General features: G+C 59.0%; 1 protein-coding gene and 2 long non-coding RNA genes across 4 annotated transcripts; all 3 read right to left on the bottom strand.

Annotated features, from left to right (window-relative positions):
- Window positions 1–34,841: 34,841 nt before the first annotated feature.
- On the bottom strand, window positions 34,842–111,397 carry LMX1B (LIM homeobox transcription factor 1 beta). Of its 2 annotated transcripts, none has more exons than XM_028526241.2 (8): window positions 111,176–111,397; window positions 110,185–110,371; window positions 40,218–40,450; window positions 38,246–38,427; window positions 37,976–38,053; window positions 37,799–37,865; window positions 35,898–36,062; window positions 34,842–35,605 (listed from the first exon to the last, which is right to left on the bottom strand). In XM_028526241.2, the coding sequence occupies exons 1-8, from the start codon at window positions 111,312–111,314 to the stop codon at window positions 35,448–35,450; spliced, it is 1,209 nt and encodes a 402-aa protein (XP_028382042.1). In that variant the 5' UTR covers window positions 111,315–111,397; the 3' UTR covers window positions 34,842–35,447. The 2 variants fall into 2 exon arrangements, with proteins under 2 accessions (XP_028382042.1, XP_028382043.1); XM_028526242.2 differs by having other exon boundaries at window positions 35,448–35,605; window positions 35,919–36,062; window positions 111,176–111,314.
- A 794-nt stretch (window positions 111,398–112,191) lies between these two features.
- Window positions 112,192–115,168, bottom strand: LOC118499817. Its single transcript, XR_004902352.1, has 3 exons — window positions 115,061–115,168; window positions 112,461–112,465; window positions 112,192–112,331 (listed from the first exon to the last, which is right to left on the bottom strand). It is a non-coding gene; the product is annotated as an uncharacterized LOC118499817 (long non-coding RNA).
- Window positions 115,169–117,152: 1,984 nt separating this feature from the next.
- On the bottom strand, window positions 117,153–119,203 carry LOC118499816. The gene is made up of 2 exons (XR_004902351.1): window positions 118,843–119,203; window positions 117,153–117,465 (listed from the first exon to the last, which is right to left on the bottom strand). It is a non-coding gene; the product is annotated as an uncharacterized LOC118499816 (long non-coding RNA).
- Window positions 119,204–139,709: the final 20,506 nt, after the last annotated feature.

Genomic DNA, 139,709 nt, shown 5'->3' with positions numbered 1-139,709 from the left:
ACACTGCGTGATAGGAGGGGCTGCGGAGTCACTTGCAAAAGATTCTGCCATCGCATTTTCTGTCTTCCACTGACCACGCTGTGGGAGGTTATGAAAACGGGCCCACATTATTTACCTCGCTGTTGTTGTCCCCATTGCTCAGGTGAAGTAACTGAGACTCAACGTTGCAGCGATCTGCTTCAAGGTCTCACAGCCAGTGAAGACGTGAGGACACGGGACTGGAATGCAGGCTGTCTGGTTCCAAAGCTCTTGTCCTTGACACTGGCGGAAGGCAAGCTGTGGCAAATCGCCCCTCCAGCTTGAGGCCGATTGCAAGCCCCCCAAGGCCCTCCTGGCCCCTCACAGAGTGGAGCCCAGCACCCCAGGGGAACGTGGCCCTTTCTAGGCAGTAGCATTTTCTGACTAGGAAAATCCTAGCTGTGCGTTAGATGAACTAAAGGGCAAGGAGCTTTTGATTCACACAGAGAGTGTGTGGAGTTTTGAGAGATGCAGGACTGGGGCAGGGGAAGAGGGAAGCGGCAGGGCCGGGGCCAGTGGGCACGGGCAGGGAAGTAGGAGGGGAGACCGAGATGTCTGCGGAGGGTGACTGGAAAAGAGCTGGATGGACAGATGTATAGGCGTGTGATGGGTAGGTAGGTAGGTAGGTAGATGATAGATAGGAATGTAGAAAGTCACAGACGCCTCTGGCTGGCGTAGCTCAGTGGACTGAGCGCGGGCTGCAAAACAGTGTCGCAGGTTCAATTCCCAGTCAGGGCACATGCCTGGGTTGCAGGCCACGGCCCCCAGCAACCACACATTGATGTTTCTCTCTCTCTCTCTTTCTCCTTCCCTTCCCTCTCTAAAAATAAATAAATAAAATCTTTTTTTTTTTTTAAAGACAGTCACAGAGAAGCATTTAATTGGAGAAAAATTGAGGAAGGGATAGGGTGTGAATTGAAAAGAGAAAAAACCGCCCTGGCTGGCATAGCTCAGTGGATTGAGCACGGGCTGGGAACCAAGGTGTCCCAGGTTTGATTCCCAGCCAGGGTACATTCCTGGGTTGCAGGCCATAACCCCCAGCAACCGCACATTGATGTTTCTCTCTCTCTCTCTCTCTCTCCCTTCCTTCCCTCCCTAAAAATAAAATAAATAAATAAAATTTAAAAAAAGAAAAGAAAAGAGAAAAAACCAAGACGAGGGGAGAGGAGAACGAATGAGAACCGGCCCGGAGGCCCAGAGACAGTGACGGAGAGAAAGAATGTGGTGTAACAGGCAGAGCGAGCACAGGAGAGGGCGAAGGGGGCACAGAAGGAGATGGAGGGGCAGCAGGGAGCCGAGGAGGCGTGGCCTGGGGATCGCCAGTTGCTCTGCAGGGAGGTGACTCCAAAGGGTGGCCCCTTCCCCTCCCCCGGGGCGGCCTGCCCCCCACCCGGCACCAACTAGAAGTCAAGGACAGGAGGTATTTGGGTGCAAATATGCCTCATTCAGAACAGAACCATTAATATATTCTAAAAAGCTTTTTAGCTGCGGCATGCTCTGCATGTTATTAATTTCTTTATTACAGATCTTGTTATTTTCAGAGGTCCCCGGGGACCCATTAACAACGCGTTTTTATGGGGAAGAAGTCGGCGAAAGTGGTGGGATAACTGCTCCTCCGCCCTGAGTCAGTAATCGGAGTTGCACCGAGGATAATGGAGGCTGCTTTAATTTCCAAAATAGCAACAGTTCAGACACTTAATTGCAGTTTTATGTCCCTTTTTTCATGCTGCCGAGTGTAAAATATGTGACTAGTAATATATAACGGCTAACCACTGAGCCACAGACTGCCCAGCTTCCTCGTCTCTGCTGGAGAGGGGTGTGGGGAGGGGGGAGGGGAGGGGAGAGGACAGGGGCAGTGGAAGGGAAGGAGGGAGGGAGGACGGAGCTGAGACCCTGGGTACATCCACCGAGCTCAAACCACTACCCTGAGTAACTGTCATTTCAGCCTCTCCCTCTTTCACATTTTCCCCGGCTCTTTCTCCAACTCTGCTGTAAATTTGAAATTTTCATAATCCCCCGCCCCTTTTCCTTTCTGCCTCAACCTCCTCAACACACAGGCTGCGAGCACCGGCCCAGGTGTCCACAGGTGACCAGGTGTACCAGTGTGATAAGGTTGGCTTCCGTTACGACTTCCCCTTCTGCTCTCTCCTGACCATGACCTTCAAACACACCAGCGAAACCCCCTTTATCTTTTCCGGTGTACCCCACCGTGACCCCCAGTAAAGGCACGTGCCCACAGGCCCTTGCTCTCTGGACTCCCCACCTGCTTGGCTGAGCCCACTCCCCAGAACTTTGTTTCTCTAGGGCCCGCGGGTAGAATGAACTTTGTCATCCCATGCCTCTCCTATGTCCCCTCTGGTGGCCGCACCTGCCTGACCAGACCTAAGAGAACCCAGAACAATGTCCCTGCGTGACAACAGACATTTAGGAGAAGTTTTCAGAGCACACGTGTGAACCCTGGGCTGGCTCACCCGGGCCTGGCCCAGCGATGAGCACGCTGCTGGTGACCTTCAGGGTCTGCTGAGTGGAAAAGCTACTTGTCTTGTGGGTACCGCAGGCCTCCACTTCTCTTCTGATATTTTCTCCCTTTCGGGGTCAGGCCTCGACCATTTAACATTTCCTAATCTGTAAGCTCATCGGGAAAGCTGGCACTGTGCTTGCTCTGAGGCCTAAAGCGGTGGGTGGCACCTGGTGAAAATCTATCGAGTGGATGACAAGGATCTCAGTTCCCCGCCGTTTCCCACCGTCCCAGCACCCGGGAGTGGAGTGTGAGCTCTCCTCCCTCTGTGAGCAGAGCCCCTGCCGTCGATAACAAGCGCCTCTCCAAAGTTCCCGATTTCACACAACTCCAGGCGAGGGGTCTGTGCCTAAGCTATGCCTTAACTCTCTTCTCTGAGAACATCCCCTCCGTTCCCAGGGGAGGGAACCCAGCCAGGTGTTACCACGTGACTTGTGCTCCAGGGCAAAGCCGGGTGGACCCAGTGAGGACACATGGCCCAAGCTGAGCCAATCAGACTCTCTCTGCATGGAGTTTTGACGGAGCAAATCAGTTGCAGTCAATGGCTGAAATGATCACTCGTGCATTTATGAGCTGCAGAGCCATCATACTGCCTGTGCAGGAGTATTCCATGGTGCACTTGGGCAAGCTGCGAACTCCCTCTCCCACACGGGTGCCGAGGTGTCCGTGAGCCCCAGCCCAGCCTCCTTTTCTGTCCCACAACCGGCTCTTCTTCTCTGTACCGGGCTGGGCACAGGATGCACAGCAGTGAACTCCCAGGGGAGGTGGCTGCTCAGGGGCACCAGCGTCCCACAGACCTCCCTCCGAGCCCCGCTTTGCGGCCCCACGCCCGTGGCTCCATGGGCTGGGCTCCTCGATTCCACAGGGCCAGGGTGTCAGGCAGAGACTCTTCAAGACTCTTCTTCTGGCCATCCAGTTCATCCTTCTGGACCTTCCCTTCCACAGCTCCGTCCCCGGTCCCTATCATGTTAAATCGGTCTCCCAGAGCACTCACAGGGGCTCTGCTTCCGGCCAAACCCGGCCGGGTACAGTGATTGGGGTGGGAGCAGAACCTTCAGGGACCTGGCATTTGTTCTCCACGCTGAGTGGGTTCAGAGGCACCAAGGGCTCTGCTGCCAGGATAAAGGGGTCACTGTGGTCCACAGCATGCAATAGTGAAGCACTGGTTTAAATGAACACCTTTAGACCCCCAGAGTCAAGGCCGAAGAAGGCAAGACTTTGACCCAATTGCTACTGCCATGGGGCAGTTCAGTAGAAATAAAGGGTATTTATTTCCCCTTTAAATAAAGACTGTGGGGCTGGTTGGTTGGTTGGTTTTTAGTGCATGGGAAAATTTGGAGGAAAAAGATGAGCTCAGGATTTAAAATCCCCAAATCAAGAAATGAGTCAAACCCTGGCCCCTGTGGCTCAATAGGTTGGGCGTCATCCTGCAAATCAAAAGGTCACCAGTTTGATTCCCAGTCAGGGCACATGCCAGGATTGCAGGTTCAGTCCCCAGTGGGGGTGTGTGCAAGAGGCAACCAATCGATGTTTCTCTCCTCCTCTTTCTCCCTCCCCTGCCCTCTCTCTATACAAATCAATACAAATAAAAAATAAAAATAAGTGGGTCAAGATACAAGAAGCATTTGTGTCTGCGCTGAAAGAAACCTGTATCTCCTGGAGCTGCGGGTCAAGGTTTCTGAAAACCAGACCTAAAGTCGAATCCTGCGAGAGACTGAACAGCAATGCCGGCTGAATCCAGACTTTGGAAGAAGGTCTCCTGTCACGGCTGGAGGGCGCTGAGAAGCCGCGGGGCCCTAAACACTGGTAGAACACACCGGTGAAGCCGCCTGGCCCTCAGCTCCTCTTTGCAGAAAGTTTCTGATCTCGAAGTCAGTCTCTCGTTCGCAGGTCTGTTCGGACATTCCGCTGTTTAAAAAAGTCAGTTTCCATAGTTTGCGTCTTTCTAGGAATGTGTCTCCAAGTTATTTACTTTGTTCATAGTATTCCCTTGTCATCTTTTTTTATTTCTGTCACGTCAGTAGTGCTTTCTCCTCTTCCATTTCTGATCTTTGTGGCTTGAGCCTCCCCTGAGAATGGGCCTTTGAAGGGGCCGCCAGCCCACTCCGCCCCTTCCAGTGCGGCTGGGGGGGCTGCTGGTGTCCACCGTGACTGCAGGGAAGAAGCTGCTGGTGTCCACCCTGACTGCAGGGAAGGGGCTACTGAAGAGCTGGGGAGTGGGGGGAGGAGCCTCATGACAGCTGCAGTGCCATAGCGCTTGCTGTTCTTACTGAGATTCACCTGTTGGTCTTGTGTCTCTTTCTTCAACAAACGCTTCCCAGATAGCTGTCAGACTTCGGGTAATTTCCAGAGTCCTGAAAAAGTTGTTTCGGACAATATGGCCAGTGTTCTCCTTTGCTTTTATGGAGGAGGGGATTTTCAGAGGTCCTTACATTTTCATTTTTGCTGACGTCACCCCTCTTTTTCTTGGAGGTACATAAAATAAGTGTTTCTTGTAATTGATGACATCCTAGATTTGATAAAATATGGTAAGCCTCAGCTGTAAAGCAACTAACTAACTAATGGGAGAATTAAAAATGTGGTGGCACTGAATGCTAGACTATAAAAAAATAGACGATGGAGCTGGTACATAAATTAAATAGATTAGTCCATATGTTATTATGGAAAATGATAGAGATACCGATTATTTACTCACCTTTGTTACATCAGCTATTTACGTCAAGATGTGTAAGGCTGACTACTCAAATAAAATATATAGAAAATACAACTTACAAACCAATAAAAGGGAAATGATTAATTCAATTGAAACCAGAAAAGCAGTAAAGAAAAACAGAGTGAAGAGCCATACACAGACACTAAATAAGTGTTATAAGTAATTCCAAAGAAAATAATCACAATAAGTGTAAATAAATTAAATTTACCCATTAAAAGAAGACAAAGTTTTTCAAGTTGGTTGAAAAATGTAGCTATCCTGTTTAGCCTATTTCCAAGAGACAAACCTACAGGAATGAGATGGGCTGTAGTAAAGTACAGAAAGAAATCTATAGTAATAAGTCAATTCTAACCAAAAGGGAGTTGGTATAGCAATGTTAATACTAAACAAAAATAAACCCTACAGAAAAGACCATTAAGAAAAGTAGGTGATAATGCAAAAAAAGAACCACTTCTTGTACTGGGAGATTTTAACACATTTCAGATGGAATACGAAAAAAAAAACTAGTAAAAATAAAGAAGACTAGAAAACAATAGTCAATTCCAGGCAAGAGGGCAGCGTAGGCAGACATGGCTCACCTCCTCACATGACCACATCAAAATTACAACGAAAATACAGAACCACCATCACTCAGGAACATCAGAAATCGAGCTGAATGGAGTCCGACAACCACAAAATCAAGTTGAATGAAAATCTGACAACTACGGAAATAAAGAAACCACATCCATCCAGACTGGTAGGACGGGCTCAGACACAGAACAGGCTGGTCCCAAACCCATGTGGATAAAAATTCAGGAGGAATATCTTGGGAGCGAGGAGTTCCAGCCCCATACCAGGCGCCCTCAGCTCAAGATTCCAGTGCTAGGAGGATAACTCCCCACAACTTCTGGCTGCAAAAACCATCAGGGATTGAATCAGTGGAAGAATCTGCTGGAGCCCCAAGCAGTTCCTCTTAAAGAACCCACACACGGACTCACCTACTCACACTCGCTCCCTCTGAGCTCCAGCACCGGGTAGCAGCTTGAAAGGCACCAGTGGTATACAGGGAAGAAATGAAGTTATCTGCCACCAAGGTGAGCAGAGGCCATTGTCCCTTTTCTAAACTCTCCCCCCACGGAGCTGGCAAGCTGGTGCTGTACCTGAGACTCCATCAACCTAGCTAACACCGTCTGACCCGCCTTGGAGATTCCCAGAGGCTCTGCCCCACCCAACTTACAGGCCCACCCTAGCTGCTTTTCCTTAAGAACACTGGCCTTGGCTCCTAAATCCTATCAAAAAGCCACAGCTGGCCTCAGTGAGCCCTAGCACAGTCAGGTTAGATTCACAGCTTGGCTTCACCTGGGAATTTCCAAGCCCAGTACAAATAGCAGCCAACTCAGATTGCTTTATTGCTTAGGCAGGGTGCTCCAGGCAAAACAGGTGGGGGCTGACCTTGGCCTGCACCACCCAGAAAACCCCAGGGCCAGCACACCCAATGGACAGCTACAGACCACACAGGAGCACCGCCACCACCCTGCCCCTGCACCACTAATCCTCCATGGAGAGGGGAGGTTGGTGGTCAGTGGTCACAGACAGCTCTTTCAGCTGGCTGGCCTGGGTAAATCCCTCCTATTAATCTGCCAACAGCAACCAAGGCTCAACTACAAGAGGAGGGTATACTCAGCCCACCCGAAGGGTACTTGAGCCCATCTCAAGTACCCAGCTTGGGTGATAAGGGTGGCTGTGCCACTGGACCCTACAATACCTACTACATTGAGCCACACTACCAAGACACAGAGTCAAAGCAGCTCTTCCTAATACATAGAAACAAACACAGAGAGGCTGCCGAAATGAAGAGACAAAGAAACGTGGCCCAAATGAAAGAACAGATCAAAACTCCAAAAAAAAAGAGATAAATGAAATGGAGATGAGCAATCTATCAGATGCAGAGTTCCAAACACTGGTTATAAGGATGTGCAAGGGACTTAGTAAGGACCTCAGCAGCATAAAAAAGACCCAGTCAGAAATGAAGGATTCACTAACTGAAATAAAGAACAATTTACAGGGAAACAACAGTAGAGTGGATGAAACCAAGAATCAAGTCAATGATTTGGAACATAAGAAAGCAAAAAACAACCACACAGAACAAGAAGGAAAAAAAGAATCCAAAAAAATAAGGACAGTGTAAACACCCTCTGGGACAACTTCAAGCATTCCAACATTTGCATCATAGGGGTGCCAGAAGGAGATGAGAAAAAGCAAGAAATTGGAAATCTATCTGAAAAAATAGTGAAAGAAAACTTACCTAATTTGGTGAAGGAAATAGACATGCAAGTCCAGGAAGCACAGAGAGTCCCAATTATGATGGATGCAAAGAGGCCCACTCCCAGACACATCATATTTAAAAGGCCAAAGGTTAAAGAGAAAGAGAATCTTAAAAACAGTAAGAGAAAATAAGTTACTTACCAGATAGGTGCCAGTGGAGCGGGGAGGGGGAGAATGGGTGAAGAGGTAAGGGGATTAAGAAGTACATGTAGGTAGTTACAGAATAGCCACGGGGATGTAAAGTACAGTACAGGAAACAGAGTAACCAGAGGACTTACACACATGACCCATGGACATTATCAATGGTGGGGGCATTGCCTGAGGGAGTAGGAAGTGCTGGGTAGAGGGAGGCAAGGGGGGGAAATCAGGACAACTGTAATAGCATAATCAATAAATATAATTAAAAAAGAAAAAAGACTAGATAACAAATATAATATAAAGAACCCATGTAGAATTTTGAATGTAGCAAGTGGAGAATACATACAGTCTTCATGCATATACAGAATGTTTATGAATACAGACACATAATACAGACCTATTCTATCACATAAACAAAGACTTGAAAATAATAACAAAGAAGCACTCTTATACAGACTTCATGGAATTAGAATTTAATAATAAAAGGCTAGCCAGAGTGGAAATAACTGATGAATTCAAGAAGATCATAACATCAAGTACAAATATTTATAATTGAACAGTTAGACAATACATGTCAAAACTTGTGGATTGCCACCAAAGTGGAGCTTGAAGATAAAATTATAACCTTAAAATACCTTTAGTAAGAAAACCAAAGGAAATGAAAATAATTGAACCAAATTTTCAACTCAAGAAAATAGGAAAATAAACTAGAAGACAAAGCAGTAGAAATTATCAACAAAACAAAAATTAGTTCTTTCAAAAGGCTAATAAACTAGATATCTTCTGGCAAAGTTAATGAAGGGAGAGGGAGAGAAATTTTAAGAAAGAGACATAAGTACAAACACAGTAGAGAAGAAAAGGATCATAAGGGAATATTTTCAACAACTCTGAGTCCATACATTTAGAAACTTGTGTGAAATAGACATCTGATCAACACTAGCTTCAGAAAAATCTAAAAAAATCAAGTAAACCTATAACCACTTGAGAATTTGACCTTCAATGGAAACATCAGAACTTGGATATATTTCAGGTGAGTTTGACCAAAATTTTAAGAAATTAGTAATTCCTGTCCTAAACTCTTCAATGAATAGAAAGAGAATAAGCTCTCACCTTCATCTCCTTTTGTGTGGCTAAAGTACCCCTGACACCGGAGCTATAAAAACTCGTGAGAAGGAAAAATGATAGACCAGTCTCGCTTAGGATCATAGATGCAAAACTCCTTTTAAAATGTTGACAAAATGAATTTTATACTAAATATACACTAAGTCAAATTTATCCCAGGAAAACAAGGATGATTTAATATCAGTAAATCTACTGGCGAAATTCACCACATTAGTGTAGATTAAAAACAAACCTCAATCGATGGAGACAAACCATGAAATAAAAAATAAAATATTTAAACTCTTAGAATGCTATGAACATATTAAAAAGCTCTTAACATCACCAAATATTAGAAGCCATCCCTCTGGTTTTGTACTGAAAACAGAGTGCAACACCAAAGTCACGGTCCATAACAGAAGTAACCGATGAGCCGGGCGTCATTAAAGCTGAAAACTTCTGCTCTGCCAATGACAGTGCCAAGAGAATTGGAGGACAAGCCACAGACTGGGAGAAAATATTTGCAAAAGACACCTCTGATAAAGGACTGTTATCCAAAATAGACAAAAAAGTCTTAAAACTCATTAAGACCCCTGGCTGTGAACCAAAGTGTTGCAGGTTCAATTCCCAGTCAGGGCACATGCCTGGGTTGCAGGCCACGGCCCCCAGCAACTGCACATTGATGTTTCTCTCTCTCTCTCTTTCTCCCTCTCTTCCCTCTCCAAAAATAAATAAATAAAATCTTAAAAAAAAAGACATTCTGTAAAATATATGCCCTAAAATAATTTTTAAAAACTCATTAAGAAAAATAACAACCCAATTAAAAAATGGGTAAACGATCTTAATACAACCTCCCTAAAGAAGATACATAGATGGCCGATCAGGATAGGAAAGGATGCTCCCCATCATATGTCACTGGGGAGATGCAAATTGAAACAACAACGAGACACAACTGCACAGCTGTTAGGCCCAAATCCAGGACACAGACAGGACAGGAAGACATCAAGGAACCCTAAGTGATGAAAGAAGCCAGTCTGAGAAGGTCACACTGTGCACGAGTCCAATGATACGACGACCTTCTGGAAAAGGCAAAACTGTGGAGACGACAGAAAGATCAGTGTTCGCTGTGAGTGGGGGCGGGGAGAGGTTTTTAGGGCAGTGGGGACACTCTGTGTGATACTATAATGATGGAAATAGGTCCAAACCCATGGGCTGTACAACACTAAGGTAAATTGTGGACTACGGGTGATCATGATGTATCATTGTTGGTTTACCCTGGTTAATGAAAAAAAGAACATTCTGGCAAGTGATGCTGATAATGGGGGAGACCATGCACATGTGGGGGCAGGAGGCCCTATGGGAAGTCTCTGTACCTTCCTCTCAATTTTGGTGTAAACATAAAATTGCTCTTTTAAAAAAAAGTATCAAAAAAGAAAAGAAAAAAACATGTAGAACATGGATAGGAAGGGAAAGAATAAGTTTGACTGCCCTGAGCAGTGTGGCTCAGTCAGTTGGGCTGTGTGTCCCACAGAGCGAAAGGTTGCAGGTTCCATTCCCAGACAAGGCGCATGCCTGGGTGGTGGGTTCAGTCCCAGGTCAGGGGGCATGTGCAAGAGGCAAGCAATCAATGTTTCTCTCCCTTTCTTTCTCCCTCCCTTCCTCTCTCTCTAAAAAATCAATCAATCAATCCACTAAGCAAGGCACTGGGAAATACAGAAATACATAAAACAGACAAAGTTACTGCTGTCGTAGAACTTTCACTGTAGTGGAGGAGGTAGATAAAAATAAACCAATACTTTTATAAAGATTTTATGTATTTATTTTCAGAGAGAGGGGAAGGGAAGGAGAAGGAGAGAGAGAGAAACATCAGTGTGTGGTTGTCTCTCACATGCCCCCACGCAAATGGGGATCTGGCCAGCAACCCAGGCATGTGCCCTGACGGGGAATCAAACCGGCGACCCTTTGGTTCACAGGCTGGCACTCAATCCACTGAGCCACACCAGCCAGGGCAAAATAACCCATATCAGTTCTAAAAAGAAAAATGACATAGGGTAAGAGGAATAAAGAATGCTGCATATGCGTGTGTGGGCTACTTTATACAGGGGGTGGGGCAGGCCTGAGAGATTAGATAGTGCTTCAGCAAAGGCCTGAAGGTTGCAGGGCCTGAATGTGAACCAGCCGGGGTAAGGGCGTTCCAGGCAGAGGGAGTAGAAGAAAGTGGAGGCATCTTTTACATGATGTTCTATGTAGAAAATCCAAAACTGCACATTACTAGAACTGATGAATTTAGCAGGTCGCAGGTACGTGATACATATTCAAACAACACTGGGGTTCCTATACAACAGCAGCAACCAATTAGGCCATAGAATGTGAGAAAGAAAAATATTTCATTCACCATAACGACAAAATCAACTGTGAGAAAATGTCACAGAAGGTACACAAGACAGAGGTGTAGGATAAATGATATATCTTTATTGATCTAATGCAAATCAATCAAGCAAGATCTGATAACACCAAATAAACATCTAAACAAGTGGACTGTGTTTGTGAGTGGAAAGATAGCAAGCTTCTACAAGTTAATCTAGAAATTAAGTGGCATTCCAACGAGGACACAACAAGGTGTTTTAAAGGGACGTGGTGAACTGATCTTAAAACTCCTGCGGCGATGACAGCCGAGAACCGCCAAGACAGTCGTGGAGAGGAGGAAGTGCGGAGGGTCAGAGGGCCGCCTCGCTGTGCTGCACCAGGGCCGCCCTGGCTGCTGCAGCAGGCCAACCACAACGCGTTTGAGGATCGAACGTGATAAAGAGTGTATTTCTGGCCTGCGTAAAATCCAACATGGAGTTCCTGATCAGCGGGCTGCCCTCCTTCCCGCAGCAATTCGTGTACCCAGGTTTCTTCCAGTTTTGGCTCCCGATTTTCAAGGTCGCCATGCATGTTCGCATCAAGCTGGTAGAAAGAGAAACAGAAGCAAGGGTCACGTGGTGGGGGGTAGGTTTTTGTAAGCCACGCCTGGAAGTGGTGCATATTGTTTCCGTTCACCTCATTGGCCAGAACTCAGTCTCGTGGCCACGCCCACTCGCACGGGAGGCTGTGACGAGGAGTCCAGCCGTGGTCCCAGGAACGAGAGGAAACAGGTGTGGTGAGGAGCTAGCCAGGCTGCCACACCTGCCATATATCAAGATTTCTTACGCAGATGTAACCATCACAACCCCGTGGTACAGACGCGGGGCAAACGGATCAGCAGGACAGAAAGCGGAACCCAGAAACGGACATACGTCCAGAGACTCTGTCTATGACAGGGAGTTTCGGAAATCAGTGGGAAGTGGGTCCGAGGGGGAGCCAATATAAGGTAATACACAGGGAAGGCCGCGTGTAAAAACACAGGTGACTCGGAGGCTACTGTGAAAAAGCAAAGACTTTAAAATAATTAGAGGAGATCTTACGGTCTTGTTTAGGCAAATACTGAGAGAGGGGGAGAAACTACCTACCGCGAAGGGAAAGACTGATAAATTAGTCTCTCCTTTTGGCTTTTTGTCTATTGTTTTGTCTATTCCTCTGTGAAAACCGCTACATATAAAGAAAGACATCCTAAATTTAAAAACATGTTTACACCGCAGAGGGGGAGAAAATATGTTCAAAGTAAAAAAAAAAACCTGTAAAGGATTAATATTCAGATTACATAAAAACTCCAGTCTAATAAAATAAAGGCAAACAACAAGCCGAAAAGCGGACAAAGGACATGAACAAACAGCGAAGACACAAAGGAGAAAATGCGGTTTCCCATAAAAAGGAAAAGATACTTCACTAATAATTGGGGAAACATAAGCAAAGATCAACAGTAAGATGCCATCACACTTCAGTCCAGTGGATGGAAATGTAAAAGTCTGGGCGTACCAGGGATTAGTGAGGACATGGGGAAATGAAGATTTTGCACACTGCTGGTGGGAGAGTAAATTAGTGCAACCACTTTGGAGACCAACTGGCAATACACCTTGACAACGCACACTGCCCAGACCCGGCCACTCGGCTCCGAGGTCTGTGCACCAGAGACCTTGTGCTCGAGGGCACAGGGAGCCACACGCGAGGATGCTCATGCAGGGTCCTTTGCAACTGCAACCACGCCTACCAACACTAAAGTGAATAAAGAAATCAGGGCATTTTTATACAACGAGCTACTCTTCCTAGGTAAAATGAGTAAGCACAAGTGACATATATCAACATGGACAAATATGAGGAAATAATGTTGTTGAGAACGAGTTGAAAGTGATTCCGTTCATGTAAATAGGTACACAATGGTCTAGGGTAACTATTTAAATATTAAAGTATGAAAGTAACACTGTATTTTTATGGACACCTCCAATACTGTAAAAGTGTAACATGTGAATGGGCAGGGCACACACCAGCTAAGAAGCACAGTTGCCTGTGACTAAGTAGCAATGAAGAAAGCCGTACGAAGGGACCAGGAAGAGCAAAATCAGACGTGAAATGGCAAAGTGTCCCTGACCGCTCCACGTGGGTGCCAGCACAAGGGTTTTATTATATGACTTTCTCTTCTCCATATATATGAAATATTTTCCATTTAAAGCTCGAATGAAATAATTCCTCAAAACCCCAAAGAAGGAGTCTGATGCTGGGCCCCTTGCCCATTTCTGGATGGATCACCCGAGTCCTGGAAGAACACGGAAGCTCTTGGAATTGCCCTGAGGCTGAGGGGAGTGTCCTTGAGAGGAGAGGGGAGCTGCCTGGACAGACTCGGAGCTGCCCGCTGAGAGCTGGGCAGGGGGGCCTGAGCAGTCCAGGTATCTGGGAAATGAACCAGGGCGCACGTCAGAACCCCCGGGGGCAGCTTCTTTGAGGACTCAAACCCAAACCTGCTGAGTCGGGATTCTCCAGGCAGCCACATTTCAAAAAAGCCCTCTCTTGGTTCTGATGGGGAACTCTTGTTGGAGAACGGTCATCCAGGCCTGACTGACGTGGCTCAGTTGATTGGGCGTCGTTCCACAAAGCCAATAAGTTGCGGGTTCCATTCCCAGGCAGGGCGCATGCCTGGGTTTTGGGTTCCGTCCCTGGCTAGGCTGTGCCCCAGCCAGGGTGTGCAGGAAAGGCAGCTGATCATTGTTTCTCTCTCTCATCTACGCTTTTCTCCCTCTCTCCCTCCCTTCCCCTCTCTCTAAAATAAATAAATAAAATATTAAAAAAGAAAAAATCGTCTAATGCCTTGGGTCACATCACCATGCGAGTGAGCCTAGGTGAATGAGCCCTAGGCACCCCACAGCTAGCACGTCCCCAGGGGTTGACTCCTTTCCGGCGGACAACGGACAAAGGAGACGATGCAGACAGGTGCGCTGATTTCCAGAACAGCCCCTCTCCCGGATTTCATCCTCCGGTAATACCGTGGGCCTTAACCACCACCACGCGCCTCGCACCTCGGTTCCTGTGGCCTTCGGCATTAGGAGGTAGGTCAGGGAGGAGAGGGACTTGAGCTCCTCCTAGAGGCCAAAAGTGTTAACGCTGGGGTTCTCCGAAGCTCCTTTGCAAGGTTAGAAGAGTAAAAACAAGGACTTCCACAGCACTTACTGAAGTGCCCGACACTGTGCAGAAATCGTGCGCCCAGGGTCCCTAAGCTCCGAGGTGGCAAAGTCAGGATTGCGGCCCAGGACTGGCAGGCTCCGAGAGCCTCGCCACGGGGAAGCTGGGGTCATTCAAGATCCTCCCCGGTGCGGCGGCGATGTGGCTCCTCGCCTTACTGTTCCCCAAGCTCACGGAGCACCTCCTGGTGGTGGTGAGGCTGCCCACGGCTTCATGCCTGTCTGTCCTGTTGTTGCCCTCCCTGCCTGTTGTGCCCTGAGTGTCCTTCCTACCAAACCATCTACGTGCCAAGGCCTAAGGTTCTTCAGAGCTCTGCAGAATGTACGAGGCCATTGGTTGCCCTGTCTCGCCCATTCCCCTACGGTCGCCCAAAGGTGGGCAGCGGCTCACGCAGCTTCATCCCCAGCTGATGAGCAGGACAAGGGGATGAGGGATGGGTGAGTGGGGATGGCAAGCAAATGGTAGCAACGCAGAGGAAGGGGAATGGGGTGCCTGTAACCATGGTAACGATGATGTTGCTGAGAGAGTGCTAGGGAGATGGTAACCATGGCAACGCTGACAGGGAGGCCTGTGTGGACAGTACCAGCGCTGCCCGCTGTTTCTGTTCATGCCAAGCCTGACCCGTTCGGAGGAGAAACAAGATCCTGAACGCCAGAAGCCGCTGTTGTCCCGCCTCCCGTGCCAAGACCGCGGCCGCCCCCCCACCCCGGCCCCCGGCCCTCGGCCCTGCCCAGGGCTGCCGTTCACAGTGGTCACACGGTTTTCCTGAGTGGTCCAGGGGCCGCCAGGAACATCAGGTTGAGGGCGAGAGGGTCAAGCCTGCCTGGATGTGTGTGCGTGTGCGCAGGCAAGAGGCAGTCCCACGGGGAAATGTGTAAGGCGTGGTGTGCGCTAAGGGCAGTCTCGTTCCTGTGAGCGCTGGGGGGAGGGTCTGCTGCGGGAGTGTCAGGGGACGAGGGACAGTCCCCTGTACGCCGTGGGCACGGCCAGACGCGTCGGTGGGCTGAGGGTGTGGGGAGGCAGCCTGCGGCGTGTGTGGCCGCGGGGCGGGGTTTCTGGGAGGGGCGCGCGCGCGTGCCTCGGTTGCGGGGGCGGGGTTCCGGGGTCGCGGGGCGGGGACCCTGGGGCCCACCGCTCGCCGCCGCCGGGCTGCGCGGGGGGTGGTTGTGGAGGGGGCTCTGCTCTGTCCCATCCATCACCCGGAGCGCTGCGAGCGGGGCGGATATCACCGTGTCAGGGGCGGCTCGGCTCGCAGATCTTATCCTCTTCATTTCCGCCCGAGCCCAGCCCGCCCGCGCGGGCTCCCTGAAGGCTCCATCCATCACGGGGACCGCGCAGGGGTGGGGGTGGGGGGGTGCTCTCCGACGGCGCGGCGAGGGAGGGGGCGGCAGGAACCAGAAGCACCGCCGGACTCCGGGAACAGCGTGGGGGCGGGTGGTTCTGGGTCCCTTTTCCACGTGGGGGAGGGGACGAAGGACAGGGGCCGGGTTTGTCCCCAGCCTGGGGCACACTAGTCAGGTTACAGGGGTGCGGATAGATCCCCGGGTGCCTGGTCTCTCTCTCGCACTCTGCGGGGCAGCTTGGGGTGGCCCCAGGGTCCCCAACCTGTACTGTACCCCAACTCTGTACCCCAACTCTGAGGGTGGGGGTGTTGAGCGCAGGGCCCGCACCTGGACCCTCCAGGGTGACCCGGGCCCGGGCCGCGCGGGTTGTGGGGGGCGCCCCGAAGGGAGGCCTTATTTCATTTCCCCGCGCTGCTGAGGTTTCTGCGAAGTGTCTCTCTCACCTCTTTAAATTTTACGGCGCTTGGCTTGTGGCCGACGGACCCGCCCCGGGGAGGAAGCGGGTGCTGGGCCTGGGCGCCTCCCCCAGCCGAGGGGTGGCCCCACCAGGCAGGGCGCGGATCAGGCCCGGGGGCGCCCGGACTCCTCGGAGCGCTCAGCCTGAGACTCCCCTCTGGTTCCCCTGGACCTTCCTGGAGGGGATCTGAGCTGCCCTGACCCAGGGGGCGGGGTTTGCCTTTGGGCTCCTCAGGCCTTGCCCCGCCCCCTTTCCTCAGCTCCTTCGTGGGCCACACCTCCCTTCTCCTACTGTCAGCGAGCTTGGGGTGTGTGTTGGGGTGAGGAGGGTAAGGGGGAGCTGCTGGATGAGGCGATAAAAGGAGCAAAAATGGATACCAGCCTTGGAGCCCCAGTTGCATTGCTAAGCCCGCCACAGCTTTCTTTCCCTGGGGGCAGCATGGTGCCCCCAAGTCCTGAATCAGGGTCAAATATACCAGCGCAGCGGCGCCGCAGACCAGCTAGGCAGCAGCTCTGGTCCCTGATGGCCAGGCCTGGCACCCGCCTGGAGGTCCCGTTCGGGGCTGGAGGTGAAGGGCAGGGAGCTGGCAGCCTTTGGGCCCAACACTGTTCGCTCAGGAGCCTATGCCTCCTTATGAGGATTACATCCAGGTGTGGGCAGGAGAGACCTGTGGCCTGAAGGGCGAGGGGCGTGGGAGAGAAGAGGGGAGCGTGAACAGGAGATGAGCATGAACAGGAGAGGGGGTGTGAGGGAGGAGAAGAGCGTGAGCAGAAGGGCGAAGAGTGTCTGAGCTGCCCGCCCAGTGCTGAGGCACGCTGGGAGGCACGGCCAGTTGGGGGTGGGGTTTGCACACAATTCTGCCAGGCCCCAGAGCCACCTTTCTTAGGCTGGCAATCATCACCTCGATTTCCCTATAATTTACTTCTCATTCATACAGCCCAGGCTACACAACCCAGCGGTCACAGACACCCCTTTGCAACAAGCACACAACCAAAAGGAAACAGGGTGTGGAACAGAAATTTGGCTGCACCAGCCTGGGAAATGAGGGGCCAGAGGCCTGGGGGCAAGGGGGGCGGAGACACCAGCGACTGTGTCACCTCGCCCAGGGCCTGTGGGGCAGCGGGGTGGTGGGTCAGAGCAGGGGCTGTGTGTCGGGTGGGGGCGAGGGCACACGGCAGCCACGACCGCCCAGCTGGTAGCTGAAGCCTGCTGACACCTCCGGGCTGAAGAAGGCTCCGAAACATTCTTTTTTTCCATTGACCTGGAGAGGAAATGTCCTGGATATTACACTCTAGGGAGCTCAACCACTGGCATCTTTATGAGGAAAATCGGTCACCTCCACATGACCCAGCAAGGGCTTGATACGGCCGCCCCTCCCCTGTTCCCTCCCCTGCTCCCACCCCTGCTTCTGCCTTCCAGCCCCATATCCTTCCCCCAGGCCTCACACCCAGTCTCCCCCAAAGGCCTGTTGCTCCGCACTTCTGAACACCCCTCAGATCTGCCCCCTTCCCTCGCATCCCTGCAACCACAGTCATCGTCCTCATTATTGAGGTCTGTCCTTGCACCATTGCCACGAGCTCCTTGCTGGGTTCCTTGGCTGCTGTCCATCCTCGGTGCTGGGGTGGCACTGGGGCCGTGTCGGCTGCTTGCTTGCCGCGAGCAGGCAGAAAGCCACAGCTCCCAGCAGCATTGTCTGCAAGGCCCTTCCAGCTCTGGCCTGGCTCCCCTCTGCGGCCGCTTCTCCCACTTCCCTCGCCCTGCCACACTGAACTGACGTTGCTCCTTCACGCCTCTGAGCCTGTTGCAGGTGGTTCTCTCTGCCTGGAATGCTCTCCCCTCCCTTCTCTGCTGCGCTAAGTCCTCCTCAGCCTTTGAGGCCCAGCTCAAGCACTTCCGCTTTGGAAAGTCTTCCAGAAAGGAATCCGCCTTCTGTGCTCTCGAGGCCTCTGTGAGCCTTGTCCCCTGGCTAGAATGAGCTGTTAGAACCTGTTTTCGTCTTGCACAAGACGGATGGCTCGCTGAGGGCAGGGACCCTCATTGGGGAAACCTGGTGTTGTTTGGGACTTAGCCTCAGACCACCCCCAAGCTCAAGGAAGTCCAGAAACCCTGGACTTCCTTGAACCTGGGACCCTGGAGCCATCATGATTGGAGAGCAGGTAAGGGAAAAGGGCTGGTGAGTGGCACTGTGGACGTATTTGAACCTTACCCCTTCCTGCAAATTCTCTTTCCTTGGAGCCCCCTTCACACAGCCCCCAAGGCTGCAGAAGACCCACCTATAACGAGGAGTCAAGATTCAGGAATGTTGCACTCACTGCCTGTGGCTTTTGCTTCTCATCGTCTAGGGTGACTGGTTGTCATGGAAACCTGAGTGCAGGAAGCGCCTGCTGGCTCCCTTCCCAGGGTGGGAGCTGCAGGCTGAGCCCGCCGAGATGGCGGCTGGTGCTGGATGGCTGGGGCCTGCCCACCCGGGGCCAGACTGGTTCTACTCATTCTCCCCCCAGCGGAAGCTTGGGGGTTCATCCCCGAGTGTTGGCCTGGGCCTGCGCCCCATGCTCCGTAGGCTGCAAACCTACAAGCAGGTGTCTTGTTTTGGGAGGAGCAACACACCCCTGATTTAACTCTGAGGCTCAGGCTCTGGAGTCCGACAGCGTGGACTGCGGTCTGAACTTTGCCACGGGTTGGCTGTGTGATAATCTTGAGGAAGACATTTAATTTTCTGAGCCTCCCAGGTTTTCCTCGTCTGTGAAATGGGGATAACAATAACATCCTGGGATTTCCACCCTGGCAAGATGGCGGGCTTGGGCTCTGCAAGGCCCTCCCGCTAAAATTCAAATACATTTTGTGTGAATTCCAAAAATAACACACACCAACTTTTGCTGTTAATGCACTGCTGGGTTTGTTAGAAAGTAAAGACAATCTCCAAGCTTAAACACCTCCTGCCAAGAAAAACACAGCGAGACAATGGGAAGCTGAAACTAAAGCAGGGGATGGTATCGAAGAGGTGGGCAGGCAAGTCGGGCTAATGGTTGGAGAGAGCACAGAGACGGGCAAGTCCGGTCCAGGGTGGAGGCCAGGAGAGCGAGCTCAGTCTGATACCCCTGCGCTGAGCCAGGGTCTCTGGGAGGAGGGTCCGTAGTCCCAGGCTAACGGCAGTCCCTGACTCCTGACAGAAATAGATGCACCTGAGTAGGAACGCACCTTCAAGTGAGGCCCTTACTAAGGGTTCCCACAGATGAAATCCAACAACAAAGTGAACTCACAGTTAGCGATCACCCAGTGACAGGGAAACAAGCCACTGTGAGAGAGAGTCAGCAACACACTGAACAACATGGGTCGACATCTCGGACATACAGTCTGGCTGTCGGAACTACCAAGCACAGAACACAAAACAGTCCCTTATACATGTGTAGAGAAATACAAGCTGGAATCACACCATACACACATACACACATGAATATAGAATAAAAGCCCCTCAACAAATGCCCAACATTTTGGAAATAAACTAAATAGGACTTATATAAATGAACATGATCATGGATGATCTAAACATCTCATCAGACGGGTTCAACAGATCGGATGCGGCTGAAGAGGTAAATTGTGAACGGGAAAATGGATCTGAAGAAGTTACCCAGAACACAGCACAGGCAGCAAAGGAGATGGAAAGTGTGAACCAAGGGGTTAAAAGGTGGGAGGAAGAATGAGAAGGTCTACCGTGCACCCCAGCCCCGTGAGGAAAGAAGAGATTCGGCCAAGGAGGTGTAATGCTTGAAGAGGTCACGGCTGAGGACTTTCCAGAACTTTTCGGAACCCCCCACCTAGACACAGTGTGGCAAACTGGCAGAAGACCAAAGGTAAAGAGATCTTCCAAGCAACCAGAGAAAGGAAACCAATCCATCATAAAAGAAAATTGCATTGGGACTAACAGCAGACATATCAATAGCCACAAGAGAAATCTATAAGGTATGGAGAAAATATCTTCAAAATACTGAGACAAAATAACCATGGGCCCGGACTTGCATGTTCAGCATGAGTGTCTTTTGAGGATGAGAGCTAGCCATCTTCACGTGAACAAACACTGAGGGAATTCACCCCTGTCAGGCTTTTACTAAAGGAAAATGATCTCAAAAGGAAAGTCCGATACACAAGAAGAAATGGCGAATAAAGAGTCCAGGTTTGAGCCCTGGCTGGTGTAGCTCAGTGGATTGAGCGCGGGCTGCGAACCAAAGTGTTGCAGGTTCAATTCCCAGTCAGGGCACATGCCTGGGTTGCAGGCCATGACCCCCAGCAACCGTACATTGATGTTTCTCTCTCTCCTTCTATCTCCCTCCCTTCCCTCTCTAAAAATAAATAAATAAAATCTTAAAAAAAAAGAGTCCAAGTTTGTAGAGGAAAAGAAATACAAGGGGAATTCTTCAATTTTAAAAAAAGTAAGAAAGGAGCAATAAGAACCATAGAAAAGATAGGTGTTTTTAAAAGTAGCACAAAGTTAGATGGCAGATACAAGTGAAAATTGATCACTAATCTTAAAAAACACTAATGTGCTAAACTAGCTAAAAGACAGAGATTTATCAGACATACTACATTTTAAATTCAGCTTTATGTGATCTCTTAAGGGCCACTTCTAAAACATGAGGACACTGAAAGGCTGAAAATAAGGATATTCAAATGATACATGAGAAAAATAAAAGCAAAAGGAAAATTGAGATCATTTATTAGTATCAAAAAAGTTATTAAGTTAAATATTATCCTAAGAGATAAAGGAACTTCCTAATTATGATAAAATTTTTAGTGCACCAGGAAGATAAAATGACTCAACTCATAAAATAGCCTCAAAATTACCCAAAGCAAGAATGAATAGAACTACAGAGTAATTTCAATAAACCCATGATTATTATAGATTTCAATATCTCTTGAAGTTATTACTATCTCAAGCAAAGAAAAATTAAGATATGGAGCATTAAACTATACAATTTACATACTCGAACAAATAGATGTTGATAAAATCCTAAACCCAGCAATTAGAGAATACCACCAGTGTTTCCATGCACACGGGAAATTTATAAACAGTGACCACATAGTAGAACATAATGCAGTTCTCACCAAATTATAACAACTGACATCATACAGGTCATGTTTCTGTAACCTAAAACACAACTGGGTGAAATGTCAGTGATAAAATGGTGAGTGAAAAAAAATTCCGTGTTTTTAAATTATTAAAAAATCACACTGCAAAGTCTTAAAGTACTTACAGATGAATAAAAATATTGTGTATCAAAACTTGTGAAAGTCAGCAAAAATGGTGGTTTGAAGGAAATTTAGAGCCTTTAATGCTTATTTTTTTTAAAGAAAATCTGAAAAAGCTAAAAAGTATAAGAGAACTCAGTGAAAGTAGAAGAAAGGATACCATTTAATGAAATAGAAAAATATACAGTAGAGGGAATTAACAAGCCTAAAATTGGGTCTTTGAAAGACTAGTAAAATACGTAAAAATCTGGCAACATTTTAAAAGATACAGGCATAAAAATAATAATTAAGAATGAGAAAGGAAATAATGCCACAGATGGAACAGAGATTAAAAAGACGAAAAAGAGGGTATCTTATGCAACTTTACATTAATACATTTAAAAACAGGCAAAAGGCACACATTCCTTGAAACACAGCTTATCAAAACTGACCAGGAAGAAATAAAAATCCTGAATAGTCCCACAGCCACTAAACATGACTAAGTAGGTGGCTAAAGGATTTCCACGTAGCAAACACCAAGCCCAGATGAGCTCAAGCATTCAGAGAAACAGGTATCACAATGTCACAGACTCTCTCGCAGAGTGTGGGAAGCAGGGGACCCCCCTCAGCTCACTTCCAGAACTCAGTGCAACTTGCATTTCCAGATCCAGACAACCTCGTCTGTCCGTCCGTCCGTGTGCCTAGACGCACACATTTAAAAACAGTAGTAGGAGACTGAATGCAACAAAAGAGCTAAAAATCAGGACCAAATGGGTTTAGACTGCGGGTGAAAGGGTGGTTTAGCGACAGTCACACCTCGGTGCTCGTCGGCCTCGGATGTCATCAAACCCGGTGCTTGTCTCATTTTGATGAGGAAAAAAATGTAACATATATCACCAATATATTATCAATATAGACAATGTCATCAATATATTATCTATAAGAATTATCATATTATATATCACACACTACATGTTGTATATTGTTATTTATATGTAAACTATATAAAGATATGCAGTGACATTAACTGGTTGAAAGAGGAAAGGTTAAATGCTGAAAGAGCATTTAATCAAAATCAACATCCTTTATGATTAAAATTCTTACTAGGAATATACAGGAGTTTTCTTAACTAACAAACAGTAGCAAAATCACAGTGGTAAAAAATTAAAAAGCATTCCTTTTTGCTTTCAAGATTTTATTTATTTTTAGAGAGAGGGGAAGGGAGGGAGAACGAGAGGGAGAGAAACACCATGTGCAAGAGATACCTGATCAGTCGCCTCTTACACGCCCCCACTGGGGACCTGGCCCGCAACCCAGGCATGTGCCCTGACCGGGAATCAAACCAGCGACCTCTCGGTTCACAGGACAGTGCTCAATCCACTGAGCCACACCAGCCAGGGAAAAAAGCATTCTTTTTTAAAACAGATTTTATTTATTTATTTATTTTTAGAGGGGAAGGGAAGGGGAAAGAGAGGGAGAGAAACATCAGCATCTGGTTGCCTCGCACACGCCCCCTACTGGGGACCAGGCCCACAACCCAGGCACCTGCCCTGACTGGGAATCAAACCATTGACCTTCTGGTTTGCAGGCTGGTGCTCAATCCACTGAGCCACATCAGCCAGGGCAAAAAGCATTCTTCTTAACCAAACAAGATGAGGACCCAGTTAATATCCTCCTAATCGATATTTTATTGGTAGTCCCAGCCAACATGTTTATTATAAAAGAACAAGGAAAAGAAGAAGAAAAGGAAGGAAGGAAGAAGGAAGGAAGGAAGGAAGGAAGGAAGTGAAGGAGGGAGGGATGGGGGAGGGAGGAAGGAAGGAAGGAAGGAAGGAAAGACATACTGTTTAGAAAGAAGCAAAGCTATCATTTCCAGATGATATGATTATCTAGATTAAAAATCCAAAATAATACACTGAGATACTCTTAGAATTAATAAGAGTTTATCAAGGTGGCAGGATGTAAGATAATATGAAAATGGAATCATTCTTCTCTGTACTTGCATACAAAACAACTCAGAGAAAGGCAGCATTTAGGCTGGTACATAAAGCAATCTAAAATTTAAATGTGAAAGTCAACACTTCAAAATTTAAGAAGAAAATATACGAGGATGTCTTCATAACTCAGATAGGGAAGGATTTTGTAAATAAGACAAAGAAAGGCCATACCCTGAAAAATACATTAGACTCCATTAAAATGTAGAACTTCTATTTTACAAGTTGGAAGAAATTATTGTAACACATATAACTAGCAAAGGATTTGCATATATATATATATATATATAAAATATATATATATTAAAAGTAACATATTTATTTGTAGATATATATTAAGAACCCTAGAAGTAAATAAGAAAAAAACCAAACAACCCAAAAGAAAATTGAGCAAAAGGCATGTGTAGGCATTTCACAAAAAGAAAACACAGATGAAGAATAAGCATTGAATGAATAGGAATGCAACCTCATTACTAACAAGGTAGGAGCAAATGAAACAGTCGAAATTGGTAAGTCTCGGTGAGAATGGGGAGCTACAGGAACTCAGGCATTGCGGGCGGGGCTGCAAATAGTAAAGTCCCTTTGGGAAGTGCTGACTTTGCCTCCCAGAGTTGACCCCGCCTTATGCTGGCAACCCAGTGACTCCCCTCCCAGGGAAGGTTCTGGAAAAACCTTGCTCGCAGAGCCACGTAGACGGACACTCACTGCAGTTTGTTCCAGTGAAAAGCTGGAAACAACCAGCCCCTGCTAGAGGAGAGTTAATAAATAAGCAATAAGTAAGGACGACACACAGAGCTGTGGGCGAAGGGGGGCAAGACTAAAGCACACGTGAAACCCAGAGCAGCAGAAGACTGTGATGTGCCTGGTATAAAGCTCAGTAACAGCCACACTGAATGAGACACGGTTTTAGGGAGTCAGAGATTAGCCAAGAGGCAGAGGGGGAAAAATCGCAGTGGTTTGTCTCACTGTCCCTCCTGCCCAGGGGTAGGAGGGTCCTCTCTGTATCGGCGCTGCTGGCCAGGCAGGGCCCCGACTCTGAGGGGTCCCCACTGAGGCAGGCCCCTGCTTCTGCAGCGGTTTGGAAAGGGCTCCCAGGGGTCCCAGCTCTTACACCTGCTCCTACATCTGGACTCCCCATGGATGCCCTCCCCCGTCCCCCTGCCCCGCCCACTTCTTCCTGCTTCTTCCCCTCAGCAGCCTGATGCCCATCAACTTTCTAGACTCCAAATCTACAAAATTCCTTCCCGAAGCCTCAGGGTGGGGGCAGGGCTTTAATCTTGAAAACGAACCCACTCTCTTCCCCTCCCTCCCCATCCTAGCACACTGCTGACCCCTCCGAGCTCTGCCGATCTGCTGTGGGCACAAGGCAACGACGCGAGAGGCCCAGCGGGTCCAGCCCGTGCTCAGGCTGGGCCGGCCTGCGAGAGGGCGGGCGGCTTTCTGGCGGCTTTCTGGCGGCCAGTGTCCCCTTCTCCCTGCTTCCCTCGTCCTGGCAGGCCTGAGCCAACCCGCCAGCCAGTGGCTGGGCAGCAGCCTAGGGTGGCCCACACGTGTCAGCCCTGCTGTCCAGTCCTCCGGGGATGGGGCCTCCTCGTCCACCCCTCGGCTTGAGGCCTGGTCTGGCGAAGCCCCGTCCCACCGCTTAGAAAAGCAGAGCTACCAAAAATGTGGGGTTTTTCTCTTGTCTGTCCTGACCTGCCTTCCAGGTGGGGCTGCGTGCTGACACTGGTGACCTGCTCTCAGCCTCTGCCACTCACTCGCTCCCTGACCTTGCACCAGCTCCTTCCCCTGTAGAATGAATGGGGACAGTGCCCCTCTGAGTCAGAATGAAATGAGACGTGCCCGCAGGCTCTGGCCCACAGGACATACTCGGCACACGCACAGCAGCCATCACGACCTTCCCGGCGGTCGTCGTGGTTACCAGGCGGCGGCAGGGCGTTTTCTAAGCAGGAAGAACAGCTGCCGCGAGTGAGTGAGCTGCCTCCTTCCGGAGCCGCATCTTCACGGCGCTTCTCGGAGCAGGACTCCGGGGTTCTGCCCTCGCCCCAGTTGCTCTGTCGGTGGACATTTTTGCGATGGGTATAACCCGACCATTTTCTTATTAGGAACTCAGTGCCATAATTCATGTTTTTCAGTGGAACTGTGTTGCTTACAAAGTACCCCACTGCCTGGCCCCGGAGCATGGCCTGCCAGTTCCAGCTGAGGGTGAACCGGAGGGGTGTGGGGGACCCGAGGGGACCCCACACCAGGCAGGGGCTGTGGGCACCAGAGCTCAGCAGGCAGGGACTGCGCCTGTGGTGATGCTATGCGATGTCCACTGTGTACTTTATGCCAACGACCACGATTTTCATCTGTTCTTAGAAATCTCGGACCATGTCCAGTTGAACGGTGTCTGCAGAAAACATGGCCCTCAACGGTGTCTCCTCTGAAATAGCAGCTCAGAACCTGTGTGTTTTCGAGTCCCACACACCACGAGGCCTAGAAACGGGGGGGTGGGGGGTGATGCTGTAAAACTGGGGGTGGGAGAGGTGTAGAGGTCATTGTTGTGCTATTATCCTAGCTCCTCTTTGTTTTTTAAATATTTTATTTATTTTTAGAGAGGGAAGGGAGGGAGAAAGAGAGAGAGAGAAACATCAATGTGCGGTTGCTGGGGGCCGTGGCCTGCAACCCAGGCATGTGCCCTGACTGGGAATTGAACCTGTGATGCTTTGGTTCGCAGCCCACGCTCAATCCACTGAGCTACGCCAGCCAGGGCTTTATCCTAGCTCCTTTAAAAAAATTTTTTTTGAATGCTCATTTTTATGCCCAAATCTTGGAAATCGTATCCCCTTCCCCCAATAACCCTGGGAGATGGTGTGGCTTTAGTCAGGACTCTGGTGGCCAGTGACAGGGACTCCAACCAGCTTAAGCAAGAAAAGACTTTATTAGTCGTGTATCTGTTAGTCCTTTAATGCCTCCCTAAACTGAAGGCGTGGAGCTGCCTCTCTCTGTGTCCATCTTTCCTCTTCACCTGCCTGTGCCTTGGCCACGGTCTCTAGGGCTCCCCACTGTGGTAAGGAATATAGCTGCCAGCTTCCCTGTAACTGGTGATCCAAGACGGCGGCCCAACTCCCGGGGTGGACCAGTCACAGGGAATGAAGGGCTCTGGCCAGGAGGCTCGGGCCAGGCTGACTGGCAGCGACAAGCTCCCACTGCCCAGGCCTCAGTGCCTCGTCTGGCATGGCCCCTGAGGTCACAGGAGGCCCAGGTGTCTGCCAGCCTCAGAGCATGAGGAAAGGAAGGCTCTGTCACAGGAAACAGCTTCTGGAGCCCAAGGGCTGGGGAGGCCTCACCACTGCCAGAGCCGGGGGCGGCTCCACACGCCTCCGTCAGGGCCCTTTGGCCCCTCCAGTTCAGTGGTCTGGGCTGACGGTCAGCCTCCTGTGTGGGCAGAAGTGAGGGGGCGCCCCCGTAGCCCCACTGTTTGAGGGCCTGGGGTCGGGTGAACCCCGGGCCTGACTCACGTACTCACGTGACCCTCGTGATGGCTCTGTCCTCACCTTTCAGTTTATTTAAAAAAAACAAGCAAGCAACGGAGATTTGTCCAAGGTCACGGGCGGTGAGTGGCAGAGCTGGGATTTGAGCTGGACAGGACTCAGTACGCAGTCCCTGACTGGGGGGTGGGGAACTGTCAGACCCCAGAGCCCCGGGGCCCCGCCAGGTCAGTTGCCCCCATTAGTAGGTCCCAGGGACTGCGATGGTCAGAGTGAAACACAGGCCCCCATGAGAGGCTGCGGCGGTGCCCCGCCTCCCCTGTGGGGGGCGTGTCCGTGGGGGCCAGCACACTCTGCAGGGGGACCTGGATCTTGCTGTGGTGAGGGAGCCCCCTCCCGTGCCTCCCCTCCTGTGCCTCGCCAGGGCCTGAGCCCGCTGACCTCCCTTGAGGAGGGGTGGAGGAGAAGGGGCCGGCAGGACCAGGGGCTGGGGGTGAGGGGGTAGGGGGAGGTCAGTGGTTCTCTCCTCACCCCTGTGGTCCTCCCCCTGGGCTCAGAGAGGGCTGATTCCCGGGGAGCCAGGGCATTGAGGATAAGCAGCCTCCCGAGGCTTTAAGCTTCCCTGAGCCCAGTTTCCGTATCAGTAAAATGGGGTGGTGCAATGCCCGTCCCTCAGGTCCCCAGGTCCGTGTGAGAAGTCAGCGTCTGAGCCAAACAGGCTGGGAGTGGCTGACGCAGGTGCTGGAGGAGAGGCTATTGCTTAGCCTCCCCCCTCCCTACTTTTCCCCCTCGTGCGAGTCGGTCTGTTACTGCCCCAGCTCTGCCATGTACTGGCTGTGTGACCTCAGGTTACTTACCCTCGCTGAGCCTACTTTTCCTTCTTATCAAACGAGAATGCTCACACCTACTTCTCGGGGTTGTGGTGAGGAATGCCCGGTATCATCCCTATAAAGCGCCCACACAGTACCTGGCACGTGGAAGCCTCCGACGGGGAAGGTTTTCCTCTCCTCTTTCCCGTTCTGGCCATAATCTGAAGGCTCCGCGATCCACGCATCATCCCTGAGCCCAGCCAACGACTGGGCTCTCACCTGCCTGACTCCCGATCGCCACCTCGTGGCTGGACGGGTGACTGCAGGTTCAGCAGCGAAATGCAAAGCGACCTCTGGTCTGTCTTGGGGATTTAGTCAAGTGCCCCAAGCTTTGATAAGGAAGGTGTGAAAATGGGGTGCTGCCCATAGAAAGGCACACTTGGGTGTTCTTCCGCAGGCGGGAGATGCAGGAGGTGCCACCTGCCACACGGCTCATCCCACAGATTCTGTGCTAAGAACTTTCTGGACATTATTCCTTTCTGATTTGGACCAGAATTTTCCAGATGGAGAAATAGAGGCTCCTGGGACATCGGGAGCTCTGAGGAATCCAAAAATGTACATTTTCTTTATCTAGGGAGTGGGTACGGGAGTTTTTGTGTGTATTATTTTTCTTTGGGCCTCGAATGAGGACATTACATACACTCACCTGCACTCCTCACGGTCGCTGTGTGCTGACTTGTCCCCGTCGAATCAGAGGGCGGGCAGTGCACCAGACATCCTCCCACCACAAGGGCCTGACCGGCCGCCGGCAGGCCCAGCGTGGGCACTGGCAGCACGGGCTGCCACCTCCTGCCCTCTCCCTGACTGCAACCCGGCTGCGCCCTGCCTCACCCCTCCCCTGCAGCTCCCACCTCTGAGCACGTGCTCTGGCTGCTCCCACCTCCGGGAGGCTGTCCTTGACTTCCAGGCACAACTGACGCACCCCACCACCCACCTGCTCTGAGTCCTTTGGCCTCTCTTGCCCCTCTTTTTTTCCCCGCTCTGCCCAGGCAGGTCTGCGGCCTGGGGAGGTCTGCCAAGCAAGGGACGAAGACCAAAGGGATGAGCGGTCCCGGCGGGGGTGGGGGAGAGGGCTGTCTCTGTTCTCCTGTCAAGCCCCGGGGGTGGCTCTGAAGTCAAAGCTATAGCAGAGGCCCCTGTCTGTCAGTGCCCAGAGTGCAGGCCTGCCTGGCGTGGGGCCCGGGACAGTCAGAGGCCTAAGGGGGCACGGGAGGCAGAGGAGCGCCGTCTGCAGGATGCGAGCTCCTGGGAAGAACTGGGGAGAGCAGCGTGTTCAGTTGTCAGGTGGACACTACAATGGCTCCGCCCCCAGGGCTGCGAGGAGAAAGTGAAGCAAGATGTGTAAGGCTCAGCACAGCGTGCGGTGCTCCGCCTGTCTCCCCGAAGGGCTGCTGCTCCCGCTCCCAGAGGCGATGAGCAGAACCCGGCAGCCTCGGGGCCTCTAACTCTCTGCCCGTCGAGCTGCCCAGCAGGCCAGCTGCACTGCCCGCGCCCAGGGCCAGTCTGTGACCAGCACTGGCGGGAACTCGGCTAGTGTCTGTCCCGTCCGAGACAGCACACCACCTCCTCCTCTCTTGCCTGCTGAGACTCAGCCCACATCTCCTCCCCCTCCCGAGACGTTGCTTTCTGAGCTGGGGGAAAAGACAGGCAGGACACCGGGGAGCAAAGGATTAGCACGGCCCCTCCCCTGCCAGCCCCCCACCACCACATTTTTTAGTGACAGGGTTTTAAACTGTTGCTGTCGGCAAGAGAGCTGGTGGCCCGCTGCTGAGGGGCTGGGGGAGCTGGGGGGCCACTCTCACACAAGCCTAGGCCTGGGGCTTGGACACGAGGACCCAGTCTAGTCGTACCACTGTGCTGTGCCTCGTGACTTAACTTCTCGGAGCCTCGGTGAGGCCACTTGGAAGGTGGGAGAGCGTTTCCTTGCTCCCCAGGCCTCTGGGTCCGGCTTTGGAGGACGAGATCACAGGGCCAGAGAGCGTGGGCTTAGGGAGGCAGCTGGGGGTGGGGTGGGGGGTGGGGGTTGGTGGCGAGGCCATGCCTTTGCAGCCAAACCTGATTTTGAACTCTGGTTCTACTGCCCCACGTTAGCTTTGTCACATTGACCCGATTGCTGTCTCTTTCTCAGCCTCCGGTTTCCCTTCTGAAACATGAGACCTTCATACCTGCCTCTCAGGGTGTTGTGGGGTGCAAAGGAGGAAATGAACTGGAGGGCCTCAACATGTCTAGATTCCCAGAAGCCATGTGGCTGTGAGAACCACCCAGAGTCGGCAGAAGAGGGTGCAGGACAGACTGCGCCTCCAGGGGGCGCTGGTGCCCACAGGCAGAGGGAGAGAAGCTGCTGAGAAGGCGGAATGGAGGCGGGGCCGGGAGAGAACCCTGAGGCCTCCCGGATGCACAGACAGACAGGGAGGTTCGGTGACAGGCCCGTGTGTGGACCTACAAACAGCCTCACCAGCACCAGAGCCCATCCACACGCAGATAAGGACAGCCTGCGGGGAGCCCCGGCTGCACACAGCACGCCGATACCTACAGCTCCGTGCTCACGGCACCTGGGCCGACTCACCCAGGGAGCTATTTACACACACGGGCCGGCACTCCTCAAGGTACTCCGAGGACCTTGGAGTTCCTGGAGACTCCAAGGAACACACTTGGAGAGCCAAATTCCTTTGAGCCTCTGCCATCTCCACCCATTCTCTGCCCTGGCCGCCATCTCCCCTGGATCCAGTCCCAGGTCCTCCTGATACTCGGGGTTTGGCCTCTGCTTCTGCATGTCGCGTTGCCTTGGGCAAGCTCACTCACCTGGTTGTTGAACACCTGGGCGCTCAGCCTCTGGTCCCTTTGAGGCCCCGCCCTGCCCTGGGACGGGTCCACTTGGATGCTCCCAGAGACCCAGAGCTTCCCACGCCCCCGCCAGAGTGTTCTGGAACTCCCATCCCAGTGGTAAGGAGCCCAGGTGTGGTTTTGCCTTTCCTATCTCGCCAGTGTCTTGGGAACCTGTCCCCCTTTTCCTCCCCACTGTTACCGCACTTGTCAAAGCCATCGTCGCTCTGGCCTAGGTGAGAGAGCTGACTCAGCAGACCTCCCTGCCTCCATCCTGACCTAAGTGGACCTGTTCCCCACTTGCAGCAAGACCCTGGGTGGTCTAGTCTTGCCTTCAGACTTTGCTTCCCTGCCCTCAAACTCAGCTGTTCTTGTTGTTCAGGAGACTCACGAGAGTTTGGCTGCCTGTGAGGTTTTGTGCAAGCCTGGAGCACTTGCAGACACTTCTCATCCAGTCCCTGCCCTGCTGCATAACTGCATCTCTGCGGGACATGAAGCTTCTTCCAGGAAGCCTTCCAGGATGCTCCGCCCCTCCAGATGAGGTTGGGTACCCTGTAACAAGGCCTTACTGTACCTCAGCTGGGCTCATACCACACTGTCTACTCCCTGGAGTCAGACACCGCCAAGCCCTCGTTCTCAGTCTGGCGGCAAGTACTTAAAGGACCCTTCATATTGGTTGGGTGAGTGAATGAATGAATGAATGAGTGTTGGGGAGTAAAATGGGATGGATGTGCTTGTTCACGGTTGGGATAGGACGAGGGTGGGGGTGTGGACTACGGAGTAGGACAAACAATGGGTTGGGCAAGACCAGGGGCCCCAAGCCCTCCTCCTTGACCTGCTGCCACGGAGACCTGCTAACGTCTCCTGCAGGGCTGGCTCAGGTCCGACGGCCCTCCCCCCAAGGAGAGTCACCACAGGCGTGTACAGGTTGGTTTATTTACAAATATACTGATGTCTCATTTTTTGTTGTTGTTTCCATTTTCTGCTTTTGTGGGAAGAGCTGAGGGTGAGAGTGGAGGGCAGGGTGGGGGTGGTGATGTGGTAAACGCTAATAAATAATTTAACAATGACAAGTTATTAAATAAAATGTGTCTGGGGATGGCGGGTGGGCAGTGAGAGTCTGTACAAGGGAAATGGAGGAATGGCCAGTGGCCAGGTCCCCACACCCAGCTGGGCAGGCTCCTAGGGAACCCCAGTGGGGTGGGGGGGCACCAGCAAAGAGGCTCATTGGAAATGGCACCTCCCAAGGGCCAGAGGCTGGAGGGTCCTCCTGCTCCCCCAGCCCCCAGGCGGCGTGTGCCTGGGAGTGTGGGTCTGTGAGCCTCCATGTGCGTCCGGGTGCGAGTGTGTGTCCGTACGTGTGCGTGTGAGCATGGACCCCTTTCCCACCGGGTGGAGCGAGCCCCGGAGCTGTGGGCTCTCCCAGACGGAGGTGAGATCCTCACCCCGGGGGGTGCCCAGAGCTCGGGCTGAGGCCAGGCAGGGCTCGGCCACTTCTCCCTGCTCCAGGGCTCCCTGGGTGGGGAGGGAGAGGGCCAGCAGCTCCAGAGGGCTGGGTGAGGCAGGTGAGCCCCCTAAAAGAGAAGAGCCTGCCCCAGCCCCATGCTGGGCCCTGCTCATCCGGACATGGTACACCTCCCCCCGCCACTGCTGCCTCCTCCAGGAAGTCTCCCAGGATGCCCAGACCCCTTCTCTTACAGGCTCTGCTGGGTCCATGGTCTGACCCTCAGAACCACTGTGTCCCTCTGTCCATGCAGAAGGCGGACAAGGCTCTGGCTGGGCACCAGCCCTCCTTCTTATCCCTCCTCTGCTCTCACTCGCTGTTACCTGGGGCAGATTCCTTCCTCTCGGAGCCTCAGTTTCCCCAGCAGTCTCCTTGCCCAATGCCCACTTTCTGCTTCTTCCTCCAAGGGGCCAGACTCTTACTTCCCTCTTCCCTTGGACCGCCCCCCGACCCACCACAGTGATGATGGTCCTGCTCCCTGAAGGGGATGGGGTCCTGGCTACTCACCGCCCCCCAAGTCAAGGCTGCACTTCCTCCCGTGAAGAGGGACCAGCGTGCTCCTCTCAGCTTGCCCAGCCCCCAGTGAGCCTGCCAGCTCTGCGTGCTCCTGCTGGGCAGCCCCGAACACGCCCCCCTTCTCTGGGCCTCAGGCTCCTCCTCTGCGAAATGGGTCCTCAACAAGGTCTGGGACACAGCGTGTATGTCTCTCCTTTCAGGAGAGCCCCTCGAGGGCCCTGCGTCTTGCTCTTCTCTATCCCCGCCCCCCAGCCCAGGGCTGGGCTGAGTGAGCAGCAGAGTCTGGGGGAGCCTCGGAGGGGCGGGGCAGGGGGTGCTGGGGGCAGCGAGCCCCCGGGGACAGTGAAGGAGTTACCTGACCACAGCCCAGGGGTGGCTCAGGCATGAAGGGCTGAGGTCCCTTCAGGCTTTGACCGTCTGTGGGTCGTGAGCATGGGTGTCCCTGAACCAGCCCCTGGCCGGGGGCAGAGCCTGGGCGAGACTCAGGGTCTGCGAGGCCCCGGAGTGGCCCCTCACCTGGAGGTCGCTCCCCCCTGTTCTCAGCTCCGCCCATCACTGACGGGCTGTCAGAGGGCCGGTTGGTCCCCACCCCTCTCCTGGCCCAGAGTTTTTGGCTGCAAAATAAGGGTGGGTGGAGGACTAGATGACCCATTCCTGAGGCTCCTCCCACCCCAGAGTCCGGGCGAGAAGGCCAGGTCTCCTGGGGGATGCCGTGGGGCACCCGCCCCGCCCCGCCCCCTGGTCGGGCTGTGTAAAGGCAAACGGGGGCAGGGCAGCCTTGCTACGAAACCAGCACGTGCCCAGGGCCGGGCGGCACCGGCAAGGCCGAGGGCATCAGCTGGGAGCCCTGTGGAAGTTCCGTGTGGCACACGAAGAGCCCAGAAGGGCCGGGCCGGCTGCGAGGGCCGAACTGAGCTGTGTCCACCCTCTGACAGCTGCCCTGGTGACGAGCAGGGCAGGGTTTCGACCCAGGAGCCAGGACGGGTGGGGAGACAGGCCCAGGTCGCTCTGGAGGGACAGAGGTTTCCCCAGCAGAGAGGAGCAAAACCACAGAGCAGGCTGGCGCCCTGGGAGGGTCCCGGTGAGGGCCGGGCAGAGGGGCCCAGAGGCGGAGAGTCAGCCATCGTCCCATTTGCTCAACGGCTGGACCAGCAGACCTCAGGGTGGCGGCCTAGGGCTCTAAGTTAGAATTAAAGGCAGGGCTGCGAGCACCTGGCTGAGGACACAGTGACCTCCAGGGGTCACCGAGAGCAGGGCCCATCAGCCTGACCTCACTTCCTTTCGGGCAGGGTTCGAGTTGAGTGAACGTGGGGAGGGGTGGATGCAGTGTACATGGCTCCCAGCGGGGCACAGAACGGGGCTGCAAGTGCAGCTGGAATGCTCCACCCACGGGGTGTCCATGCCAAACAGGGAAAGGCCCTGGGGGTCCGCATGCTGTGGGCCAGAGGAACAGCGCCGGCCCCCACCACACACGCAGAACACAGGTGTGGCTTGGCAGGTACACGCGTGCGATGGTGGGGGGACTCGCTTACGGAAGGGCAGGGCGAGGCTCCTAGGTTCGAGGGTCTCACCCACTCATTGGACCTCGGGCCACATGAACAGAGGCAGGGCCCCTAACGCCGGGGAGGTGATGGGCCTGCTCGCTTTGGCTGGCTGATGGCAGTGGGAAGACTGCGTTGTATCTGTTCCACACCCCAGTGGGAAAGCCCAGCTGTGGGTACAGTTTTAAGAGGAAGAGCTGGAGAATCTGGGAAAACCTGCCTCTGAAAAGCACGGACTCAGGGCTGAAAAAGGCAGAGGTAACCTCAGAGGAAAAGGGCAGCTGACTTGGGGGCCTGATGAAGTAGTGAGCTCCCCGTCTCAGGAGGTATGCAAGGAGAGGCCAAGGAGGCTTGGCAGGAGCCAAGCATAAGATGAAGGGCCGAGTGGGTGGCTCGTGAGGTCCCTTTCTGCCTGGAGGTTCTGCCGTCTGGCCCGCCTCAGCCTGGGCCTGCGCGCCGTCTCTGCCCTTGGAGCAGGTTGGCGGCCGCCCTGCCTGCTCAGACAGCCCGGCCCCGATCTGGGCCGGGGCCACCGTACCTCTGAGTCCACCTGCCCCGAGTTCACCCCGTCCCCGCCCCTCCCTCCTTCCTCTCCTGTTGTATAAGAGGGGTCCCCCCCATGTCTGGCCTCCTTCCCCTTTCTAACTCGGCGGGGCTGCCCCAGGGGCCTCTCTGTCTTTCAGTGTCTCCCCGTCTCTGTGAGTGTCGGTGTCAGTGTGCACACCTCTGTACCCGTGTCACTGTCCCCACCCGTCTGCCTGTGCTGGTCTGGGCTCCCCAGTGACCCCCTCAAGGCGTCTGGCAGGCTCTTCCCACCCCTGCTCCAGGCTCTGGCTGGGGGCGGTGGTCCTGGGCTGCGGGCCTGCCTGGGGAGGAGGGGGCGGTGGGCGCTGGCCCTGGGTACATGTGCACGGCGTCTCACAGGTGACAGGCGCCACACACCGTCGTCCTGGGGCACGCACAGGGGCCCTGCCTTGGCCTAGGCCTGGGCCACGGAGGTTGGCTGGACACAGAGAGGATGTTTAAAAAAATAGAGAGAATTTAAGCTTCCCAAAAAAGATGGGGAGAGAGGAGGCAATGGAGGCCGAGGTGGGGCTGGGAGGTGAGTCGCTGTCCGAGAGCCCTGGTCCCGGGGGCGGCACGGTCTCTGCGGGCAGGACGCAGCGCCCGCCCGGGCTGCGCCCGTCTGCCCGTGCGGCTGCGCCCGGCGGGCGCTCCAGCCAGGCCCGGCTGGCCGAGGCGGCACCGTATGGCTGTCTGTAGAGTCTGCGCAGGCGGCGGGGCCGGGGCCCGTGCCCAAGCGTCCGTGCAGCCAGCTGGCTCTCAGGAGGCGAAGTAGGAACTCTGCATGGAGTAGAGCCGGTCGATGGGGTTCCCCACGCGGGCCTGCAGGGAGCCCACGTCGGAGGAGCCCAGGAAGCAGTCGCTGAGGCTGGTTAAGGAGGTATCGCTGTCGATGTCGTGGAAGATGGAGTCGTTCCCTGGGGAGCAGAGCGGGTGTCAGGCCGGGAGTGTGGGCAGAGGCTCCTGGGGACCCTGCCGGCCCTCTGGGCTGCGTGGCAGGGGGCGAGGGAGGGACAGGAGGGCCCGCGGGCAGGGCCTGCAGGGGGGCTGGGGGCGGCAGGAAGGGTCTCCAGGGTGTCCCCTCCCTGTCAGGAGGAGGCGCGCGGGCTCTGTGGGCCCTGGGCCGGGGGGCCGTCACGGCCCTGGGCCTGCCGGGCCAGGCAGGGAGCAGGGGCGCAGCTGGAGCCGGAGGGGGGCGGGGCAGCTTACCATAGGGGTTCATGTGGTCACCTGGCATTTGGGGCGGCGTGAGGCCCTGCTGGAAGGGGTCGCTGCTGCCGTAGGGGCTCTGCTCCATGGCCACGATCTGCTGCTGTGGCGGGGCCAGCGGTGTGTAGGAGGCCATCATGCCCTCCATGCGGCTCGACAGGACCTCTGGGGGCAGAGGACGCCTTCACCCGCCGGCCCTGTCCGCCCTGTCCCGGAAGCCCGGGAGCCCCCACCGGTGGACCCCAGGGGTCCCCACAGACCTCCCACGTGTCCTCTGGCCCACAGACGTCCCTCTGACCTTCTCCAGACTTCTCCAGGGACACCCCGACACCCTGCAGCCCCCCTGGGCCCACAGGACCGCTGAGCCCAGTTAGCGAAGCCTCCTACCCCTGACACATGCCAGCTCCTCCTCCAGAACCAGTTTAACAAAACCTGGAGCCCCCCCTTGCCACCTTCTCCCATCCTCCAAAGGCCCTGCTTCCAGGAGCTCAGGCCAGCCCTCGGGAGGGTGGGGGGACAGGCCCTAAGCAGGTGCAGTGAGCACCCTACATCCGGGGGCATTGAGGTGGGCATCCAGGTGGGGCCCAGAAAAGCCTTCCTGGAGGAAGAGGCCGCCCCCTGCATGTGCCTTAAAGGACCAGCAGGTGTTTGACAGGCCCCAGCAGGGGGCAGCTGGCCAGGCTGAAGGGCAGCAGCGGCAGGGAGGGGAGAAACTGCCCAGGGGCAGCAGGGAGCCGGCTGTAGGCTGGGGGGGGGGGTAGCGTGAGGAGGCAGGAGCTGAGACCTGGGGCGCAGGCTGAGGGGCCTAGAGGCTGCAGGGAGCCGGCTGGAGCCAGGAGGGGCTATGCAGAAGGGCTGGGAAGGCGGACAAGGGGTGGGGGCCGGTGGGAAGAGGAGGTCAGGCGGAGGGCGTGGGGTCCCTACGGGGGGCGGGGGGGGGCACGCGTGAGATGTGAGAGAAATCGGCTCAGAGGGACCCGAGGGACACTGAGCACATGCAGTGAGTGTGCGATGAGAAGGGTCAGAGGTCAATGGGTGGGTGGTGCTGCTGCTGGCTGAGACCTGGTGGGGGAGGGGCAGGGGTGGTGTGCGCCCCATGGCGCAGGGGCAGTGTGGCTGTGGCAGTGTGGCTGTGACGGGCTCAAGGGGACTGAGGAGCGTCCTCGGGGAGGCCGAGCCTCGGGGCGGCTGGGAACACCAGGGGACACGGCCTGGGGCGGCGCCTGCAGCTTCTGGAATCTGGGCTGTCTGGTGGGAGGGGACGGGGGAGAGCGGGGGAGGAGCTGGGCTCCACAGGGGACACAGGCGAGGGGCCCTGGTGTCGGCCCTGAGCCCCGTCTCACTTCAGAGCGGGCAGCTCTGGGGTCCCCACCCCACTCAGCAGTCCCGGGTCCCCAGGAGGCCTAGGAGACCAGCCCCAGCCCCAGATGTGGAAACAGCATTTTGGCAAAGGCTGGTGTTGGAGCGGGGCTGGCTCCTGCCCCTTCGACTGGCCCCTCCCCCTCCAGCAGGAGCCCACCCGACTACTCTACTCCCTGCCAGCTTTCTCTGGAAAGTTCCCTGGAGTCTTCCGCTGGATGCTGCTGTGGGCAGCAGGCGGATGGTCACGGGAGACGCACAGCTTAGGAGGCCCGCACCCTGGGCCGAGGCCCGGCTTCGTCCCCAACTAGCTGAGTGACCCCACAGGTCCCTGAGTCTCACTGGGCCTCAGTCTCCTCATCTGTGAAATGGGACAGCACAAGGCCCTTCCTCCTGTGTCCTGTGGTCGCTGCCACCTCCCCACGGAGCCCAGCTGGTTCCAAGGCAGCAGGGCCCTGAGCTCTGACAGCCTGAGCGGAAGGTTTCTCGTGGTCAGAGGCTGAGCTGGGCCCCGGCACCGCCCAGGCCCCGCCCCGGCTCACCTTGGCCCAGCCGCTGGGAGTTCTGCTGCTCCTGCTGCTGCTGGTGCCGCCTCGCCAACTTCTTCATCTGCAGAGGACACAGGTCGGCCGTGCCAGTCCCTGCTTCCCAACCCCCACCCTACTCCCACTTGCCTGCCCCCTACCTCTACCCAGCAGGGATGGCAGGTGGCCGCTCACCTTTGCTCTTTGGTTCTGAAACCAGACCTGAACCACGCGCACGCTGAGGCCTGTCTCTGCTGCCAGCGTCTCCCGGACCTGCCAGGAGCCAGGGAGCCGGGGACACAGGTCAGGCCCCTGGGGAGGTGTGGGGGAAGGGGGCTGATGGGTAGGCGGGGAGGTGGAGGGACGTCCCAGGCCGGCAGGAGTGGAAGGGGTGGGGTCCGGAAAGGCAGCAGGGGTGGGGTTCGGCCCCGCCCCTCCCCGCCTCCCCTCCCTGCCACCCCTCACCTTCCGGCAGGGCTTGGAGGAGACCTCGAAGGAGGCCTTGAAGGCTCTTCGCTGCTGGGTGGTGAGGATGGTCCGGGGTCGCTTGGGCCTCCGTGGGTCCTTCCCATCGTCCCCGCTGCCCTTGCTCTGGCTGCCCTGCCCTTTCGCTGGCTTCATGTCCCCGTCCTCGTCCTCACTCTTCACTGTGGGGGACACAGTCCGGGCCATCAGCCTTGAGTCCTCGAGTAACCTGCTGCCCAGTGGGACCCCATGGCCTCCACCCAGCGCCTGCTGCAGCCTCTGGCGCCCTGGACACCCCCGTCCAGAACGCTAACCTTTGGGAAAACCAGTTCCGCTAGTCTGGCACCAGCCAGGCCCCGGGGCCCAGAGAACCTCCTTCCCCGGAGCCTCCAGGGACGAGGGATCGACAGGCAGAGGCCACACTCCAGATGTTCTCACACGGGAGCGCTCGTGACCTCGACACACACACACACACACAGACCGGCACGTGGGCCCACCAAGGCTTGAGCGCATGCAGCTCACAGACATATTCATTCACACGCACACACGCACACACACAGGCAGGACGACCAGGCGTGCACACACCTGAGCAGGCGCCCACACGCGTGCATGCAGAGGCATGTGTCACCCAGAGACACCCACGGTACCGCTGCCGTGCCCCCGAGTTGCGGGGCTCAGGTGCACAGCGGAGCCTCCCCAGCCACGGGCCTCCCGCTGCCCCCACATCTAAACTGGTCTCCTTTCTCCAGGCCTGTCTTTCTCCACGCGTGAGCCCCTGTGGATGGGCTCTTCCCTCGGAGACCCCTCCTAGCACCTGGCCAGCCTCTGCTCCCCTGCAGGAGTCCAGGCAGCCACAGGCCCGGCCAGGGTGGTGCCCTGTCCAGGGACGGACAGAAGGACAGATGGGCGGACTCACCACCTCCACCGAGGGTCCTGGCAGTCTGTGCCGGTGCTGTGCCCATGGCCCTAGGCTATCCCAAGGGCCTGGCACAGAGGGGGTCACTTCTGCACCCTGCTCCCTGCTCCAGTTTCCCAGGAGTGACAAGGTGCCAGCCACCCCCAGACTTTTCCCACCCTGAGACTCTCTCCTGGACGGCCCTCCCTGCCAGGAGGCTGCACACTGGCACAGTCCCTTGGGGGTCAGAGCAGAGCAGAGAGGCGTCTGGAAATGGGGTCTTTCCCTCCATCACAGAGAGCCTCAGGCCCCCACCCATCTGGGAACGAGGGAGCCGCTCGGGGCTGCTGCCCCCACTGCTGAAGGCTTTGGGGGGGCCGGAGGCAAGAGAACGCATCAGGTCCCTGCCTCTCCGACATCAGCGGCCACAGGCCTGGCGCCGGCAGAGACCCCGCGGCACTGTGCCGTGGCGGTGCCCAAGGCGAGGAGGAGGGAGGGTGAGCACTGAGGGCCAGAGAGCAGGGTGTGTGTGTGCGTGCACACGTGCAACCCAGCGCATGTGAGCATGGGGATAAATGTGTGTATAGCCATATGCCTCAGTGCTTACTATGTATGTATGTGTGCTGGGCCACATGTGCACGTGTGTGCATGCTTGCACACCTGGGGATGAGTGTTTGCATGCTTGGGCATGTGAGCACACGTCCATGCATGTCCATTAGCCCATGCATGTACATCCCTGGGCACAGGTGCCCACCTGTGCATTTTATGTGCTTGTGTGCGTGCACTTGGGATCACATGCATGTACACATTTGCACAGGTACGCGTGCCTCCATGGCAATGTCTGCAGGTGCATTTGTGTGCCTGTGGGAGCGTGTGTGCACAGCAGTGTCCAGTGCCCTGCACATGTGCGTGTGTCCACGTGCACACTTCAGCACACATCTGAGTACAAATGCGGTGCGTCGTCTGCATGAAGCTCGGGTCCCGGGGCCACGAGCGTGCTTCTCTGGCAGGCTCGCCTCCCCCACGGCACCCTGCCCGGCCACCCACCCTGCTGCCGGCGCCCCCGGCCAGGCTCACCGGAGTCGGACTCGTCGGGGCTCACAGAGCTGAGCAGGTCCTTCTCCTTCTCGTAGTCCCCCTTGCACAGCAGCTGGCCCTCCTTGAGCACAAACTCGTCGCCCTTGCGCAGCTGCCGCTCGCAGACGCAGCAGCAGAAGCAGCCCAGGTGGTACACGCACTCCAGCGCCCGCATCACGAACTCCGTGGGGGCGATCTTCTCCATGCAGCCGCTGCACTTGGCCGCGAAGAGCCTGCGGGGGCACAGAGTGGGCGCGTTAGCCGGGCTCAGGGGCCCCTCCCAGAAGCCACTGCCAACTGAGAGCCTCTCCCTCCCACCACCCTGACCCTCCAGGCCAAGAAGGAGAAACCCTCCCTGGGCACCGAGCCATATGGGGAGGACCCCGCAACCCTCCCTACTCTTCTGGCTCACGGGACCCAGTGGCCCCAGGGTGGGCACCGGGCCCCAAATGGCCGGCTGTCTCTCCTGCGTGTTGGCTCAGGGCCCTTCCCACTCAGAGACACAGTGGCCACTAGAGGGCAGAATACAAGGTAAGCCTCCACCTCTCCCCAGAACCAGGTCTGCCCCTGCCCTGAGGGGAAGGGCAGGCAGCCCGCAGGCCCCTCCACCTGCACTCAGGACTCACTCCTCCTCCTCCCTGCCCCTCCGTCACCCCCACATCCAAGCAACCCCCACCCTGACCAGCCAACCACCCCGCACAGGCCCTTCCTCTCCTTTCGGAGCAACTGTCCCAGTCCTCTCCCTGGGCTCTGGCCCCTCCACCCCTTCAACTCACCCTCCAGGGTGACAGCCAGGAAGACCTGTCTAAGACACACACCTGGCCGTGCTGCTTCCCTGCTCTAGACTCCTCCATGGCTCCCTAGTGCCCTCAGGACAACACTGGTTCCTGAGTCTGGCACTCAGGGCCCTCCCTGATCCTGCCTCTTCTTGCTCCCTTGGCGGCCCCTGGCTGTGCCCCATGGAAGAGCAGCATCGCACTGGCCTCTCTCTCTCTGGCCCTGGGCTTGGCCAACACCTGCTTAAGCCTCCCTTCAGTGTTAAGCATTGCCGCCAGGAAGAGGTGTATTTACTGAGCACGTAGGGCCTGCCAGCCGCCATTCTAAGCACTTTGCCTGCGGAGACACATGGACTCCCTGCACCCGCCCTGTGAGACAGGAAGCACCAGCCATCCCATTGCAGGGCTTAGGAAACTGAGGTGCTGACAGGTGCAGTCACCTGCTCAGAGCCACACGGGCAGTACACGAGGGAGCGGATGCTGAGCCTGGAGCTGATCCTGTCCCTCCAGGACACAGCGGACCTGTGTCCCCTCCCCAAGGCGGGGCCGCGTGGGGGCGGGCAGGGAGGCCTGAGCAGCTGGGCCCCGCCCCTGCCTGCACCTACTGACCGCTCCTCCCGGCGGCCCGCCCCCGCCACGTGCCCTGCTCTGTGGGAACTCGGCCTCAACAACACTTTGATGGAAAAATTTATGAAGAATCAAATTATTGCTGCTGGGAGGGAATTAAAACCATTTTTCATTCCCCGAGTCCCCGGGCCACGTCTGTGGGCGCCACCTTGGGAGCGCCGCGCGCATCCCATCCCTCTTTATGGCCGCCGCCGCAGGCGCGGATCGCAGCTGCAATTCTCCGCTAATCGGTGCCGAGCAGCCGTGAGCGAGAGCCCGGAGCCCTCGGCCCGCCTCCCTTCCCGGGGCTGCCACTGGCTCCGCCCACGGGCAGCGGGTCAGGCACGCTGGACAGGGCCTCTCTGCCTCCTGCCTGCTGCCCCAGCCCCGGCCAGGGCGCTCCAAGTGGGGGCATCCTGGCAACCCTGCCGCCCCCCTAGTCTACCCAGCAGGCTCCTACTCATCCTGCAATGCCCAACTCCAACACCGCCTCCTCTGGGAAGCCTTCCTGGATGGCCCAGTCATGGGAAGGTGGCCTCCTCTATGCTGGCCTGAGCTTCTCTGGCCTTAGTTCCTTCTGCCATAAAGCGGGGTGTCAACAGGACATCCCCCAAGGGCAGTCGCCAGAATTCAGTGACACTAGGCACGTAACTGGGTGAATGAGGACCACGTTGGAGTGAAAGGCTGAGCCCCTGGCAGCTCCCAGCTCTTTGGTGGTCCCACAGGCAGGGCCTTGCTCCACCTGCGCCTCAGGGAGGCCGCAGGGAGTGTTTGTGAAGCAGCGGAGTGAAGGTTTGGGGTGGGCGGAGGTTGCGGACAGGCAGAGCGGACCCCACCGCACCCCAAGCCTGTACCCCAAGCCTGTACCGTGCACGACTCTGCGTGAGGAGCCTGAGCTGGACTTCGGCTTCAGTTCGGCCCTCTGCCTGGACACCTCTGCTCGGGCTACCCCCTGCCCAACTGTCCACGGCGGCCTCGGGCGGGGGCCGGCCCGGCTCTGCCAAGGGGCCGGGGCAGGAGCCAGGTTTGCAGAACCCGCTGCTCTGGCACGGACAACGCTTCCGTCCCGCCCCCCTCACTGCCCCTCTGCCCCCTCCCCACGCTCCACCTCCTGTCCTAGGGTTCCCACTAAGGTCTGCAGCTGGCCTCGGTGGCCAAGTGGACAGGTACTGGCCACATCAATGTGCCAGCTGGGCCAGGGGCTCCGGCAGAGGCCAGCACACCTTGGGTGACTCCCCAGGGGAGGCCTTCTTAGGTGGGGGGGGCGGGGCAGCGGGGGGGGGGGCGGTGACCCGCATTTGCCGCCACTGCCACCGTGCAGGCTGCGTTCGTTCGGAACAGCCTCGCTAATGCCTTGGCAGTGGGGGGTCGATTGCTACTTTCTCCAAACTCATCAACACAATCTATTATTAATACTTCTCCAAAGGCTCAGCGCCGCCATTACGGAGGCAGCGCCAGCCACTCGGGGCATCATCTGTTATCTAGATTGCAAAAACCCGGGAAATAAAACAAGCGGCGCACACTTTATAAAGGGAATGTGCCATCCGTTTGGTCTCTGAGCATCTCTCCTCCCAATAAAACATCAGGGGGGACACATGAAATACTCGCTCCCAAGTATGGGGTGCCTTTGTCTACCGTGCAGGGGTGAGAGCTGCTAATGGCATGTGTGGGAGGGGCCGGGGCACCAGCGGGGTCCCCTCCTCGCCCCCTCAGTCCCTCCCACCATGGAGGGATTGGTGGAGAAGCAGACCCAGCCACGGGAAGGTGGCACTGGCATTGGCCCAATGCCTGGTTCCACCACTGCTGGCTGGTGACCGGGCAAGTCATTTCCTCCCCGCCCCAGCCTCAGCTTACTGATCTGTAGAATGGGTTCATCAACACTGCCTGCTTCTCGGGGTGAGCACGCAGTAAGTTGTCAGTCTGAAGCACGGGCACAGAGGGAGGGGCCACTGGGCGGGGCAGGCCACAGGAGAGCCGAGGTGCACAGCTGGCGGGGTGGGAGGTCTCCCAGCACCGCCCCCCCGACCAGGGGCACAGCAGCCTGGTGTGAAGGGCCCTAATCTGGTCTCAGTCCTGACTCAGCCACTTGCCTGCTCTGTGACTGTGTGACCTGGGGCAGGTCAGAGTCTCAGTTTCCTCACCTGTAAGGTGGGGACAATAGTCCCCACTCCCGAGACTTGTGCTGGGGATTCCAGATGGAAGTGTCCCCGCTGCCCACGCTGAGGTGGGCGGCGGGGACAGGACAAGCCCTGGGGTCAGGGCATGGTGGGGGGCCCTGGAGGAGCGGCCTGCCCTCCCGGTGCTCCCCCACCTCCCTGCCGCCACCCTCCCTGCCCCCTCTCCCAGTCCAGAAGCTCTAAATCCAAAGGGCAGCTTCGTGATCACGTCACGGGCGAGTGAGCTTGCTGCAGCCCACAGAGCCCCCGCCCCCATTTTTCACGTGAAGGGCCAAGCCCTTCCTCGAGCTTCCCTGCCGCCTGGGCCGCCATCCCCTCTACCCCGATCTTTGCCCCAAACACCCGCCGACGGAGGGACTTGGCTTGGGCGGCCCTTCTTCCAGAAAGCCCCCCTTCTCCTCTCCAGTCTTAGGTAGGTAGGTGCCTCCCTCTCCGAGTTTCCTGTCCTCACGCCGCCCGCTGCCCTGCTCCATGTTGTGGCACTTGCAAAGGGGACTCCGGTGGACACATCCCCAGGCCCGCCTTCACCTTGGTCACCTCTGTATCTTTGGTACCTCACACAAAGCCCCGAGCACTCCGAGGTGAGCAATGCATGTTTGTTGAATGAATACAGAACCAACCACTTTGGTCCTGCTCTGCCTGTGAAGCAGGGCAGGCAGTCCCCACCCCCACCCTGGTCTGGTGAGAGCCCTGGCGACCTGCCCTGGGAAGGCAGTGTCCTGTGTCGGGGGCGGGGGGAGGGTGGTAGGCAGTGTCCTGTGTCAGAGGAGAGGGTGGGAGGTAAGTGGGACCGTGGGAGGGGTGGGGTGCAGGAGCGCCTGTGTTCCCACCCTGGCTCCATAATTTTCTGTGTGATGTTGGTTAAGACATTTAACATCTCTGAGCCTCAGTTTCTTCATCTCTGAAATGGGAGTGACGGCGCCTACCTACAGGGCTGCTGGGAAGGAGCAGGTGTCTGCCTCTCTGTTGTCCCATGTGGGCCCAACACGCCTTTGTCGGTCCCCCTCGTTGGAGTCTCTGAGATTCTGCAGAGAGGCCCCCCTGACACCGGGGGGGTTTCCAGGTCCCACCCACGCCTGGCTCTCACGAGCACCCTGGGTTCTGGACCGGCCCTTCCAGCTTCTGTGTGGCCGGAGCCGGGCGGAGCACTCCTGGCGCGCGGTTCTCTGCCTCGTGAGCACTACTGAGCGCCGGTAAAGCTCGGCTACCGCCTGCCTGCACGGGCTCAGTGCGTGCAGAACTTCCAAAGGCAAGACTCTGTCCCCTCCCCACTTCACAGGCGAGCACACCAAGGGGCAGAAGGCAGGTTGCTCGTTCAAGGTCACGCAGCAGCCTCCCTGCTCTGTGCACCCAAGGGTTCCTCCGCTTGTCAGTCTCCTCACCCTGTGCTGGGAGCACCACACCCACGCCTGTCTGCCCTGAGGCTCTGGACGCCGTGGGGCAGGGGCCGGATTCACCCTGGGTGCTCTCTTCTCAGCAGGAGCCTGCTACCCAGTAGCTGCAGCTGAGTGTTTGCCTTTTTCTTAAACCAAACTGAACATCGTCCCCTCACACACAGCGCCCCACCCAGGACCGTCTGTGACCGTGGAGCAAAGAGTCCCCTTTGAGAGACGCCCTTCCCCGGACAGTCCCGGGCTGTAACTTATCTCACTCCCTCTGAGTGTTCGGTTAGTGCTCAGTTTGTTAAACTCGTCAAACTAGTAAACAAAACCCTGAAGCCAGTTTTTTCTGGTGCATCTGAACATGGATTACAGATCTGACCGATTAATTTCTCTTACACCATTGACAACTGCAGGGAGGCACAGGGCTGGCTGATTCTCCCGCCTCTGACAAAACTGGTCTGCTAACATCCTGGGGGGCTCGGGCATCTCCTCTTTTCCTCCAGGGTCTTCATGCGCAGATCTTGGACCACACGGCACGCGTGCGCCAGGCCTGGGGTCCTGGCTCTGCCCCTCCCTGGCGCCGGGCCTGACACAGTTCCTTTCCCTCTCCGAGCCCCGGTGTCCCCGCTGTCTGATGCGGGTAACGGCCGGGCGCGTGGGGTGGGTTAAATGTGTGGGGGTCACGGTCCCTGCCACCATCTCTTCCAGCACCCTAGTCGCTGCACTGCCCACCCCACACCCCATCACCGGAGTTTACGGTACGTGTAGCCCCTTGCTGGGTTCTCAGTCCAAGAGGAGCCAACGATTTCAGGGTAAGTCCAGCCACCCAACTGTGGCGTGCAAGGCCCCACGCCACACTGCCCCGTCACGCCCAGCCTCGGATCCTCTGCCGAGTGGCCAGGCTGCTCACAGCTCCTGGGCCACAGTAAGTTCCGTCCCACCTCATAAACACTGACAATCCCATCTGCCGCCAAGGCCTGTCTTCTCTCTCCTTGTTTCTTGTTTAAACTCCTTTTCACTCTTCAAGACCCACTATAAGTGCCACCTCCTCTGTGAAGCCTTCCCTGATAGCCACAGACCCAGATATTTGTGTGTCTGAAGCCCCCACTGACCTAGAAACCAGGAACTGGGTCTAATTCACCCTCACCTTCCTGGGCTCTGGCACTGAGGAGGTGGCTGGCGAGTGTTTGTTGAATGAATGAACAACCTTGTGGGAAATGGAGTGAGCAGCCAGGTGGGACAAGGGAACATTAGGTGCTCTGCTTCTGGGGGGAGGGGTCTGAGAAGGCTACCAGGTGACAAGACAAGTGAACTCGCCCTCCCCTGACCCCACCCCTTTCACAACTGTACAACCTGGGGTCGGGTCCTTCCCACCAACGGAGCTGTATACACAACTCTTGCTGGGCTGGGAGCCCCGCAGCGGAGCCCCAGCAATGCCCTCATCCCTGCTGCGAGGGGAGAGCCCCGGGTGCCGTATTGGTGTGCAATGGCTCCACTGACCACAGGCAACTGGGCCCGGCCTGGACATCTGACTCACAGCGGGCCAGTCGGACCCTCTGTCCTGTGTCCCCTCCTTCCCCTGCTCATTCGAGGGCTCCCTGTCAATGCCCCGCGGCCCCCCATCCTCAGAGGTGTGACTTCCCACATCTCCAGCCCCAACTGTGCTGTGAGGTTTGGGCACATTCACATCCCTTCTCTGAGCCTCAGTTTCCCCTTCTATACGATGGGGGCGTTGATGCCTCCCTCAGCTGGCGACTGAGAGTCCGGGTGCTTTAGCCCGAATGAGACGCTCTAGCCCAGCGCCCGGCACGGAGGGCATCTCGGCCGGGGTGTGTGCTCCCCGCTGCCCCCCAGTCTCTCGCCATGATGCCTGGTACGGGCTCTGGAATCTTCCCTTCCCCATCTCTCACTCTGGTCTGAAGCCGCTGATCACACTGTTTGCTGGGTCTGTGTTCTCCCTGTCTGTCTGTCCCTGTGAGCTCCGGGCTTCTGTTGGACCCTCCCCTGGGCCACGTGAGGGACCAGGCAGGCCCTGGGCCTGGTTCACGGCAGGGCTTCTCCAGGCCCAATCCCACAGTCCCCGGACACTCCCTCCGTGGGGACCACCAGGCTTGGCTCCCAGAACCCCAGCCCCCTGTCCCCATTGGCCACACCTTCTCGAGTTCCCCCAGCAAACACCCACGGAGGCGGACCGCAGGGGCTGGTGCTGCGTGATGAGTGATCTCATGGGGTTTGCTCTGCAAGCCCGGAGGCCAAGAAAGGCGTGCCAGCCCTGCCCGGCGTGGCTCCATGTGTGGGCATCACCCAGCAAAGCCAGAGTGGTGGGTTCGATTCCCAGCTGGAGCACACACCTGTGCTGCCGGTTCAGTTCCCGGTCGGGGAGTGTTAGGAGAGGCAGCTGATTGAGATTTCTCTCACATGGGTGTTTCTCTCCCTCTCTTTCTCCCTCCCTTCCCCTCCTTCTAAATATGAGTAAGTAAAATCTTGAAAAGGAAAGGAAAGGAAAGGACACCACGAGAGTCTGCCTGGAGGAGAGCTGGGGACTCTGAGAGAGGCGCCGTGACACACAGCTGCCCTGCGTCTGGGGGCGGACCTGGCTGGGGGTCTGCATCCCAGCTCTGCCCGGCACTAGCTGCGGGACCTCGGGGCCAGCCAACCACACTTTCCCAACCGTTTTCCCATCTGAAAGCCCGGCCCCACGATGCCCACCTTCCAGGTGACCGCGGGAAGGCTAACACGTCCACCCTGTCTGTGCCGCGCCCGCCTGGCCACCGGAGCTGAGGGCCCCAGGATGAAGGGGCACCTCGCGCGGAGCAGGCCCCCGCGTGGTGAGCACTCGGTGTGCGGGAAAACCATCCTGGCGCCCGGGAACCGTGACGTCTGTGAGATGCCTGCTGAGGGCTGGGCTGGAGTCCACAGGAGCTGCGGGGACAGGGCCCTGGACACCTTCGGGGGTCCAGCTGCTGCTGCTGCTCCAGTCTGCCCGTCACTTGCAGAAGCTGACGGGGGAGAACAGGCTGAGGGAGCCGCCCGGCCTCCTCCCTCCCAGCTCGCTGACATCTCCCCCACGTGCCTGCCGCGTCCTTATCATTCCGGGCGTAGCTGTTTTTTATTTTGAGACAAAAAGGGGCCTGTTGATGGGGATCCAACTCAAACCAGCTGCAAACATCTGCTTTGATGCGGCGGCGGCACGGCGGGCCGGGCGGGCGGCGGCGGGAGCCGCAGGCAGGGGCCCCGGTGTGCGCGTCAATCACGCGGCTGGAATGCGCGGCGGCGCGGCCGGGCGCTCGGACGGGGCCGCCTGCGCGCGGGCCTCGCAGGGCCTCTCCGCAGCCTCGCCGCGCCGGGGCCAGGCCTGCCGGGAGGGCTGCCCCGGCGCTTCCTGCGGGGCGCAGACCCAGCTGTGCGGGGCGGCAGGCTCCTCGGCCCTTTGATCCCAGCCGGGGCGCTGTGAAGAGCCCCCAGGCAGGGTGGGAGGTCAGGGGCCAGGGCCAGGACCAGGAGGGACGGGCACAGCCTGGACCCCGGGGTCCACACATTCCCCGAGTCCGCACATTTATTTAGCGCCCGCTACGGTGCCAGGAGCTGCCTGGAGGCCAGGGATAGGACAGGACGGTCCCTCCCAAACCTCCCCCTTCCTTCCATCCTGTTGGACTAGGCCACAAACGGATACATCCGGGCACACAGGGCGCATGCAGAGTTTAACGGCCCGTGACCGGGCAGGTGAAGAAAAATGAAGCAGGGAAGAGCGGTGGGGTGGGAGAGGTTTCACGGCGGGCAGTGGGAGGCTTCCTGAGGTATCGGGGCATGGGGTGCACCCTCCCCACAGAGGAAGCAGCAAGTGCAAAGGCCCTGAGGCCCGAGCAGAACTGCCGTGTGGGAGAAGTGACCAGAGGCCCATGAGGCCGGAGACACCACAGGTGAGTGATGGAAGGGGACAGATCACGTGGTCAGCTTCGAGCAAAGGGGCACGTGATCTGACAGACACTCTAACTGGGTCCCTCAGCAGCTCTGTGGGCATGGGGGTGTGCTGTGGGGGGCAGGGATATGGGCTGGGAAGTTCTATCAATCATCCAGGTAAAAGATGATGTTGGCTCAGACTGGCTAGGAGCCGGCGAGATGCTAAGAAGCGGTCAGACCCGGGGTGCCCTTTGAAGACAGGGGCCCGGGAGCCTGTGGCAGGATGGAAGCGTGGGTGAGTCCGGGGCCTGGGGGCCTGAGCAACCAGGAGGATGGAGTCGCTGTGAAGTGACATGGAGGCTGAGGCGGGGCGGGGGAGGAGAGTTGAGGGTGCGAGTCTGCACGTGTCACATCTGAGCTGCCTCTGACGGCCGTGTGGGTGTGTCTGGGGCGGCCGCAGGCATGGGTCTGGGGTTCTGGCATGGGTCGGGCCCAAGCCAGAGACACCGTTAGGGGCTGCCAGGGTAGACACACACACAGACACACTCTCACACACACACAGACACTCTCACACACACAGACACACTCTCTCACACACACACTCCAACAGAAGGAGTTGCTGTGGGCACGTGGCTCGCCACCTTTGGGACTCTGATCCTGGGAGGTGCCCAGACTCTGCCTCGGGAGCCTCTCTTCCCTTTGGAGACATGGGGCTCCTCTGCTGACGTCAGGGGAGTCAGTGGTCCAGAGGAGGTGGAAGGTGGGGCGCCGTGTCCCTCTGACCGTCCTTCCCAGGCCGGAAGTGTTGCAGGAAAACCGGGCCAGGAGGCATGGGAGGGCCCGGGAGCTCCTGGCCAGGCACAGCGAAGGCTCCCCCGCACCGTTTCATTAACCCCTGCGTTGCCACGCTTCCGCTTTTGTCTGCCCTTCACTGGCGAATTCAGTCCCTGTGCTGCTCCAGGAGTTCGTTCACCCACCGAACCCTCCTCAGACACCACCTCCTGTGAACCGGAGCCCGTGCCGGGCTCACAGTAGGAGCCTTCTCCTCTCACGTTCACCCGAACCCGCCGAGCTGATCCCAGGGGCCCTTCTCCCGTTGTCCCCAAGTCACTGGCTCTTGGTTGCCAAGTACAGCGGCCATTATCATTATCGCTACTGTTACTGAGGCCCGTTATTATCGCTACTGTACTTACTCAGATTCACTATTTCTGACATGCCACACCCTGTGCCTTATTTGCACACGGGCCCCTCCCCCAGAAGACCCCCGAGAGGCGGGCGCTGCCACCCTCTTCTCACAAGAGAAGAAAGTGATGCTTCAGAGGGTAGCAGCCGCTCAGCGCCCATCAGCTGGGACCGAAGCTGGGACTCGGGAGCTCCTGCTGCTTCTTCCTGCCCTGCTGCCTGGTCCTGGACCTCCCTGTGCCTGAAGCCCTCCCTCTCCTGTGTCCACCTCCCCCCCCCCACCCGGTGCCCACCCCTGGGAATGACTCTGCTCTTGCTTGCTCAGCTCAGGGCTGTGGGCCCACAGCCTGGCCTGCAGCTGGGCGTGCCGAGGTTACAGAGGCGACGGGCTGAGGACACAGGTGGAAGAGGAGGACCCAACCCCCACACCTCCAGGGTCCTGAGTGGGCAGAACAGGCCTCGCCCAGAGCCGTGTCCCCAGGGAGGGCTGAGGGGTCCAGGGTGGGACCTGAAGGGATCCAGGCAGGGTTGGGATCATGGAAGACTTCCTGGAGAAGGAGGCCACGAAAGTGCAAAGGATTGAATGGGGAAGTGGTCGGGCTCAGAGGGGAACAGAGGTGAGTCTGGTTTCCGAGCCTGGGGTCTGTGTAGGGGAGAGAAGCAGGGAGGCCATTCTGGGAGGGAGAGGTTGAAACAGAGCAAAGGTATGAAGAAAATGGAGCCCATGTACAGGGCGAGGGAGACGGCGGGTCACTCAGCTTGGAGCGCAGGAGAGAGAGGAGGAGGGCCAAGCTGGGGGCCTTGCGCGTTGGGCTAAAGAGGGCAGATCAGGTTTCTTTTGTTCCCACCCATCCGTCCATCCACCCATCCATCCACCCACTCATACAGCCACTCCATCCACCCATCCACCCACTCATACAGCCACTCCATCCACCCATCCACCTACCCATCCACTCACTTGGCCACTCAGCCAGATATCCATCCATCCATCATCCATCCACTCGCCCAGCCATCCAACACGCCCAACCCATTCATCCCCTCAGCCAGCCAGCCACATATCCATACACCCACCCATCCATCCATTTATTCCACACATACCTAGACATGTGCTCTGTGCCAGTCTTATTTTTTAATTAAAAAAAAATCGTTTGCCCTGGCTGGCATAGCTCAGTGGATTGAGCGTGGGCTGCAAACCAAAGTGTCACAGGTTCAATTCCCAGTCAGGGCACATGCCTGGGTTGCAGGCCATGACCCCCAGCAACCACACATTGATGTTTCTCTCTTTCTCCCTCCCTTCCCTCTCTGAAAATAAATAAAATCTTAAAAAAATGGTTTGAGAGAGAGAAACTGACTTGCTGTTCCATTTATTCATGCATTTATTGGTTGATTCTTGTACGTGCTCTGACCTGGGACTGAACCCGCACCCCTGGCACATGGGACCGCCGCTCTAACCAACTGAGCCTCCTGGGAAGGGCTCTGTGCCGGACCTCATGCCGTGACTCCTCCTTTCAAAAGCAGAAGCTGCCACCATCTGAGGTTTTCGCTACAGGATGAGTTGGTTCCAAGAGTGTTTACCAACGCCCCCCCCCGCCCCCACGGCCAAGCGCTGTGTCAGGAGATGAGGGGTCAGCGGGAAAGGAGACACAGGGCCAGTGCCCCTCGGCGTGCTCCGGGCGTCGGGGACAGGGAGACCTCCGGGAGAGATCCAGGGCCTTGCCGCACAGCGAGGCCGCTGGCCCAGCCGACATCTGGCTCATCATCCTGACTGACCCCGAGGCTTCTGGACACCCCGGGCCCATTACAGAACCTTCCAGGCTGGGTCAGAACAGGGCTGGGCGTGCTTTCCGGAACAAACCCCATCCAGGCAATTTAGTGTTTTCAATCAATTTTTCTTCTAGCTCAGTTAAGTAATTTATGACATTTTCCCATTTTTGCTTTTATTTACTAACATTATTCTCATGGAGATAAATCATTCTCCTCGGAAAACGTCAATAAAGGCTGGCTCTGTCGTCAGGTCTGTGCTCGTACCGCACCGCGCGGATGACCGAGGTTTGCCTCTCTGGTTGGTTGGCAGCCAGTGACACGTCACCGTGGACAGTTTCACTGTTGTCCGTTGTACCTTGTACCGGCTCAGTTCCCAAGTTAGAACCTCAGTTCCCCAGGCTCAGGGAGGGTGGTGTTCAACGTCACCAATAAAATGACCACAGTCTCCGATCACGGTCACAGATTTCACCCGGCAGCCACTGGAGACATGCGGGGTGTCGACACCGCACAGACCGCCTGTGCTGCCTCTGGCCCTTGGGAGACTCAGAGAGAGGGGCCCAGCACCTCCCAGTCCTGGGCGGAACCCCCGATTCCAGCAGCTCTTTCTCCACACCCAGACCCCAAGTCTGAGTCTGTCCAAGCAGCCCTCAAGGCACGGCACCCCGCAACTCAGCCCTTCCGTGGCGAGAAGAGCCACCCCCTCCCCTGTTCTCCACGCTACCCTCCTCTTAACGCAGCCGCAGAGGACACGGACTGTGTCAGCCAAGGCAGTGAGGGCCTGGCTGCCCAGCCTCTCTCAAGAGATCTGGATCACCCCCACCCCCGCCAACCACACACACACACACACACACACACACACACACGCACTCCTACGGTCAAGGGTTCGGCCCCGCCCTGGTACACACTCCTAGATGTCGAACTCGCCGGAACCAGACCAGCCCTGCGCTCAGAGCGTCCCAAGCAGGACCCCACCAATACCTCCGGACCACTCTGGGGGACAGGAGCCCCCCCTTACACAGGTCACCCAGCCTGTGAGTTAGAGCCAGGGCCCCACCCGGGTCAGCCTGCCTTCCAGGAGTTTGGAAGGCGGTCGGGACAGAGGAGCCACTGCCTGGGCGGTTGGGGAGCCCGAGACCTGTTCCCAGCCATCAGCCTGTCGGTGCCCGGCTGACTTTTTGCGGGGACACAGCCACAGCCCGTGGGCAGAGCCCGGCCCCCAGGGGAGGGGCCTGAGATGAACCTGAGGCGTGGGTGCAGGAGAGGAGCCGGCCTCCGCGTCGATGGGAGGCAGAAGGGGACATTCTGCAGGAGTCCTTGGAGGTGTGGGAGGGGGGGGGCGTTTCTTTCCTACCCAGAGCCGACCCTCTTTGCTAGCCAGTAAGAGGCGGGTCTGGGAGACCACCTCCTTGGGTCTCGGCTAAGGGGCTCCCGCCGGCTGGGGGCGGGCAAGGGGCGATCAGGGTGGGTCCCGGCCGGGCACCACGGCGCACGGCCGCCCAACGGTCTGTTTAGTGGGTAACTGATCGCCCGGCGCCCCGCCCCAGCCGCCCGCCCGCCCGCCAGAGCCGCTTAATCACCGCCCGCCCGGCTGCATTAGCATAGTAATGGCCTTTAAATTGAGCCTCTTTGTTTTTTAATTAAGCTCCCAGCAGGTATAGAGAAGAGCGATTATTGAGGAAGCTGCCAGCGCTAATCGCCCGCAGTCATTTGACAATTAAAAAGCTCCTGGCTTTAACCCTTTCTCCGCGCCCGCCGCAGCTCCCCTAGCCCTGAATCCTGCGCCGCCTGCGTGCGCGCCTTCCCGGTGGGGTCGGCCGACCCCGCCCCAAGCGACCCGAGAGGTGGCCGCCTGCGCCTCCGTTTGGCGGAGGAGCACACCGAGGCGCAGGGAGGGACGGTACCTGGCCCGAGACACACAGCTTGGGCGAGGAGGAGCGGGGATTGGCAGACAGATCGCTAGAGAAACCCAGCAGCCGGGGCTTTGCGCCTGCACCGCCCCCTGCTTACAGCGCCACCCACCTGTGAATGCGGCAAACTCCTAGGGCTCCAGGGCTCAGGGGCGCGCGTCTTAAACCTCATGGCCACGACCCTCTTCAGAATTCCCAGGGCGTCGTCCTCCCCCCACCCCGTTAGTTCACCCAGCCCCCAAACACTGATGGGGTGCTTATTGTGTGCCGGGAGCCGTGCTGGGCGCTGGGGCGCAGTGGGCAAGCCAGAGGTGGGCTTGGCCCAGGCGGACCTACAAGCGAGGAGGGAGACAGGTGAATAGAGAGTGAGGTGCAATGGTTCCCGGTTGTGGGTAGGGGGTGCTGTGTGGGAGAGGTCCCTTTCCTGCAGACAGGTCTGGGCTGAGACTGAGGGGTGAGGACGACCAGCCCGGGGAGGCCAGGCAACAGAGGCAAGAGTGAGCGCCCAGGCCCCACGAGGGAAGAGCCATTAACCAGAAACAAAAGGTGCGGAAGGTGTGCGGGGGAGGGGGTGTGACGTGGAACAGGAGGAGGCTGGAGAGTCGCGGGAGCCTGCTTGAGTGTGCGCGGGGACTTAAAACAATTGGCATTGTAAGAATCAGAGAATTTCTTTTTGACTAGGTAATGGTTTAACATGGCAGTGTACAAAGGTGTCCGCTTCTGTCTCCTCCACCCACCCCTCGCCATCCGGGTCCCCACCCCGGGGACACCCTGTGCCGGTCCTCTGCCCGAGCCTCCTTCCACACACAGGCAAGGCTGCCCAGGCCAGTGCGCACCCATTATCCCCTACCCCCCCTCCCCCGCCCCGAATTCTACTATTGGTTTTGAAATGAGAACTGGCTGGGGTTATTGTCCACTTTTTTTGTTTCATTCACATGCTAATTTACTCTACAAACTGTTTTTGCATCCCCCTCTGCCCCCTCCCACCTGCTGAACGGTCGGAGAGGACCGCTCCCTAGGCCTGGAGCCCCTCAGCCGCCCGCCAAGCCACGGGGTGGGCAACCCCTCGTGTATCTGACCCGTGCCCTGTGGATGGCCTTGTGGGCCATTTAAAGGATTTTCGTCTTCCTCTCAGGAGCCTCGGGAAGCCACTGAGACGTCTGAAGCAGGGAGGGGCTCGAGCGATGTGCACTTGGGTCATTTTGGCTGCAGAGCGGGGACCAAGGGTGGGGGGAGCAGAGCGTGGGAGTAGGGGGCCAGCTGAGGGGACTGCAGTTGGGGCCCCGCAGGTGGGAGGGGCAGGCCGGCCTGGGTGCGGGAGTGGGAGAAAGGGGTGAGTCATCTGAGAGCCTCATAGGGTGTTAGGTGGGCTGGCCTTTGACGGGGGGGGGGGGGGGGGGGGGGGGAGGGGGCGGGGGGGGGGGGTCCCTGGGTGGCTCCCTGGACTGCTGTGGTGCCTGGTGGATAGGGGGGGCAGTGGCTGAGGGGGGACACCTGGTGGTAGGTGGGGCCACATGGAGACAGCAGGTGCGCGGACACCCAGAGCAGCGTCCGCACTGTCCTCTGGCCCGGGTCCCCCCAGCTCAGGCCGCATGCGTCTGAGCCCAGCACCGCCCACCCCCCAGCTGGTGTGAACCCATCTCCCACACCATGGAGTGGCCTGCTGCTGTGGCCCGAACCCCCTTCCTCCAGGCTGGGCTGAGCAGCGGTTTGGGAAGCGGGGCAGCCCCGGGAAGGCCTGGCAGCTGGCTTTTTAATACACGCAGGCAGACGAGGCTCCGAGGGCCTGGGTGTGGGTGAGGAGGGCCCTGGGTGGACAGCTCCTGCCCCTGCTCCTCACGGGGAGAGGCACCTCTGCCCCTGGCCCCTGGTGTGGGGGCAGACTGTCCACGCCCTGGAGCCTTCCCCACTTTGTCCTTCAGCCACTGTCCCTGACTCAGAGCTACAGGCATCCCCTAGTGAGAAGCGGGGTGGGGGCAGCCAGGATCACCCTCTGGCTCCGCTGTGCCCCACAGAGGGAGGCAGTGAGCACGTGGCACTGCGGACAGCGAGGGGTTAACCGCCGGCCCACCCCCATCTATCAGCCAGCATCTCCCAAACAGAGGGACAGACAAGGCAGCTGTCCAAACAGGCCTGTGTACCTGGCCACGGCCTCAGAGAGGACGGGCCCTGGCTGTTTACTCTGCCCCCTCCCCCCGAGGTTGCGCGGGCGGGGCATCTCCGTCCGTGCAGCCTCCCCTCGGGGTGTGCCCTCCCCCGCTGCTGCTCCCCCCACCCCGGAGCACAAGGTTCCTCAAGGTTCACCTCCGAGGACTGTCCTTGCTCAGGGATGCGGACTGGGGGTCTCCAGGAGATGGGGACGGGAACGCTGATGGGCCCAGCCGGCCCCGTCACCACGGGCTCTGGGCAACACTGCCGACGCCGATTCTGCCAGGAGCAGACACCGAGTGTCTCAGAGCCCGGGGACCCAGTGAGACTGGGGTGCCTGGAGACCCACACCCCAAGTCACCTCCCGGGACTGCGTCTGCTCAGGGCAGATGTGGCCCCTGATGGGGACTCTCGGGGCTTCAGTCCTGCCATGGCCCTCCTCCTCCTCCTCCTCACACCAGGACAGAGCCACCTCAGGGTCCCAGCCCTCCTCCCCTGCCTCCATCTCCCTGAGGCCACCGACAGCCGCCCTCACCTCTGCCTGAGAGACCCCTGGGTCCTCCCTCTCCCCGACAGCTGTCCCCACCTTTGACCCACCGTCAGTCTGCTACGCAGCACGCTGATCTGACCCTCCCAGTGTGTGGGGGGAGTTGTTTGTGGGACCTGGTATGTCAGGCACCCACCTGCACGCTGTGCCCTCCCCTTTCCTGTCGGTGGCCCAGCTGCCCCCCCCCAGGTTCCCTCAAATGCCCTTTCCCTTGGGAGGGGCCCGGCCCTGACAGCAGCAGCGGCCGGCGGAGCGCCTGCCTGTGCCCGGCTCTGGGCCGGCTCCCGCACCGTTTCCCCCACGCCCCTTCAACCCCGGAAGGCAGGGCAAACGGCGGCCCATTTCACAGATGAGAAAAGCAAGGCTCGGCCTTGTGCCAAGCGTCACAGCTACCAAGCGTCAGAGCCCCCAGTAACAGGGAGGGTCTGTGTGTGATCTGGCAAAGGACAGAGGAGTCTCTTGCTTGGAATGTGAGCAGAGTCCCTGGCATACTTGGGCAGTGAGAGGGGCACAGTTTTGACCGAGTGCCCATGCCAGTTGTCCCCTGGGTCCGGGGAGCTCCCCATTACTAGGCTGTCACCTGCCTCACAGCCGGGGTTACTGGGCTGCGGGGGTGCCCCATCAAACATACACTCCCGCACACCCAGCCCTCTCCGTGTCCTGTGAGACAGGGGCGCTGAGGCTCAGGGAGGGAAGCCCTCACTCAGGCCCACCCAGCTGGGACCATGCAGCCGGGACCCTGTCCCTCCCTGGCTGTGTCCCACCCCCACCCCAGGCCAGGCCCTGGATCCCTCCTCGGCACCCCCTCCCCATGTGACATCTTTACGGCACATTCTGGGCCTGCCGAGGCCTGGGGCGGGCGAGGGGGAGGCAGGACACCTCTCAAGTAACGGATTGTAAATTCCTGGGCCCCGGCTCTCCATCCCTAACTACCTCCTCCCGAGCCCGCAGCGCCTGTCCCTTCGCAGCCAATTTAAATGAGGGGTCCCAGACCCGGGGTGGAAAGCATTCCAGACTCGGGAGAGGGGCAACTATTGTTTCCCTGGGAAAAAATAAAATAAAATCAAGCGGCGCTCTGCAGCTTCTAATCACTCTCACATGTGCTGCGTGATCCCCGCCGAGGAGAGCCCTCTACAGTGTGCGCGCCCCTCGAGGGGACGGGCGCACCCCGCTCCTCCCTGGGGCCTGGCCCCCGTCATACAGCGGGGGAGACCGAGGCTGGGGGAGGGGAGAGGGAGCTGCCATGTCCTGGTCACCCAGCCTGACTCCCTCGCTCCCCCCAGTAGCCTCACACTGACCGAGGAGCCCCATTTCGCAGACAGGACAAGTGAGATCCTTGTCCCGGGTCCTCAGCCAGGGTATGGCCGGGCCAGGGTCTCCTCGGGCAAAGCGGCCCCCTAGGGATTTGAACCCTGGTCTTCCCCTCCAGAGCCGGGCACCTTTGCCCTGTGCAAGGCGTGCTCCTGGAGTGAGGAGGAGTCTCTGCTGTCCCTTGAGGTGGGGCTGGCCCCAGCAGCCCGGGGCCCTGGGCAGGCTACCCCGCGGCCGCAGCTGGGCCTGAAAGCGCCAAGGCTGGTTTTTAATAAGGAAGATGAATTTGCCTGGGAGCCTGGTTTGGGAGGAGGGGGCGAGAGGGGCTGCGGACTGAGGACCACGGCCCTCTGTGTCCTTGTGGGAGCGGAGCGGAGGCCTGGCCAGGCGGCCTCTCAGCTCTGGGGGCCCCGGCTGTGGCGGGGGGGGGGGGGGGGGGGGGGGGGGGGGCACCGCCCGGGGCCTGGAGGGAGCTGGCTGTGCGTGGCCCGAGCTCTCTCCCGAGTAAGCCCACAGGATATTGTGCTGCCTTTGTGTGCCTGGTGACCCAGCTGCTGGTTATTGAAAAATTCCACCGCTCAGAGCGGGGCAGGCCCGCTGACCCCTCATCCCGGGGCTCGCCTATCTTTCAAAAGATACGGGATTAAGAGAGCCAGACCCGACCTGGAGCAAAGCCCCGTCTGGGGTGTCTGTGTTTTCGCGGCCTCTCGGGATACGAGCTGGAGTGGGCTCTTGGCGCAGGATTTAATTAGTTGGAATCAGCCTGCGATTACTGCGGCGACTGTTTACCCAGCCACTCCGCAGCCGGGGCCCCGCTCCGAACAAAGATGGGCCCCTCGGCCGCCGGCCGGGCCAGGGGCCGCAGCTGAGCCCGGGGCCGGCCGCGGGGAGGGGTGGGCTGTGGGCCTGGCTGGGGCTTCTCCCGGCGCACCTCGTTTAGCCGATAGTTGTGGATTTTCGCAATGCAAAGCATCTACTTGGGGCTTTTAAAAAATTAAAGCATCTTGAGAAATTTATGGTCGATTTCCGAGCATGGTCCCCTCCCCCCAGCTCATGCTTGGCGATGGCCTTGGTGGTGGTGGTGGCAGACAGAGTGGGGGTCTGCTGTGGGGGGACCAAAGTCCCCCACGGCGCCGATAAGCTGGGCACGAGGAATGTGCCCGGATGCCAAGCTCTGGGGGAGCTGGGGAGGCGCCCACGCCCCGTGCGTCCCCTGTACCCACTCTGCCACCTCGAGCGCCCCCCAGCTGTGTGTTTGTCCTGCTGTCCCCCCGGTAACTAGCCACAGTGGTGGCAGCTGGCCTGGCCCGGGAGAAGAGGTCTGTGTGTGCACAAGCCCACTGACACCCACGCAAACTCACCCGTTACACAACTTCCCACCACGGTGCCCAGGACTCCACCGCACATACGCACACCTCCCTGGACACGCGCATGTGGGCACAGCTGGGCTGCACACGCCAACAGTCTGCAGGGCCCCACCCACGTCCACTCACACACGCCTGCTGACACTCCTGTGTACCTCGGCACTACGTGTACACGCATCTGTACACACACGGCCACTCACACTGGCCTCTGAAGGTCAGACACCTGCAAATAGGAGGGTCTGTGCCCACACACAAATAGGAGTGCATGCCCACACTGTCCACACACACTCACATGCACACCGGCGCGTGTCACCTTTTGGGACTGCACCTGTGTGCAACTGTGTCTACAGGGTGATCTCCGAGCGAGTTTACACACTTACACCCACGTGCAACTGCTTGCAAACCCACACACACATGTTCCCGCCCGTGGGGGCAGCCACGGCCTCTACTCAAGTGGTTGAGTGTCTCTCCACGGGAGGCCACTAGGGCTGGTTCAGGGGTCTTCCCCTTGGAGGGGCGTCACCCAGATCCAGGGTCAGGGGACTGCTCTGGGCCACCCAGTCCTGCTGGCTTGCGTTCTGGGAGGTTGAGGCACAGGCCAGAGACTGCTGGGCGTTCGGTCTGGGGGGGTGTCCCGGGGCCAGGTTTCTGGGAAAGACGCAGGTGGGGACCCGGGACAGGGCAGGGGGCCTGGCCACTGTCTCTCAGGCAGGTCCTGCCCACGGCTGTCGTCGACCTCTGGCCCAGGAGCCCTCGGCCTCCTCTGAACGCTTCGTCCCTCTTACCGGCTGCCCTCCCCTCTGCCACGGTCACTGTGGCTCCCTCTTGGCCCTGTGGCCGGGGGCACTTGGGAGGTCACCCTGGGGGTGGGAAGCGGCTGCCTGGTTCTCAGGGGCTCTGGGCTCCCGTGACCTTCTTCACTCTGCCCTTGGCACACCGGAGCCCCAGCCCCAGAGCTGCGTGACCTCACAAGGGCAGACACACATGGGGACGTAACCGTCACACATACGGATGCCTGTGGGCACACCCATGTGGACACAGTCACACGTGCCTAAGGCAACCGGAACGCCATCGACTTACACAGGGACACACACACGCACCTGTGGACACACACGCAGGAGCACCGAGTGCACACTAACACATAAGAACACGGACATGCAGGACAAACAGGACACAAAGAGACACGTGAAAACAAAGACACACACACCCACACAGGTGCCGAGGGACACGCCTGGACATGCGGGCACCACATCATGCACACGCACAACCACAAACTGTAGGCCACTTAGCAGCATGCTGAGTGAAGCTGTTCTGGGGAGAAGACACCTGGGAAGGTTTGGCTGTCCTGTGAGCAGCTACCGCGTTATTGCCGGGTGGGGCCAGGCAGAGCCAGGAGTGCCTGGCCAGTGCCCACCCCTCAACCCACGGCCCCTCCTGCTCCTGCAAGTGACCCTCTCCTGGCCAATCCCAACATTCCTTCCATCCTCTTGCCCAGGAGAGCGGGCCATCCCTGTGTCCCAGGCCTTGGCTGCCCTGCCGCGGCCTATTTTGGGCCCCAGGGAGTCCCCACCTTCTGCTGGTGCCCAGCTTGGCTTCCCCACCGCTGCCTACACCCTGTCACCTGTGCGGGTCTGCCGCCCACCCGGGATGCCCTCCCGGATTCTCTCCCTCCCCACCCCTCACTCCCTCCCCCACCCCTCCCCCACCACCCCCTCACTCCCACTCAGAGAGCCCCCTGGCTGGGCTGGAGCCCAGGCCCATGCAGGCTCCACGCCCGCTTGTACACGGCACACAGGTCTGCCGGCACCTGGGTCCCTCGCCCAGGGGAACATCGGGGGGCTTTCACTAGAGAGCGGAAGCGTGCAGGCTTCCCCCGCGCTGCGGGCAGAGGGCACCGGTCCCCTGGGCCTCCCCGCTCCCCGTCTGAATATCGCCCCTCGCCGAGCACCACCCCGGGAGGCCCTGGTGAGAGGTGGGGGTGCAGAGGCGGGGGCTTCTTGGGAGTCCAGAAGACGTGGGTTCATCTTAGCTCTGGGCCCCTCGGCCCGTGACTCCACCTCCAGAGCCTCAGTTTCCTCATATGTAAAGTGGGGGCCTGTCACCCGCCTTTGCAGGGTTACAGTGAAGACACAGTGAGGTGGTGACCCCCGCCCTGACAGTGGGGTCCCTGCAGGTCCTCGGCCCCAGGGACAGTCCCTAGCCCTGAGCCCCAAACTCCAATGTACTTCCCCAGCGTCTCTTCCTTGTCCTCTTCTCTTAACCTGCCTGGACACTCCTCAGCCTGCCCACCTCTCCCCTTCCCTGGCCACCACGCTCCAGGGGGACTCTGTCCCCTCTCCCCCTGCTGCCACATCTCCACCCGTGCTTCCTTCCCCAGCCAGCCTGGGTTCAGCCTCCTCCACTCTCCCGAGGCTGCCACTCGGCTGAGACACACACGCCTTCCAGACTCGGGGCCTCGCTCATTCATTCATCCATCCATCCACTCAACCGGCCAAGGCTCACTGAGCAGCTACTACGTGCCAGACTGCGCAAAGGGCTGCACATCTGCGCCCGTGCCCTCCTCTGCCATCGGCCACACGTAGACACCCCTTCCTTCTGGAAACCAGGGCCGCACGTGGTCCGGGCCTCCCCCCACCTAGGTGCCGGTTCCTGGTTCTGTCTGCTCTCAAAGGCCAGGATCCCCGGGGCTCTGTCCTCTTATGGCTTCGCCTGTCGCTTTTGTGCCCAAAGCCCTTGAGCCACCACCTCTGTTGTGCAGCACTGACCCCTACTTCAAGTCCCCCTTCTCCCCCCCTCCCTGGGCCCCAGACCCCTTTACCCGCCTGCTTCCTGGGCCGCTCCGGAGTCCCCAGGACAGCCCAGCCCAGCGGGTCCACACCCCAGTTCCCGTCAGGAGACACGCACACACACGGATCTCCGCACGGACCCAGCCCCCGTCGGGTGGCACGCGTGCACACACAGATCTCCGGCTGCGTGTGTGACCTCGAAGGGCTGGCCACGGCCCCCGGGGCTGTCAGTGGGGAAACGGGCGCATAAAGCACAGCTCACCCATTCCCTGCATCGTGGCTGCAAAGACGAGGTAAATCCATGTGTCCTGGCATTCTTAGCGTGTTGCTCAGTGGAGCGAGCAAGTACAGAGCACACGTGGTCCCACGAGCAGGAAAAACAACCCAGCGTGTGTGGAACACGCTTGCGCACGTGCGGGAAAGGCCCAGACTGTCCCCCATCAGTCCACCGACTGCCACTGGGAAGGGGGTGGAGGAAAGGGGAGGACTGTCCCGTTTTGACGTACCTCTGCTTTGTCTGGACTGACTTTGCAGCGGGCAACAATGGTTTTATAACGTAAAAGGAAAGAAAAAGCCCCACGCGTCACTGCCTCCTAAGCTCCGCTCCTTCTGACCGGCTCTTCTGCGGGTGACCCCCACGTATGCCCAAGGCGGAGGACAGGACCCAGGACCCCAGTCCTCTCCTCCTCCTCCTGCCCTGTTCTGTCCATGTGGCACCTGGGCTGACCCTTGTCCCTGGGTACCCGCCCGCCTGCCTCCTGACTCGTCAGGGGTACAAGTCAGACGGCCACCTGCTCAGAGGTCTTCAGGGCCTCTCTGCTCAGTGGAGGACAGAGCAGCCGCTTGGGCTCCAAAGTCCTCGGCCGGCCAGCCAGGCTCGCCCCCCCCCACCACTGTCCACATGAGCGAGGCACTGGGACCCGCACAGAGGGAGGCCGCAGACACACTAGCTGCTGCTGTGGTCACTGCAGGCACCTCGTCAGCTTCCCTGCCCCGCTTCCCTCCTTCCTTTTGCCCTTGCTTTCTTTGCCCTCAACTCGCCACGCCCCCTCAACTGCAGGCATGCTTCCTCTTTCCAGAAGTGGGTGTGAGGCTCCAGCCACACAAAGACCGGCTCTCCCTGCCCTGGTCCCAGGCACTCGGTCAGCCCCGCACCGCCACCCTGCGCTCGGGAATCCTCGCTGGCCCACCTGTTCTGGGCTCTAAGCTGCCCTCCGTCTGGCCTGCCCCTGCCCCTGCCCCTCCGGGGCTGTGGATTGAAGGACTGAGTCCATTTTTCAGGACCAGATGCAATGGGCACTGCCTCCAGGGAGCCTGCCTGAGCCCCGCCCCTCCTCCTGCAGCCCTGTAGCACCCTGGGGTCCCGGAAGGCGGGGAGTCCAGCAGCCAGACGTGGGTTCAGGTCAGGCCTCTCAAACCTCAGTTTTCCGATCTGCAAAATAGGGCACAAAGAGTAGTTCCTCCCAAGCAGTGGGGATTCCTGAGTCCTGGGGCCCTCGGCACACGGCCAGGCCCGGGCCCCTACACACGGTAACCCTGGTGAAGACGAGTCTGCCTTTACCCGCAGTATACGGTTTCTTCTTCTTCTTTTTTCTTGTCTGTTTCGGTTAGCATTTGCATTAACACTGGGGACAATGGTGCAGCCCTCAGGGAGGGCCCTCGCCCCGCCCCCCTCGCTGGCAGGTGTGGGGGCAGGGGGTCTCTGTGCAGGGGGACACAGCTGAGATGCCCCGGGCTGGCATGGGCTGGCCCCGCCGAAGAGGTGAGCTACCCGGGGGCTGGTGGGGGGCAGCTGCTGCCTGCTCTATTCAAAGGCCAGCAATTCTCCATGGCTGGTGAGGGGCAGGTGGGGGTGTCGGCCAGCCTTGCCCTCCCAAACACAGACTACCCAGGGGAGGGGGGGGGTCCAGATCAGAGACTCCGTGGCCCCGCCTCTGCAGCTCAGCACAGGGAGCGTCGGAGGGGCCTTTGTTCCCCTGGAAAAGAGGGGCTGAGCCTCCGCCCGCCCCCCCAGGCCTCCTGGAGCAGCCCTGCTGGCGGGCAGCCTTGTGGAGCCCGCGCCGGGCCAGCCTTTTTGCCAACACTCAGTAAATACTCAATACTGCATTAAAGCAATAAATAGTCATTTTAAGGAAACCGAGACTCAATTTAGCCACCAGAGTCAGGAGCAGCGGTTAGCAGGGCTGCGGAATGTCACCGCACAGCTGGTAGCCCCGCCCCCCACCGCCCGGCCCCAGCTGAGCAGGGAGGCCAAACAATGGGCTGTGCCAGGCTGCATGGCCCCTCCCCCCAAATCAGGTTACGGTGGTGGGGGGTTATGGGGGGGCCATATGGGGGTAGCTACTGGGCTCAGCCAGCAGCTCCCTGAGTTGGAGAGAGACGGAGAAGCAGGAGGGCCTGGTGGGAACACCCCACCCTTAACTGGGCGTGATAGTAACAACGGCGATGATAGTGACAAACAGCAGAGGCACCAGCAGGAGGACAGAGCGATCCCCACTCGCAGGGCCAAGCACTGTGCTGAGTACCACACACACGTCATTTGTTCATGCCTCACCCCCTCTAATGACGCACAGACCTTCATCCCCATTTTGCAGGCGGAGACACTGCGGCTCAGGAAGGCGAGCGGCTTTGGTCAAGACCAGTGAAAAGTGTGCACAGCCTGTGTATGAGCAAGCGCCTAGGATGGGCAGTGTCTCACATTCTGTTCCGTGCCACACGCCCATTCTACAGACGAGGGAAGTGAGGCTCCGAGAGGGGAAGGGACTGCGAGGTGACACCCCTGGGCTCCCCGGGGATGGCTGCTCAGCCGGGTGGCCCCGGGCCGTCCATCCGATCAGGTTGAGGAACGGGCTGGGCTGCGTGGGGGACTGGGGGGCCCAGGCACGTGACTTGGTCTCCAGAACTCTGCGGGCAAAACAAACAGGGCTCCTCCGTGAAGGGGGATTTGTGCTCATCGCCATGGCAACCGCACAGGGCGAGGGGGGAGGGGAGGCCAGTGCTCAGCTCCCCTTTGCAGATGTAAGACCCCCACAAGCCTCAGACCTGGGACTGCCTGTGGGTGGCCTAGAGGCCGCCAGAGGCAGGTGAGGGGAGGCCGGACAGGCATCCCCTCCACCTGGAGACGCTGGCACAGGTCTCGGGCTGGGCTCCGTGGGTGCTGCTGGCACCGAGGGCAGAGAGCCCTGTCGGTCAGGACATGCCAAAAATACCAGGCAGAGATAAGAGCAACTACTCCTACTCACCGTGCTAAAAATAGCCGGGTGCGGGGCGGCAGAGGCTGGGGTGGGGGATTCCCCACCGAGGGCCTGGCCTGCTGCCCCGGCCTCCTGGGTGGCCTGGGCTGGGGCGAGTCCATTTCACCGGCAGGGCAACTGAGGCCAAGGACAGGGCAAGGGCCCTGTCGCGCTCGCAGGAAAGGTGCTTCCGAGTGTGAGCGCTGGCCCCGTGCCAGGCAGGTCTGGTTTCACCCAGAACAAACCCGGATGACGGCAACAACAGCTACAGTCGTTACCGTTTATTGCACAATCATTATCTGCCCTTCGAAACATCTTGAATTTCATCTCATCTTGGAAGTGAGGAAAAGGTTATTACTATCCCCACTTTGTAGATCAGGAAAGCAAGGCCCACAGAGGTCCCCTGCCGAGGCCGCAGTGTGGTGGGGAAGCAGCAAAGCTGGAATTTGAGTCCAAGTCTCTGACCCCCGTGTTTTTAAACCATAGGTTGTTCCACTGAGGCCATGGAGGCCCAGAGAGGGGTGTCCACCTGCCCCAGGTCACACAGCAACAGTCCAGACTGTAGCTCCGGGTTTTCCAACGCCCAGGTCCAGGCGCCTCGCCGGGTCCCGAGTGAGTCACCGTGGCCAATGCTGTCCCCGCCAGCCAGCAGTGTCTGGATGATGCCTGTCTGTTCTTCCTGCTTTGGCACCCCTGCCCCCAGCCCAGCCTCCTCTGCCTGTCTGTCTGAACCATGGGTAGCAGCCTCCTGCTGCCCCTGTGGCACAGCCCCACCCCCCGGAAGGCTAGGCCAGGGCCTGGGGCTGCCCTGTCTAGACGACACTTCTTGAAACTCCGAAACTCTGTGGCAATGGCCGACCTTGAGGACCTGGCCCGGCCGGGCCCGGCAACAATGGGCCCTCTGTGCCCAGCTCGGGGCTGCCTCCAACAGGCTACCCACCGGCTCCCAGCCCCGCCCAGCTCCAGCACCATGTCTGCCCATCCGCTGTCCCTCCCCAGCGCCCTGAGCCCACCCTGGGAGCCGGCCTCCTTCCCCTGAGGGCAGGGCGTGGGAGTCCCACAGGCTAGACCAGGGAACTGGTTCTGCAGAATTCCCAGGGCTGTGCTGCCAGGCTGGGAGCCAGGAGGTCTCAGGGCAGAAAGCAGGCCAGAGGCCTCCCACAGGCTGTGACATTTCAGTCCCTGCCACCACGCTCAAGCAAAGAGGCTCCTGGCCCCGCTGCTCAGGTAGGGAAACAGTGGCTTAAAGGGAATTTCCTGGGCGGCTGAAGTAATGGTATTATTATTAGGCTCCCAGATGCCGGGCAGTCTCTTACTCGGGGCCCACGCTAAGCACCGCACACAAAGCCTTTCTCACCCTGCACAGCCTCTAAGCACAAGGCGCCATGCTAGCCCCGCTGGCTCGGAGCAGAGCGGCGGCAGCTGAGAGGCACAGGCACTTGTGTGAGGCCGCACGGCTGTCGCACAGCAGCGCAGGGACTGGCCACGGCACCCAGGTCTGCCCGACTCCAGATTTCTCTAATCAGTGGGGTGTGGGGGCAGGAGGGGGGCCTGCAGGGGGCTCCGCTGCCCCGCAGGTGCCCTCCGTGCCCGGTGGGCCAGGCGCTGGGAGGAAGGCCCATTCCGCCTCCACAATCCCCGCATTGTTGATTCATTAGGTAATTTCCCTGGAAGCACCAGCTGTTCAGAGGGTGGGGAAATGAGTGATTGAGGTGGCTGGGGGCGGCGGCGGGGGACCACTGGGCTGGGGGCCGCAGGCCTGCCTGGGCCGGGGCAAAGGTCGTGCCTGGCCAGGTGTCCTCTCTCCCCGCTGTTACGGCCACACCTTGCAGGGAACCCTCGGGGCTCTGAGGATAGTGAGGGGCCGGCCCAACCCCTCCCACGCCAGGGCCTGGCATTTCCAGGTGCCTGCTCAATGCCTCGGCCCCACCGCAGGCTAGTGGGCGGGGAGGGGGCGGGCAGGGACCCCACCGGGCCCCACAGAGCCCCAGGCTCCCGGGGCCCAGCTGAGCTGGAGCAGTTGGGGCAGGAGGGAGGGGCCTCCCTCCTCTATAGCTCCTCTGAGGGCCTCCTCTCCATGGCCTGCAGGCTGGCCCATTAAACCTGCTCTCTGCCCAATAAACAGACAGCAACCATGTGCTGCGGCTCAGCTTCAGTGCCCCCCACGCGCCAGCCCTCCACCCACCCGCCCCCCCCACCCTGGAGCAGCTGCCCGGAGACGTCTGCCTGCCCCATCCTGGGTGGCTCACCCTGTCCTGCTCGGAACCGGGCCCGGGCCCTGGCCTGCTGGAGCTGCTGCTGTGCAGCCCCGCATCAGGGGGTGTCCACACTGGCCTCAGAGTCACCCTGCCCCAAGTGTCCTCCCCGGCCACAGAGGCCGCTGGCTGTGAAGGGTCCGCACCGACCCCAGGGGCGGCGCCGCATGGGGAAAAGCCTTTGCCCTCCTTCTCCAGGCCACCTCTTCCAGCCCCAGGCCTTAGGCCTTGCGTTTTCTGGGGTGTCTTCAGGGAGCACCCCTGACTGGTGAAGTGCTCCTGTCTCTCATCTCAGCTCCTACCAAAGGCCCTGACACTGGCTGTTCTGTCATTCTTGTCCCCCGTTCAGCCCAAGAACCACAGCAGGCCTGGCCCACACCGGGTACGCGGGTGTTAGGTGGAGTGGCGGGGGGGGGGGGGGGCAGATGGATGGGACAAGCCAGCAGAGACTGCCCAGAGGGCACACCCGAGTCCTGCAGTCCCTCTGACCCGGGGTGTTCCCGGGCCTGCTCCGGCACCCGCTGCGCCCTTCCAGGCCTCCCTGCTTGACACCAGCCCGTCGCAAACACCAACTCAGTTAACCCTCGAAGCGACCGGGAGGTGTGTCCGGTTTTGGTTTTATTAATTTATTTACCTGTTCATTTTTAAATTTTTAAAAAAGATTCTACTCATTTATTTTTACAGGGAGGGGAAGGGAGGGAGAAAGAGAGGGAGAGACACATCGATCTGTCGCCTCTTGTACACACCCCGACCAGAAGCTGAACCCGCAACCCAGGCAGGTGCCCCGACCGGGAATCGAACCGTCAACCTTCAGCTTTGTGGGACGATGCGCAACCACCTGAGGCACGCCGGTCAGGGTGGGGGTGGGCGTTGTGGCTGCCCCAGAGTCCCACAGGGGCTTCGCCCAGGCCACCTGGCTCGAGGGCCCACGCTCACGGGGTCCCACTGCTCTGGCTTCTGAGCTCACTTCCTAGGCAGCTCCAAGAGGGTCCACACTGACCACAGGAAGCCCCCACTGCCCTGGCCGCACCAGGACAGCCTCCAAGGCCGGTGTGGACCACCCCACGCAGGAGCCCTGAGGCCCGTGCAGGCAGCACTTCACAGGACAGCCTCTGAGGCCAGTGCAGACACCCACGCACAGCCAGAAGGTCCCGCGGGGCCCCTGCCCTGACCCGCATGTGGAGGGGCCTGAGGGCCAGGCCAGGCCCTGCTGGGGGGAGGGGGTGGGCGCCCGCAGGCCCGGCCCATCCCTGGCCCAGCTGGGGCACACCAGGGCCTCCTGGGGGCGGCGTGAAATCGCCATTCTCCACTGAGGGGCTGCTGCTGGAGGGAGCCTTCCGGGCCCAGCTGGGAGGGGGTCAGCAGGCGCCCCCGGACACGTTCCGCCCGGGCCTGGGACCCTCCTCACCACCTGCCCAGCACTGGTGGCCAGGACAGGAACCAGACAGGCCTGGGGCACGATTCGCCTGAAGCTGTCATGCTCTGTGGGGAGAGGGGGGTCCATTCAGGCCCGTGACGGGGCTCTTCTGGGGCCGGACAAAAGACACCACCAGCTCCGGGCGACACAGAGTGAGAGTGCTTGTGTGCGAGTGTGTGCGCCTGTGAGTTGGCACGTGTTTACACGTACCTCTTTATGCCTGTCTGTACGTGCGTGCATGTGTCTGTCTGTGTGTCTGTGTGTCTGAGGGGGCGGAGGCCCGGCACACGCACCCTCCAATGCCTGGTTCCAGCCCGGGGATAGGCCTTCCTTCCCCATCCCGCATCCCTGCCTCCTGCTGGGGCCTCTGGGCGCCTCGGGCCCCAGTTCCCACATTTCCTGCCCCTTCCGGGAAGCGCCCCCTTCCCACTCACCGGACGGGGCTGAGAGGGGCAGGGGGCTCCCTGGATCGGGACACGGGGCCCCTCTTGCCGCAATTAATGCAAATGATTTTCTGAGGTTTTGGCTTGATAATTTGATTATTTGTCCGGCATTCATCTTAAGCAAAGTGGATGACAAATAACTGCAAACTAATGTGATAAAAACCATTTATAACGCTGCCCCGTTCGGGGGCCTTCCCCTAACTGTTTATGACAAGGTAATAACGCCGCCGCGCGCGTCCGCCTGACTTTAAATTGGTTACTTAGAGGCATGATGGATGAGGGGCGAGGCCACCTTCTTCTGAGGAGAGCTCCTGATTTCTGATCTCATTTTTGAGGATAATGAATTATATCTAATTAGTTCTCCCCAAATCTAATCATGGGGGTGGGAATTCGGACCGGAGGGAGGGGGCTGGCAGGCGGCAGGCAGGGCAGAGGGTCAGCGGGCAGGGTGCCCCAGGTCCTTGGGGGCCCGGGGGAGGGGCAGGCTGAAACGGGGGCCGGCTTGCTCGCGGCCCACTCCCTGTGCCGGCCAGAGGGGCCCAGAGCTGACCAGCTCCTCCCGGCCGCAGACCCTCCCTGACTCCCTTCCCCCAGCCCCAAAGCTGGCCTGGGGTGCCCTTCACAGGTTCACCCCTTCCTCCCCCCCCCCCACCTGGCCTCTTCTCTCGCCCCTCCCCCAGCTCCTGGGAGGCAGCGTCTCCCTCCCCGAACACAGTATCCTCATTCACGCCTCCTTGACCTTTGCACCCGCCTGAGAATTCCCTCTTTGCTCCCTCCACATCTAGGAATCTCCAGCTCGGCTACTGTGTCCTTCAGTCCTCTTCTGAGGAGACATCTCCCAGCCCCCTGCTGCTTCCCGCAAGGGGAGCCCCAAGGCCCCCTGCTCACCCCCTCACTGGACTGTTAGCTCACTGGGGACCCCGATGCTAAGTGAAAGTGCCATCCCTCCCTCTGGCCAGACACGGCCCTGTACCAGGTGAACAACATGCAGAACGGGTTTCAGTCTCCTCCTTACTCCCTCCCTGCACTGGGCGCCCTTGGGCAACGAGCAGCCTGCACGTGGGCACGTGGGCGGCCTCAGGGGCTCTCAGAGCATGGGGCTCCCTGGGGCTCACGTGCTTATTTTTGTATGTTCTGTGCCTAACACCATGGCTGGCACCCCCAGCTCCTCCCCGGTGGCTCACACAGTGCCTGCCTGATGGAATGGACCACCGAGTCAAGACCCTCCCAAACTCTGGCCCAGGGGCTGCAGACTGGGTGTCCATGCCCCTGCGCCAGTGGCAAGGGCTCTGCAGAGCGGCTGCCCCGCCACCCTCCCCCATGAGGTTTCTGGGCTCCACGGCCCATGGGTCTTTCCCTCTCCTAGGCAACCCCCCGTCCCCCAGCAGCCCCACCATGCAGGCAGGCATCCGATTCCATGCATAGGTGATCCCGGAAACAGACGTACAGGGTGCAAGCACAGTTCTGCTTGCAGAGAACTAAAAGTAAGATCAGGTTCCCACATACGGTTTGCCTGTTCTGTGCATTCTGCGGCACGTAATCACCTGTCCGGCCTTTGGAAAGGCTCTCGCTGTTCTCTGTGCGTTGCTGCGCGCATGTGCTTTACTCTTGTCCTTTTCCCTCACAGTGAGCCAGTCTCAGGTCCACTTCCTCAGGCTGGCGGCGTCCACCTTTGCGAGGGGACTGCTTCTTCTTACCACTATCAGTGCTTTTATGTTGCCCATTTCCCGCTTGTTTTCCTGTTTTTAAAAGCTCAGAACAAGCCCTGGCTGGCGTGGCTCAGTGGTTGAGTGCTGGCCTGCGAATCAAAGGGTCACCAGTTCTACTCCCAGTCAGGGCACATGCCTGGGTCGTGGGCCAGGTCCCCAGTAGAGGGCGCTCGAGAGGCAACCACATATTGATGTTTCGTTTCCTCTTTCTATTTCCCTCCCCCTCTATCTAAAAATAAATAAATAAAATCTTTTTTGAAAAAGCTCAGAACAAAGTGTAATAAAATACTCAAAAAAAAAAAAGCTCACACGTTGCTTACAAGGTGACACTGGGGCCAGGGGAGTGGCTGGGAGGTGGCCGTGCCACGCCCGAGGAGCGTGGTTCCTCTTTTCATCAGGTGATGGATGGGCGAAAGCCGGCCGGGTCCAGGATGGAGGGCAGGGTGGGGGCATCGGTGCCTAGCATCTCCACAGGCGGCCACAGCCAAGTATCAGGTCAGAAGGCCTGGTGTCCCTGGAGCCCAGCTGTTCCCAAGCAGGGGCGATTCTGCCCCCTAGGGGACTCCAGCAGTGTCTGGGGGCATTTTCAACTGTCACGACCGGTGGGCACGGTGCTAGGGGCATCTTGGGGGTGGAGGCTGGGGTGCTGCTGGCCACTCTACAATGCAGACAGAGGACAGCCCCCCACAACAGGGAATGATCTGGCCCACAGGCCAACGGTGCTGGGGTGCAGACCCGCCTCGGTCAGTCCAACTATGGTTTCGGGCCCGGTCAGGGCTCAGCTCTCAGCGGCCAAGGCCACGTGGACCCGAGGGAAGAGCAGGGGCGCTGGGCCACGCCCTCCCGCTGGGCTCCTGGGCTCCACCTGTCCCCGGGTCCCACTGGTTCTCTGAAGCAGCACACCCCTCCCTTCCTCAGCAGACGACCCCCAAATGCCTTCTCCAGGCGGCTTCTGAGCCCTCCACCCTGGCCTGTTCAAAACTGAGAGTGGGTGAGACAGTCTCTGCCGAAAATCGTATTCAACATTTTACTTCCTCGGGGGCTGGGGCTTGACCCCTGCCTGTTTTCCACTGCTCACCTGAGACAACTGCAGAAAATGAACTTGGTAGCTGGGGAAAAGCAGTCCTTGCTGATGAACTCGTCAGCCTCCTGTGGCTGGACAGTGGGGACCGTCTCTTCCCTCCTGTCCCCCCTGCTGCCTTGGCCGCCAGGACGCTCGGAGCTCAGCTCCATCCCCGTCTCCGTCAGCCCTCGGCCAGGCACCCTGTGCACACCCCCTGCACACCCCCTGCAGTCTCTAGGGTCTGACCGCTGCTCTCCTCTCAGGAATCCGGGGGCCGCCTCACGCTCTCAGAGGGCGGCAGGTGCGCGCCACCAACGAGAAACGGCCCGCCGGCCACGGGACGGGTGAGTCGGCCACCGTGTGGCTCCCTCCCTCCCTGTCGCTTTCGAGGACCCCATAGGCACCCGCAAACTCTGAAACGGTGAGCTCTACGTTACGTGAAGTTTTGTGCCTTGTGAATTACATCCAAAGCAAAATGAAACAGCAGCATTATATTCTCCTCTTTCATTGAGGCTTAGAGAAGTGAAATGATTTGCCCGAGGTTGATCTGTTCATTCAACAGATATTTTTCTGAGCAGCTGCTCTGGGTGCTAGGGATGCACGGGTGAACGAAAATAGGAGCCCCCCCGCCCCCCCAGCTGCTCCTGCTGTGGAGAGCTCCCCGGTGCTCAGGGGGCAAGGCTGGGCTTCTGATCCGTGATGCCAGACCGCCAGGGTTCCCCCTTCCTGTCTCTCCACCCTCTTAGGACAGAAGTCCTCTGTGCTGGGCAGGTAACCCCCAGCTTCTAGCACCCTGGCCAGCTCCCTGGGCCCCACCCATCACTGCCCCCCGTTTCGCTTGTCCCCTTCAGGAGGACCAGCTGGGGACTGGGGCAGCGAGGATCCTGAGGTCTTCCCATCCAAGGGGGCCCTGCAGGAGGGCTGAGGGTCAGGACCACTGGGACCCTCAGGGCTGAGCTGGACATCCTTCCTGGCTTCAGCCCCAGGCCAGGGCGCTTGTAGGGACCTCCAAAAACTTAATTAGCCCACAATGAAATCACAGCGTTATCAAGCTCATACCCACAGCTTCCCTGACTCCTCCTAGGAAGTGCATTTGGAAGATATTATCATCACCCCCCCCCCCCCACCATTTCACAGGGTGAAGAGACTTGCCCAAGGTCACACAGCTGGCAACAATAGCACCAGGATTTCAAGTCACAACTCTCCCTGCTCCTCCCACGGGCCCACTCTGTCTCCGGTGGCACGCTCCGGGCCTGGCATCCAGAAGGCACTCAGCAGTTGTTCCTTTGTCTCCTTCTCTGGAGCCAGCTGCTCAGGCCCTGGCAACCAGGCCACAGGGGAGAAGGCAGGGGTCGCGGGCAAGGCCCTATTCTGGGACAGGTGGCCGCAGTTCCGTAAGAGCGATGCAAACAGCCTCCCTCCCCTGGCCCCAGCCCCTGGTTGTCTGTCCCCACCTGGAGAGGCGACACCAGGCCAAGTTGTGTACCTACCACCTGCCCACCCATCCGTTCATTGTTCGCCAACCGGATTCGGGCATCTGCTCCCCGCCACTCAGGCCCGAGGCTCACAGCGCTGAGGCAGACACAGTCTCTGCCTTCAAGTTATTTGCTGTCTCTTGGGAAGACCGGCGAGCAAACAGACCATGACAATACACGGAGGGGTCTGGGGCAGGGGAGGCAGAGTGGGCTTTGGCAGCCCGGGGAGGGCCAGCACACTGGACAGGAAGTTGGGAAGGCACCCTGGGCAGTGCACTCCAGCTGAAACCTGCAAGAGGGGCAGGGGTGACCCAAGAGAAACAAGCAGGGGTGGGCACTCGGCCCCAGCAGAGGGGACGGCTTGGTGGTGTGGCACCCCGAGGAGGGGGTGGGGGTGCGGGTAGCTCAGGGTGGCTGGAAGGCAGAGTGAGAGACAGCAGCGGCCGCAGGGGGCAGGGCGGAGCTAGCAGCATGCTCTGTGTTCGTGTCCTGACGGGGGAGCTGCGGGAGGTTTGGGGTGTGCGGCCACATGGCCAGATGCAGCACAGGGATGGGTGAGCCGGGCCACGAGAGCAGGGGAGGGCCCAGGTACAATGAGGAGATGAGCCAGGGCAGTGATGGGGGGATGGGGAGAAGGGGAGAGTTCCAGAGATGGCAGGATGGGCGAACACCCAGGCCTGGGTGGCTGCACGCCCGGGGTGGGGAGCAGAGGTGACAGGCACTGAGACAATGCCGGGGTTTTGGTTTTTGGCTTGGGAGTCTGGTAGGTAGAGGTGCCATTTACTAAACAAAACAGAAAACCACGGGGGCTTTGGGATGGGGCTCTGAGGGAGCTGGGTACAGCTGCAGGAGGACAGCAGGAGGGACCCCTGTGAGGGGACCGCCCCCCCTTACCTGTGGGGGCGGACACAGAACTTACACAGGACTGCACAGGACTCATGCCATGCACACACGCACACACACGCATACCACTGGAGAACTCTGAGTAAGAGTGCATCGTACTGACACGCCCTAGCTGTGATGCGTGCCTTAGTTGTGCGCGGTGTTCCTCACCGTTGGGAGACACTGGGGAAAGGGGAGAGGGGGGATGGGGCTTAAGCTAAGTCAACTCCCGGCACAAAAGTCCCTATAGCGCTCTGGGGCCAGTCCACAGCTGTGTAGCTACGGGCGGCGGGGCGCGGGGGAGGCTTGGTCCTGTAGCTGGCTTCCCCCTTCAGTCTTGCCTACATCCCCACCCTCCACTGGACCAGGCCCCCTCTCCGGATTTGGCCTCTCCCAAAGGTTCTTTCTCCTCATCAGCATCCCTGGGGCCGCACCTCAGCTTCCTGTCCCTCCCTCCTCCCTCTGTCCCTGTTGTACCCATTGCCTGTACCCCCCCAGGGGCGTGCGGGGCCTGGCATCACCAGGGAAGTGCAGCCCCAGGCTGGGATCTGAGCCCCTCCCCCCCCCCCCCCCGCCCCCCTGCAGAGCAGGTCTGCTCTGTGCCCAGCCACACGCGCACCCTGTGGAACAGGTGGGAGACGGGCCGCACTGGGACAGACACTCGGACAGACACGCACGACGCCCGCCCGTGGAGACGCGTGTGCACGCCCAGATGCTGGGACACACGCAGCCTGCAGCCCCGGACCCGCCCGCCACCTGCAGGAAGCCTTCCCCGCCAGGTGCAGCGATCACACCCCAAACAAACCCCAGCCGATAAGGACCCTGCCTTTGAACGGGAGCCCTTCCCTCCGCTGTGATCAGATAAGCAGGTGGAGAAGAAAGAGAAAAATCCCCGCTTTTTCGCCTGCTCAGACTCCTGCTGCGCCGCCGCTCCGCATGCGGAGGGGCTGCCTGGGGGCCTGGGGGCCCCCCTCCCGCCGCGCCCCTCTCAATCACGCCTGGGATCACAGGCGCGGTGACAGGCGGCTCCTCCGGTTTGGGTTTCAATCCGGGGGAGCTGTAGCCTCCGGCAGCCGAGCCGGGGCCCCTACACCTGGGTCTCTGCTGTGGGGACCCTGGGACCCCCAAGCCTATGGGGTGTTCCACTTCAGGGACCTCCCTACCTCAGCCACCCTGGCTTGTAGTCTTGATGGCCCTGCATATAGGGTCCCCCCACCTTGGGAACCCCGGTTTATAGGGTTCCCTCATTTCGTGGGTCCCCCAAGCTCCAACCTTGATTTGCAGGGTCCTCCCCTTCGAGCTAACTTGTGGAATCCTGCATCTAAGACTCCGACACGTGGGTCCCCACGCCCCCCTCAAGGGCACTGGTTCGAGGGATCCTCCGGCAGACGCTTGGCCTGAGGAACCCCAGCCCAGGGCCCAGCCGGTCCTCATCTCGGAGACGCTGGGCGGGGGTGTGCGTTCCGTTCTCAGAGGCCGGGCCTCCGGGGGCCCCTCTCTTTCCTGAAGAGCCAGGCGCTGAGACCCAGGGGGCCCCGGCAGAGGGAGTGGGGGAGAGGGGTCAGGCGGGCAGGTTAAAGGGGCAGCGTTCCCACGGCCCTGCCCGGGGCTGAGGCGTAATTAGAGGTCTCAGGTGTGTGTGTGTTGTGGGGAGGGGGCGGGCTCAAAGGCCCTTCATTTTGTTTATCCTTCACAAAGACCTCCAACAGGGGGCCACCGGCCCCCTTGAGACAGCGCTGTGTCTCAGCTCTGGGCCGCCCCCAGTTCTGTGTACCCCATCCCGGCCCCAGACACCTGCCAGCTGCCCGCCAGGAGGCCAGCCGCCCTCGGGGGCTCCGGGGACCTGCTCGGGGTCTGTGTCCCGTAGGCCGGGCTGCCCTGGAGCCCAGGGCGGGTCAGAACCCCTCCCGCCCCTCCTTCCAGGTGCCTCCCCCGCTCAGCTGACGCGACAGAAAACCCCATGATTTATTTATGCCCAGGAGCAGCCTGCTGCCCAGGATGCAGATGGAGGAGGATCCGCTCAGCCCCAGAGAGGAGAGGGAGAGGGAGATGGAGGGAGGAACGAGAGAGAGAGAGAGACACACGCACGCACGTGTATGCACGGAGTGAACAGGGGCAGGCCTGGCTCCACCCCGGGGCCCCATCCAGGCCCCTGTCCCCGTGCCCCCCACACCTGCCGCATCCTGCCCCATCACCGCCTCATCTGGGCCTTAGCAGACCCAATTACTTATAATAAACAATTCCGTTTATCTTTATCAGAATCATTATCTAAATTGGCTACATGACACATACTGCTCTCTAAGTGCACCCCGGGGAGGAGGGGCCATAAAAGCCGGTTCTGCACTCCGTAATTATCCCTCTATGGGCCATAAACCATTACACTGGTGTTTAAAATAGGTATGGCGAGCAGTTTCCCGGCCCGCCGGGGGCCGCCCAGGGCACCCACGGAAAGGATGCTCTGGAAGTTTTGCTGCGGCCAACAACTTCCAGCTGCTCCGAGGCCCCGGCTCCGCCGTCCCCGGGATGGCACGGGTGGGGGCCGAGCCGCCAGTGGGGAGGTCGCAGGGCACGGAGGGGCAGCCACCCTCCTGGCATAACGAATGGCCTCTTTCTCCAGGCCCACTGGCCCTCTCTCCCCCGCTGCTGCTGACTTGGGTTTTCTTCACTGTTTGCAGAAGCGCCTCCACCGCCCGCGGGGCCGGTCTCCCCCTCGCTGCCCCCAGGGAGGCCCACGTCAGCACCTCACTCGTGATTAAAACAAAACACTGGGCTGCCCCGCCCGCCTTCCAGCTGACTGGTCAGAGGTGCAGCTCTGGCCTCGCCTTCCCAGAGGCCTCTGCTCCCTCTGGCCTCTAGGAGGGCTGGCCTGGGTCTGCATCCCCACGAATGGCCCGTCCGCACCCCTGGCAGTCAGATCCCGAGTTCGGAGCGCTGCAACAAGCGGCCCAGATGCCTGGGAGGGCAGACAGCGCTTTCCCTGGGTCTCCTCCCCCTGGCCCTCGTGCGGACTCAGAGTCGGCAGGGGGAGCACCCCCAGCTGCGGGCCCGCGGGGACAAGGGCTCACGGGTGGCACCGGGGCCCCAGGCTGGCCTCGGCCTGGTGGGACGGGGAGAGGAGGAAAGAGCAGGGAAGGGCGTTCTCGGCAGCAGACACAGCAGGCACAGAACTGTGGCGGCAAGAATGAAACCGCTGTCTGAGGGCAGGAAACAATCTCGGGTGCCTGAACCCGTGCTTCTCAAGGTGAGGGTCCCCAGGACAGTGGCTGCAGCAGCCCCGGGATCTCATGAGAAATCCAGGCTCTTGGGCCGCACCCCGACTCACGGAGCCCGAGACTGCAGAGTGCTCCGTTGGACACACTAGCTGGTAGTGCGTGCAGCCTGCAGCCTGCAGTTTAACAAGCCCTCGGGTGGTGGGGGACGCAGGGAGATGCCCTGGGGAGGCTCCCGAAGGCCCTGACTTCCTGGAAGCCAGGGGAGTGACGAGGTCAGATGGTCATTTCTAAAAGTATGCTCTGACTCAGGGTGGGGGGACAGCGGGCAGGTGGGGAGGCCAGGGGGAGGCTGATGCAGTCGTGCAGGGGAGGGATGGGAGGCCTGGGTTGGGGACGGCCAAGGGGACAGAGGGAAACAGACAGGCCTGGGTGACAGTCAAGGGGTCCAAAGGCCAGGATGTGGGGGCGAGGGCCAGGGGAGGCATCAGGGATCTGACGCAGGCACCGAGTAGATAATGGGACGGACGGGAAGTGGTGTCCTGGGTGGGTGGGGACGGGGACCATGACTTCAGATCCGTGGGGTCTCTGGGCCCTATGGAGGCCTCACGTGAGCAAGTCAGGAAGTCACTGGCGCCCCACCCTGGGGTAGCTCGGTGCCTGGAAGCTGCTGATGGGCAGCGGAGGCCGGAAATCATCACCTCCCCCCACCCAGTTACTTGGTCCCGGCTTGCGGTCCCTACAGTTGCAGCCTCCGCAGTCCCCCCGAGCCTCAGGGACCCCGGCAGCCCCAGCATCCCTCTACCTGACCCCACCCCCGTCCTCAGCTGGATGGTCCTCCGCCCACTCACCCACCCACCCCTCTCTCCACGGGGCTCCCCGAGCCACCCGGCTGCCCAGCCCTGGGCCCCTGGCTTCGTTTTCCTCATTGCCCTGCACTCCCACGCTCCCTGAGCAGAGGGCAGTGAACGCCTTCCCACAGGTCGGGAAACTGAGACAGAGAGGCCAGCCGCCTGCCCGGGGCACCACAGACAAAGGAGAGGAGCTGCCACCGGAACCCAGGTCCCACCCCCCGCCCTCACTCCACCAAGACGGCACCGGCACCCGAGTTTCCCTCTGGCCGCAGGGTTTTCCCAGGGAGGAGTGGGTGCCCGTGGCGGGCAGGCCCGGGGGGCTGGGACCTGCCTTCGAGGGGAGGCCCAGGAGCCTCGAGGCCTCCTTAATGGGCCCATAACTCACTCCCAGGGCTCACTAATGTTCCCGGCTATTAGTGCCGGGCACAGCTAAGCAAACTACAAAATATTCCTCCGACTCAACAATCAATTTCCATATTGTTACAAATGGAGTCCACGCCTGCCACGGTTCATTTTTCTTCCAGGGCCTTCCCCCCCTCCACCCGGTACGGTGAGGAAGTCATTACCGCGTGTTATGAGTTTCACAACGTGCCGAAGAAATAAAAACGCACACCGCACAGAGTCGGGCCATATGCTGGGAGGCCGCCCTTCCTAGCTCCCAAGGAGCCACCGGGGCCCAGAGCGCAAGAGGGCACGGCAGGGCGGGCAGCTCCTGGAGAAAGCGGGACAGGGTTGGGGGCAGATGTCAGCTCTCTGGGCACCGAAGTCTGTGTCCCTGGGAACCCCCCCAGTCCACGCCTGGGACCACCCCGGGCTGCCTGCTCCGCAGCTGGGTGATTTCCCCAGGGACACGGGGTGGCTTGCAGAGCCGGGCCAGGGGCTGTGCAGACACCCCTGCGTTTCCCGGACAGGCTGGCATCCTCACGCCTGGGCCAGCGCTGCACGGGCTAGCACAGGCCCCTCCCAGCGTGGTTTCCTGAAGGGGCCAGCCAGGTCACGCTTCCCCACTCACGCACACACCCCTTCGGCCACCCGGAGCCACTGGCTGCTTCCTGGGCTGGCCAGAAGCTGCTGCAGATGTCTGGGTGTCTGCAGACACTGTCCTCTGATGGTGCCTGGCTCAGGTGCAGCCGGTGGCCCCCACTCGCCCTGCCCGGCCCGGCTGGAACCCAGTTCTGGGGCATCTGTGCAAAAGCGGCAGTGCAAGGACGTTCACTGCAGCATGACTTGCAGGGGCGGAAACCAAACGCGAACCCCCGTCCATGGTTAGGGGCCGGTTAGGGGAGCGCGGGGCCAGCGGACACCGAGGAGGGGCTGAAGGCCCCGACAGGGAACGGTCCAGGAAGCGAACAGTGCGGGTTGCCAAACAGTTTGCGGGGCACGGTCCCGTTTTGCCCGCAAGTTACCAGCAGGGAGAACTGAGTGTGAGTGTATAGGACAAGGCCCGGAGGAGTGCCCCAGCTCTGCTGAGGTTTACCTCCCCTCAGGGGGTTTGGTTGGGGGATGCCGTCCCCCGGAGCCGGACTCTGCTCATCCCCGCGACACAGAACCCAGGGGCTGAGGCGCTAGCCCTACAAAGTGCGAACTGGCCCCGGCCTCGTGGGAATGGAGGGCGCTGCGCCTGCCTCGTCACCGGGCCACCTGTCTGTCTCCCTGCCGTCAGTTCTGGCGTCAGGGCTGTGTCTTCGTTTGTCCAAGGAGAGGGCCAGTATGGAGGGGCCCTCAGCGGATGTTGGGTGGTTGGCTGGCTGGCTGGATGGGTGAACAGAGGGATGGACGGATGGGGGCATGGACAGATGGATGGGGGGATGGATGGATGGATGGATGGGTGGACAGAGGGATGGATGGATGGCAGATGGATAAGTGGGTGGGTGGATGGACAGAGAGGTGGGCGAGAGGGTAGATGGACAGATGGATGGGGGGATGGATGGACAGGTGGACAGAAGGATGGATGGGTGGCAGATGGGTAAGTGGGTGGGTGGATGGACAGAGAGGTGGGTGAGAGGGTAGAGGGACAGATGGTTGGGGGGACAGATGCATGGCCAGGTGGAAAGTGTGGATGGAGGAAAGGGCGAGGTGGACAGATACACAGGGTGAGGGGCCAGCACACTCTCCGGCTCTCCAGGCACACGGACGTCCCTCCCGTCGTCCACACTCTGCTCCAGGACGCCAGCCCGCGTCACAGGGGAGCAAACTGGTCTCCCCTTCTCCTCCAGAGGAAGAGCAGAGTGGAGCCCAGTTGTGCACCTGGTCACACTGCCAAGAGGCCAGCGAGGGGAGAGCCAGGCCAAGATTCTGGCCCTCGGCTGGGTTAACAATCCGCCCAGGAAACGTTTATCAAGAGCCTGGGGGCGCCAGTACTGTGCTAACCGTGCTGGACGGAGTGGGGGGCTTCCACCCCGGGGGTTGGGTGTTTCCCCAAACCTCCTCCCCCATCGGCTTCACCCCTGCCCTGTCCTGGATGAAGCAGCTGCATGCCCAGGCTCCCTCTAACTCTGAGGTCACCTCCGACTCTTAAACGTGGAATCTGGGGACTCCGAGGACAAGCCCCACTTCCTCTCCAGCTCCATGTGGGGCTGCCCCCGCCCCCGCCCCCCTGCGTGCTCAAGGGCTCCCAAGAGCAGACTTCTCCCCTTCAGCCTCCCGAGCTCCGTCTCTGACACCAGGGTCTATACCGTTGTCCCCTCCCGGACCGCCCTGGATGGCTGGGTCGCTGGCCCACTCAGCACAGTGCTCCTCAGAGGAGTGAGTGGGCTGCAGTGCAGTCCGGGCCCAGCTGGCCAAGCCATGTGCCCGTGGGGAGGCTGGGCCGGTGGTCCTGCTGCCAGCCAGGCCCTGGGACATCCCTCAAGCACAACCTGGTGTCACTGGTGTCCACATCTGTCTCCCTCATCAGACTGGGCGCTCTCTGAGGACGGGGCCAGGTCGGGGTCCTCCCTGTGCCCTTCCTTACACGGGGCCATCGGGCGACAGAAGGTGCTGGGGGGCGGGGCCTGCCAAGGGCCAAGTGCAGAGTTCTGGAGAAAGGCACTGGATGTGTGCGAGGTGGTCTCTCCGAGACACGGGACCCCTGGTCTGAGGAAGGCTCTTCCCCAGGGGCCTCGGCGGGGCGGGGGCGGCCCAGCCACCCGAGTACAGGTCAGAAGAAGCTGGAAGAACGCAGCGGGGCCAGAGAGGACCTGCAGCCGGGGAAAGGCGGAGAGGGAGCAGAGCCCTCTCCGGGGCAGACAGCCGCACCCAGGAGCCTCCCTCTGCACCCACCTGGAGCCCAGCGGGGCGAGCCTCTGAGTCCCCCAGGTCCCTGCAAAAGGGGTAGCTGTTTCCTCTCACAGGAAAGGAAGCGGGGATCAGAGAGGGGCTAGGAAGTGCAAGGCGGGAGCCTCGCTCAGCTCAGCGGCAGGCGAAGCCGTTCTTCCCGCTGCTTCACGGAGGGCACCGCTCTGCGCAGTCGCCGCCGCAGTCCTGCGGTGCAGGGGCAGAAACGGGGCGCTGCAGGGGCAGTGAGCGGACCCCCAGGGGAAACTACTCTGAGACGGCACAGGCAGGCCCCGCCTGGGGAAGGGCACCGCCACGGTGAGGCCCAGGTGGGCTGTTTGGCGGGGTTGCGGGGGTGCACATAGGCTGCAGGAGTGTGGAGTTAACATCCCCCTGCCCATCCGAGCCTGACCCCACCGTCCTCTGTGGCCACTAAGCGTAGACGCTGGCTTGGGAGGAGCCTTCCAGTCAATCAATAGCTCACCCAGCAAACAGGTTCTGCAAACCGCAGTTTATGGATCTCCTTCCCCGTCTCATTCTTTAACCCCGACAGCTGCGGAGCTGCCGGGGGAGACCCTCCAGCCTGGGAAACCAGCTCCGTGGACGCCCCGCCGGTGGGCGCAGGGCACGGAGGGCCCGGCCGGTTACCTGGCAGGACGAGATGGCTCCCACCTGGCCTCCAGATGGCCCTTTATCAGCCCGGCCTCCTCTCCTCTCTACTGCCAGGGCCGAGGGGCCGGCCTGGCTGGGCGGGGAAGGGAGCAGCGCCGTCCAGGGAAGCGTCTGCCCCTTGGGAGCTGACCAGACCTGCCTGTCTGTGAGACCTGCGCAAGTCACGTGACCTCTCTGAGCCTCAGTTGCCTCGTCTGTACAGTGGGCATAAAAGTGGTATCTACTTCACAGGGTTAGGGTGACAAGCCCATGTGAAAACACCACACCTGGCGTGCAGCGGGCGCTCTGCAAACACTACACAGTATTGTTTCTGGATGATCCTGCCCAGACCTCCGCCTGCCAACAGCCCTGGGGAAAGATCGGGGGCGCCCGTAGCCCACCTTGACACACCTGTCCCTGACCTGCGGAAGAGTGCTTTACTGGTGGGTGGCTGTCGACCCCAGGATGCCTGGGACAGTCCTGGTTGACACTATGGTCCCGGCAGACTGTTAGTAACACCCCTTACCCCTCAGAAAACGCCTGGGGTAGACGACAGGAATGACACGGTCTCCTACTGTGTGGAGCTGTTCTGTTGTGTCAGGGACAAACAGGATGTCACTAAAGCCTGTCAACAGTCCCGGAGCAGGGGTCGAGATCCCCACTTAGAGTAGCGAGCGAGTGAGGGCATGCGACTCGCCCACAGGCACACCCTGGGAAGTGACTGAGCTGGGGTCGCACCGAGCCCACCCGCCACGCTGCGCTGTGGCACCCATCCGTCCTCCTGGGCCCCACGGGGGGTCCTGGGGGCAGACGGAGGCCTTGGGGCCCCAGGCCCTCTGCAGCCGCCTCCACAGTGTGCACACGGCCCTCAGCCTGCACAGGTGGGCTACGGAGAACAGGCCCAGCGACCTGGAGAGCCGCCCCCAGCCGCGCACACATGCCGGCCCGGCCTCCAGGATAACAAGCTGTGAAGAAGATCTTATCAGGCTCCGATGGCCGATGCTGGCGGCTGTCCCCTGCCCACCCAAGCCCCGGCCCCGTCCAGAGGGGGAGTCCTGTTTTCTTTCCTAAGTGGAACATCAGATTACTCAGGTCTTGTTTCACTGCCGATTGGGGGTGCGGGGGACACTTAACCCCAGACAGCTCTCGGGACAGCGCGAGGCCACCAGCGGACTGCTCACCCCTCACCTGCTGACGGGGTCCTGTCCACACTCTGGAGACAAAGTTCCCGTCCACCCCCAACCCCCCCGCCTCAGCCCCCAGGATGGGCGTTTCTGAGCTAGCAGGAGACTGGTTTGTCCCAGCCCTCCAGGGTTGGGGTGGCGTGCTCTCTGAGGCAGCCGCCAGCAGCCTTTCTGCCCCCCAGCCTCCCCACCATTTCCACCCATCCATTCAGTCCATGTCTGCGCTGTAGGGGCACAGCTTCACCTCCAGGTCCTGCCAGGGCAGCGGGGACAGTGGCCAAGCCGTGTGATGGGGCTGGGGCGGCAGGGACGCCCAGAGCTGGCAGGGCCCGCCCTGCAGGGCATCGTGGAAGGAAGGGACCGCTATTCTCGGAGGAGGACACAGCGTGGCCAGGGGCACAGAGACGTGAAAGAGAGTCAGGTGTCCGGACACAGTGAGGACAGGGGTGGGGGTGAGAACTGGCGCCTGGGGTGGGGCTGAGGAGCTGGCCCCGGGGCCTGAGAGCCAGGCTGATGGAGAACCGTGAGCAACGCTGGCATCTGGCATCTGGGCCGGCATCTCCCCTGAAGCTCCCAGACCTGAGAACAGCGGGCAGGAGAGGCCCCGAGCGCGGCCTGCAGGGCTTCTCTCGTCCATCCGTTCGTTTGCTCAACCACCTTTCTGGCACCCAGGGTGTGCCAGGCCCTCTGGTGGCAGCAGAGAGACGAGGAGCCGGACGAACCCAGCCCCTGCCCTGCCGGGGACACACCTATCTATGGGCACGACGGCCCTTAGGTGGCACGAGACACATGAGAAAACCCTCGGGTGACGACGCACTTGCTCTAGCTGGGAGGGCGGCGTCGGGGGAGCTCTGCGTGCTCGCCGGGGTACAAGCAGGAGTGTGGCCGCTCGTCCCCTCTGCGCCTCGGCCCCCACCCATCCCGGGGATGGTCGTGGTCCCTGCCTCGTGGGGCTGGGAGAGCATGCGCGTGCCGTGCTCTGCCCGGGGGCACTGGTATTATGGACAGCAGCCACGTGGGGGCCGGACTGGACACAGCAGCACCCCGGGGCAAACAGCAAGGTCAGAGTCCCCCAGAAGGATGGCAAGGACGGCCATTCCTTTCTGAAAGGAACAAACTTCCCCCAAAGACAGAATGCACCCACGTGGCTGAGCCAGCAGCCCAGGGGGTTCTGAGGGCAGGGCCCCCCCCCCCCCCCCCCCCGAGCTGGTGATGCCGGAAGAGGGGGGAGGAAAAGGGCAGGAGAAGAAGAAACCCTGCCGGGCTCGGGGGCCTGCCTCTCCCTAACAGGCCAGCGCCGGAGGACCCCTCTGTCAGGCACCACGGCTGGGGGAGGGGCCTCTGAGGCGACACGCACCTGGCTTCCGGTCCTGGCCCTGGTGAGTTACAAGCTCAGGCAGGGGCTGTCAACCTCTCAGAGCCTCAGTCTGCGCCCCTGTGAAATGGGGTCACAGTAACGGTGCCCACACGTCCCGAGGGTGCCGGGAGACAGTGCGTGTCTGCTGAGCGCGGCTGGAGTCATCGCCGCACCCCCAGGGTCCTGGACGCCCGGCTGCCCTGTGCTCCGGGAAAGGGGCCCTGCCCACCCAGGACCTGGGGTCTGCGGGCCACGGGGGGCCTGGACAGACCCTCCCCGTGCAGGCTGCCTGCCCTGCCCGTGGAGCCCTGCCAACCAGGCCAGAGGCTTGGTCCACCTGCCTCACACCACCTCCACTGCTCGCCTGCAGGCAGGCCACTTGGAGGAGGCCTTTCTAGAGCCTTTCCCCCCGGAACATGTTTTAGAAAGTCTGGAACAGCGGCTGGGGGGCCGGCCCGAGCTGTCCTGCCATGGCGGAAGGCTATTCCCGGGCATGAGGAGCTGCCCTGCCTGCGGACTCACTGTCCGGGAGGAAGGTGGCTCAGCTGGGGGAGCCGCCCCGAGGCGGCGGGGGGCCTCCTCTGCCCTCCTGGCCGTGCTCCAGCCTAGCGAAGGGCCAGCACGGCCTCTAGGAACCCGGGTCCAGCCAGGCCTTCCTGAGGAGGACAGGCAGGGAAGGAGACGTACCGGCAGGGGCTCAAGGGGTGGGGACGCCCCTGCCCTGGGACTTGGGAGGGGACACGTCCGGTGAATGTGGCTGAGGCCTCACCAGGACTTGTTAGAGATGACGGGCGTGTCACAGAGTCACCCCCAGTCTCGAAGGCTCCGGGCTGGTGCGGACCCTGCCCTTCGTGATACGGGTCACAGAAACTGGTGGCAATGGAGGGACAGTCTCCCTGACTCCACAGCCACTCAAAACTAGACCGGGCAGCAACCGAGAAGCCACTTGGAGAGGTCCCGTGACAAGGCCTGCGGCCACGGAGCTCGGGGCGGGGGGAGCGAAGGGGGACCCGCCCGCTGGCCCCTCTGCCTGAGCCCCGGTGCCACCGGCAGCTTGCCCGCACCTCAGCACCAGCTCCCTGCACCAGCCACCCTCGGCCCCCCGCCCAGAGGCCGGCAGGCCCCGGGCCCCGGGGCTCGAAGGCAGATCCCCCTTCCACGGACACACGCGTGAACACACACTGGGCGTGTGCTCCCTGTCTCTCCTTTCTATACATTCAGCTCTGAAATCTGGGCCATCCCCCCACCCGCATTAACTGCGTTAAGGAGAAATTATAAAAAGAAATCAAATTTCCCATAGCATTTGAACGCCATTAAAATGCCAAACAATAAACTACCAGGCTGCAAATTAGATCAGCAGAAATATCAAACACATTGAGGTATAAAATCCATAATTGCGTTTAGTGGCAGCCGTCCCCGGAGAGGCCCTGCTAAAGATCATCACAGCCCCACATATGAGAAGCTATTGACAGAAGAATAAAAATCGACAGGCCGACCAGATAAACCGCGCAGCCTTCATTAAATATTCAGCACAGAAATTTGACTATCCTGCACCTCTCCCCTGTCCCCTCCTGAGCCCGCCCCCGCCCAGCTGGGGGGCTCAGCCCCGGCCCTCCCCAGGCACCAACAGCTGGCACGGGCAGGACCAGGGGAGGGGCAGGTGGGGGGTGGGAAGGTAGCGGCTACAGCTGTAAATGGGGGGGGGGGGGCGCTCCACTGAGATTATTATTGTTGGGGGGTGTTATTAGCTTTCACCCTGGAGTAGGTGGTCCCGAAGTCTTTAATTAGGTCATTACAGGGATAATTTCCAGGGAGATTTTAACTCTTTAGCAGCTGCAGGGCCTCAAGCCTGAGGCCCAGGGGGGGCTTAGGGCCTGGTCCCCCAGTGGGTGAAACGCGGTGGTCCTGGGGGGAGGGGTGGCAAGGCTCTGCTGGAGGTCCCCGGAGGGTCAGGTTCACCTGCCCCAGGACAGCAGACTGGCCAGGAGCCCCCCTCGCCCACCCCTGGAGGGCTGGCCCTCGATTCAGGAGGACCCTCACTGGGCAAAGCAGGACCCGGCCTCGCTGGGCTCCAGCCCATGGGGACCCCACCCACTTCAGGGTGGCTCAACCTCTGCCCCGAACAGGCTGTACCCTCCCAGCGGGCCCTTAGCTCCCCTTCTCTCCATCTCTCTCTTCCAACTACTCTCCCTCACACCCTCCTCTCCTCTCGGCCTCTCCCAGGCCCTTCCGCTGCTCTTTCCTTCCCTCCAGTTCTCAGCTCCCTGCCCCTCCCCTCCCCTCCCCGCCCCTCCCCCCTCACCTAGGAGCCCGCCGCCATGTATAATGCATGCAGTGGAAGCGCCCAATAGGATTAGGCACCTCCGCCCGTCTTCGAGGAGAGAAAGTTTATGTAAATGACTGATGACAGCGCTATTGTGTGAGGAATATCAATGGAGTAATTACAGTTACATCGGGCGCCCGCGCCGCCGGCCCGTGTTAATTTTTCACCGGCTCCCCCGGGAGAGATCGGAGCGCGCTCCGAAGAGCACAGCTAATAATGGGAGCTCGGAGCCGCCGCTGCGCCACGCGCCCCGAGGTCTTTCTGAGCAGACTGCTAAGCACTGGCTGTCTCCCCGGAGAGCCGAGAACAGAGATAAAATGATTAAAAACTGCCAAGCGGGCCTGGCAATCACTCGCTCCGCTGTCAGCCGGAGACAAGACAAATCTCTGCGATTTTTCTCTTCCCTCCTCTCCCTTTGTGAGCCCCCGAGCTGGGACGTGGGGGGCCAGGTGGGGTCGGGGTCAGCCCCCCAGGGTGGCAGGGCCGAGGGCAGGGCAGTGACAGCAGCGCTGGTGGTGGTGGTGGTGGCGGTGGTGGTGGTGGCTCTGGGCTGGGGGCTGGCTGCAGAGGCCAGCGGGACTGGGGGCCCGGGGAGCCAGTGGGCGGGCTCCACTCCTCTGCCCAGAGAGACTCAGCCAGGGCACACCTGTCAGGGCACACCTGTTGGGGGCCATGGGCTGGGGCACACCTGAGAGGACACACCACCTGGGGCGCACCCACTGGAGCACACCTGTCCCGACCCACCTGCCGGGAACACCAGCAGGGGCTCACCTGGGCTGGGGGCTCCCTGGGCTCCAGGAACCTTCCCCGCCTAGCGCTGTGCCATCCGGCCCCCCTCGCTTCCAGGCCCCGAGACCCCAGCCTGGGACCCTGAAGAGGCTGCTGGACCGCAGGCCCAAAGCAGGTGCCCTAGTTGAGGCTACAGAAGGGGAGGGGGGGTGCCCCGTCCCAGGGTCTGGGCCCCAGCCGGGGAGGCTTCCTGAGTATCCACACTTTTGGCTCTGAAGCTAAGCCTGGGCCCAGGACCTGTCAAGAGAGAGGAGGAAGAGGAGGAAGAGGAGGAGGCTGGGAGGAGAGGGGAGGAGCTGTTCCCACCTTGGAGAAGAGGGTGCCCACTTTCTGCTGCTGCTGCCTCTGCGGCCCCAGGGAGGCCATCGTGGTGGCACCCCGCCCCGCAGGCCCTCTGACCGGGACACAGGCAGGAGGAACTCCCTGCCCAGACCTGGGCTGGGCTCTGGGAGCCGGCCGCAGACATCACAGGCCAGGAGGGGCCGCCTGCCGCTGTCACCCCCAGCCCGTGCCCAAACACACACCTGGAGTGCCTCTCTCTCCGACCGTGAGCCCCCTCCCAGGCCCGGCCATCTCAGCCCATGACGGCCGGGACCTTCACACATGCGGCATCCCCAAGACAGACACGCACACACATCACATACCATGGAACTGCCCGTGAGCACACACATGCCAAGATACAGGCAGTGCGGCTGCCCACGATGGTGCAGATGCGCCAGTACAAATGTGGTACAAACGTGCGTGTGGCCGAGACTCGAGCTCGCTGACACGGTGACAGGCAGGCACACTGTCACAGGCACAGAGGGAGCGTGTGGGCACACGGACACCCCACAGAGCAGCCCATCAGGGCACACAGCAGCATATGCACACGCAGACACAGGTGTCACCCCTGCCCGCTGCCCCCTCCCCCGCTGTGTGCTGGCACTGAGCGTTCGGGAGAACGAGTTCTGGGCCTTGCACGGGCTCTGAGCCGGGCTCAGCCGAGGCTGCCTCCCCGGGGCTGCCTGTTCCAGATCCCGTGCGCCCACGCCCGTGGCCTCTGCCTGCCACCCACAACTCAGCCGCAGAGAGCCGAGCAGGTACCGCAGAGGTTGAACACTTTGTGACGACCGACAGCGGTGACGGCCCCAGTACAGGCAGCGTGGCACTAACGGTAATCGGAGGTGGAGCTGGCGGCTTCCGGCTGGGGACAGGGTGTCAAGAGCGGCTGGTGTCCACACCAGGTCTGGCCAGTTCACCCGAAGCCAGCAGCCTCTGTCCTCTCCCAGGCAGCGAGGCCAAGCAGGGCACGGCCTTCTCGCCACCTGCCACACGCGCACATGCCGGTACCCTTGTTCGCACACACCAGCACCGCCGATGGCTGACCCACACAGCCCCGAGCCCAGAAGGAGGCGCGCAGGGACATGCAGGGGTGGCCGGTGTCCTCGGACGGGTGTCCCCCATAAAGTCACCAAGGCCCCATCACAGGCCAGGCCCCGACGAGCTCAGTCCGCTGACGCCCAGACACTCAGGCCCGTCGGAGTCGGGGCCGCAGGCACGCAGGCACGCAGGTGCACACGCCTGAGCGCTGCCTGGCCGCGGCACCCATGTTTGCCGCTTCTTCCCCAGCCTCGCCCTGCTCCCCCGAGATCCACTCAGCAGCCCGGGTGCAGTTCACGCTCCAGAGAGAACCGGGCACTCCCCCACTCAGAGTCCTCCCATGGCTCCTAGTGGCCCCTGGAGTGAAGGGTACACTCCCCGGCGCGGCCTTTGACGCCCTTTGTGATCTGACCTCTCTCTGCACCCCCACCACGGCCCACTTCCAGGACCTTGCACACGCTGTTCCCTCTGCCCCAAAGCTGCTCCCTTCCCTTCTTTACCTAGACAATCGCCCTGCCATCAGCGTGGACAGCTCTTCCTCCAGGAAGCCCTCCTCCGCACCCCCAGTCTGGGAGAGGAGTCCTGCTCCCAGAGTCCTCAGCGCCCCATGCTCCCTCCAGCAGAGCCTGTGGCCAGGCACACACCTCTCCCCCCCCCACTCGGCGGGGAGCTCGTTGGGGACAGAGCCGTCTGACTCTGGGCCTCGGTGCTGGGACGAGGCACATGGCGGCCTCACTGTGAGCACCAGGAAGAACGCGGGTGGGGTCCCAGCTCCTGTGTGAGCCCAGGGCCTACAGAAGGGCCACCGAGGGCGGGAGCTGGTGGGAGGACGTCCAGGGACGGCCCGGGGCCGCCAGGCTGCCCGCTGGCAGGAAATGGCTATCGCTCTGTCACTGGTCACCCCCAGTGCCCCATCCTGGGCTGTGGGAGTGGATGCCCCCACTGCTCACCCCCGAGGGGCCAGCACCACAGGGCAGGCTCTGGCTCGGGCTGCCCGGGTTCGAGTCAGGCCTGCTCAGGGTCTCGCCCCCTTTCTTATGGGAGGCAGCACCCGTGACACCGACGGGTGCCGCTCCAGGAGCTATCAGCAGTCAGGCCCGAGTACAAACCACCCACTTCCCAGCAGGGTGACCTCCGAGCGGCCACGCGACCTCTCTGGGCTCTGGTTTCCTCAGCTGCAGCTGCTGAGGGGACCACGAGGATGACAGCGACGGTGAACTGCAGCCACCACCTCTTGACCTGCTGGCAATCTGACGGGGTCTTCAGCCCACCCCGTCCCGGGCGAAGGAACCGAAGCTGAGGGGCAGAGTGCGAGGGAACCAAGACCAGAGCCGCCGGGCTCTGAAACACTCCCTTCTTCCTTCGAATCTCCAAGGTCACGGGCGACTGTGCTGTGTCACCACGCACGCGTCGAGACTGTCGGCGCGGTCTGGGCCTGCCGGCCTCCACGCCTCTGCCCAAGCTGCACACTCAGCCTGGAGGGCCCTCGCCACAGCCGCTCCTCCGACCGCGGCTGGTTTTGCACAAACTTCTTACATCTACGTCCCCGTGGACCCGTTCTCGACGTCCCCAACCGCCAAAGCCCGCGCCCCTTGCCTTTGTGAGAGCCCCAGCGTGTTCCGCCTGCTCCCCTGTGTGACAATGGCGTGTGGGCAGTGAGCAAGCAGATGACAAGCAGTTGCCTGGGAGAGGAGTGGGGAGGGGGGTATCAGGGAGACGCAGGGGCTGGAAGCAGACCTGGCTGGGACGCAGCCACGGGAGGTGGTGGAGAGGGGGGCTGGCCACGAGGAGGGCGAGGGAGGGGGCACGAGGGGCCAAGTCAGGCTCTGAAGGGCCTGGAAGGGTCGGCTGGCCTTCCTGGGGGCGCTTTGTTAGAATTCTCACCAGTCACAAACACAGCAACGACCACCACAATAACGGCAGCTGTGAAGGGAAAAGGTACAGGAGCCGTTCCTTTTCCTTGGACTTCATATATATATGAGCTGCGCGTGCAGTGCCTCATATCCTATCCTATTGTTAATCCGACCAAGGACCTGGACAGGAGGAGGCATTGTGCCCATTTCACAGGTAAGGGAACTGAGGCCTGGAGAGGCCGAGGGACTCGTCTGAGACAGCACAGCTCATGGAAGTGGCATCGGGGAGGCCTGGGGCCTGGTGCCCCGGCATGCTGGCTGACAGGGGCCGCTGCAGTAGGCGGGTGGCCAAAAATCACGACGGCGACCTGCTGCTGGCCTCCGTCTTCCCCGCTCCATGCCCCGGGGCCTGTCTGGCTGGATCCGGTTCTGCTCCTTGGAGCAAGGGTCCTCCCAGTCACAGAGGCGAGCTGGGTCCCCCTCTTCCCTCCCTCCCTGCTGTCCTCAAACATGCACTGGGCACCTACCGAGTGCCAGGTGCTTTCCAGGCCCTCACAGCAGGAGCTGCAAGGGGGAGGAGGCATCTTGGAGGCCACCTGGTGGAGTGGTTGAGCAAAGCTGTGTGACCTTGAACAGCTGCCTTCCCCTTTCTGTTCCTCAGTGTCCCCCTCCCTGAAATGGGGACTCACAGGTTTGTCAGAGTTTAGTGTGACGACGCAAACCTTTAACTCCGCGCCTGCGCAGTGCAAAGGTTTCAGAAATAAAAAAATAAGACCCTTAGTCCACCCTGCTGCCACACTGTGTGCAGAGAGAACTGCATGGGGAGGGGTGGGCTGGGGAGTGCTGGATGGAGGATGTCAGGGGGGCCCCTGACCTTTGCTCGCTCCCTGCCTCCCAGAGGGTCCTCATTTTGCTCTCCCATGCCCCATTCTGGCCCCCATATCTGGGGGCTCCAGGGGGAGGGGAAGAGCCTCGGCCCAGCTAGAACCTCCAGGAGGGACCAGGTATCCTCCCAACGGCCCTCCCGACCCACGCGTGCTGCCATGCCACCTGTCCACCCAGAGTCACTCGCCCGCTGATGCTGGGGAGACCACCATGGCTCCCTCATTCATTCATTCATTCATTCATTCAGCACACTGAGCCCTGGGCGGGGCTTGGGTGGGCCCTGGGCAGAGGTTCTCAGACCTCAGTGTACACAGGCACCCCCAGGGGGCCTGCCAGGGATGCAGATTCATGGGCTTCACTCCGAGAGTTCAAGTCCATCCCCAGACCTAGGAACCTGCCTGTTTAACAAGCACTGCAGGGCAGACCCAAGGCTAGGTGAAGGGCGGGGGGTGGAGGGTGAAGCCAGGGAGGTGTCTTGAAACTGGTGATTCATGCCCAGCTTTCCGAGAAGACGGGCTGTTCCAGAAGCAGACAAGATGAGGAAGCCGGGGGACACAGGCTGCACCCCCGAACAGCCTGAGTGACACCCAGACATGGACAAGTGTTGGAGGTGTGTGGGGAACAGTAGGTGAACTCGTGGCTGAGGACAGAGGACGAGGGAGGGCGGGGCCAACTGTGGAAGGCCCGGAAGGCCAAGTGCATGGCCAGGAGGAGGAGGCCGTTTGGGGACGAGCCTCAGGCCCACGAGCCTCAGGCCCACGGGCAGGGCGGGCGCTGTGCCCGTGGGCCTGCTTCTCGCTCAGACCTGCTCAGGCCTCCATTTCCAGAGCCCAGAGCCCGAGGCTCAGAGAACCAGGCCCAGCCGCGCAGTTCGCAGGGCCCAGTGCAAAGCGGAAACCCAGGGTGCTCGTTCAGAAAGTATTAAGAATTTCAGGAGGGCGACAGCAGAGCCTTAAACAAGAAGAGTCCTTCTGAGTGCAGGGCCCGAGTGACCGCGCTGACCACAGGCCCACAGCGCTGGGATCGCCGAGGGCTCAGCCAAGTAGGTCACCCTGGCTGGGACCAGGCAGAGTGCGGGGGCCCGAGGGTCCCATGACCCCGGCTGCGAGCCCCAGGCCTCTCCCACTGTCCCTCTGCCCTGCCCCCTCCCCTCGGTCCTCAGCGCTGCCTCCTAAACTGGCTCCAGTCCGGCCCTTCTCCCGTCCCCTCCACTGCCCTCGCCTCTAAAGAGACCGTCCCCAGTCTCCAGCCCCATGCACGCGCCGCCCGTGTCATCTCCATAAAGTGCCTCTCCCGTCCTGTCACTCCCCTGTCCAATAACCTTCGATGGCTCCCTCCTGCCCACAGCATGCGATCCCAACCCTGTTGCATAGCTACCGCCCCCTCCCGCCTGCAGCCCAGGTCCCAGCAGCCCCTGGGCAGCCCCTCCAGCTAGACGCACTGTCCCAGCCCCCTTGTCTTGGGCCACCAATTTAACCCCCAGCATTCTGGCTCCCGGGGACCCTGCCTGGCTTGCCCTCCTCAAACCCGCTTCAGTCCCAGCCTCCCCCCGCCCCACCCCAAGGCAGCTCCCAGGGCCACCTGGCACACAGACTCTTGCTGTCCTGTGACCCACCCAGACCCTTGCCCACGGCCCTTCCCACGGACAAAAATGGCTCCCATTCACCGTCAGGGCTGTCTGCACTTGAGAAGCCAGCCCAAGGGGACAGAGGCTCAGGGAGGCTAAGGAACTTACTAGAAACAGGCTGTGCCTAGGGACCAGCCCAGCCAGTCTAGCCCCCAAGCTGCTACTCCCTCATACTTTCTTCTAATATTAACCAAGCCCCTACTCCGTAGGCATCACGCCCGGTCCCAGCCAAGGCACGGTGCACGCAGGGAATTCTAGCAAGGAGACCGCCTGACCCGGGGAACCCCAACCAGATGCCTGCGCAGGCCCGTCACAAAGGACTATGGGGGCATCAGTAGCAGTACCAGCAAGAACCACACACGCCTCACACGAGGACACTGCCTCCGCTTTCTCCTGGGGAGCCCGTCGCTGCGCCAAGGCAGGTGTTGGGTCCTCAAGCATCTTTGTGGGAACTGAGGCACGGAGTGGTAAAGCAGCCACCTGAAGGCACCACAGCCAGCAAACCGCAGAGCCCAGACGAGACTCCGCACGCGGAGGCTCCGAAGTGCCGGCATCTTGCCTCTGTCTGCGTGGCTAAGGATGTGGCCGAGGCCTCGGCCTCCCCAGGCATCGGCTCCGGGGTCACAAGATCAGAGAAGAGGCCGGCGTTTCCGGGTGCAGGAGCTGTGCTGGCATGACCTCTGCTCAGCTCTGCCCCCTGCCCTCACCCCGCGGGCTTCGTGTGGGAGCCCTGTGAGGGCAGCTCCGCCGGGGCTCCTGGTGAGCTCCTGGTGATCGGCTGCCCAGGCGCGCCGGTCTCTTACCTAACACCCCTCCTGGCCTCCCGCCAGGAGCCCTCACCAAGCAGAGCACGCGGCTGATTCCACGATACTCCCTGTGCCCCAGGGCAAGATGTTTCCTCTTACCAGTTAATATTTTTATTACCGTTATTACTGTTATTTTAATTTAAATCTTTGACGTTCGGGGAGAAGTTTCTCCGCAGCCACACGGGCATGTCTGTGGGAGGGTGGCACTGAGGTGACCGGCCTGAACTCTGGCCATGCGGCTGCTTGGACCAGTGGGCGGCCAGCTCCGGCCCCCTCCCGGGGTCCACCGCTGCTCACTTATCAGGCTGACATCCCACAGGGGGGCCGCCGCCCCGCCTGCCCCTCTGGCTCCAGGCCCGCCGACTGGAACCAGACCTGGAGGGGTGGGCGGAGGGGGCACGTGGGAGGGGGCCAAGCCCTCACCACAGGCCCCTTGCAGTTCAAAGTGACACGCTCAGGCGGCTATCCCCTTCAAAGGGCAGACAGCGCCTGCCCCGAGCTACTGGACGCTCAGCCCAAGCCCAGGAGGCAGGACGGGTAAAGGCAGCCCCTGAGGGCTGGCCAAGCTCCTGTCCGTGGGGTGGGCCTGCTCCCCTGCCCCTGCCCACGGCAGGAGGGCACATCCCTGGGGGCCAACTACACCCGACGGTGCAACCCCAGGAACATCCCCTCCCGTCCCCAAGTCCCCGAGCCTCCCTGCTGTCATGGTGCATTTGCCAAGCACTCGGAAGGCGCTCAGGGACGGCCGTGCACGAGGGCCACGATGCTGATGACGAAGGTGGGGACTCAGAGTCTCTCTTGGAGGAATGCCGCCCCAAAGCCAGAACACTGAATGTGAGTCCCACCAGCTCCTCCCTGGCTACCTGGCTCCAGCTCCCACCAGGCGAGGATGGGATGATGCCACACCCACTTGGCATTAGGCAGGTGACAGACACCCCTCAACGCTAAAACACGCCCCATCTAACGCCAAGAAGGCTTGGTCCAAGCGCTCCCCTAACCCAGGCCCCTCAAGGCTAAGGAGGGGCAAGTCTCGGCACCTGCAGATGCGGGCCCCACGCTGGTGCCGCTCCCAGCTGGCTGTGCGGCCCTGGGTGAGTGCCTTCGCCTCTCTGAGCCCCGGCCCTGTCACCTGGAAACCAGGGGAAAGGAGGGAGCTTTCAGGCACTCTCATCAAAAACTCTGGAGTGCCGAGGGCTGGGGCCTGCACGTCGACAGGACACGTGCCCGGTAGACGGTGGCTCTTATCACTGCCATCTGGAACTGTGTCACCTTGGGCAGGGACCAGCTTCAGTGTTGCAAAACAGAAAATAATCATCATGCCCGCGCCAGGCCGGTGAGAAGATTCAGTGAGCTAGCCCCATCGAACCCATGCCACGGGCGGCGGCAGGCAGTGAACACTGGCCATCGATTACGAGGCATTCATTCGGCAAACCACAGGGAGCTCTGGGGGGCCCGCATGGTGGGCGGGGAGGGGCACTGAACTCAGCAAGAGGCCGGAACCTGCCCCCCCCCCGGCCCAAGGACTGCTGGAGGTTTTCTCCTGACAGAATGCCTGCCCTCCCATCCTAGGCCCACTTCCTAGCTGTGTGACCTCGGGCAAGTTACTCAACATCTCTGTGCCTTGGTTGTCTCTCCGAGAATGAAAATGAGAATGGCACGTAGGCCCCGGCTCAGGGACAGGATGGAAGTGCTTACGGCAGTGGCACCTGAGGAACACGCACGCTCACGAAGCACTCGCTGCAATTACCAGGGTCGCGGCCGCCGCCCCGTGCTCTCTGGGCTGGGCCTGCCTGTCAGCGAGCCCCCTGCAGCCAGGCCCCCCTCGGCAGCTCACGAACTCGGGAAGTGTCAGCTCCTGAGAGGCACCCCGAGTCCCCTGCGGAACGCGGGCTTCCGTGGGCTTCCTCCCTGCTCTGTTTCCCCAGCAGCTGGAGCGCTCAGGAAAAAAGCGCCCAGCCTGCTGGGCTTGTCAAAGCAGGGCCAGCTTTACTAGAACCAGGTTTGGATGGTAATTCTGCGGTCGCAAGAATTATTTTCTTTACATACTGTTGTAGAAAGGGGAACCCCATGCTTTGCTTTTTTTTTTTCCCCCCAACCTAAATGAAGACACCATCAAGGGCAAATCTGCTGCTGGGGTTTTTAATAAAAACACGATGGAGGGAAACACTCAAAGCTCCACAATCAGAAGCAATTTGCGTGGCTCGCGGAGACGTGTCGCGCCCACCCTCCGCCCGCGCAGCGCAGCGGGGCCCTGGGCGGGGCCGGCGGTGGGGCCGGCGACTTCAGACCTATGGCAAAAATAATGAACAGCAGTGCGCGCGGAGATAGCCTGAAAAATATCCCGGGAAAGAAAAACATATGCCAAAGAGTGTGTTGTAAAAGTCATATTTCATGCCTGACTTTAGAGAATGTTAATAAGGATTAGAACCATACTCCAACAGAACAACTATCAGTCAAGGCAGAGGTAATTAATTCTGCTTCAGATCTCCGCGCGGAGGGAGGACGGAGGACGAGAGCCGTGAGTGCCGTGTCTCGGCACGGGGAGTCCGAGGCCCCGGCGCGGCCTGAGAGCTCCCGGGGCCGTGTCCTGGTCCCGGCCGGAGGAAGCCTGTCCACTGCGGGCGGCCCCTGCTGCCTGCCGCCCGGGAGATTTTAGGGGTCTTTTCCGAATGGTAACAATATCAAACTCTTTTTTTTTTTTTAAATTTCAGGATTGGCTAATAAATATGATTAAGATAACACGTCCCAAACCACATGTCCTCTGCTTGGCCTCCAACATGTGGAGGACAGATGTGTCTTCTGTGTGCAGATGACCCAGCCGCCGCTCCCCCGGGGTAGGGACCCTGGGAGCCGGAGCCCCGAGAGGTCCCCGCAGCCCACTGCCCCCCCCCCCACCCCGGCCTGCTGGAGAGGGGAAGGGCCAAGCCCAGGGTGTCTGGGTGTCCGACGTGGGCAGGATGGAGGAGGGATGCTGGGATGGGGCAGTGGCCTCACCCGGCTCTGGTCCCTCGATTCCCAATCTAGAACACACAAGTCCCAAACCCACATGGCCCACGCTCCCCCAAAAGCTCTCAACCATCATTTTGTCATGGAGGCTCACCTATTACCCCATGTCAGTGGCCTCCTCTCGGTGACCTCAGTCCAGGAAGAATATAGAGCAGGCCACTGCTAAAGCCAGAGTCCGGGAGAGGGTTCTAGAAAGAATTGTGCAGTTGCCACATAGAAAACCCCGACCCTGGCAGTGGGCACACGGGAGTTCCTGCCTCAAGTGGGTGAGCTTTGGGGCAAGTCCTGGCCACACCTGGCCTCAGCTGCCCCATTTCTACAAGGGTCTGGAAGAGCCCTCCAGCTGGGACACTCTGCAGCGGTGGCTGGCACGGCGGCGGGCGTGGCCCGGATGCATCCTTGCTGTGGTCACTGAAGAGAGCCCTTGGCTGCCACAAAGAAGCCAGGCCTGAAGCCCCGGGCAGGGAGGCCTGGGCCTGCTGGTGTCAACGGCTCTGGGAAGAGGGGCCGGCGGGCTCAGAGGCCAAGGCTAGTACGGGCCGCACCGCCCAAGAAAGGCCCTGGGCCAAGGTATGAGTAAGCCTCCTTCTTAGCTTTCCCTTGGGGCGAGGAGCAAGAAAGGAGAAGAGCCCTTCAGAGTCAGCCCGGGCCAGGCAGCAGGGCTCAAGAGGGCAGGGAGGGAAAGGGGCTCTACCGCAGCGGTAGGTGAACGAATGAGCGAATGAATGAATGAATGTCAGAGGGCGGTGGGGGCTTCCCAAACCCAGCACGGCAGACAGGCTGCAGGCAGGACACCTGGCTGGGAAAAAAAAAATGCTACTAAGGGTCCTTGGGGGAGGGGCCCTGTGAGCAGGAGGAGCACGGGCTGCCCCCGGGGCAGGGGTGGGGTGCACACACTGGCCACTGGGCAGAGGCTGGAGGGTGTCCGTTCCCACCAGTCAGTGCGCAGAGGCTGCTCTAGGCAGACAAGAAGGGTCAGACCTCGGTGGAGGAACTCCGTCACTGGCCTCCTCTCCCCTGGGCCCCCCTGGGCATTGCCTGCCCTGCTCCTGGCTCCCTGTTACCGCTCCGGCTCAGGCCCCGGCCTCGCCCGAAGACCCCGGGTTGCTTCCCTGCCCAGGAGCCCGGGCTGGTGGGCAGACGCTGGGAGCCCAGGGCTTGGCCCGGCGGGGCTGATATGAACCATCTGCGTTGTCTTAGGACGCCCCTCTGCCCACTGTCCCTCTGAACTCGGCCGGTTCCCGCGGGCCGTTTGATGCCTCGCAGGGTCACAGACCCCCGCACACAAATCACCGCCGCGGGGCTGGGGGTGGGGCGGAGGCTCTGAAACCTAATCCGCAAAGTTTGCTCTGCCGCAGGCTCGCTCCTTCCCTGGCTCACTCGACCACCGCCGCCCCCCCTTTCCAAACAAGGCTTATTTTTCTTGCCAAAAAAACAAAGTTGGTATCAAGTGTTTCGAGGGAGAAAGTCTCTCCCCCGCCCCCCGCCTGGGAGGCAGAGCTGGGGCTGTGGGCCGAGGCCGGGATCGCAGAGGGGGCTCTGCCGGAGGAGAGGACAGGCGGGAGGTGAGCTCTGGCTCTCGGTCCGTGGGCCGGTCTCCTCCTCAGCTCTGGTCTGGCCCTGCCCAACGCTTGGTAGCCGCCGGCCCCGGCCCAGGGTCTCTGACCTGTTCTGTCCCCCTAGATGTCTCTCTCCCAGATGGGGTTCCCTGTCCCAGTTCGGCCAGAGATGGAAGCATCACTTCCTGCCCCTTCTCCCTCCCCATAAAACAGCCCTTGCCTGTCGCTTTTACGAGGTGACACCCTGCTCTCAGCCCAGTCCTCCCCGAGCTGGATGGAGCTCGGGCTGGCGAGGGAGGAGACTGCGTGCAGCCAGGCGTCTCCAGGGCGCTCCCGGGGCACACCGGGGTCCCCGGGCGGCTGCCCCCCAGCACAGCCCAGAGCCTGAGAGCTTTAAAAGGATGCCAAGGAGCTGGGGATGTCAGAGGCGCATTCCCCAGAAGCACCCCCTCCAGCTCTGACGACTCGGGACCTCCCGTCTGAGACCCCAGACGCCGGTCCACAGGTGGCCAGCCTGGCCCTCTGGAGGGAGGCAGAGCGGAGCCGCGGGGGTGCATGGGTTTCATCTGCTGGGTGTTGGTTTTGCTTTTGGCTTTTTCAGGCGGCGCAGCGACCGGGACCTGCGCAGGCAGCTTCTCTGAAGCCCGTGGTTTTCTGCTGTGCCTAGAGGGGAGCGCGGGCAGCTGAAGTCCCGCCTGCGGCCGCCACTCGGCCGGCCGGAGCTGTCGTGGTCCAAGCAGGCAGCCTGGCTCGGGCGGGGCGCCCGCATCAGGGGGCCGTCGGAGCACCCAGCTGGTCTGCGCGGCCTGGGCGCGGCGGGAAATGCCTGCAAACTGCAGGACAAGGGTAGCGACAGTGGCGTGGTGGCGAGAATAAAGGCACCACCACCCAGCGGAGAAGCGGGGTTTCCTGGGGTGGAGGGTTTGGGGAGGGGGCAGAACAAAGGAATTCCCCCTCAGAACAAACGGGCTGAGTGAGCAGCTGGAATGGTCAACCCCCAGGAGACTCTCGGGAGGGCTACCAGCACAGACACACTGGTCCCAGCGACCCAACGAAATCCGCCCAGCGGAAGACCCCAGCCTGGCATCTCCACGGGGCCTCTGAATGTCTGTCCGTCCTGCTTTACTGGGGATGGGGGTGTGCACCCCCAGGGCTACCTTTCCTGGGAGGAGGGAACACAGCGGCCCTGCCCGCCATCAGTGGACACACATGCACAAAATTCCCACAACCAGTGTCTGTTGGTGGGGCTGCTGTCCCCATTTTCCAGAAGCTGACAACTGAGGCCCCTGTAAAGCAACCCCCTCTCCCACCCCCTACCGCAACGCTTGACCGGCGAAGGAGACCCAGGCGCTCAGGAAGGACAGGCTGGGGGGGGGGGGATGACAGGACCGGGGCCCCCCTCCTCCCGCCCTCGGAAGGGGTGGAGGGGACACGGTTGTAAGGTGCTCGCCTTCTTTTCTCTGCTTGACATGAATAAGGGGATTAGGACGGCAAGTTTCCGTCGTTCACGCCGCTGGACAAAGGGCCCCGCGGCTCGAGCGGCGCAGCCTGTGATTAAACGACAGAGCCCTGTCACTCAGCACCGTCCTAGGTACTTGTGTTCGTGACATAATCTTATTAGAAGATAAAACCGGCGAAATCCTTTTCATAATGAAAAGTTACATTTAATGGCTGAACTCGCCCCCCCCACCCGGTCCCGACCCTGCCCGCCTCCCCCGTTGCTGTTGGATATAGCTCGCCTGTGATTGGCATGTAAAGCGCCAAGTCCGGGAGAAAAACGGGGTTTAGGGTTTTTGTAATCCCCCTAAACTGTCTTTGTTCGAAATCTCCACAGATACAAGTCTGTTAAGAGTAAATATTTGTGGATTGATACAACCACATTTCCCCCCTGCAAACCGAATCTGAAAAAAATTCCACCCTCCAGCCGCGCAGAGGCTGGGCGCCGGAGGTGGGGGCTGGGGTCGCCCAGCCTTCGCTCCGAGAGCTCGGCTTTCCGGGCGCCCGGCCGCCTCCGGGAGCGGAGGGACTTTGCACATTTCTCAGGCGGGAAAAAGGTCTTAGACTCTTTTTTCAATTTTCTGTTCCCTCGATAAACAACCCTCCCAAACTTGCTGCTTTGGGGCCTGCCCCAGGGGGTCGGCGGGAGGGCTTGGGGAGGGGCAACGATTTTGCTTCATTCCCAATGAAAATGCGAACTCTCTCCGCCAGCCTCGCTCCCTTCCCGCGGGTCCAAGTGGCTCCCAGGGGACTGGCATCTGCGGAGCTGCGGGAGGCCCGGTCTGGCGGAGGGCCCCGAGTCCAGCCCAGGAGAGCACCCGGGCCCGCCCAGGGCCCCTGAACCTCGAAGGAGCACGAAGGCTGTCGCAGGGCCCCAGGCTCCCAGCTCCAGCCCAGCCCGTCCTGGGATCGAGTTCCTTCATAAATCAGCGGCTGGGTGAAAGGGCTGCGCTTTAGAAAGGGCAGGACCGTGTGCGCGTATTAGAGCGCGCGGTTCCCAAATCCGGGCTAAACCCCTGGTGACACCGAAATTCATCAACCGCTGCTGGCGCCCGTGGCTCGGCCGAGCAGCCCGGGAGCCAAAGAGCCGGTGCACCGCGCTGCCCCAGGCGGGAAAAGGGAGAACGAGGGGCGGGACCCCCTCCTCGAGGTGGGCCTGGAAGAGGGCGCGGATGGAGACCGCAGTTCCCGCCCGTGTGCCGCGCCTCGAAGGAAGCTCTCCCACAGAGAGAGCGGCAGTTATTCTAACCTTTTCCCTTCTCTAGCAAAGGCTGGCCCTACAGGGCATTCTGGCGCGAAGAGGGCAGTGACCCTCCCAACCCTAGGGCGCTTATCGCCCTACACCTTCCAAGGTGGGCGCTCCAGGGAGAATCCCAACTCTCCGGGGTGGGAATCTGGGCCTTCGGGAAGGTAAGAACGGGATTTAGGGACGCCATCGGCTTTGGGAGATCGCCCTGCCTGGGAGAAAATCTGCTACAGAATAACTCTGGACCTGGGGGAAGTTCCTTAACTCCTTCAAGCCTCAGTTTCCTCGCCTCCGCAGGGAGCTAGAGCGACAGAGGCCAATACACAGCCGCAGGCGCGCACGCAAGAACAATTGCATTTCCTCCTACAGGCACGGCTGTGGCCCGCCCTTCTGGGGCCAGCAAGGCTCTGCTCCTGAGAGTTTGCACCTCCGCCGGCCTGTTGGAGAAAAAGGAGACCCAGTGCCTCAGTAGCACTGGGGGTCCCCCATAGGCTGCTGCCTGCCTGCCTGCCTGCCTCCGGGGACCAGCTCCGGACAGCTTGCCCTGCCCCATTTCAAAACACAGGCCCCAGACCTGGTTGGTAAGCAGGGGAGCAGGCAGGCGGGCGAGGCCCCTCGTGGAGGCCTGCTCTGGAGGCTACATTCTCTGGGCCGCCCACGCAAAGCAGACAATGCATTCCTGCCAAGCAGGGCGTCTCCGGCTCACTTTCCTGGCAGGCAGGCAGGCAGGAAACATATATTGACCGAATGCCCAATGCAGGCTGGCACCTTTGCATTTGTTTCCCTTTATCCTCAGAGAATCATCAGCCCTATTTCACAGAGGAGAAGACTGAGGCACAGAAGAGGCCTTAGCCTGTGTCACACGGGAGCCAGCGCCATTCCCTTCCCAGATCTGTCCTTGCAATCTTGCTCTTTCCTTTGAGAAAATGTGTCCCGCGGACGGGGACCTCCATTTGGAAGAGGAGGTGGCCCTGGAGCACCTCGGTCCTCTCCATCTCCACAGGCTCCGCACTCTGGGCCTGGGCGGGCTCCCACACCCCGACTGCTCAGTAACTATGGCAATCCACTTGGTCACATGACAACAGTCACTGAGTCCCCGTGGAGAGCAGGAGGCAGGAGAAAGGGGAACGGCAGTCACACCCAGCTCCGGCTCGTCCCGGCCCAGCGCTGCTGCTCCTCCTCTCCCATCACCGCTGCTGGTGCTGCTGCTGCAGCGCTCCGTGGAGGCGTCTGGGGGGCGGGGGTGGGGGCGGGGGGGGGGCAGCTGCCGCCGGGCGGCCCTGTGTTCTTGCACGCTCACTCTGCTTTCTGCATCTGGCTAGCAGCTCGGTGGGCTCCTCACTCCCGCCAGCCCTGGTGGGCACCTCTGTTGCTCTGGGCAGCCCTCAGAATCCGCCTAGGCTGGCAGCCACCTCGCAGTTCCCGGGGAAACCTCTCGCAGCACCAGCAGGCCAGGAAGCAAACATCTTTGTTTCTTCTGGAACCAGACTCCGGGATCCGGGTTTTTCCTTCAGCGACACTTCCCCCAGTTCACCAAGTGCAGGGCCAGCCAGGTGCTCTGCCAGTGGCCGGCACTCTGGGTCCAGGCCTATCTGAGCCAGGCCCCCGGTGGAGACAAAGCCCTCCCCCACCCCTAATGTCCGCGCACATCCTCTGAACCCCTACACTCCCCCTCAGGGCCCTGGGGGCCACCAGGCAGGTCCAGCAGCTGCCAGTCAAGAAGCTGAACAGAAATGGATAGAACATTGCCCCGGGAATAACAAAGGAAGGGCCCGCGCAGAAATTTATTTGTACTGATCAGGAGAAGCAAAGGTACAGGGCAGCGAGGAAGTGCTGTCAGCCAGGCCTGAAACCCAAGAAAGTTGCCATTCCGAGCACAGTGGCCCCTTATGCCGCCCCGCTCCCCCACGCAGCGGTAGTTAAAGCAAACACAGGCCCTTCACTGCCCCGTCAGCTACACCTTCCCCCCAAAACTACACAAACTTTGAAAGATTTTTTCGGACAGAAGATGGATGCTTCAGGAGACTCGAGGTCAAGGCCAGGCTGTTTAAAGTAGATTATTAACAAATAAACATTTACTACAAAAAAAAAGGGGGAGAAAACCCTATAGGCCACCGGGGAACCAAATCATGTTGCTTTTGGCTTCAAATGACAGGAGACATTTATGACATGAATGGAGAGCACCAGCCGGCCGATGAAATGGCAAACGTCTGCCACTCTGCTTCCTCTGCCTTGTGAATCAACTTTTTCAAGTACGGGTTTCAGCCCGGCCCTCCCCTCCCCGCCACCGCCTCCCCACTCCTGACTGCAGTGGCAAAAATACATAATATGTATGTATGTATGTATGTATGTATACAATTGGTTTTGCTCCTTGCTGCCATCAGCACAGAACCTAGGGGGTGGAGAGGGCTGGGTCAGCCAGAGAGCCAAGGGCCTAGGGTCCTCTTGCACCCCCAACTGACCGGCAGCCTGCCCAGGCTCCTTGGATGAATGGACCATCCCCTCTCTTCCTCCCTCCCCTGAAGCTGAGGCCTGACTGTGGTGGCCAACACATCGGGAGTTGTAACTCCTGCCATTGAGAGTATCCTCCATTCCTCAGCCTAACTGATGCCAAAGTAGGACTGGCCCCCCCCTCCCTTTTTTGTTTTAAAAACCTCACAGCCACAGGACCGAGGAAGAAGTTCTCTGGGGAGGCTCTTCCAGCCCACGGTGGACCAAAAAACCTCCCTGGGCTGGAGGAGCCTTCTGACCGCTTGGCCTGGTGACCTTTTAAACCTCATCTCCTTTCTGAGAAACACACAGGTCCCTGGACCTCTCCCCCAGATGCCCCCTCTTCTGAATTCCCCCCCTCAGCCTCCCAGATGTTGGTCGAGCTTTATTTTCAGTCACTTGAATCACAAAAGCAATAAGCACAAACAGTTGTCCAAATGTGAAATGATAATATTGAGAACGCTTCTCCAAACGAGACCCTGCAGATGCTAATTGTTCCCCGTGGAAAGGTGTTTGCTCTGTCTGGTCCAACACCCGCCCACCTCGGCTCCCAGGGCGAAGTAGGTCGGCATCACGTCGAGCCCCACGCCACCGCCTGCCCTTCCTGATGATGCACAGCTGGCGCTGCACGTCACCCCTACGGCCAGAAGCTGTCCTGCCCCTCTGGACCCCAGGGAACATTGAGCACGCTCCCTGAAGCCCCGCCAGGTGCCCCGTGTCTTGCTCACCACTCCCTGGGCAGTGACATCATCACCCCCAGCTTGCTGATGGAGAACCCAGGGCTCAGAGACGGGCAGCCACCTGGCCAGGGCTGCACAGCTGCTGAGTGCTGGGGCTGGGATGTGAACCCAGGTCGGCCTCGGAGTCTAAAGCCCTCTTCATCACTGAGGGAGGCAGGGCCCTCACAGTGTCCCAAGCAAAGGGAATGGTTTTCCTAGCGGTGCCCAGGGCGCCCCATCTTCCCTGCATTGAGAGGCTCCCAGCGAGCCCCACATTCCAGCCGCACCTCTCTCTGAAGTAGAGCCCACGGGCAGTCCCGTGCGTGTCCTCGAAGACGAGGCACTCCTTGCCACACTGAAGGTGGTACCGATAACAGCAATAATTTCAGGCAACAAGATGCCGGGTCCTCTGGGCCACATTATCTCGAATCCTTGTAAGAATACTTTCCCCTAGGTGGGCATGTCCCCATTTGACAGAAGAGGCTCAGGTAGGTGCCAGGGCTGTGTGGTCCTCACCCTGGCTCCGCCAGGAAGGGAGGGAGGAAGCCGAGGGCCACTAATCACATACCCCAGAGGAGATCCTCACAACCTGCTTCCCCCACTGGAGAAAAAAGCCGGCAAACAAATTAGGCTACTCCAGCCCAGGGCCTGGGGAATACAGGGTGAGCCAGGAGTCAGCTGTGAATAATGCCTCCGTTCAGCAGAGGACTGCAGCCGCAGGAAGGCCTTTGCGTACCCTTCCGCCCGCAGCCAAGGTGCTGAGGTTCAACGGAGAGGTGCCCTCCCCCCCGCCAGAGGGTCCCCAGGCTCCGGCTGGCAGAGTGCGCCCTTCAGCCCTCAGATCCCCAGGGAGGGCACTACGGAGGCCTTTTTTATAAGGCAACGCGATGTCCCTTCCTTCCAAAGAGATCCATTTCTTCGGACAGGCCCTCACCCCAGGCTGGGGGCAGGGGTGTCCACAGCCCTGAATGAGTCGGATGAGGACTATGCCAGCTGGGGTAGCCAACCGGCGGAGGGGGTCCTGCTGGTAACTGGCACCCCGCAGGAAGGCCTGTGGGAGGCCTCCCGAGCTGGGAGACGCAGCACCCAGAAGAGACGGGCGACTCCGCTCTTCCTCTGCACCACACCCGGGCTCCGCCGCTGCGGGTGCTCCGAGGGGAGGTGAGCCTCCCAGGAAGGCCTTTCCCGGGGTAAACACTTCCGAGGAAAGGAATGTGCTGGGAAGCGCGGGGCTGGGCCACTGGAGCTCCATGCAGCCAGCTGGGGTAAATTAAAAAAAGAAAAAAAAAAATCACCCCGGACTCGGACGGCTTTTTTGTGAAACTCAATCAAAGCCTCGCTGCCCCCCCTCCTGCCGAGGTGGGCGCACCCTACCTGGGCAGGCGAGCCCGAGGGGATCCTCGCAGGCTCAGCGGGGCCCTGCTACTGCGGCGGAGAGGCGAGGGCGCCCGCGCGGGCCCCGCTGGCGGGAGGGCGCCGCCAGCCCGGACTGGGTGCGCGGCCCCGGCGGGAGCCCCGCGTCTCTCCGCGCACGCAGGCCCCCGCTCGCACACCGCGGAGTCTCGGTCGCCAGACCTCGGGGCTGTCTTACCAGCGATCAGACTCCATTTTGTGACAGATTTTTGGACTCTCCCGCCAACCCTCCCCCCTTCCGGAGCCTCCTCCAGGAATTCGCCACCTCCTCAGGATACAAACCCTTTCCAGACAAGCGACAGACGGCAAGAAAAGAGTTACATAATTCTGTTTGGCCGAACCGCCAAGAGAAAAAACTGGGGGACGGTATGTTGTCATTTTTCCATGTGTTCTCCGGTGGAGGAAGGAGAGGGGTGCTCGCGATTTCGCGTTTGGAGGCCGCATCTCCTCCCGGTTTCTAGCCCGGTTTTCTGTCCGAAGAGCTCCGGCTGCCGAGGGGCCAGAGCCTCGGGCACAGAACAATCCGATGCTTCTGGGTTTTTCCTTAGAAGGAGGCCCCCCCAAAAAAACCACGTAGGAGAAAAAAGGAGACTTTCGAGTTATGTGTGAAAACGCCAAATGCCGTCCCCCCTCCCCCCGTTCTTTTCGGCGGTGCAGGGCGTGCTGTGGATGTTTATCAAATGTTATTAAATTCGTCCGAATGCCAATTAATTACCCCCGTGGTGCGTAAAATAAATGCTACACTTCTAGGTGTCCAGGACCTTTGAAAACAAATCGAAGTGGAGAAAGGGAGCTTAATAAAAACAGCCACCTCTTCCTAAGAACCAAGCCCCGCTGCTCCTCGCCGGGAGGACACGTTTTCCAAAAGTTACGGTGGGGGGGGGGGGTTGTTAATTTCCCAATACCGCTGACGCACAGACAAGACAAAATCGAGAAGGCACGTTTCTGTGCCCACTTGCCTGGATTCTCGTCTGAAAGCATTTACGCACAGATGCAATAAATATGCCTCTGCGATCCTCAAAGAAAAAAAAATAAATCGTGAAATATATTTGTATTGTGCAAAGAACACTGCTTTCCTGTGAGCCCCTGCTTGCCTGGCTGCACCAACTGCCTCTGAGAGACACTGGAGGGAGACCTGCCCCGGGAATTTGTGCCCAGGACTGTCTTGCTAGCAGCCCCTCCTGGGCTCCCAACCAGCCCGCCCAGTGCAGGTAGCTAATTGGCGGTCCTGGAAGAGAGAGGAGGTCAGGGCGGAGGGTGCACTGTGAGGGCGGTGAAGGATGCCCGCACCCCGAGGCTGCAGCCCTGCAGGACGCACGCTGCTCGGGACCTGGGATTCGCCCTCCTCCAAAATTCACTCGCAAGCTCACCCCTACTGCCCTGAAGAAGAAAGCTCTTGGGAGCCTTTTTTCCTTTTTAAAACAAATATACTTTTGACAAAGCGATCACAAATGTTTAATTGTTTTGTAAAATGAGGGGGTGGGTCCCTCAGCTCTAAGGGGTAACATCCAGTTCAGATTTTGTGATTTTACAGTTCCATGCTCTGAAGAAGCAGGGGTATCATCCTCTCCTTGTTTTAAAAAGCAGCTCTGGCAGCGACTGGGGCGGAGGTGAGGGCTGGGGGTGGGGGGGCAGAACGCGCGGACTGGGACAGGAGGTTGGAAGGAGCAGTGCCAACGTGCACAACAATTTCAGAAACCTGCACAAATGACCCGGAGGCCCATTTCCAGTTTCCTGGGCCTCCTGTCCCCACGTGTTGAGTCGATCAGGCTGGTGGCCGAGCTGAGTGGGAAGTGGCACTGCCAGGGCCCCACTCAGGTTGGGCAGGCGGAGCAGTGAGGGCTGCGGGACGGCGGGACGTGGGTGGGCTGCAACGCCGCTGAGCCCAGCTGAGGGGCTGCTCCCAGGACGGCCCAGAGCTGCCGACCACGCTTGCCCCAAACCACTTTCCTCATTTCATTTGTGCGTCCCCAGGCCTGCCTGTGGCGGAGCTGACTGGCAGCCTCTTCTCCTGGAGCTAGAACCCCATCAGCCCAGGGCACAAGGCAAAAGCGATCCACAGCAGTGTGCCTAACCCGGGGGCGCTCCAGACAGAGGGGGAGGCCTCCGCTGGGCTCCCGGACCAGTGAAAGAGCTGACTCTGGGAACCTGACCCCAGCTCCTGCCCGCAGAGCCCCCAGCCGGCAAGAAGAGTGAGGCACAAAAACAGCTCCTGCTAGGCCCCCAGACCAGGGCAGCCCAGCCCGATTAGGCCCTAGTGTGGAGCTCAGCTAGAGCCTTCCAGAGTAGAACCTGATGCCCTCCTGAGGGCCCTGGCCTCAGCCAAGCAGCGGAGGAGCACGCCAGCTGCTCCGATTCCCAGCAGGGCCTGGATTTAGAGAGTCACTGGGTAGAGCAGGTAAGCTGCTCCGACCACCAGACACTGGCAGCCCAGCCTTTTCCCAGGGGCTTGGGCGCACACAGTCCCCTCTGAGCGCCCAACCACCTGAGCAGCCTACCCACCCTGCAGTTCCATCTGAAAGAGTTTTCCAGGCCTCACTAGAAAGTTGTCACAGGCACCCGCTTGCCTCCACAATGCTGCCCTAGGGATCCTCACGTTCCTCTTTTGGCTGTTGCACCTCTCTGCCTCCTTCTCAATCATGCTGCCAGGCACAAACCCAGACTGGGGGGTGGAAAAAGGCGCATCTACTAATATCTGCCCCAAGCCCCTTACCAGGCAAATTCACAGTCTCAGCTAAAAGCAAAAGTCAGCGGGTAGAACTCAGCCCACAGCCTGTGGCCTCGACCCTGAGGCTTGGGCTACCCCAGGGCGGAGCAGGCCACCCCTCCCCAACACACACACTTTGCAAAACAGAAAGCCTGCTGGGGATGGCTGATCCAGTCAGTTCCCCACCCCCAAGGGGAGCCCCAGATTGTGGTTTGCCACTTCTTGAGGTCCTCTTCCTAGACAGCTTCTCCAGCCAAAGAAAATTGTAAGTACAGAATTCCCGCATGGAACGGTTTGGGGAGGATGGACATCCTTTTCTCTCCATCAGGGACTAAAACTGCAGCAGGGCGCCTAGCAGCAAAGGGGCATGGGGGGCTGCTCAGGCAGTTCAGCACCCCTGCTCTCCACCTCCTTGCTCCAGGAGCCCCAAGCCCCCACAAACCCAGCCTTTGGGCTTGGAGAAGCACACCACCAGGGCCTGACTCCCTACAGCACTACCTTCATTTGGAAATCAATTCTTGGTCCCCAATTCAGGCCTCCCAGGACAGCGGCATCCATCCCCCCAGTCGGCCCAGGGCCTTGTCCTGTACCCCAACTCGGAGGCCCTGCGAAGGCTTTCCGGACAAAGGGCAGCAACTAGGAGCTGCCGGAGGCTCGCGGCCACCCCATTAGTGTCATCCGGGCTGGGATGGTTCGCTCCTGCCCGAGACGCGCAGCCCGCGCAGCCCTCGGCGTGGACTGGCCCAGCGGCGCACAGAGCCGGCTGCAAGGCGGCCGTGGGCCCGGCCTGGCAGGGGCGGCCAGGCTGGAGCGCAGGGCGGCGGGGAAGGAGGAGGACGAGAGGCGCTTACTGTTGGTAGTCTTGTTTGCAGTAGAGTTTCCGATCCCGGAAGTAGCAGCTGGTGGTGAGGGCTTGCTGACACGCCGCGCACTGCAAACACTCCTCGTGCCAGGACGACTCGTTGACTCGCATCAGGAAGCGGTCGGAGATGGGCCGCTGGCAGCCCTCGCAGACGGCGGGATGCGGGCAGTCGGAGCCTGCAGCGCACAGGGCGAGAGCCCGGCCGTCAGCGCCCACAAGCCCGGCCCCCGAGTCCCGGCCGCCCGGTGCCCGCAGCCCTGGCTCCAAGGGCGAGGGCAGCCCTGGAGCAATACCCGCCGCACCAAGGGCCGGGCAGCCTCAGCTAGTTCGTCCTAGTCCGCGGACTCCGGCGCCGAGAAGCCGCCTGGGCTCGGCGCTGTGCTCTCCCCTTCTCCGGAGATCCAGCGCTCGGTATTTAATACGTAAGAGAACGGGGTACGGCGCGGGGTAGCTGGCTGTGACCGAGACAGGCGAGGTGAGGCTGGGGCGCTCGCTGGCTGACACGCCCCACAGTGGCATACGTGGTCTTCTGTCCTCGACCTCCCCAAAATCTGTGATTTGGGTAACTCGGGGGACATTTTTCTTTTAGAAGCTCCCCCTCCCCAAGTGACCTGGCACTACTCCCAAGCTTGCCCAGGTGACTGCTGGGGTCCTCAGTCGCCCCTGCAACCCGCCTCCTACCTCCCGCCCATAGAGGCACCTCTAGATCCGAGGCCGGATGAAGATGCGGGGGTGGAGGCTGGAGCTGTCCTGTCTTTCCTCCTCCTAGGTGATGTCCCCACATCCCTCTGTCCCCACAGGATGGCTGTCCAGCTTGTTACCCCTCTGGTGATCACTCCAGAAGTTTTTTGTGTCCCCGCATATCCCCATGTCCTGCAAACCACTTCCTTTATCAGTTGGTCTAGACGCCTGCTTCCACCTCGGGACGAGGCCCCTGTCCCCTGCTCGTGGCCACTCGGGTGTCCCGACCCCGCACTCACCCAGCAGCACCCCCAGAGTGGCGGGTCCGGGGCGCAGGGCGTGTTCCTCCATCTTGATGCCGTCCAACATCTTGGCGCAGTCCGTCTGCCCGCGAGGGAAGCACCTCTCCAGCGACTCGGGACCTGTTGCTATATCCATGGGACGCGGGGCACGCTGCGGGCCCCGCCAGCCAGGGTGCTCGCCCGGCCGCCCGCCGGCCCGCTCGCGGCCGCCGCCGCCGCGGCCGCGGCGCGGGGGAGACGCGGGCCCCGCGGGGTTGGGGCTGCGGCTGGGGCCGCCGGTTGCCCCCGGCGAGCGTGCAGCGGCGACGCGCTGGACCCGAGTCCCGGCGTCGTGCTGGCGGGCCGGGGCGGCTGCAGTCCGCGCCGCGCTCTCCCGGGCACTCGCACCCACGCGCGCCGGCTCCTCTGTCACCTGCTTGTCAGCCCCGGAGCCGGGTTGCGGCGGCGGCGGCAGACGGAGCCGCGGGGAGGAGACGGCGGCGGCGGTGGCTGCGGCGGCGGCGGGCGGGGGAGGGGGCGGGGGTGCAGGGGCGGCCCCGCGGGCTGCGGGGGGGGCGCGGGCGGCGCAGCGGGGTCCCGGGCGGGGCGCAGCGGGCCGCGGGGCTCCCGGCGCGCTCCCCGCGCTACTCCAGTGCCATGGTGCGCCCGAGGAGCCGCTCGGTTTAGAGCTGGGGCTGGCGGCGGAGGGATACTCCGGCCGGGAGCCGCCTCACCCCTCCTCAAACTTCCTGACATTTGAACTCATTGGAGCGCCTCGTATCCCTGCGCCGGGATGAGCCGGCGGCTCCACGTCAAATAGTGCCGTCGCCGCCCCCCCTCCCTGCAGGAGGGCTCCCCGCGCCCCCAGCTTGCGCCCCTCGCGGCGCCTGGCTCAGGGCACCGGCTCGGGAGGCCCGGCCAGGACGAACGCCCTGTTGGCCCCTCTCAGAAGTTTGGGTTGCCTTGCAAACAAATCCTTCTGCCCCACCCCCTTGAAAAATTGATTTGGGAGTTGGGGAATGAAGGCTTTCTTTTTTCTCTCTTGCCTTATTATTAATATTTTGTAAAGCTTCAGCGCTGAGAGGAGTGGCCCCGAACGCGGCCAGACTGCGCGGACCGCGGGGAGCGCAGCGGTTGCACCAGGGGACGGCGCCAGCCGGGGACCCAGACTGTCCTGTTGGCCGAGGTAGGTCGCGCCGGGCTGAGCTGGCGTCCCCGGGCCGCGGCGCCGTCTCGGGGCGGGTTTGGTCCTCTGAGAGAGCTAACTACCGGGCCCGAGGGACGTGGACCTGCAGGAGGGGACAGCCGCTGGCCCAGAACGGGCCAAAGGGGGGCCCTAGCCTATGGAGAGGGGGTGGGCCCCGGAATCGGGGTGCGGGGTCCGGGAAGCGTTCACACAGGGCAGAGATTGGGTGGAGAAGTGAGCGAACGTCGTGCAGGGGCCCCAGGATCAAAAATAGGGGACACTGGACAGGGGAGGAAGGTGAGGCCGGGTTCACGCGACGGGAAGTTTAGAGGACGGTTAGGTCTGGGCAAGGGGGTCCCTGGGAACGGGTGGGGGCAATGGACGGGAACCTGGCCTCGAAGGAGGCGGAGTGAGGAACAAGGGCAGGGGCTGTTAGCTCCAGGTCGGGGCAGAAAGTCCGGGACGACGTGCATTCAGCCGCTGGAAGGAAGCCGGATTGGACGCTAGATTAGGCGACCTTTGGCGGTGGAGGGACCCGGCTAGGGGTCCGTGGGCCGCGCCCAGCAGGGACAGCGCCACGAGAGGCTGGGCGAAGTGGGCCTCTGCACCCGGGAGCAGGAGGTCGGCAAGACCCAGCGGCCGATCCGGGAGCTTGCGAGGCCTGACACCCACCGGGCCTGGCACCCGCGCTGGCCGCTCGGGCCGCCGAGTCGGGCTGCCGCGCACGGCGCCGGCACTGGCTTCCTTCATCTTCGGCTTCTGGGGCCCCACGGAGGCGCGGCTCGCTGGCTAGCAGGGGGGAAGCCACCTTGGGGCAGGCGCGGGCTAAGCCCGAGGGCTGTGGTGGGGCGGTCCCGGCTTTGCCGGAGGAGCGGGGCAGCGGCGCGAAGCCGGGCGGGGGCGGAGGGCACGGGAGGCGGGTCCCCTGACCCCGCTGGAGGCGAGAGGGCGGATCGGATTTGGAGCCTGCGGGAGGCTTGGTCAGAAGTGGCCCCCTGTGCCGTGGGGCCCCGCGGAGGGGCCAGGCTTTGTGGAGGATTAGGGACTCCCGCCCCACCCCAGCACCCGCGTGTGTGTCTGTGTGCGCCTGTGCTTGTCGACGGTCTGGCCTCGGAGGCCCTGGCGCGCGGGTACACCCAGGTTTCCGTGCACATAATACAGTATTTCTGTGTCCCCAGACTTCCTGGGCACCGAATGTGTGACCCTGAGTCTGATTTTCCTGCATCCTCGTATGTGTGTTTGCGTGTGAATCCGAGGGTCCTTGGTCCTTCCGTGCCCCTGTTTCTTCCGTGGTTTTGGAGGTCTTTGTGTATCCCGTGTCTGTGTCACTGTGCGGGCATGTTTGCCTTTGTGCGCGGCCTCCCAGCCTCTGTATTGTGTCTGGGAGCCTTTTCTGTATCTGGGTCATCTGGTTGCTTTTGTATGTGTGGGTCTCCGAATTTCTGAATGATTCTGTGTGCTTGGGTGTCTCAGAGTTTTGGGGGGGTGGTTTGGGGGGTGTGTGTGTGTGTGTGTGTGTGTGTGTTTCTCTCTGCCTTCGTGTATTTCTCGGTTTCTTTGGGTCTATTTGGGTCTATATCCAAGACAGTGATCCAAGACAGTGGATGAGTGGGTGTGGAGTTTTTCTCATTCGGTCCTTGATCCTCGGTCCTCGAAAACACCAGGCCTCTGTCTACCGAGGTTGGGCCAGGGCTGCCTTCTCCTGGTATCTGGGGCGGGGGCCGGCCCCTGCCAGTAGGAGCGGGCTGCTGGGCCTCGCGGAGCCGGGCGCAGGGCTGTCGGACCGATCGGGCATATTCTGCCCTCTGCTGGTAGCGCTATGTCCCTGCAGCTGCTGTCGGGTGAGGAGGTGAGAGGGTCCTGGTTCCAGGTCCGGACCCTTGTCTTCTTCAGAGCGCACTTGGAAATCCTCTCCCACCACAGTCCCTGCAGACCCGCCCGGGACCCCAGACTCCCCATGCAGCGTCCCATCCTCCTCCCCCATCGTTCAGTAACCCCTTTCCCTGTGCCCGGCCTCTTCCTCTCCACACCTCTTCTCCCTTTCAGCGGAATGGGGGCCTCTTACACTTCTCTGACCCTCGGCCATGCGTCAAGAGCCGAGTCGGGGCGGCCGGCTGTGTACAGGGCGCATCCCCGGGGCCACCGGCTGGCCGGCGCTCTGCGCTGGGGGTCGTGCCGGCTGCCCCGTCGGGTGCGGGTGGCTGGTGTATACTGGGGCACACAGAATTTTGGCAGGTCACTTCGCACCCTTGCCGGCGTCACAGTCAACATCACCAGAGCAGACGCCGGGAGGGCCAGGGGTGGCGCTCGGAGACTCCCCGCAGCTGCCGAGGTGCGCGCCGGCTGAGTCCGGCCAGGGCTGCCCTCTCTTGTCCGGGAGGCGGGCTGCTTAGTGCAGAAACCCGGAGTTCCCTCTCTCTGTCCTTTCTGCTCACTGCCCATTCGTCCACCCCCCACTTCGGGTCACCCTGTAGGTCCTGATCCTTGCCATTTGTCCCTACTCCCCGGGTCGCTCATTCCCCCAGCCGAGTCTGTGGTCCCGGATCCTTCGCACACAGCCGCGCAGGGGCCCGGTCGCCCTTTATCACAATCGCAATTCCTGCGCCTCCGGACTTCCTCCCCTGCTGAAGACATGACCAACCGGGTGCTGGAACCGGGGCCTAGGTCCCCCCGGAGTCGGATACAACCCGTGGGAGCGACGCCTTGCTTTTCCCCACAGCAGCCAGGGGCAGCCGGTACCCACCGATTGGCCTGAGCGGCGCGGGACCCACGATGCGGTGCCCTGACCCTGGCGGATAGGGGGGTTCCTTCCGGCTCGGACTTCAGCGGCAGAAAAGGCTTCAGCTTTTCTTCACCTAAGGGAAGACCTGTTCCGCCGTGCGGGATCGCTTGGGGAGAAGCAAAGCCAGAGAGATGAGCTCCGGGGCGAGCGTCTGGGCTTCCCTGATCTCATGGATGCCCCATCTTCACTGAGCCCTCCCCAGTCCTCCTTGCTCCTTTTCTCGGGGCCTTGCGGCCCTCCCCACATGCCAGAGCGACCAGCGTCCTGTGCTCCACAGCCCCCTCCCTGCATGGAGCTGGTGCACGCTCCACCCCCACCAACGCTTTCTGCCCAGAGCCTAGCGCCAGCGTCCCCTCTTGGTTTACAGTCCTAGCTGGAGGCTAGATCCTGGGCCAGGGTGGAGAGGAGGGTGCTGCCCCTCCAGTGCTGTGGGGAACGAAGGTGCAGATGATGAGCCGCACGGGTCCACGATTCCATTCTGCGGGAGAGCCACTCGGATCCAGGAGGGCCAGCCAGACTGGACCCAGACTGCTCCAAACTGGACCCAGACTGCTCCAAACCGTGGCCTGGGTTGGGAATTGCTCTTCCAGGGAGGCAGCCCCAGGTCCGGAGACCTGGGAGTGCTGGAGGTGGAGCTGGGTGGCCCTGGGAGAGGTCCCTGAGCTCCTCTCCTCAGACCTAGGGGTGCTTGGCCCCACCACATTTGGTCAAAGGCTCAGGCCCCTTCTCAGCAAAGAGATGGCCGTGTGTAATGAGTAACCCCGTCCCCTCCCCACAGCCCAGGGTGGAGTGTCTGCGGTGGCCTTGTGCTTTCGGGGAGCTCAGAGACCCTGAGTTGGGTGGAGGTCCAGACCCTGAATGGAGAGAGGTCCAAGCTGAGGTCCCTCTGACTCAGGGCTGGGGCAGGCTCTCTCCCTTCTGGGCTTTTCTAGGCTGGTGGCAGGGGTGGCAGGGGCCAGGATTTTAGGCAGAGCTGGCTGGTGAGGCGCCGTGTGGGTGACTGTGACGGAGGCTGTGTGCAACGGGGAGCGCCGCCCGGTTCCTCTGCTCTCTGCAGCTCAGCCCCGCCCTCCACCAGCCGGGGGTGGGGGGGGGGGGTCTCTGGCCACAGACCCATGACTTGTCAGCACAAGGTCTGGGTCATTAGTCATGAGATTCCTCCCTGGTGGGTCAGGAGACCGGATCCCTTAGATCCAAACAGTGCAGCCAGCTCCGGGGTGGTGCTCAGGGAGGGACAGCGCCCTAGGTAGGTGGCCCAGGGGTAGGGTCTTCCACTGGCCAGGCAGGGCTCAGGAGCGGTCAGGAGCAGGTCCCTGGAAGTCACCCAGATCTGGCTCGGGATCCAGCTGTGGGACCTCAGGGAAGTCCTGCTCTCTCTTTGCACCCCAGCTGCCTCATCTCTAAAGTGGGCACAAGGGTAGCATTTATCCTAGAAGATTGTGTGTGTGTGTGGGGGGGGGGGGTAAGTGCTCACCAAAGTGCCTGGCACATAGTGGGCCTCTAAAAATATTTGGCAAATAATTGAATGAAAGAGAGTCCCCGGGACTTGGGGAAACCGCAGCTCTCCTCCAACCAGAGCCCAAGGACAAGCAGCAGGCCGCACCGAGTGTGGCCGTCTGTCTGCCTTCAGGGCATGTGAGGTTCAGATCCCAGCCGTGCGTGCTGGGCCGGGAGACCGCCCCCCTCCCCAGGCGGTGCCCAGACTCCCTGCACAGGTAGCCTGTAGGACCCCAGGCCAGGGCTGCCCAAGCCGGACCCTGGGTAGGCAGCAGAATTAGGGGTGCAGCACATTGCATGAAAACCAGCTGTGTGGGACTCTCGTGGTGCCGTTTCTATATGCACGTGTATATATTTTTAAAGGGCACTCTCCTCCAGAATTTTTGCATTTCTTACCAAATGGAGGGGCTGGGTGGTTTCGACAGCCCGTGGACAACCAGGGGCTCCCCTGGCAGAGGACTTGCTCCAGAACAAAGAGACGGCCGGGGACGATATTTGGACTCATAAAAGCCCCATTAGGAGGCCGAGAATAACTCACAGAAAGACATTTTATATGAATCGAACACAAATTCACAAAAGCAAGAAAGTTCGCCGGCCTTCCTCGGGAGGGTCCAGGCCGGGGGAGGGGGGGCTGGCTGGGTGTGACGCGGGCTAGCGCCTGTCTATTTGATCTTTATCTTCAATCCACTTCAAAACGCCGGGGATCCGCGGAGCTGGAGGTTCGCCCCTTCCTGTAATTATTTGGTGTCTAGTAAAGTTTTTATGAGTGTCTGTGCAAATAAATGCATCTGATGTGCGTTTGTTTTGGCTGGTGCCGCTTTATACGGGAGGCGTGTGCGCCTTCTGTGGGCCCCCAGCAAGAAAAGAATGAGAGTGAAAATAAAAATAAAACCAGGGTATCCAGACCAGGCAGAGGGGCGGACCCGGGCAGCCTCCCTGTGGACCCCCACCCCTCTGACCGGGGCTCATGGGCTCGGGGGGGGGGGGGGGGGGCGGGGGCGGAGCTGCACGCTTGCCGGTTGGGCGTGCACCCATGGGGTTTGCTGCGTGGAGCTGTGGGCTGGGAGGCAGGCTCGGTGAGTTCCAGATTCTAGGAAGGCTTTTCGGCTGCCTTTGGATGACCGTCCTCTGCGTATTCTTGGGGAAGTGAAATCAATCGCAGAGAAGGGTGAGGTTTTGGGGCGGCCTTTCACCGCTGCGGTGTCAGGGTCGGCCTGTTCTCCAGAACTGGAGCTCAGGAGGTACATGGCTGGGAGATGGGCTGACGGAGACGCGGCTCCTGGCCCTCTCTGGGCGGGATGGGTGTTCCTCCTGTGCGGCTCGGGAAGCAGGGGTGCTCTGCAAGGGTGAAGGGCACGGCCAGGGTGTCGGCAGCCGGGAGCACCCAGGCGCCTGTCTCGGGGGGTCCGACCGGCGCCCGGGATGCCGCCAGCGGGACTGTTTGGTTCGGCCCGTGCTGGTTGTCTCTCTTCCCGGCACTACAGTCCGGACTTATGTGTTCTAAAGTGATTTTCGTATTTCTATCGACATCTATTGTGCACACAGAGAAGTGCACAGAGGTAAAATTACACCCAGGCCCCCAACACCCAGACCACGAGAGAGAGTGTTTGTGGCTCCTGGAATCCCTCCTCCTGCCCCCCCCCACCCGGAATCTCTCCTCCTGCACCCCCCCGGAATCCTTCCTCCTGCCCCCCAGCCACTAACTGCCCAGCCTTCCCCGTGGAGAACGCGGCCCTGGTTCCTGTCACCACACACGAGTTTTGTCTGTTTCTGAATTTTATAGAAATGGAGTCATACAGTACATATTCCGTACCATGCTTTATTCATGAGATTTTTTACATGAAAATATGGAATTTTTTCTTCTGAATAATCATAGGCCTGCTCTTAGACCCTCATCCAACTGGGTATTGATAATCCAGGGCTGAATTGTGCCTCCCCCCTCCCCAATTTACCCCAACGCCCTCGCCCCAGGCCAGCCATCTGCCCTCTGCAGTTAGCCAGGGGCGTCTGTGTCGGTAACTCCTGTTGTAAACTGGTGCGTCTCTCCCGTCTTCACTCCCTCCCTGAGAGGAATCACCGTCTGCACACTGGGGGAAGCACTTCCAGAATCTTCTCTCATCCCAGTCCCTCCATCTGCCTCCAGTGTATGCTTGAGGTAGACATCACGAGACTCTCTAACAGGTGAAGAAATCAGCACCTCTGAGAGGTGAAGTGACTTACCCGGGGTCACACAGCATTGTAAGTGTCAGATCCTGGATTCGAACCTAGATCAGACAGACTCCAGGCCCCGGGCTCTCGTCACTTCCGCACATGGCTTCTTCCTCAGGGATCCAGGCCAAGGCGTGAACAACTCCTCTCCCGCCGTCTTCTAGCAGAGAGGACGCTGGCCTTTTTCCAAAGGAAAGGCTGGAAACAAAACCCAAAGCCGAGAGCAGGGCAGGGGTGGTTCCCAGGCCTCAGCAGCCTGGCCTGGGGTGAGGCTGGTCTGAGATGAGCTGGTCTGGACCCTCGCAGCTCCCTGGATACGCCAGGGGAGGGCGGCACACACCCTCCGCCGAGGCTCCACCACACGCGTGCAGGCGCTCCTGTGTGCAGGTGCTCCTACCTGTCATTCCTGAGCCCTCGCAACGTGCCTCCCAGGGAGGTGTTACCATTCAGCCCCACCTGGCAGCCGAGAAAACTGAGGTTCGGGTAGGTCAGATGTTCTGTCTCAGACCCCACAGCTGGGTGAGTGGCCACCCTGAGTTTTGAGTGCACTCAGGGTGACTTCAGTGCCACGCTGGCCCCTTCTTCTCCTTGGCTCGCCCTCTTGCCTGAGCCGCCTGCACCCTCCTGGTAGGACAGAGGTGCAGCCAGGTGCTTCCTCTTGGCTACTGATCAATCCTGGAGGTGGCCGGCATGTCTTGGGGGGCTCGGTTTCAGGAACCTCATGGTGGTTCTCAGGGCCTTGGCTTCTCCATCTGGAAAATGGGGATGATATTACTTCTCTATGGGGGTTCAACTAGATCTGTGGGCTTTCGAATCTCGAAGGGGTTGTGGCCTGTGAGAGGGGGCTTGTGAGAGGCGGCGTGAGAATCACTGGATGTGCAAAGGTCCTGAGGCAGGAAAGACCTTGATCCGTAGGAAGCACGGATGGCTAGGTCAGAGCAAAGGCCTGGCGACAGGGCATTGTGGGACTAGATGAGGAGTGTGGACTTGAACCTGAGGGCAGCGGGGGGCCATGGGAGCATTTGAACAGTGTAGGGCCACACTCGAGTCTGTTCATTAGGAAGATCCCCTGGCTGTGGGGAGGGGTGGGGCCAGAGGCAGGAGGCCAAGTGACGAGGCCGTGGGGTTTCAATATCCCTTTTGCACGCAGGGAGGCTGGGCGGTCCGCAGAGCAGGCCGCATCCTCTAATTTCCCAGAGAGGTTGTGTTTCCAGATTCAGGGTTTCATGTTACACAGAGTTATTCTTTCTGGAATGTGTCCCCCGAGCAACCCCGCTCGACCCTCCTTGGAAGAAGGAGCTCTTCTGAATGCGAGATGCACATTTATGCAAAAAAAAAAAATGTAGAGCACCCTGGTTCTGGGCCTTGGCAGTGTCTGTCCCCGCAACAGCCCCGCAGCCCACAGGCGGAGCAGCACTCCGGAGTCGGGACGGGCTGCAAACAGCAACGATAACGATAATAGTGATGGGGATAGTAGTTACCCTTTATCGGTGACTCACTCTGCCGGGCCCTTGGTGAAGCCTCTGACGTCTGCGACCTCGTGGAACCGTGCAACATGCCCGAGGAGTAGCTGGTATTGATTCCCGCTGCTCAGCTGAAGGCAAGGTTCAGAGGAGAAACTCCCTGGTTCACAATTTCGGAGTGGCAGAGCATGGCCATTGGTGGGTGTCAGGCAGCCTCCGAAGGGTGGCGAGCCGGCGTGCTGCAGCTCCATGGGATCCAGATGGCCCTGCGCCTGCTCCCAGCACACAGGACAGCCAGAGAATGCCATGCCTGCATCCCCACTCCCACCTCCGCTCCCGCCGGCACAGTCTGCCCTGCAGGGTCCGTCTCCCTGGAAGAGCCGGGTAACTCAGACTCTTCCAAGCCCAGGAAAAGCCTCCAAGTCTAGCATTCTCCCGGCGGCCTCCCAGGCCTCCTGGCCTGCGTCCAGCCCCGGCCTCGTTCCTGCCTGCTTCCCGGTTGCTGTCTCTGGGTTGGCCTTCTTTCAGCTTCTCCAAGAGCTCACACTCTCTCTTGCCCGCAGGCTCTGAACAGGCCGTTCCCACTGGGCTGCGGGGAAGGTGTTCCCCACCCCCTTTTTCTGGCTTACTCCTGTTCGTCTTGTCTGTCTCCTTGGAAGTGTCGCCGCCTCCCAGAAGCCTTCCTTGACCTCCCAGATCGGCTCGGGTTTGCCTCCTGCAGGATGCGTATCTTCAGCCACGCGTGTCCCTCCTTCGTGGTGAGACGGCATCATCTGTCTCCCTGCCCGCCCCGCTGCTGCGTGCGTCCCGGGAAGGAGCACCCCGCAGTGCCAAGGCCAGGAAAGGGGTCCTGTGAGACGGGGAGGGGAAGTGAGACATGGTCCACACTGCTCGAGCTCCGTGGTTTTGGACACGCCTCTGCCGCGTAGAACCGCTGAGGACTCAGGCGAGAGGTGGCTTCCCCCACGTGAGTCTGATTGCCGTACCGGGGGATTGCCCCGCCCCCACCCCCGTTCTCCTTCTCCCAGGAGCACTGAGGTGGGAGAGGGGAACGCTTGGACTCATGGCCCGTGCTGGAGAAGACACAGCTGAAGACGGGCCTGCTAGGTCCTCGGGGAGGGTGGAGTGGCCTGGGGAAACCGAGGCAGCAGGGTTTGGGGGAGGGGGAGGAGCTCTGAGGCTTGGAGGTGGCGAGGGGAGTGGGTGAGGAGAGGAGAGGCTGTTCTTGGGAGATCGTTTTGTTTTTCCCCAGAGATTTTATTTTATTTTTATGAATATTAAATTTTTCTTTTCAATTACAGTGTACATTCAATATTATTTTTAGTTTCAGGTCTGATATATGCCCTCGGTCAAGGACAACAAAAGAAAAAATGAATGGAGGGGACTGCGTCAAACTGAAAAGTTTTCGCACAGCAAAGGAAACCACCCACACAATGAAAAGAAGACCTACTGAACGGGGGAAAGGATTCGCCAGTGACACACTTCTTAAGGGGTTAATATCAACAGTGTATAAAGAACTCACACAGCCCTGGCTGGTGTAGCTCAGTGGATTGAGTGCAGGCTGGGAACCAAAGTGTCACAGGTTTGATTCCCAGTCAGGGTACATGCCTGGGTTGCAGGCCATAACCCCCAGCAACTGCACGTTGATGTTTCTCTCTCTCTTTCTTCCTCCCTTCCTTCTCTAAAAATAAATAAATAAATAAATTTTTTAAAAAAGGAACTCATGCAACTCAACACCAAAAAAACCCCAAACAATCCAGTTTAGAAATGGGCAAAGGACCTAAACAGACACTTCTCTAGGGATTCTTTAAATTTTTTTTTTCTTTTATTGATTCTAGAGAGAGGGGGAGGGAGAAAGAGAGGGAGAGTGATATCATCGTGAGAGAGAAACATCCATCATTGGTTGCCTCTCGCACATGCCCAGCCTGGAGACCAGCCCTGCAACCCAGGCAGGTGCCCTGACCGGGAATCGAACCCACAGCCTTTTGGTTTGCAGGACGACACACAGCCCACCGCACCACACTGGTCTCAGCTCTCTGGGGATTCTTGATGGCATGCACAGAGGCAGCGTGTGGGGGTGTGATGACGGTCTCGCACGTTGCAAGGGGACAAGACCCCGTGGCCTGGTCTCTGTCATAAGCACACAGTGGTGACTGTCAGGAGCCCACCCTTGAGGCCCCAAGCCCTTTCCCCCCTCCTGGAGCAGAGGCTCTGCAGCAGGGAGCTCACGGTGGGGGCACCCAGAGGGTGACAGCCTGAGGGGACTCTGCAAAAGGAGCACTCTTTCCAAGGTGTCGGGAGGTAGGAAGAATGAAAGAAATTGTTTCTAGTCATTTCTTTGAGCAGCTCATTACTTTTTAATAAAAGAATATTAAAAAGCACGCACACACATGAGCCTTTTTGACCCTAAATGCTCTCTGCATGGGGGCTGCGCCCATCGGGGAGGAGGGCAGGCCTTGTGGGCGTCCTGGGGCCCAGAGCTCTGGGTTCTAGGTTGCATGGGAGCCTGACACAGTCCAGTGCCATCTGACAGGTCCCAGGAGAGCCGGCGGGGGTGGGGAGGGGTGGCGGGGACGGCGGTGACACCTGAGAAGGCTGGGAAGCACCCTTGCATTTTCTTAAAGAGAAGATCCCCCCAAATGTTTCCAGCCAATTCGATCATATAAACAGAAGATGATGACACCGCCCAGTGCCAATGGAAAATACTAAGCTTATTAGTTGGGTATGGCCTGTCCAATTACAATCACAGTTGGATTGTAGTTTTGGATGTTGGTAACAGTCACCCGAAACATGGGCGGAAAAGAGATAATAGGCACAAATACTGATAGTTCTCGCCGTTTCTGAGGCGGTTTAATTTCAGCCTCTTCACTCGCATGTCTTCCTTGTTCATTGTTATGTTGAAATGTGACGAAATGACATGACACAGAATTTGCCGTCTCAACCGTGTTCCACGGATGTCCCGTGGCATCACGTGCATTCGCGGTGTCGTGTGGCCACCAGCCCCGGCCACACCCAGAATGCTTTTCTTCGTGCGGAACTGAGGCCCTGCCCCCATTCCGCAGCCGCTCCCCATCCTGTCTGCACCCCGGGCCCTGGGAGCCGTCGTGTTACTTTCCCTATGAATTTGATACTTGGGGGACCTCACGCCAGGGGAATCGCACACGGTTGTCCACTTGTGAGTCGCTTATTTCCCCTAACGTGCCCATGTTGTAGAAGGTGTCAGAAACGCCTTCTTTTTCAAGACCGGATAATGTCCCACAGCATGGCTGCTGCCCATTTTGTGTATCCATCCACCGGTCCCTGGGCACGAGCCGCCTCCACCCCTCGGCTATCGGGAGTCACGAACGCCGCTGTGCACATGCGTATGCAAACCGCTCATCAGACTTCTGCCTTTGCCTCTTCTGGGCATATACCCAGAAGCGGAACTGCTGGATCGTATGGCAATTCCACTTTGATTGTCTGAAGACCCCCCCTACTGTCTTCCCCCCAGAGGCACGCTGTGGTACATTCTCATCAACAGTGCGCAAGGGTCCCAGCTTCCCTAGGTCGTCTGTGTTCTTCTGCTGTAGTTGCTAGTCGTATCCCAGTGGGTGTGAGGTAGTAGTTCATGGTGTTTTTATTTGAATTTCCCTAGCGAATAGCGATGTTGAGCATCTTTTCACGTGGTCATGGGTCACTTGTGTATCTTCTTTGAGGAAATGTCCATTCACGTCTATGTCTGCCCGAGTGCAGTGTTTCTGTTGTTGGGTTGCGGGAGGTCTTTGCATATTCCAGGTATCAACTCCTTCCCAGACACGTGGTTTTCTGATATTCCCTCCCTTGCGGTGAGTTGCCTTCTCACTCTGCTCGTGGGCCCTTCGATGCCCAGAAGCTTTGGATTCAGAAAGCCAGTTGACCTGGGTTTGCTTTTGTGGCCTGTGCTTCCCTTGCCTTTTTGAATGTGTCCTTGGTCACTCCTGAGCCACCGTTCAGGACGGCCAGTCTCATCTCCCAGAGCACTTATCTTCACGTTTCTCTCCATTGTTTGGTGAGGGGCGGCACACGTGGGGTGCTGTCATGACCCCACGCCACACGCACCTGTTTGCCGAACATGACACCAGGAGATTAGACTCACTCCTCTTGTACGAATCCACAGCCTGCACAGCTTCTCCGCTGTGTCATGAAGCGTACTGTGAGGCCGTTTCACAGCAATATCTAACCCCCGCTGGCGCGAGGGTGCCCTCCCAAGGAGAAATGCTTTTTTTTAAGGTATTAGCCTTTTGATAATTCTTTTCTTTTTTTTTAAGATTTTATTTATTTATTTTTAGAGAGGGAAGGGAGAAAGATAGAGAGAGAGAAACATCCATGTGTGGTTGCTGGGGGTCATGACCTGCAACCCAGGCATGTACCCTGACTGGGAATTGAACCTGCGACACTTTGGTTCACAGCCTGAGCTCAATCCACTGAGCTATGCCAGCCAGGTGAGAAATTCTAAAACTATGCAAAATTACTTTCTCTCTTGCAGCCCATTTGTCAGGTTGCTGGGATTAAACACCCAAAAAGAACACCAGCTGAGGCCATTTCAGGCTAATGCATCTTCCCCAAATGACATTCTGTCGGTCAAAATGAAATATTTGAGAAACTGTCTCCTCACACAGCATGCTCTGTAAAGAGGCAAATATAAGGCATCTTTTTTGGGGGGAAAGCCCTACTTTATATTCTGGCTAAATAGCAAAAGCAGCAGAAATACCCCCTATTTGTGGGCACCACTCCAGCCTGGCACTCGGCTCAGAGCTTCCCGCCGCCACACAGGGTCCGCCCCACGGCCCTATGAGGAGGACACTCTTACGGTCACCCTCTGGGCTGGGAGCACCCGGCCAGGCCCAGGACCTGGAGAGGGGCCCACCGGGGATCAGGCGGGGTGGCTTTAGAGCGCTCTTACCTCCCCCTGCAAAGGTGGCCGCAGTGCTGGGGTCCAAACTCAGCTTCCTTCTCTCTGCCTGGTGGCTGATGGTGCTTCCCAGGGCGCAGGCCAATGAGGGGATAGGGCATCACCAGCGTCCCTCCTCACCCCTGCGGGTTGGAGCTGCCTCTCCAACAGGCACTTGAAAGAAGAAGGCATATTGGAAAGTTGGCCACTACTACTCGGACCACATTTTATACAAAGAGGTGACAACATAAAAACAGCAGAGGCGTAAGAGAGCCTAGGCTGCCTCTGCCTTGGTTAGAAGCAGCCTTGATTTTAATTTTTGGTAAGCCCTGTTTTATTACTGAAAATTTCAAACGTATACAACAGTGGAGACAATAGTGTACTCATCACCCAGCATCAGCAGTGACAACTCACGCCCGCTTCCCCGAGCCCAGTGGATTGTTTTGAAGAAAATCCTGGACACTGTAACATTTCAACTATAACTATTTTGATATCTCTTTCTAAAAGACAAGGCAATTAAAAAAATAACGACAGCCACAAGGCCATCGTCACCCCTGCAGAAGTTATTACCATCCCACCTGTCTGGTCAGTGTTTACATATCCTTGATTGTCTCCTAAGTGGTGTTGGTACCTTACTGAAAAGCCCCCCTATGTCTCTCAGGTCTCCATCTCTGAGTCCCTCCCCTCCTTTCCACTCTTGCCATTTATTGTTGAAGGACCTGCTTGTTCATCCCGCAGAGTTTCTCCTAGTCTAGGTCGGGCTGCTCGGACCCTTGGGGTCCTTTCTTTACCATGTTCCCCTGTCCTCTGTACTTCCGGTAACCAGATCTGACCTGGGGGCTCAATCAGATAGATTCGGCTTCAGTCTGGGGGCTCACACATCACAGGTGGTGCCGGGCCCTGGCATCCGGAGGCCTGCGATGTCTCACGCTGTCTCTCTTTGTACAGTTAGCCATCACTGATGTCCATTGCCTAGACTCATTGTTTCACTAGGGACAGCAACACGATGCTATTCTAATTCTAGCCTCCTCCACTGATGAGCTGGAGTACCTGTACAAGAGAACTGACAGTTCAAGGTCATTCGATATAAGAAATACAGGCTGTACAAAGACTCGCTTCTTTAACAGTTCTCAGTAATGAGTAGTTTCCTAATATTCTTTTTTTTTTTTAATTTTAGACAGAGGGGAAGGGAGGGAGAAAGAAAGAAAGAGAGGGAGAGAAATATCAATATGTGGTTGCCTCCCATAGAGACACACCCCCTACTGGGGATAGGACCCACAACACCCAGGCATGTGCCCTGACTGGGAATCCAACCTGCAACCCTTTGGTTCCTAGGCCAGTGCTCAATCCACTGACCCACACCAGCCATGGCATTTCCTAATACTCTTGAAGTTAGTTTTTTATTGAGTTTTAAAAAAAGATTTTATTTATTTATGTTTAGAGAAAAGGGAAGGGAGGGAAAATGGGAGGGAGAAAAGAGAGGGAGAGAAATATCAATGTAAGAGAATCATTGACCAATTGCTTCTTGTTTGCACCCCAACAAGAGCCCTGGCCTGCATCCCAGGAACATACCTGGCCTGGGAATCAAACTGGCAACCTTTCACTATGTGGGATGATGCTCAACCAACTGAGCCACGCTGGTCATGGCGAGGTTTTGGTTTTTTTTTAAGTGTCATTATGAGCACAGGGATTTAATATTATCTGACGTGTGTTTCAATCCCTGGACACTATTATTCTTACTGATGTTCAGATGATCCCATCTGGCCAGGGAGAACCTCTTTGGGGTGGCTGCCAAGGCCTTTTGACCCTGGTAGAACTTCAGTAACCTCCTTGCTTCTGGAATAGCGAGATGCCCCAGACGTGGCTGATACATCTTCTGCCCCCAAACTGGAGCCAGCCATTTACCCAAGGACCCCTGGCCTCTTTGAATGGGGAGTGGTAATTAGAGACCACAGCCAAGGTTTACGTGATGCTTACGGTGGTTGAGTGGGCCGTCGTTTCTGGGCATGTTTAGTGGACAGCGCTAGGGAATACATTTATAAAATTTATCTATTTTTTTTTAAGTTAGAAAATACACCCTGAGTCATAATTGCCCAAACTGGGAAGCAACCAACCTGTGCTTTACTAGGCGAGTCGATACACAGACTGCATTATAGCCACACGATGGACCGTCATTCGGTGGTAACGTAAAATGAGGCATCAAGGCATGAAACGACAGAGAAGCCCGAATGCATCTTGTTAAACGAAGGCAGCCGGTCCGAACAGGCTGTGCACCGTGTGATTCCAAGTCTGGGACCTTCTGGAAAAGGCAAACCTGTGGAGACAGTGAAAAGATCAGTGGCTGCCAGGAGCTGGGGCAGGGAAGGGACGAACAGGTGGGGCAGGGGCGCGGTTAGGGAGGGCGGTGAGACTAGTCTGCCCCACACTGGGATGCGCCTGTGTCCAAACCCACCGGATGTACACCACCAAGTGTGAAGCCTACGGTGCACTATGGACTTCAGTTAATGACAATGTATCAGTCTTAGCTCATCCATCCTAACAGATGGATCTCTCAGGAATGCAACAGGTTAATAACAGAGGAAACTAGGGGAAAGGGGCCAGCAAATGGGTATGTGGGAACTTTCTGTACTGTTCTTTTCTATGGACCTAAAACTGCTCAAAAAATTATACTACTTCATGGAAGAATGTATCCTGAGTTCATATCGACACTCGTAACTGACATTCAGGGCTACAGCACTTTTCCTGAAGCCTCATCTGTTTCGACACCTGTACATTCTTTCTCCCCTTCTGTGCGTCCCTTCCCCCCAGTTCCCAGGGGAGGATGCGCTTGTTCGCTGAGTCCCACTTCCACGTGACGTTCTCAGATAAGAGTACCAATACCACTGCCAATATAATGATCGGTTTTTCTCTTTTGCAGTTTATTCTTTTATCTGTCTTTTGCTTTGCCCTTGGGGGACATCTCACCAGGGAGAGCCGGTCACAGTCCCTGCGCTTCCGTCGCTGGGAGTCATTCCACGCCATTCGGTCATCCCCATAACGCCCCATGTTAGCTTGGTGTTTGTCGGCTTTGCTTTTTGAGGTTTGGAATTTCTCTCTGGAACATTTTACATTGTTTTATGATGACATGAAACACCTGCCTGGTGTATGAATCAGGTCTACCAGACGTGGGATGTTGCCAGGGGCCCCGCCTTTATCTCTGTCGCTCTAGCCGGTTCCCTTCCTGTCCCTTTACTTGCCGTAACTTTTGCTGCTTCAACTCTGTGGTGTGTCTTTTCATTTAAAAATTCAATGCCTCCTCTTTTCTTAGACAAATCGGAGCGTGCTCTACACACTCTCGTCCAAACGGTAAGCCCGATTTCTTTCTAGTCAGGCCCCAAACACTTGCAGAGGAGGCCTGACCCCAAGCTTTATGCACAGAACTGAAATCAATGATTTCTCCTCTTTGTTGAGGGTCTAGCGCTCTTCCCAGGCATTGTGTAAAAGACTTTCGAGTGCCCCCTTGAGGCGGGTATTAGGCCCCCATTTTGCAGAAGTGGGAACTGGTAAGTCAAGGACCTGGACTTTGAGTTCAGGCCTCCCCGGTGTCGCCCACTTGTTCATCCGTGTTTCCACAGCCCCTGGCTCTGCTGCAGGCCCGGCCCGGGCACTGGGGTACAGGGCTGAGCCAGACGGGGGCCCACTCTCACAGGGCTCACAGCGGGGGGTCCTCCCTGTCTGAGCTGCACAGGGAACCCTCCAGGCACCTGCGTCTGGCCCGCTCTGCCCAGGAGCCCCGCACAGCAGAAACCAGAGGGCGTTTGCTGGGAGAGGAAGTAAGTAAATGCAGAGACGAGGTTGAAAGAAAAGCAAAGCTTGCGGTTGTTGTGGAAGTCTTAGGCTTCTTATACTCAGAAACCTTCGTGAAAAATTTATTAACATTTAAATTATGGATACAGTATACTTTGTTATAGAAAATTTGGAAAGTATAGAAAAGAACAAAAGAGAAAATAAAAATAATCCATAATACTAGCCCCCAGAATTAGCCTTTTGTATATTCCTTTTTTTTAAATCTGCGTGTGTGTGTGTGTATATATATTTATATTTAAGAAACATTTGGATCATGATACATATGTAACATATAAATATAATATATATCTAATATATATTAGGTATAATACATAATTATAATATATAATATGATACAATATAATACATATAATATGTATTGTTATGCTATATATTATATATAATATACAATTAATGTATAATTATAAGTATAACTATATTTTAATTATATATTAATTATATGACATAATTAATATATATTATAATAATATAATAAATATAATATAATATTACATCTCTAGCAATGTATCATGAACTTGTCCCTGATTGAACATGCTTTAAACCCATGTCTGCCTAGAGGCTGGATTCACTTTCATCAGTGACAACACCCTTTACCGTATAAAATAATTACCCACTCCAGACTAACACCGGAGCCACACAGGGGGAACATTGAGCAGGTGTCTAGGCCGTGCTCCGTGTCTCGGCCCCATTGACGCCATCTTTCCTCAGCAAACGCCCCGGGAGGTGCCAGGGGGACACACCGGCAGCATCAGCCTTTCTTCTTGCCCCCTTTGATACTCGGAGTTATGCTATTAATACCCTCACGTTCCACAGCCCCGATCTCTGTAGGTGCCACTGAAATTCTCTCCTGACCACAGAGGGGCTATGACACCGGTCTCAGAACGGGTGATGTAGGCCTGGTTCTGGGGCCAGACCCAGCCTGAGCCCTGCTCCCCCTGAGGTGGCTGCGTGACGCTGGGGAAGAGGTTCACCTCTCTGTGCTTCCGGCTGCTCGTCTGCAACACAGGGCAGCCACTGTCCCCATGGTCACGAGGAATCAAGAGCACAATGCCTGGCACACGATAAGCTGCCAGTAAATACCAGATGTTGTTATTATAACTCGTGTGTTCGGAGCGTCTTCTTTTTCTGAGCTGCTCTTGCCATTTGCTGGTGTCAGGGCTGCTCTTGGCAACTTGTCCCCGAGGAAAGACACAAAGCAAGTGGGTGGTCACCTTCTGGGAAGGAAGCATTGGTCACGGGTGTCTCAGGTGCGCCCTGACCCCAACTGCACCTTAAGCAGCCAGGTCCCACAAACCCACTGATGGACCTTATGATTTTATTTTATTTTTAAATTAATCAAAATACTATACAAGTAATGTTTAGTAAATCAATTTACTGTCATTGGAGTTAGACAACAGGGGTTCAAATCCCCACCCTGTTACTTGAACAAGCTATTTCCCGTCTCTGACCTCCAGCCTCTTCATCAGTAAATTGGAGATAATTGCTGTGGTCGCCTTGTTTTTTTTCCTCTAGTACAGCACCCGTTACTGGGCTTTTGCCTTTGCTTCGGGAGAACCAGTTGTCTCCCGCTCGCTCTGAGCTGTGACTTCATTCCCTGCCTCCAAGACTGCGGCATGTGACCCAGGCTGAAGCCAATCAGTGCCTTTCATCACTGACCACAGAGACCGGTTCATGGAGGGTCATGTGACCGGGCCCGTCCAATGGAGTGTCCTTTCAGGCTTTTGCCGGAACTACTTCTTTCCCATAGCCCTGCAGCGGTGAGGACGCCACCGGCCGTGCTGCGAAGCCATCCTGCTCCCGTCCTGCTCCCGGTGGGGCTGGGTGCCTGAGCGTGGGCTGCCCCGGAGGAGCAGGGTCGACTGGAGCCCATTGTGAGGGGCAGCTTTTGAGTCCCGTGCATGGAGCCGATCACGGTTTTCCATCGACACGAGCTAATTCATCCTCTTTCTCTGCTTAAGCCAGTTTGAGTTAGATCTTCCCTCACGTTCAAGGGAAAGACTCCTGCCTGAGTCCTTAGCCAACAGTGCCCGTCTCCCCGGGGGGTTACTGGAGGAGATAAGGAAACGTATAGAAAGCTCCCAGTACATTGCTTGGCATGAAGTGAGTGCTTAATAAATTGTGTATATTGTCGTTGTTACCATTTTAACTGTAGAAAAGCAAGAAGTCGCAGACAGAACAAAAACAAAATCGGGGGAAACGTGCACATTATTCCTAATTTCACCTCTTAGGGATATTCAGGCAAATACTTGGAGGGTATTTTTCCCCCTAGCCATTTTCCTATATATATGAATTTATTAAAAACAAAATGAGATTATTATTTAATACTGTCTCGTACCTGCTTCACTGAGACAGCAATTACTTACAGAGATACACCCGCACAGCACCGTCGTTTGTAATGGCCACACAGCACTCTCTGCTTTTGTTGCACGTTCCGGGTATCTCCTAGTTATTTTCGTATAAATGATTCTGTGACATTCTCTGTTCTCTATCAACTGATGGATCTGCATATTTGGGCATTTTGTAATTTTCTAATGATCAGTTTTGAAGACTAGACTTGTAGAATCAAAGAGTTTTGCAGATACAAAACCCCACATTGTAACTGTTTTGACATATTTAAGTTTTGAATACAGTACATGTTTTGGTCACTTCCGGCTGCTCCGACAAAACATCTGACTGAGAGGCTCACAAACAACAGAAATCTGTGGCTTCCAGCCTTGGAGGCTGAGAAGTCCAAGATCATGGTGCTGGCGGAGTCAGTGTGGGTCCTGTGAGGACTCCCTTCCTGGTTCACAGACACCCACCTTCTCACTGCGTCTTCCTGGCAGAAAGGGTGAGGGAAGCGGGTCTCCTTTACTAGGGGCACCAACCCTACCCACCAGGCTGTGCCCTTGGGGCCCAGTCGCTCGGCCACGGCCCCGCCTCCCAATGCCATCCCACCGGGGGTTAGGCTCCAACATACACGCTTGGCGGGACACATAGCAACACGTCATTACATGTTTCAATGTATTTTCCAGACAACACAAAAACCAGTTCTGCGGGCTCCAAATGTCACTGCATCAGACACTGTTAGAGCTCTGATGTCACGAATTCCCATGATCCCCCACAGGGGAGGGACTGTGATCACCATTATTCTGACGTCATCAGCCTAGAATGACAATAAGGTGGATCTTTTATGAAAAGATTATGGTAAGCCCTGGCTGGTGTAGTTCAGTGGATTGAGCGCAGGCTGTGAACCAAAGCATCGCAGGTTCGATTCCCAGTCACGGTACATGCCTGGGTTGCAGGCCACGGCCCCTAGCAACCGCACATTGATGTTTTTCTCTCTATCTCCCTCCCTTCCCTCTCTAAAAAATAAATAAATAAATAAATAAATAAAATCTTTTAAAAAAAGATTATGGTAAGGAATTTTAGATCCAATTTAAAAGGAACACACCTATCGCCTGTATACATTTACACATAGACTCAAACTTTCTGTGGATGAAGAGGTTTTCGGAGTTGGCTAGAACCTCGCCTGATCACTGGGCACTCCCTCTTTCCGTAAAGGCAGCTGGTTCACTGCGGGCAGGGGCTCGCGCATCAGCCCCTTCGCTCGGGGGCATCTGGGCACCTCACAGAGCCCTGTTCCTCTGGTGAGTCAGGGAGACCCGGAGGGATGTGTGACACGCACCTGCAGGTACATTCCAGCTGTCATTTTATTTCAAAAGGGAGAAGCAAGTGGCATTTGCATGCAGCGGACACGGTTATATAGGAAACCCAATGCAATGTACAGAAAAACTACTAAAACTAGTAAGTGAGTTGAATAAAACTGCACGATACTAAATACAAACATCAAATGTATTTCTATACACTAGCAATGAACAATCACAACGTAAGCATTTGAAAACTGCATTATTGAGATATAATTCACATACGTCCTGATGCTCATTTTTCAACCCCTATGCCGTGGCACTGCGGAACGGTTACAGAACAGACCAGGGGTGGGGGGAGGGGCGGTGAACAATATACTTTTACTGAATGGACCCACCCTTGTGCTCTGGGGTCCCCCCACCCCGTACTAGGTTCGTCTTGCCTGCCATTAGGGAAAGATGTCTCTCAAAGCCAGAGACTGGTGAAAAGGAAAAGGATTATTTATTTAAAGAGTTACACAAACTTTAGAGTAATGACTTACTGTCTTCACCGAGATCCCAAAGTCCTTTAGAATACCCACAAACGCCCAGTTCTTCCTTCCCCCTCTGCCCAGTCCGGGGTACCGAATCTCAGAAAAAGAAATAGAAGTCCGTGGTTCTTCTCTGCCTAAGCCGCGTGGTCCCACAAAGACTCCGCGTGGCTGCCGCACCTGGTTTTAAATCCCAGCACCAATCTTCGTCTGCCACACCATTTCCAACTCCTCCCACAATTGGCCACAGCTGTCAGCATTCCCGTATTTTTCCAGCTTTACTAGGCTGCCATAGTAAGTCCAGGCAGGTGTGGCCCCGTGGTGTGGAGCCAATCATCTCCCAGCTCTTACGCAGGCTCTGTAACCAGGGGGAGCTGCCTCCCAGTTACATCAAGGGTTTAAGTCACTCCCATCCCCTTGGCTCAGAGTAGGGCCACAGCTATTTAACATATCTAGGCAACCAGTTAAAGGTTACAGCTATGTTAAATAACCATTGTAGAGGTTATCTGCAAAACTGCTGCTATTCAAAACAACTTTCAATGGCCCTGCTCCAGCTCAGACTTGTGAGAGTGAGGACATCCTATATATATATATTTTTCTAATATTTCCTGGACACTGAGTGCTGGACCCCATTACGAAGCCCTATTTGGGGCCCCCCTTGGTTGCCCCCGTTACAAAACAAAGTCACCACCATGACCCACTGTCTGCACAGAGCTGATCTTCCCTGTGGACTTCCTGTGCTCTATGAACTTGGAGGGGAAGGCAAGGTCCCTCCTCTGGCTTCTGCTTGGTTAGGACCCCCCCCACCCCCATCCCCACCCCCCGCAGGGCTGCTTGGCACACAAAGGGCTAGAGTGGAGGGAAGTCCCTCCCACACAGCAACCCCCCTTCCCGCTGTCGCCAGGGAGCCACCTCATTGTCAGAAGAGCTGTGTACACACTGGTGCTGTGATGGCCACACTGCCACCCGGAGCAGCCGTGTCCTGCTCCTCTGGCCCTGAGCTGCATCTGGCTCTTTTTCTCTCTCAGGGGGCCTGCTGCTCCTCCCTGAAGCCTGCTCCCATCTCCCCAGCTCTGAACCCACGGGACGGGGGCACGTCTGTCTCAGATCAGCCCCAGCATGGCGCCTGCTCCCCAGTGGGTGCAAGTAGCTGCTGCTGGGCTTGGATGTGGCTGTGTCTTGGCCCCAGCCGGGGGTGGGGGGGTGGTCCCATGCTGTGACCCTGAGGCAGAGACAGATGCACTAAGAGGAGCTGACCTGCCTGATGGCAAGTTCTGATGGTCTGGAATCGGCACAATTTCTTTCTGACACGAGGTTCTCTGCTGGTTGTGCTGTGTCCTCTGGCTCCTGAAACCTACCATCTGAGGGACTGTGGACAGCATGGCTAGTGGTCAAAGGTGTATGAGGTGAGGGAGTCCCCATCCTGGGATGTCCCTGGAATCTAGCCTTTGCACACTGTGTGCCCAAGGCCACCTCTTCTGTCCCTCGAATCCTCCTCCTACTACTACTAGTAGTAGTAGTAGTACTACGAGGCGAGCTTTCTGCCCCTGGGGCACGTGAGCTAGGAGGCCCTTCACCTGCCTTGGCCTGCTGAAGCTGGGAAGGAGTTGGGCAGGAGGGAGGCTGGCTTTTGACAGGCAGCTGAGCTCACAGGGCTGTAGCCCGGGCCCCCTCCCCACCTCCCCATCCCAGCTGGCTCCAGAGGGGAAGCGGGGGTGGGGGCAACTTCACAGGGAAACTTTTGTTCTTGCCCAGAACAGACACAGGCTGGGGACCGAGCTTCCCCTTGGCTGCCACGGCGACTGGGGCCACTTGAGTTCATGTTTATTTTCACAGTGTGGATTCCATGGAGATAATCATCCCTGACAGGGACGCCCTGGGAAGAGGGCTGTGGCCTCCGTGGAGCTCCTACTACGTGCTAGACCCAACATAGGCGGGAGCCAATGAAATCCAGGGATTAGACACGGAACTGCGCTGGACGGAGGAGGAGGCAGTCAAGTTCAGAGAGGGGAAGCGACTTGCCCCAGGTCACACAGCAGTGAGCAGAGAGCTGGGAGGCAAGGCCACCTGCCTCCCGGGCTCCTCCTACTTTGTGCCTGAATTGCAGTCGGAGGAACTGGGTCTCCCTGGGGTGCCGTGCAGGAAGTGCTGCCCCGGGCTCCGCACAGCCGGGGCCCCTGCGGCAGGATGGGTAAGCGTGTGGGTGTCTTCCCAAGGCGAGGCCCTGGCCAAGCAGTGAATTCCCCGTGTCTCACTCTCCTCCTCTGTGTGACGGGGCTAAGCACCACGTCGGTCTCACCCAAGAGCCATGTGGGGGGACGAGGAGGAAGAACTCGGTGATAACCATGGCTGACACCAATATGACCGCCCTTCTTCTAGCTCACCCAGGCCCTGGGGCCCCGCCGTGGGCCCCGGAAAACGGGTCGATGCGGCTCCCAAAGGGAAACCGTTTCCCCCGAGGCCCCGAGGGTGTGAGAGGACGGCTGGCCGTGTCCAGGCCCCTGCCGCCGGTCTGTCCTGCAGAACAGACTGGAGGTTTCACAAGGAATCACCCCCGTCCCTCTCCAGCTGGGCCACCACCCTTGGCCCTGCTGCGTCTTCCTCCCGGGGCCACCGGGCCTCCCAAGCCCCTGCCAGCTCCCGCCCAGCTTCCCCCCGGGTCCCCCCTCCACGTGACTTATTTATGTTTCCGTATTTACTTTCCCCATCAGTTTACTTCCTTCTGCACGGCACCCCGAAGCCCCGAACGGACCCACTCACCCGGCCGGTGCTGAGCACAGCCAGCGAGCCCGGCCTCCGACGCGGGAGGACCCGAGGAAACGGCCGAATCAAAACCAAACGTGGAACCAATAAAGTCTTTAACCTGACACTACAAACTTCCCACAGACTTCAGAGAAATACCTCGAGAAGTGCACGACCTTTTAGTTTCTCCCCAAGGCCACCTCCTCCTCTGGCGGGGTCTTTCTAAAACACAGATTTGACCTTGTCACTTCCCGGCTTCAAAACCCTTCGATAGCTCCTCATTATTTATTATTCTTATTCGCTAACATTTATCCAGGCCCTCCGCTGCCGGGTCCGGCGCTGGATGCCTTTCGTGCACGGGTCCCCGTGGGGTAAGGGAACAGCCCTGAGGGGGGGCGGCAGGGTCACGCAGCTGGTGATGGCGGAGCGCGGATGCAGGCCCCAGTCCGTCTGAACCCGGGGCCTGTGCCTTGCCACCCCTCTGCCGCCCCGCTGGGCTCCGCAGCCCGCCCTCGAGGAGCCCCGTGGCCCCGTGCTGACACCCCTCTCCCCCACCCCCTCATGCCACACTGCTGCTCCCTCTGCCCTCTCTGGCTTGGCCCTCCTGGCACCCCACTTCTGTCCCTCCCCGCCCCCCACCTCTCAATGTCCCCCCCGGGCCTCTTTGCCTCCCTCACCCCTTGGCTCCTGTGACGTGAACTTCTGAATCACCAGCAGCTCTTGAAATTTCCCATTTTGAAATGCAAACCTTCCCTTGACCTTGAGCCTCCTGCTAGCGCCCATCTTCTATCTTTCTTTCCACTTCCTGCCGAACTTGTAGAAGACCAGCGTGTGCCCCCCCCCGTCCCTGCCCCCCTCCTCACCTCCATCCAGCCCTCGGCTCCTTGCACTTGCCCTCTGCTCCCCGCTCCCTGGAAACAGCTCCTGGCGAGGCCACCTCTGCCCTTCCCGTGGCCCAGCCCGTTGGTTAGATTTTCATTCTTCATGTTGTCTCCTTGACATTTCTTGCCTCCGGCTCACCCCCTGCCTCTGCTGTTCCTCCTCTGGCTGCTCCTTGGTGTCTCATTCTTGCTCCGTGTCCCGAGTATCATTGTGCCCTGGCGTTCCAACCACCCAGGCCCACAGCCACACTCTCTGGGGGACCGACAAGCACACCTGTACCCACCCCCCTCTGGCTTATCTCCCCACTCACTGCCTCTGGGTGTCTTCACTGGGACACCTCACAGCCCCCTCAGACTCAGCACATCCCCAGGAACCCCTCCCCCAGGGGGAACCCTCCCAGGTGGCCCGTCTCCCCAGAGGCACTGCGCTCAGCCCCCACCGAGGTGTGAACGTGGAGCATCCTGTGGACCCCTCCCTCTTCTCCACTGCACAGTCCTGCTGGGTCCCCTGGCCCCTGTGTCCACCTCGTGCGCAACCCCGCTGCCCCTTCCTCCTGGGCATCCCCCAGGCCCCTGCCCTCCTTCAGCCCCCACCCCGCCAGCCCCGCAAACGCTTCTCCCCACGGTACGTAGACCAGTCTCCCTCAGATGCAAGTCTGGTCTGGCTCTGCACCTTCCACGGCACCCTGCCGCTCCCACCATAAACCCGCCTCGGTGAAGCCCACCGCAGGGTGGCCCCTGCCAGCTCCTCCGTCCTGCTTTCTCGTGGTGGGACCTTGGATCAGTGCGTGAACCTCCCCGCCAGTCTGCCACCCCCGACGCCTGTCACTCGAGGCTCTCCTGCCTCTCTGCTTTTTTTTTTTTTTAAAGATTTATTTATTTAATTTTAGAGAGGGAGAAAGAGAGAGAGAGAAACATCAATGTGCAGTTGCTGGGGGCCATGGCCTGCAACCCAGACATGTGCTCTGGCTGGGAATCGAACCTGCGATGCTTTGGTTCGCAGCCTGTGCTCAGTCCACTGAGCTATGCCAGCCAGAGCCTGCCTCTCTGCTTTTACAAGAGCTGTCCCTTCCTCTCCAGTCCTCCAGGCACACTGCTTTTCATTTCAAGTCTTTCCTCACACGTCATCCCCTTTCAAGTCCCCTGGAAGGGTCAGGTACCCCTTCTGCTACGGTCCTACCGGGGCTTGTACAGGCACCCGAGAACGCAGTTGTTTCTTGTATCGTAACAGTCGTCTTGTTCCGTCTGTCTTTCCTCCCCACGCCCCCTGGAGTGGGATTTCCTTGAGGGTTGGATTGGAAGAGGATTCAACCCTGGGTCTCTAGGGCTCAGCCCAGGTCCGGCACAGAGACAGGGCTCCACAAATATTTGTTGGATTGTCTTCAATTCAGGGGAAAAAAAAACTGGACTGAAAGTTTGGAAAATCACCCGGGTGGGGCTGGGAGAACCAGTCGCCAGGGGCTGGGCAGCTGAGGCTTCAAGCCAGAGCTGAGCTTGGGGGTGGCCCGGGCACCATATAATCCAACACCTCCCAACACACACTCTGGGTGCAGAGCGTCCCAGCGACTCTGGGACCAGGACTGGGCCTCCCGCTTCCTGGATGGGCCCGGGAGTCACCCCTGCCTGGGGCTTTTGGAGCTGGCCGGGCCTGGCTTTGCATCTCGGCCCCTCTTCCCAGCTGTGTGACCTTGGGCAAGTCCCTCGGTCTTTCCAGGCCTCTGTTTCCCCCCTTACAATGAGGGAAGGACCATCTCTGTGGGCTGCGTGGGTGCACTTGGGTTGTTTCCATGGAGTGGCTGCACAAGTGCTGGCTGCCCAGTGGGCGCTCCGGAAGTCCCTGTTCATGCAGTCATGCAGCCCGGGGGCCTCGCTGGCCGGCCCTGACCCTGGCCTTCCCTGCTGGGAGAGCTGGCAGGGCCCATAATCGTAGTTGCTTTTATTTAACACAGGCACCGTGCTTGGTGCCCGACCTGCATTACCCCGTGCCCATCCTCCTGCTATGCCAACGAGGAAACTCGGGTTCAGAGAGGTCAGGCTACGTGCCCAAGGTCGCAGAGCCAGCGAGCGACGCTGGGGCTGAAATCAGACCAAGCTCGAACCGGCTGGTCCCTTCTGTGTGTGGATCTGGGGCCGGCCTTGCCTGGACGGAGGGCTGCTGGCGCTGGAGAGGCCCAGCCTCCCCGGTGGCCGCGTCCCCAGCCAGGCAGCCTTGACCCCGCCCCTCGCCTGCCCTCTGCCCAGCGCTAGATCTGTTTAAACTAGCCGGGCAGGGAGAGGTGGGGAGGCCGTGGAGAAGGTACGGAGATGTTTGTTTTCCTTGGGGGTTTATATCAACATTGGTCTTGACATTTCGCCTGTTATTATGTGTGGTTCTTTAGAGGGTGAAATAATATTTTCTTTTGCTTGAGAAAAGGACAAAGTTCAGACAGAGCTCTTGGCCCCAAATGGATTTTCCTCTTTCTCTGCTTTTCATGTGCCACAGCGACTCCGAGTTCCTCCGAGCCACCTCCGCGGGCCAGACGTCCTCCCGGGCTGCAGGTCTCCACGGCGCGGCTGCCGCGGCCCGGGTCCCATAGGCTCGCTGGGAGCTGCGAATGCCGTCTGTTTGCCAGGGGTGCCGTTTGTGGCCACGCCTGGTGTCCTCTCCGTTACACACGTGTGACGGAGGCTCCTGTGGGTGTGTGGGCTCTGCCTGAGTCCCGCAAAGGTGCTCGCCCGTCCTTAGACACAGGGGGTCAGCTGTCAGCAGGTCCCCGCCCTGGACACTCCCTGAGGGTGACGCACACGGGTGGCACCGGCGGTACACCGTGCACTGTAGGTAAATCCCAGAGGCTCCAGAGAGCCCCTGTGGCTTCACAGGTGCCGCGGTCTAAATACACCTG

Source organism: Phyllostomus discolor, chromosome 3 (genome assembly GCF_004126475.2).
Source record: "Phyllostomus discolor isolate MPI-MPIP mPhyDis1 chromosome 3, mPhyDis1.pri.v3, whole genome shotgun sequence".
NCBI lineage: Eukaryota > Metazoa > Chordata > Mammalia > Chiroptera > Phyllostomidae > Phyllostomus > Phyllostomus discolor.
The sequence above is the reverse complement of the archived record's forward strand: the minus strand, read 5'-3'. Positions and strand labels throughout refer to the sequence as shown.

Bases quoted from the DNA above. Each gene is read 5' to 3' on its own strand.
- LMX1B (XM_028526241.2), bottom strand. From the start codon at position 111,314: ATGGATATAGCAACAGGTCCCGAGTCGCTGGAGAGGTGCTTCCCTCGC. The intron at 37,866-37,975 runs GTGAGCGGCCAC...TGTCCTCTGCAG, and splicing joins TTCAGAACCAAAGAGCAAAG to ATGAAGAAGTTGGCGAGGCG. The intron at 35,606-35,897 runs GTAAGCTGCCCC...TCTGCTCCCCAG, and splicing joins TGACCACATGAACCCCTATG to GGAACGACTCCATCTTCCAC.